This window comes from Equus quagga, chromosome 3 (genome assembly GCF_021613505.1).
Source record: "Equus quagga isolate Etosha38 chromosome 3, UCLA_HA_Equagga_1.0, whole genome shotgun sequence".
Classification (NCBI taxonomy): Eukaryota; Metazoa; Chordata; class Mammalia; order Perissodactyla; family Equidae; genus Equus; species Equus quagga.
Window position 1 is genome coordinate 28826794 of NC_060269.1, and position 129542 is coordinate 28956335.

At 37.2% G+C, this 129542-nt stretch overlaps 3 protein-coding genes across 4 annotated transcripts; 1 reads left to right on the forward strand and 2 right to left on the reverse strand.

Moving 5' to 3' along the window:
* Nucleotides 1-796: 796 nt before the first annotated feature.
* Nucleotides 797-10407, reverse strand: MGARP (mitochondria localized glutamic acid rich protein). Its single transcript, XM_046657272.1, has 4 exons — nucleotides 9770-10407; nucleotides 5903-6006; nucleotides 3151-3244; nucleotides 797-1569 (listed from the first exon to the last, which is right to left on the reverse strand). Exons 1-4 carry the CDS (start codon nucleotides 10209-10211, stop codon nucleotides 1136-1138), a joined length of 1074 nt encoding a protein of 357 aa, XP_046513228.1. The 5' UTR covers nucleotides 10212-10407; the 3' UTR covers nucleotides 797-1135.
* A 6098-nt stretch (nucleotides 10408-16505) lies between these two features.
* NDUFC1 (NADH:ubiquinone oxidoreductase subunit C1) lies at nucleotides 16506-25993 on the reverse strand. Its single transcript, XM_046656097.1, has 5 exons — nucleotides 25835-25993; nucleotides 20043-20298; nucleotides 19379-19482; nucleotides 17790-17869; nucleotides 16506-16659 (listed from the first exon to the last, which is right to left on the reverse strand). Exons 2-4 carry the CDS (start codon nucleotides 20236-20238, stop codon nucleotides 17810-17812), a joined length of 360 nt encoding a protein of 119 aa, XP_046512053.1. The 5' UTR covers nucleotides 20239-20298; nucleotides 25835-25993; the 3' UTR covers nucleotides 16506-16659; nucleotides 17790-17809.
* Nucleotides 25031-103749, forward strand: NAA15 (N-alpha-acetyltransferase 15, NatA auxiliary subunit). 2 transcript variants are annotated; one of them, XM_046656095.1, is made up of 20 exons: nucleotides 25031-25331; nucleotides 56989-57073; nucleotides 59341-59445; nucleotides 61733-61890; nucleotides 62702-62836; nucleotides 64068-64221; nucleotides 67621-67740; nucleotides 69103-69198; nucleotides 69356-69462; nucleotides 71288-71360; nucleotides 74258-74427; nucleotides 75582-75734; nucleotides 76291-76419; nucleotides 77542-77755; nucleotides 85987-86180; nucleotides 90661-90769; nucleotides 92731-92829; nucleotides 98440-98586; nucleotides 99558-99655; nucleotides 100981-103749. In XM_046656095.1, the coding sequence occupies exons 1-20, from the start codon at nucleotides 25278-25280 to the stop codon at nucleotides 101179-101181; spliced, it is 2601 nt and encodes an 866-aa protein (XP_046512051.1). In that variant the 5' UTR covers nucleotides 25031-25277; the 3' UTR covers nucleotides 101182-103749. The 2 variants fall into 2 exon arrangements, with proteins under 2 accessions (XP_046512051.1, XP_046512052.1); XM_046656096.1 differs by having other exon boundaries at nucleotides 98443-98586.
* Nucleotides 103750-129542: the final 25793 nt, after the last annotated feature.

Genomic DNA, 129542 nt, shown 5'->3' on the forward strand with positions numbered 1-129542 from the left:
AAATCATCTCCAATTACCCTCCCTCTTTCATTCCACTTCAGCCACACTGGCCACCTCACAAGTCCTCAAATTCTCCAGCATATCCGTGCTTCAGATTCTTGCACTTCTCAGTTCCCTCATCTGGAATGATCCCCACCTCCCATGTCCACATGACTAGGTCCCTTATACATCCTTGAGGGCTTTACTCACAAGACAGATTCTCAGTACGGCCTTCTCTCGCAGCCCCATCTAAAAATCACAACTCCCACCCCTAGAAAACACTTACAATCCCTTTACGTTCGTTACTTTTCTCTTTAAGCACTTATCAATATTTAACATATTATATAGTTTTCCTGTTTATCTCATTTATTATTTGGTCCTACTCTAGAATATAAGCTGAAAAGGCTAAGAATTTTTATCTTTTTTTTAAGTCTCAGCACTTAAAACAGCGTGTGGTAGGTTACAGGTACTCAGTTAATATTTGCTGAATACATGAAGGAAGGAAGGAATGACTGATTCCTAGCACAAAGTGTAAGTCCTCAATAAACATTGTTTGAACTGAACTAATCTGAAACAGAAAATACCAGCACAGCCCCCCATGGAACAGAGATGGGAAAAAGGACACATATATTGCTATAGGCAGAGTTCTCCATAGATTATATATTTTCTTTGATAATATTGCAATATTTATGAAATGTTATATATGTGTACGTTAATATATAATTTATACATATAAATACTGGTGAATAAACATAGAAGCGCTACAGATTTTCCAATTTTATTTAAATTAGTTCATCTCAAAACTCAACACTCTAGATTTACACACATTAAAGTAAGGTAAAGGTATAGCAAAATTAAAGGAAACGCAGGTTGTACAGATAACTCGATTCCTATGAAATAAAATTTAAATCCAAAGATGAAACTCTTTAAGTTCTTTACTGCAATGCCATATTCTGATCTCAGAGAGTAGAAAACTGTTCAGACATGTAAAATCTCAAATCTCTCAATCCTGAAATCTACCAGTAGATACCAAAAATCTCTTAGCCACATTAAACTTTTCTAGAGAAAAGGCTTTTTTAAAACTAAGATTACCAAAACTACAAAAGCATCTCTCAGACACTCTCTATCGCATTTTTTTGCTGAAGTGTCAATCAGCCTAGGCAGCCTCAGAGCCAACACTGGCTTCTTCCTCTAAATCGTCCCCCGCAGAGGATTCTGACTCAATTGCAGAAGATTCTTCTTCTAGTTCAGCATATTCACCAGAGCTTTCATTATCTGTTGTACCTTTATCATTATTGACGGCCACAGCTTCATCCGGAGCTGCATTCATCACCTCGGAGGGCGGTTCAGTGCTGACCTCTGCGGTTTCGCCAGTCGCTGCGTCTGTGACCTCTGGCCCAGTTTCGGCACTGACTGCAGCGGTCTCCGCTGGAGCAGCCTCCTCAGTTTGTGGACAGGCTGAAGCCTCTGCCATGACTGCAACTGTCGCATCTGGAATAGCTTCAGCATCTACCACCTGAGCTTCCGCTACAGACATCTCAGGGGCTTCTGGACTTGCTTTCTCCGCTCCCGCAAGGTTCTCTTTTTCACCTTTAAGATTTAGTCCATTAAGCAAAGTATTAATTGAAAGAGCATGGGAATACAGTGGACCACTGTGCAGTCATTTAAAAAAATGAGACAGATCTAATGTACTGATATGAAATAGTCTTCGAGGTAGACTGTTAATTGAAAAAAAGCAAGGAAAAGAGCAATGTATACAATATGGAACTATTTGTGTTAGGACAAAAGGAGGATAAAATAGGGGCTGGCCCTGTGGCCGAGTGGTTAAGCTCGCGTGCTCCGCTGCAGGCGGCCCACTGATTTGTTGGTTCAAATCCTGGGCGCGGTCATGGCACTGCTCATCAAACCACGCTGAGGCAGCGTCCCACATGCCACAACTAGAAGGACCCACAACGAAGAATATACAACTATGTACCGGGGGGCTTTGGGGAGAAAAAGGAAAAAAATAAAAAAAAAAGGAGGATAAAATATATACCCAGATAGTTATATGTGCAAAGACTCTCTCCAGGAGGATACAAACAAACTGGTATTTTTGATTGCCTCTGAGGAGGGAAAATGGGGAATCTGCTTTTCTGTAAACTCTTTTGAACCTGTTGAACTTTTTAAGCAAATAATTTACATATACTATTTACTCAAATACAAAGAGCATAAAAATAAACAGCCAACCTGTCATGCAAAATAGCTCAGAAAAGTAGCCAATTTACTAGCTGATAACTCTGAGAAATCTCTAATCCTCTCTCAGCCTCAGTGTTGTCATCTGTAAAATGGGGATATTGATAATATCTACCTCACAGAGCTATTGTGAGGATTGATTAAATTAACATATATGAAAAGTGCTTCAAAACCAATAAGTGCTATGGTAATGCTGTATTTTATTATTATTATAATCAGCCTTCTCATGATTATATTCAATAATGTGTATTGAGGATATCCTGTTTCTTATTGTTTTCATGACTAAAAGGTTAAAACTGATCCATAAGCAGCTATTATCTCTGTCCCTAAATAGTGATCATAGTAACTGATAATAATGGCATAACGTTGAGATGGAAAAAAGCATGGTTTAAAGCAAGCAGTTTAAGGCAAGAAATATACATGAGGGTGAAAATGTAAAGTCTCTCTTCTCACAGTTGCCATTTTATCAGTCAGATCAACTGAGGGACTCGATAGACACCACCAATTCAACTGTACTTTGGGCAAAGACACATGGGCGGTCTTAGCCAAAACTGAAACAAAAATTAGTTCCATGATTTTAAAAAATAATGAGGGAAATGACAGGTCAAGCTGCTGAGAGAGGCAGATACTAAAATTATGCCTGCATGAATGGAAGCCTGAGTAGGGGGATAGTAACATTATGACACAAAGAACTCAAAGCCAGTGGTCAGCAGTACAAATGTAAAACATTTTCATTTATCAAATGCACTCATCCAAAATGTTTAACAATATTCTTTAGGTTTCAGTCGGGCTTTTTCTTTCTGAATGAACTCCTACCAGAGCCATTCTGGATTAAGTTCATAAAAAAGCCAAAAGCAAATAATGTTCATTGACTAAGAAGTAAGACTAAGACGATAGAAATCAGTGCCTCAAAGGGAAAAAATAATGAATTCACTTTACCTTGAAGTGGATGTAACTCAGCATTGGTTTTTTCTTTCAAATTTGCTATATGTTCCTTGTGTTTAGCTTTCTCTGATGTGACTCTCTTGTAAGTCTGAAAGTAAATGTGTGCTTAAGATTATTTCTTGAGCTTTAAGATTCCTGATAAAAGCTATATGCAATTCAAAGAAGAGAAACCAATGCACACTGTCTACTCTGTTGCTTCCCCTTTGGAAACCTCTGTCATTAAGTAGACTGCTTTAAAAAGGAAAGAGACAAATGCTCTAACAGGGGTTAAGATAACTGAAAATGCACACAGTAGATAGAAAGATGAAGACAAATGAAGAAAAGATAAATTATGCTAGAATCAAAATATTCTGACAGGCATTTACAAATATCCTCCAGGGGCCAGCCCCGTGGCAGAGCGGTTAAGCTTGTGCGCTCTGCTGCTGCGGCCCAGGGTTCGGATCCTGGGCGTGGACATGGCACTGCTCATTAGGCCATGTTGAGGTGGCATCCCACATGCCACAACTAGAAGGACCCACAACTAAAATATACAACTATGTACTGGGGGGATTTGGGGAGAAAAAAAAAAGATTGGCAACAGTTGTTAGCTCAGGTGACAATCTTAAAAAAAAACAAAGATCCTCCAGCATTTATTCCAGAGAAATGGAAATTTGTGTGCACATGAAAACCTGTACACAAATGTTCATGGTAGCTTTATTTGTCATAGCCAAAAACTAGAATCAGCCCAGATGTTCTACAACAGATGAATGGTTAAATAAACTGTGGTACATCCATAACCTAGAACATTACTCAGCAAGAAAAAGGCATGAACTGTAGATACAGGTTTGGACAAATCTCTAGGTAATTATGCTGAGTGAAAAAAGCCAGTCACAAAAGGTTATATAACTTATGATTCCATTTATGTAAGATTCCTGAAATGACAAAATCATAAAAATAGAGAACAGATTAGTGGTTGCCAGGTGCTAGGAGGAAGGGAGGGGAGGTGAGGAGAGAAGTGTGAAAGCATGAGGCCAGGAAGAGCTCTCAGGAGGAGCCAATTTAAGATTACTTTTGCAACGAAAGATTTAACAGACTAGAGAGGTTCCTGTCTGGCACTAGTAAACACAATTAGGGGTACAGTGACATCCAGATGAAATTCAGTCTTCCAGCATCCCACATAATCACATAGCCTCGTCCAGTCTCTGTTTTTCCAGTGGCCTATATCCAACTGTCGTAGCCCTGGGCAGTGAATTCGACAGTCAGCAGTAGAAAGATGGTAGAAGCATAGGAATCTGGGAATGAGTGAAAGCTGGGAGATTAGTGGAGGACAATAATGTAAGTGATATGTTTGAAGTTTCTTGGCTTCTTGAGGCTCTCAAAATTCTGAAGATTGGAATATGTATTTTGTATTTTGGTTTGGCCATCTACATAGTCCTACAAACTGCTCCTAGTCAGGACTAAAAATCCCTTCATGCATATTTCTGGAGGGTCAAACCAAAATGTAGTGATTGGGTACTCTCATGGTTTCTGAAGAATTTATACTTATTTACTTTTATTCATAATGAAGATTAGATTTTGATTTAAAGTTTATGAAAAAGTGGGGAATGATTTAATAGGTTTATCTTATTTAAACTCACAAGTGTTCCTTTGTTTGGCTTTAAAATCAGACTATTAAATACTTTGTGGGGCCAGTCCCGGGCCAAGTGGTTAAGTTCTCGCTCTCTGCTTCGGCGGCCCAGGGTTTCCCGGTTCGAATCCTGGGTGCAGGCATGGCACCATTCGTCAAGCCATGCTGAGGCGGCATCCCACTTGCCACAACTGGAAGGACCCACAACTAAAAATACACAACCATGTATCGGGGGGCTTTGGGAGAAAAAGGAAAAATAAAATCTTTAAAAAAAGAAAATCTTTGTTTTATAGCGATTACCTGGGGGGAGCAGATAGAGGGACCAGAGAGGAAAACATTCCTTTAATTTTATATGTGTCTATTTTGAATTTTTAAAAATTCATGAATAAATGTTACTTTTAAAAATAATAAAAGTATATAAAGATATAAAACTAATAAAAACTATGGAGACAGTAAAAAGATTGGGGGGGAGTGAGGGAGGAATGAATGGGTGGAGCACGGGGGATTTTTAGGGCAGTGAAACTATTCTGTATGTTATTGTAATGGTGGATACATATCTTTATACATTTGTCCGAACCCATAGAATGTACAACACAGAGAGAACCCTAATGTAAACTATGGACTTTAGTTAATAATAATGTCTCAATATTGAATCATCATTGCTAACAAATTTACCACATTAATTCAAGATTGTTGATAGAGAAAAGGGGGAGAGAGGGTAAGAGGAGGTATATGCAAACTCTGTACTTTCTGCTCATTTTTCTTAAACCTAATCCTGCTCTAAAAACTAAAGTCTATTCATTTTTTAAAAAGTTAATCTTTCAAAAACAATTCTCATTAAATGTTAATAATAGTACCTACCATATAGAATTGTTGTAATTATTAAATGAGCCATGAGTCTGTCATAGGATAAACACTAAATGTCAGCTATCATTAGTAGTATAGATAATAATGCTGTTTTTACTGAAAATCACCTATACTTAGTGGTGTTAAGAAATATTGATTTTATACTTAAAAAGAAATCTTCGTAATCTTGTATATTTAATTAGTCCCATGTCCTGACCTTGACATTGCTTTGAGTTTTACCACAGGTTGTAAAATATAAGAATTCCAGAATACTACAGTGATTTAAACACTTACATAATATCCACCAGCACTGACTGTGACACCCACAACCAGATAATAGATCATATTTGATCCAGATGATCCAGGGAATTTGTTAGATGACATCCAGCGAAGAGATGCTAGGAAAACAAGTTTAAACACAGTTAGCCCCACTGCTTAAGCAAAACTATTTTAAATAATTACATCTTAAAAAAATTTTCCCCTCGGTGAACCTAGAATCTATTAACATCAAGTCATTTTAGCTTAAGGGAATACAGTATTACAAGGTAGGGTAATAATTCCACTTGACATTTTCCCAATCTAATTTGATGAGTACTTATTAAACATGTCATTTTGATGCTTAGCATCATGCTTTTCTTGGAAGGAGTACAGGCGTGGATAAGGAGAAACGACAAAAGCATTAAACTATTTTAACAGCCAAACGCAATGCATATTAGCAAAAGAAATCCATTTACTGTATTTACTCCACCACAGGATTCAGTGGAAAAGATTATTTTTCCAAAAAATGAATTAAACACATTGTACTTAAAATTTATATGTTAAATAAAACATTTATGTTGAAATTCAACACATTTCTATAAATCTATAACATGTAAAGGAAGAAACTTTAATTTTTGTAATGTAAAGTCTTTATAAAGGTGAAGATATAAGCTTTTTTAAGACAAATGTTTGCAACGAGGTCATATTTGAAATAGAAGTACAATTCTGTACAAACTAATAGAAATAGATGAAAGTACTGTATTATTATATGTAAATATATTTACTAGGTAGTGCTAGAATTTGTATATAACATATGCCCTGGAATTGAAATTTTTCTAATAGACTCAAAGTTAGAAAGAGCTTAAAGTTTATATAGTTCAAATTCTTTATTTTAAAGATAAAAAAGTAGAGACATTTATTCATTCAACAAATATAATTGAGCACCTACTATGTGTTTGGCATTGTTAGAAGCACTAAGAATGTAACTGTGAACAAGACACATGAGGTGCCTAGCCTCGGGTAGCTCACAGTCTAGAAGGAGAGAATAGACGTACAGAAAAATAACTGTAGGCAAATAATTGCAATGCAGTGTGACAGATGCTGTAATAGATGGAAGTAGAAGCTGCAAGAATAGCATGAAGATGCAGCGAAAAAAACTGCTAGTTGGCTCAAGGTAGATGTCACAACTGAAGAGACATGACCTAGGCTTTGAAGGAAAGCAGGAGTTTGTCAGATAAATAAGGGAAGGGGAAATTGCACTGGAGGCAGAAGGCACAATATGCGCAAAAGCATGACAGCTGTGTGACTGGGAAAGTGCAAAGTAATCTGATGTGGGCTGACATAGAGTACCGATGTGGGGACTAGTAAGAAGTGATGATTTGCAGAGGGCAAATCTTAAGACATTTGAACTGATTACAAATCCTTGTAGTAGCAATATTGGAAAGATTTCATATATATGTTCTTAGTTTGGATATAAATGACCATCTCATGGAAAAAATATTTTTTTCCTGAAAATGTGCCCAAAGAGGCTATGCTAAGAGGTTACGGCTTTGACTTGTAGTGGGGCTTTTGTTGGTTTAAAAATACATCTGTTATTAAATAGGGAATATGTAGCTTTCATAGTTGGCAACCAGACATAAATATAAAAATTTTTTTTAAATAGGAAGAAACAAAGAAAATCATCAGAGATTAAAACTTAAATACAAATACAATTATGGCAAAGCTACTTAGAAGAGCAATGAAATGGGAAATATTCAATAAAGATTAATCAGACAAATTTTAGCATATTCATACATGTGAAACAGACTATAATTTTTGCAGAAGAATACTTACAAGAGAAAATATTTACAATATATTAAGTGAAAAATTATAGCAAAATAATCTATGTGGGACTAGCCCAGATTTGTAGAAGCAATTTGTATAAGGAAAAAAAAGTCACAAGGGAAAAAAAAAGTCTGGAACACTATACTAAAATGTAAATAATGGTATTCACTGGGTGGTAGGATTACCGGTTGCTTCTATTTTACCTTTCTGTGTTTTCTCCAATGACCTATTATAAACCTAAATTATTTTTTCATTAAAAAGTTACATTTTAAAAGCAAAAACCAGAGAACAAAATTTAATTAGGCACAGTTAAAATTTTATCCTCCAGTAAAACTGAAACGACATTATTTTTCATCAAATTAGGAAGTACCAATAAAAGGTTAATTAATATCCACGACTGAAGCCAAATTTCCAGTCAATCATAGTTCTTAAAATACATAAATCAGTGCTACAAAGAAAGTAATTGGATGAAAATTAAGGACAGACCAGTAATGCTACAACCAGTATTGCTAACTACTTCAAATTTTAAACTACTTTTCTCTTGCCCCAAGTTGGGCAGGAAATTATTTGAAACACGTGCAGCTCCAAAAAAAAACCCAAAAAACAAAGTATGTTACGTTTGTGCGTGATGACGGTGGGGGATGCGGACAGATAACGCGAAAGGTCACGGTCCGGGGGCTCCCCTTTCTCCGTACCGCGCCCCCCGTCGCAACAGCCCCGTTATTTTCAGAAGTTTAGCATGATTGGCTTCTACCTGTTTCATCAGTGAAAAATGTGCTCTATCTGACTCGGTATAAAGATCAAGGAAAAAGAAGACGCCTTATTTCTGTTACTTGTGAGGCAACTTCTTCCCACCAGCATTTTAAGAGAAAAATAAAAGGGAGTTGGACAGACCTTCCTTTTCTCCCACCACCATCACCACCACCACTCCGGGCCTAATCAAAGTGACAAAGACTGGCCCGCGGAATTCTCCGCAGAAGGCTTCCTTTCCGCCTCAAAAACACGAACTGGGCTAAAGCTACGTCACAAGCCTTAGGAAGCGAGGCAGAGTGAAGGGAGACCTCCAGGAGGTTGTCTGAGAGCCGTTCCCCTGATCAGGAGCGGGAGAGTGAGGGGAGACGGACGAGAACTAGGAAAGAACAGGTTGGGGCCGAACTGCACCGGAGAGCAAACCTGGTCCCAGGGCGCAGGCTGCGGGGATGAAAAATACTCTCAGGCTCACACTGAAGCACCTACGATGTTCCAGGCGCTGTAATAGGCGCTTTCGTACATGTCAATTTTTATTTAATAAGCTTCCAGCTCGCACTGCAACTTCTCCTTTAGGAAATTTCTTAATACGCTCACTTTTCCCCGTTCGCAAATCTAAAGGTGACAGATACATGGACGACAGAGCCTAACAGCTGGATACCTCCCGGTCTATCTGCAGCTCCTAAGGAAAGTGCTTCGAAGGCCGCTTCCACCCCGGGGATACCAGGGCCCAGGCTCGCGGGGTTCAGGCTGCCAAGCCCTGGGTCTTCAGTTTATTCACTCAAAAACGTGTACCCAACTTCTACCGGGCCAGCACTCCCTCCCGCACCCTGCCCGGCTCGCTGATCAGTGTCCATCTTCCCACCCATTCCTCTGCTTCCTCCCGAAGTTGGAGAGCGCCCTGGTCTCTGTAATAGTAACAGCGGTAAGATACACGTATGTTAGCCAGGCACTTTTCTAAGCGCTTATAACTACATAGTAACTCATTACAACTCACAGCTATTATTGTCCCCATTTTACAGATGAGCAAACTAAGGTTAAATGACTTGCCCAAGATCGAGATTCGACCCAGGAAATCTAGTCTGGATTCAGAAGCCGCGCTAGAAAGGTTCCCTACTTCCAAAGTCTCCAAGAACTTGGGGGCATCTTCCCACACGACTCTCCTGCATTTCTGCCTCCATCCCTAATCTCAGGCTTCTGCTGCACTGGGTCGAGTTTGCCCCACCGGGTCCAGACGGGGACAAAGGCGCTCGCGGAATCCGCGCGCGAGACGCTCGTCCTCTGCAGGCTTGGACGGCGGGAGAGGCCCCCGGGCCAGCGCCTGGCACTCACCGTCAGTCCGGAGCGGCGCAGGGCTCGCCTGCGCCCTCAGAGGCAGCGCCAGAGTCTTGGAGACCGCCCTGCGGAGATACATCGCGCCCGCGGTCCGCAGCGCAGTAGCCTCTGCAGCCCGGCGCGGGCAGCGGGGCGCGGACAGCCAGAGTGAGCCCCGCCCCGGGGAGGGGCGCCGACCCCCGTCCAGCCCCGCCCGGGCGGCCCAGGAGGTGGGTAGGAGTTGGCTGTTCTCACCATCCTGGTCAATCCGACCTCCAGGCTCTTTTGCTTTCTCCCGGGTCCAACAAGGTGATGGCGGCATCTCAGAAAAAGGATCGAGAAGCGAGAAGTCGCCGTCACTTGCCTGTCCAGTACTGTTCCACTGAGTGAAACCCCTCCGTGTAGACTGGAAATGTTTCGGGATTCGCATCCGGAATAAGACATAGACATTGTTTATCATGCCGAGGGAAATCTGAACCCACTTTATCTCATGCACTCCGTTAGCTTTCCTAGGAGCGGAAGGGGTAGCTGGAAGTTTCCTGGCGATGGAGCGAGGAGAGGGGCGGCCTCAGCCTTCCAACGGTGGTGCGCTGGGCGAAGTTCAGAATCGTCAGAAAATCCCCACGCAATGGCTGAATCTGTAGGCAATTCACCGTTACCATGACTTTAAACACAAACCCCTTAAATGCTGAATATTCCTCTAAGGGATGCGAAACCAGTATTTCCACATCAACGGAAAATGCTAAATTATTAGTTTCTTCTCCTAGATTTCAATTACTTGCCTCATTGTGGCTACAAGAATTTGTCATGGTTTGAATACGGAAACCAATAATTTATGCTCATAACATTTTCTGAATGATTAATCTTTGAAAGGGACCATTTCATATTATAATAGTCCCTTATGTGTGTTTGGCACTTAGTTTATAAAGCACTTTTACATATATCGTCTCCTTTAATTTGCATTTCAACCCTCTGAGGGAGGTGCCAATTCTTCCCTTTAGCAAGGGACCAGGTTGTGGGGAGGAACGTCCAGGGACTGATGGTCAGGATTTTTTTCTTTTTTCTTTTTAAAGGATATGAACATAGTTCTTCTAGTTGCAAGTTCTCTTGCCATGTTACAGGCAAACTGCTCATTTGCTACATGAGTAACTAAACATTTCTCAGAGGTTCTAGTACTGAACACAATTCTAATAATATTTAACATATTCTCATTTGACCGGATGAGCCAATGGTCAGAACTGGTTTTTTGATACTCAGAGTAGCTTGCTATTCCTAGTGATTAAACACTTAACAAGAGCAATTAAGTAATCTGTAGTAACCAAGAGGTCAAATTCAGACTTCCAAGCAGCACAAGAAGGGGCTAAATTCAGACTCTCCACCAAGAAGTTAGGGAGTTCTGAAAGTAACAAAACGCATATTAGTACCCTTGCTACTTTTGACCAGCATCAAGTACACATTCTCCAGCAACTAGGATTCGCTACCTCACTGGCCAGTGTAGAATGCTTAATGAACTGCTAGCAGCTAGGACAGATTGACAAACCAAGCCAAATCTGTCACAAGCGCTCCTAACCACTTTTGGTTTGACGCTACCCGATTTAAAATTTAAAAACAGACAAACAAATCTTTCTACCACTATGGCTCATTCTTTCCCTTGTGTACTCAGGGCTGAATTTTGACTTGGTTTCAAGGGATAGGAAGTGGTCAAAGGCGGTAAATGCATTTAAATGAATTAATGCATGAATATACTGTTATATAATGTGTTGGAAGCTTCCCTGGGCTCCCCTAAAAAGGATTCTTTCTGAGTAAACATTTGTAAGTGATGATAGCTCCCAGGACACTGTTTTAGGCTCCCCTTTGGAATTTAGTTGTAGACTTAGGGTCTTCTGGGTCATCCCCAGGTTCCATAGCAGCCACTTAATCTCAAACTGTCTCTCTTAAAATGCCTACCATATGCTAGGGACTGTGCTGTATGCTGCGATTGGTTATAATTTATTTTACAAATATTTATCGAGTCTCTAATGTATTAGGCACTGTTCCAGGGCATTCTTCAATGAATAAGATAGGATTTCTGCTATCACTCACAGAGGTGATAGTCTCAGGCTAAAGAGACATGGAACTAACATCTTTTCTGAGGGGTAGCTGCCAAGCCCACCATCAATGGGGTCAATGATCACAAATCTCTGACCAGATATCAATAATTAATGTAACCTAAGGGTTTTTGTTAAAACCAAACTGCTTTAAACAATGCAAGAATAACACACATGTATATAGGTCTTTAAAAACTTTCCCTAAAGTATTGTCGCATCTATTTTTGCACTTCATCCTCTTAACAATCCTAAGGTGTAGGCAGAGGAATGGTGATTTTCCCTATACTACATATGACAAAAAACTGAGGTAGTATAATGTGGTTAAGAGCATGAGGTCGGGAGTCAGATACCTGGTCAGAGTAAAAAGAGATAATTGCTTTATTCATAAGATTGTTTTGAGCTGTAAGGCACATTAGGTATGAAATGGGCTCGGCTAGTTGGAGGAAGTAGTGCCAGATTCTGACTTCCAGCCCAGGCCAAATGCAAGGCTCCCTTATAATGCTCTGTTGCCTTTCAGTGTGCACATGATAGGATCCATTATATCCCACCATCTTATCAGATGCTAAGGTCCAGTGGGGAGCTTATCACGTCTGTTAGGTTGGATGTGGCCATCCCAGCCAGGAGAGGCAAGAACTGAGAGATAAATAGTGCCACTTCTCCAGATCTCTTTTCACCATGCCTCTTGGATCAAAGGGAATTTTCTACCTGCTCTACTGCTCCTATAGGATATGTGGCTCTCCATTTTGATGGCAAACTCTTTTCACATCTTCATGAAACATTTTCCGAAAGAGGACATGCCTGTGGGTTGTTACTTCACTCTGTTGCAAGCCGTTTCTCCCAAACCTGAGAGAACTTTAACATTGGGTCTTTGCTGAGACTCTGTAAGGCTCAGACAATAGTTTCCCAGCTGTGAGTCATTTTGTTTGTAATGCTGCCCTTGAGCACATCCTTGACATTTTTCTTGGTTTCGTCAGGAAAACAGAATCTAGGGTCAGAGATTTCTTGGCTTACCTAAAATGATCTCCACCTAATTTTGATTGTTGACAAAGATGACATTAGTTTTGAAAACAGATTGTAAGGGTCTTCTACTGGCAATATTAATCATACTTATTCAAGGCTTACGTGCTATATAATTAAAAACAATTTCAAAGACTGAGCGATTTCCTAGGCTCCACAGATAGCTAGAAACAGCTTTGTTTTTCTTAACACTGAATTCTTAGGCTATAATCTCTACTTTCAACAGATCAATGTGGATATCAGGTGAAACAATTTAGAAGAGTATCTAGGAAGACAAATTGGCAAGCAATTCAGAAAGTCCTGAGAGGCATCCTTTTGATGACCTAAAATATTTAGATAAATGAAGGGGGAAGGGTAATCAAGATGGTAAATTATTAAACTATTCTTGGAGGTCTCTCAGTACTCTCCCCATCTATTCACTTTCTCTTCCGTAGTAAAATAAACACGATATTCCCTAACATTTCTATATTATTTCCTAAGGCTACCATAACAAATTACTACAAACTTGGACGGCTTAAAACAACAGAAATTTATTCTCTCACAGTCCTGGAGGCTAGAAGTCTGAAACCAAGGTGTTGGCAGGGCCATGCCTGCCCTGAAACCTGTAGGGTAGAATCCTTCCTTGCCTCTTCTAGCTTCTGGTGTTTGCAGGTAATCCTTGGCTTGTAGATGCATCTCTAACTTCCGCCTCCATCACTACATGGCTGTCTTCTCCCTGTGTGTTTCTGTGTCTCCTCTCATAAGTATACCAGTCATATTGGATTAACGGCCCACCCTATTCCAGTATGAACTCATCTTAACTAATTGCATCTGCAACTGCCCTAATTCCAAATAAGGTCATGTTCTGAGACACCAGGGGTTAGGACTTCAACATATCTTTTTGGGGGACACAATTCAACCTATAGCAACTTCCTATACTTGAAATTTAGTTCATATAGCCTGTTTTTCCCATGGCAACTTAAGAAAATAATTTAAATGACTACCTCACAGACATTAAACCTGAAAAAAGGTCTACCTGACTTTGATCTAATAAAAAACTTGACTGTATTTGATATATGATTTTGCCTGCATCCTCTTCTTATGGAAACTCTTCATTATTACTGAAGGAGCCATCATTTGACCACAGTTCCTCTTGGAAATTTAGAATCAGAATGATTCTTGTTCAGGCCAGCTACTCTCTTGAACTGATAAAAACTCAGGAACTATTCTGTGTGCAAAGGAAATAAGGCAGATACACAGACAGCAGAGCCAAGAGCAAAAGTCTTGATGACATTTGAGTTCCAGGCCCCAATTATTCCTGGGCCCAGGTATATTCCTGTTCTTGGGGTCTGTGAGTGACTCTGTCTCCTCAAAACCTTTTTTTAGCTTAACATAGTTGGAGTTAGGTTTCCATATTTAATTTAGAAAGCATTTTTCCCCAGTGCCACTACTTGGCACAATTCTATGAAGTCTTACTCATAGAATGAATCTATATCTGTGCCGTCCAATACAGCAGCCACCAGCCCCATGTGGCTATTTAAATTAATTAAAATTAAATAATATTAAAAATCCAGTGACATTAATCACATTCCAAATGCTCAACAGCCACATGGGAGTACTGGCTACTGTACTGGATAGCACAGACAGAACATTTCCATCACTGCAGAAAGTTCTCTTGGACAGCCCTGCTCTTCAGGAATGGCTCCCCCTGCAGTAATACAGGCACAATCATGATGAAAGTTCACACAGGGTAGCTATAAGCTTAAGGCTTACAACACAGGAGAAATTGTTTATTAAAGTTATATTTTAGGGGCCAGCCCGGTGGTGCAGCAGTTAGGTTCGCACATTCCACTTTGGCTGCCAGGAGTTCGCCAGTTCGGATCCCAGGTGCAGACATGGCACCGCTTGGCACGCCATACTGTGGCAGGCACCCCACATATAAAGTAGAGGAAAATGGGCCTGGATGTTATCTAAGGGCCAGTCTTCCTCAGCAAAAAGAGGAGGATTGGCAGTGGATGTTAGCTCAGGGCTAATCTTCCTCAAAAGAAAAAGTTATATTTTATTTCCAACTAAGGCTATGAGTTTCCCGAATTTCAAGTGTCTTAGAGTTTTCTGTTCCCTTTAGGGATATGAATTTTTAAGTGTTTCTTTTAGTGGAAATTGCCTTGAACTGGGAGTTGATTCCTGACTTCTTGGTCTCTATTACCACGTGACAATATTAGTTTCCTACTGCTGCTCTAACAAACTCAGTGGTTTAAAACAACACAAATTTATTAATGTTTAGTTTTGTAGGTGAGAAGTCCAACACACGTCTCATTGGGCTAAATCAGGTGTCAGCAGGGTTGTGTTCCTTTCCAGAGGCTCCAGGGAAGAATGAATGTGTTTGACTTTTCCATTCCTTGGCTCTTGGCCCACTTCCATCTTCAAAGCTAGCAATTGTCAGTTGAGTTTTTCTCATATCTCATCACTCTAACACACTCTTCTGCCTCCTCTTTCACTTAAAAGCACCCTTGTGATTACATCAGGCCCAACAAAATAATCCAGGATAATCTCCCCATCTCAATGTCAGCTGATGAGCAAACTTAATTCCATTTGCGACCTTTTGCCGTATAACCTAACATATACACAGATTCCAGGGAGTAGGACATGGTCACATTTGGGGCTTCATTATTGTACCTACCACAGTGATGTTGGGTAATTCACTCTTCACCTCTGGTTTTTGCATCTATAAAATTATGAGATTAGTTTATATGACCCCTAGGGTCCTTTCCAGCTCTATCAGCTAAGACTCCAAACTGATAAAAATTAACAGTTACTGTTTATCTCTCTCATCTGTTTATCTCATCTTTCACTGAATTTGAATTATATAATTATTCTGAAATAATGTAAGTCTGAATTTATGTTCAGAAGTGACTTCCAAAGATATTGGGCCATGAATCTCCCAGAGTAAGTGTTGGCCAGAACCCAAAACACACACAAAATCTATAAGGTAATGAACCTTTCCAATTAACATCAGAATGGAGACCAAATAATGAATTTTTAAATGTATGGTACACTACCTGTTTAAATTACAAGTTAATGAAGCGGCATATAAATAAGTTTTAACTGATTCACAAAAAAGGGTTTTGTGAGGGATAAATGAAGTGTATTCTAATTTGCATCTATTAACTCTCACCCTCCTCCCCTCTTTTTAAAAACAGTCAGGAGTTTGCTAAGCATTGGATGAAAGTCATATTAGCAAAAAAGGACAACAAACTTTGTGTTGTCATAACCAGTGAGTAAAAACAATCGCCCAAACGAAAATCATTCAAATTCAAGGAAATGGAGTCAGAAGAAATTCTGGTAATAGGATTCATCATTACTTTCTGACTTACCAAAATGCCTCCTCCAGAAGAAAGAGTATTTGGGCTCTTTTGTATTTTGAGAAATAAGGTAGTTCTATCACCCTGATATACTAAAGAATAAGTGTTTTGATTAGAAATTAAAAGTTGATATAAAGAGTAAATCCTTCAGCAGTAATTTTTAAATCTATCTCCTTAACAAATTTTCTTACCACCATGTCCTTAATTACCACTGACGCTATTATCAGGTGGTACTTTCCACATTGAAATACTTCTAATAACATACCTTAAAATCGACATTTTCTACACATTTTCATAATATACAAAATCTGAAGAATACAGAAATATTTTTATTTTTTCATTTAATGATGCAAAACACAAAGCTGACTTGACATATATTCACATATAACTTTTTCTCTCACGTTTACAACTCAACAGGCTGGTGAATTGAGAGGAACTGCTATAATCACTATATGGAGCATACCTATAATGAAGAGAAAAAAAAATTAAAACTGTAGCATTAACCAGCAGAAACAATACTAAAACTACACCATTCTGAACAATTCACCTTAGAGCATCAAAGAAAGTCTAGAAAACAAATCCAAAGAGTATCAACCCCTCATCTTACTTAAGTTTTAGCAAAAAATATTTTATCTGAACTCCAAGAGTAGCAAAAGCATCTGGTTTTGATTTACCGAGTTTATATTTACCTTTCAATTGGCTGAATGAAGTAGTGAAGTGGGCAAGGTGACATTAATAGAAAGATAGAAACAAAAAATTTGGATAATCAAACCCTAAAGAGCTGAGTTTGAGAGTTGTTAAGTATGGGGGAAAAAAGTGTACGTTAGTGATTACTATTTTATTATCCAGCAGATATAAATAATCTACTTTAATCAACCTAATCCATAAAAGTTAAGATTTAGAGGAGTGGTTTTTCACTTTACAAAAGGATTAACATAGGATTTCTTTAAAAGGATTTTCAGAAATATACCATATATACTCACATAAAATAAAGTCACTCTCTTTTTTAAATTACAGACCATGCAAAGTTTGCTATCTTGTTCACAGCTAGGATTTACCAGGAATTGTCAAACTGGGTGTTAGTTGTAGTGACAACCATAATGAAATGGTCATGCAGTAAAAAACTTAACGATCTACTGCCCGTACACATTTGTCCATCCAGCTGGGCCCGGCACTGGGCAAGTCGCTGACTACATGATGATTAACAAAACAGACAGGATTCCTGTTCTCATGGAATTTATACTCTAGTGTGGTGTATGACAAACAGATAATAAGAAATGCATACACAAATAACAATAACTTGTCCTAAGTGCTACGAAGGCACTGTGTACAGCCCTATTAGATTTAAGAAAGTATGATTTGGGTTTCATTCTTAAACACAACTTTCTTTCAATACAGTCAAGGTGTAATCATTAAAAATGATCATGCTAACAGATGCTTGAGCCAAGGTATTAAAAATTCATAAATTTGTCACAGACAGGAATAAAGGTGCTAAAAAATACAAACCCAATTTTAAAAAATCCAAAATACCTTATTTAAAAAAGGCCAAATTAACTTGCATAATTTCTTCATCCTATAAAATGACATACTTACTATATTAGTGTTTCAAAAGCTTATTCCAACCCATTTCTTCTTTTATACTCTAAAACATCTTCATTATGTTGTTTGATGAGCTAGAAGTAGGTAACAGTTAAAATTAGAAATATAATCTTCCTGGCAACTTAAAGAGGAGGCGGCTAACTAATGATATTTATATTCTGCAAGAGGAGTAAGAATAGATTAAAAGAATTACAATTATTCTAGTTAGAAATAAAAGGCTAAGAGATGCCAAAGTCCAAAAAAACTGAATAGTATATACTTGTTCACCACAGTCTGACATACTAAATTTGAGAAGGCAATCCTTAAAAGTTTAACTTCTAAGTCAACTTCTGCCAAACACATTACTTCATTCAATGGGTAATTAATGTAATGGACCACCTTGCTAAACCAGCACGAGAGAGCTTGGTTCTTAAATGGGGTCCAGGCTGGTTGGTGGGTGTGTATTGTACTTCTAACCTTAGAAATTTGATACTGTGAGTCAATGATGAACCTCATCCTCTAACTCTATGTGTCTTAGTCAGATGTCACGGAGGACAGCCACTTTCTCGGAACCACTGTCTGACAGAATATGCAATCGGAAAAATGGCTGATAGAGGGTGACATTCGCCACAACCAAAGATCTCATTTTAATCAGAGTTCTCAGCAGCAATCAAGCTTCTTTTCAGGAAAGCTTCAAATTGAGAATGTATAAAATTTTACTATAACAAATATTTTGCAAAAGGATTAGTTACTGTTGTTGAGTTATAAGTGACTTTCAACATCTCTTAGTCCTTCCCATGTCAAAGAGCTGAACCGCTTTAATGAGAAAATCCAAAATAAGAGATCCAAGAATTGGCGATGGGTGGCAGTGGAGGAAGCTTCAAACCCATGAGATACACAACAAAAATTTTAAATACTCATGTAGCACACATAACTTTGAGTCAACTTTTAAAAAATGTATCCATAGGGAGGCAGTATTTCACAACCTCTACAGTACAGCTCTGAAGTCAGGGAGATCAGGTTCAGCAAACTAATTTCTCTAAGTGTTTTCTTCATCTGTAAAAGGTCAGCAATAGTACCTACACGTAGTGTTGTTGAAAAGATTAAATGAGCTTTTACATGTAAAACATTTGGCATATTGTTAAGACAAAAACAAGGGCTGCTACACATTAAGTACAATTTCCAACAACGTATTTATACAGCATTGATTAAAATCTTGTTTCGTAAGTCTAATGGGATTTAATTTGTATAGCTTGTTCACTGATGGTTCGTCCCTATGGCATCTGAAAGAAGTGCCTTCATAAAACCCCAACCAGCCTCCATCCTAAGAAATAAAATAAATAGTTACTATGCAGTAAAACTGCCGTTTATGACAAAACCATGCTAAGTAACGATGAATGACAAATTTCAGGCTCATATTTTCTCAAAAGCGTTGAAATCTTAATATTCTTTAGTCCTTGGGATTCCCCTCACGGAGAAATATGTTAGGAATTATATGACTATCCTATTGCATGGGAGATTGGCTCAGCAACATGCAGTCTCACACTGGTATTTCTCCTCCCCACCGTGTTGGGGTCGCACCACATAAGGGAGTAAAGACTTACATAGATCCACAAGAAGATGGAGGTGCCCAACGTCAGTCCAACTTTCAGCCAGTCAGGTTTGTCATGTGGCGGCACCCGAATGTAGAATTTTGACCGCGCTGAAGCTGAAAGGTGACAGAGTCTGTAAATCTATAACATCGCCTTGTAGGGAAAACCTAGCATTTACGTGTATTAGCGCATTTAATTCTCCCTTCACTCTTCCCTCCCCCCCCCCCCCCCCCCCCGCCCCGCCCACGGGAACAGATGTTCGGAGAGATCACAGAAGTCGTCCTGGGCCACCGGCAGAGCCAGGCCGGTTGCCTCTGTCCTCCAGGCTCCTGGGGACCCTCTGACGACTCGAGAGTGGGCGAGTAGCAAGCGCCCCTGGGAGGATCCCCCCACCCCGGGTCTGCAGGACCCAACCTGCAAAGTGGGTAGAGGAGGGACCCAAAATCCATTCGCAGAGACCAAGAGGGGTCGGGTGGCACTTGGCGGAGGGTCGGTGACGGGTGATGGGGAGCCGGGAGTCAGGGTGGGGGCACGCGTGGGCAGCGGGATACGGGCCGGCGAAGGTCACCGCAAGACGAGCCCGGGCCGCAGCCGCTCCCTGCCGCCACGGGCCAGGTTCGCCCTGGGAGGAGCAGGCTGGGATGCTGGATCGGCCTGCTCGAGGAGGGACACTTACAGCCGCTCGGGAGTCTGGCCGGGGCCAGCAGCCTGGAGAAGGGGCGCAACAACGCGGACGGCGCCATCTTGCCGGGCCGGGCTCCGCCTCCCAGCAGCCCCGCAGCCCCGCGGCTCTGGGGTCGGCGCCCGGCCGAGCGCCCCCTGGCGGGCGGAGGCGCGGGGCTCGCCGGCTCTGCAGCCGCGCCGCGGGACATGTCAACTCCAAGAATCGCAGTTAGGGCCGGGTGCTCTAGCTGCCCTGGTCTGTCTTCAGTCTGTTAAGTGGGGTTAGGAAGGAAATGATTAAAAGGAAAAAAAAAAACCCAAAAAACGTAGTCTATCCATTTCTCTGTCCTCTGAGAGTTTATTTCAGACCCCCTTCCCAGGGACACTCATGAAGAGATTTACTAAAATCTTCCTACATGAGCCAGGATACCTAAAATGCAGTGTCGTGTTGAATAATAACTAGTATTTTGATCGAATTCTGTGTTCCAGGCACTGAGCATTAATGCATCATATGGTTTATATGCATTGTCTCATTTCATTTTCATAACGACCGCATGACATGCCGAGATTATTATTCTCAATGTACAGATGAAGCTCAAAGAAGACAAACTATTCATCCTAAGTGATGTAGGTTATATTTGAAGAGATCTCTTACAGTTCCCAAAGTCTGTTTACACGCACTACTCCTAGTAAAGCCTCACAACCCTGTGAGGAAAAGAGGATCCTCCTTATGTATTTTAGAAGTGCCCTGACCGGCTGAAGATCACACAGCTGGGGTAGGTGGGATTCAGACACAGGGCTTCTGATGCCAGATCTAATGATCCTCGTTAGTTCACCTAACAGACTTGGTGAGTCCCCTGAGGCCATGAGCTCCAGAGCAGTGTTCAAAGTGCCAAATTCAATGTGCCATTCCTGCTCACCACCTCTCTATGCCTCAGTTTTATATCTGTAGCATAGGGGGCTGGCCTGGTGGTGGAGTGGTTAAGTTTGCACTTTCTGCTTCAGCCGCCCAGGGTTCTGGGTTGGGATCCCGAGTTGGGACCTCTGCACTGCTTGGCAAGCCATACTGTTGAGGAAGTATGGGTACAGATGTTAGCTCAGGGCCAGTCTTCCTCAGCAAAAAGAGGAGGATTGGCAGCAGATGTTAGCTCAGGGCTAATCTTCCTCAGAAAAAAAAAAAGAAGAAGAAGAATCTATCTGTAACATAAAACCTATCCTATAGGGTCGTTGGGAAGCTTAGAAAGTCTCTGGTAGTTGTAAACAACTTGTTTTTGCCTGTCAAAGACATTGTATGACCCATAGATTCTATCTTTCACAACTGAGCCAGATTTTTGCCCATTCAGTTCTCAATTCAATCTGATGTATAAAGACCGTGTAAAAATATGTCTAGATAAGAGATAATAAATTGTAATACCTGAATCCTTTAAACAGAATGCCATTTATGTTCATTTTAAAAGCAAAATAAGTATTAGCAAATCTCTTTTTTCCCTCTTCATTTTCTTTAGCACTGTTATTGAAAAAACAATTTTAACCAAAAATTATTGACCAAAGGGTGAAATAATTGTACTATGCTTTCTGGTTCATTTTTATGTGCAACTAATGGCTAAATAGATTGCTAAACTGTGAGTCACTTTATAGTTGGTAACCTAGTTTGAGCCTCCTTGACTCAAGCTCAAGTAAGCAAACAACCCACTGATACGCTGAGTCAGTTGTTGGTTCTCAACTTCTTGGCTTCTTGTCCACTCAGCAACCTGCCAGTTGTATATCCTTTCTACACCATCCCTTGGAAGCTTGTCCTGACACAGCTTTTGCTAGTATCCAACGAGTTGGAACAGAAGCCACATTTAGTCAGAGCATACAGAGCCAGTAAGCAAACTGCTAATTCCAATACTGCTGTTAGAAAAGGCTGTTTTGTGGTTTGGGTCCCTGTACACTTTTACTAGTGTATATTTTGGGAAAGTGATGAAATATAAGGACATTTCTCTCAGCATGTTAGAGCTGATGGAACCCTACACTTGGAGTAGGCAGCTGTAGGTGAAACTCCATCTTGAATCCTGATGACGCAATCCCAGCCGGGAGCTAATGGCTATGATATTTGGTAGACGTTGCTACATGACATTCATTTAAGCATCTCCAGAATTTGAATGAAAAGACCTTATTTATGACTATTATTTATGACCCAGGCAAAGAGAGAGGGATTTCAGTCAGCAGCTAGAAAACCAGTTCTAAGTCCTTAATTATTCCCCTGGGAAACATCCTACTCAACTCACACCTCCCAGGGAGGGTTAAAGAAGAGCAAGAGTTGAAAACTCTATAAAATGTACTACATACATGTTTATTGATTTATGATGCATGAGAACACTGTATATCAAATTCAGGATCTGGAGAGGGATGGTGTTCCTCATGTATATGCAAGTTTTTATTTAAAAAAAAGTTAATGTTTGTTAAATCTGGGTAGCAAATAGATTTCTTTTATCTTGTAGTTCTATAAAATTTAAATATTTAATAATTAAAATCTAAAAGTGTCAATAGAGAACATCTTATATATATATGAAGATGGAGAAATTTCAGTCTACATATCCCTTTTGTAGCATTAAAGTTTGCAAGGTAAATTACTCATTGATTGATTGACTGATTGATTTTCGGTTAACTTTGTTTGGAAGAGGCTTTTTGACAATAGGGATATGCAAATACATCATCTTCATCATCTAGCCTTGGATATGTTAACTTCCTGTGTAGCTGACATTCATAACATAACGTGTTAAGTGGGATCTTCATTTGTGAAACAGTGGTGACCTATCAGAGGAGACATTTTATTGTTGAGTTCAGGCTATCAACTTACTGACTGTGTGGTCCAAGTGTTATCTGTAGGTGCCTTTTTCCTAGGATATAACTCAGATAAATGTTAAATCAGACTAGTATTCACTGAGTCTTAAAAATTACTATTTACTTGTTAACAGCCAAAAAGAACGTAACATTTGACAAATGATATTGCTCGCTCATCTATTCAGGTACTCATCTTCTGGTGGAAACTACTGTTTATTTCAAAGACAGGAAATTTTCTTCCCATAAGGGGAAAATAGTATATTATTTACAGGAGAACTTAGAAAACCATAACAAATAATATTGCTGTAGGGACTTTTGGATATGAAGCCAGATTTGGAAACCTAAGTTAGTAGCTAAGCTAAGATTATCACCTGAAGTTAGACAACTTTTCTTCCTTTCAATAGTTCAGATAGTTACAAGACCTCTTGTGAGCAGTCAAGTTCGAAGGTTATCACTAAATAACCACTGTTTTTTATGACTTCTAAGTTTGCTCTTAGCTTTATTTTTTTTTAAGTTAAGTTAAAAAACTGGCCATATTCCAAAACTTAAGTGGTTTTCTGTAGGTACAATTTTTTCTTTCTTTTTTTTTTGAGGAAGATTAGCCCTGGGCTACCTACTGCCAATCCCCCTCTTTTTGCTGAGGAAGGCTGGCCCTGAGCTAACATCTGTGCCCATCTTCCTCTACTTTCTACATGGGACACCTACCACAGCATGGCTTTTCCCAAAGCGGTGTCATGTCTGCACCCAGGATCCGAACCTGCGAACCCTGGGCTGCTGAGAAGTGGAACTTGCGCACTTAACCGCTGTGCCCTCGGGGTCAGCCACACTATAGGGGCAATTTTCTTAGAGAAACTTTTGAAGAGAGATCACGGAATCTGAAGAAATTTCAGGACTTGACTGCTAAAACCTTATTTATGACCTAGGCAAGGGGAGAAGGCATTCAAGATAGCAGCTAGAAAACCCAAGGATTAGTCCCAGATTTTTCCACCGGGAAACATCTAACTCAACTCACACCTTCCAGGGAGGATTAAAGAGCAACCTGAAAATGGAAAATATCTGTCAAATTTAAAAGAGCAAAGCTACTGCACATATTATTTAATGATTCATTATGCAAATAATGCTACTGATGGAATTCAGGATCTGGAGCGAGATCATCAAAAATAATCAAAGGTAAAAGTGGGTGATACGATGTGAAAAATTGTAGGTCACCAACGGAATGCCACTTTTAAAACAGTTTTCCTGTCTATTGTTAATAAAATGACATATATGTAGAGGCCCTATTTGGTATCTACTCTGACCTTGCCTACTCCATTTCTCTAGCATTCTTGCCAAATACTCTTCGGCTTCTAAGATTGGAGGATTTCTGGTGATAAGTTCAACGAGTCACCATATTAAGCACTAGCTTGAAGCCAGGTCCAGGAGAGTCAGTTTTCGCTGAACTCTCCACTTCCCCAAGGTGACTTATGCATTCGTCGACTCTGCACTGTAAGGACTCAACGATAAAATAAAAACACACACTTTAACCTTCAGATGCTTCTTCGGCGGTGCAAATATGACACTTTTTGGATCTGGCTACCCACCTTTCCAGGTTCATCTTAAGTACAAATTAAATCACCAATACTCCAGCAAGGCCCATTTAATTGAGCAAGCTCTTTCACGCTGTTCAGACTCCATTAAGCCCCCTCCACTCCATATCCGTTTACAAGTCCCCAGTGGGGTGAAGCCTTCATTTCCCGTCAGCCTCTGCTGCTTAACTAGGCACTTCGTTCACGATCACACACAGCGCTTCTTAAACACCTGATTTTTAGCCCTTCAGACTCAAACTATGATCCTACAGTCTGGGAGAATCTACTCTATGAATGGACGGCCAATCTAGCAGGAAGGAACAGAAAGGCTATTTTTAACGCGAAGACAGGCAGAACCGCAGCCGGTCACTCTCCCCTAACTTCCCGGGCGCCTCCAAAGACACCCAGAGCCGAACGGATGGGCGGGGCCTGCCGCGACCCTCACGGCCTCCGCCGGCCGGCCGGCCTCCAGGTTTCCCAGCAAGCTTCAGGACAGAGGAGGTGGGGAAAGGAGGTCATCGCGCCTGCGTGCTGGGAAGTGTGACCCGGGTGGGAAAGCCCTCCGCGTCCGCCATTTTGGCTGCCTCTGTCGGTCTGTTCAGTTACCACGTGAACCGCCGACGGAGACCCGTGGGGGGGGGGGTAGGCGGCGGCAACGTTAAGTGAGAAAGGGAAAAAAGACAACGAGGGGAAGGGGGTGTCGGGGTTGGGCAACGCGTTGACACCTGAGGCCTGGTGGCGGCGGTGGATCAGGCAATCAAGGCTGAAGCAGCCAGGGAACGGCGGCGGCGGCGGCGGTCGGACAAACACACTGACCGAGCCGGGCGGTGGCGGGAGCAGCGGGAGGAGCCGGAACGATGCCGGCCGTGAGCCTCCCGCCCAAGGAGAACGCGCTCTTCAAGCGGATCTTGGTAAGTGTGAGGCTCCGCGCAAGCAGGGGGGAGGATTTAGCCGGTACCCGGGCCTGTCACTCCTAACCTCGGCCCGGCGGGCACCGAGCCACCCCCGCCCGGGACCCCGCCTTCGTACTCCTAGTCAGGCCGAATGCACTCCCTCGTTCCCTCTCTGTGGTTCTCGTTCGGCTCGCGCGCCAAGGACCACAGGCTTCCTCCTCCCGTCCCCACGCTTCGGAGGCCGTGGTTCCGGATTAGGCCCTGTTCTCCTAGCTTCTAGACTGTGGGTTTTCATCCGCCCTGAGCGAAGGGAGAGGAGGCCCGGCCTTTAGTAGGGTGGCGGGCCACACGGGCAGGAGTCGGGGCCCCCCGGGTGGTGCGGGAACCCTGCCGGCAGGCCAGGGTGGCACCCTTGGAAGAAACAGGTGGTGCGGATGCGGCACAGCTCATTCATTGCCCAAGAGCGTCTCTCCCTCCATCGTCCGTCCCTCCCTCCCTTTTCCTCTCCTCTTGGGATTCACCTGTCTCCGCCCGGCCCGGGGTCGCTGAATGATCTGGGAGGAGGGAAGCTAGGAAGGAGTTCAGAAGAGAGAAGGAAGCTTTCTGAACGACTGCCTCCTTGTAGTCAGTTGCATACTTGAGTCTGCAGCTTCTTGTCCTCTCTTTTTCCCTCCTTTCTGGAGTAGGGAAGAGACATTTATTTCTTAGTTTCCGAGCGGGAAACAGCCCCACCCCGTCTCCCTCCTCGGGAGGTGGGGCCCATTGCGAGGGGGCGGTCCCGTAGGAAGTGAAAAGTGAAGAGCCTTTAGTTGGGTCGTTCTAGACACGAATTTTCTTGTAGACTAAAGTCAGTTAACACTGATGCAAAAATTTACCAGCAGAGAAAGGAAAACGTAACTTTTGAGGTCGATCTTTTGACACTAGCTGAAGCTCACTTATTCCCTACATTTCAAATGTGTGCAGTTTGCATTTTTTTAATAACATAAATGAAATGTTTGGAGGGACTGTTTACATTGTAAAATATGTCTTGTAGCCTTGGCGTTATAATTAATACATTGTAGCACATTTTTTGTTTGGCACTGATTGTGAGTTGTCCCTATCATGCATACATTTCTTTGTGAAAGAATTAACTGTATTTGCCAAACTTAAGACTTAAAGTTTGAGGTGTGTGTTTGAAAGTGTTAGCTTTTTCCCTTGCGATGTAAATTTATCTCACTTGTTTGGAAAGTAGAACAACTCTGGGGATCCAGTTTTTCTGGAAATAAGAAGGAGTAATCTATGTTGAACTAAATTTGATTTTACAAAAATACCTATATGCCCTACAGGTTTACTCAGTTCACGTTGAAAAACATAAAGTTGTATCCAATACCATAAACTCTTAGTTACCTTGAAACCCATATTGCCATTTCGTTTTGTTTTGTTTTAAGACTAATTGGAGCGTGGGTGGGACTATAGCATAGTTATACCAGAACAATTTATTTATTTTTAAACATTTTAAAAGACTAATTGGTGTGTAGGTTCAACTATAACCGTTTTTGAATAGCAGTTTGTCTTTTATCTTCCCCCTAACTTCTCTCCCCCCCATTTATTTTGAAAACATTCAAGGCAAAAAGTAGAGAGAAGAGTACAAGGAGCACTCATAAACCCTTTACCAAAATTTAGTATTTAACATTTTGCCAGATTTGCTGTCTCTCTCTTTTCATGTGTATAAAAATTAAAAGTAAGTTGAAGGCATACTTCATCCCTAAATGCTTCAGCTAGCGTCTCTTAAGGACATTGTCTTGTATAACCGTAATACCATTAACAGTCATTCCCTAATATTTTCTGATATCCAGTTTCTATTAAGATTCTCCCAGCTGTTATGGTAGCACTTTTTAAAAAATCAAACTTTTTATTGTGAGATAACTGTAGAGTCACGTGTAGTTTTAGGAAATAATACAGAGAGATCCCTTGTATCCTTTACCCAGTTTCCCCAATGCTAATACCTTGCAAAACAGTAGTTCAATGTAGTAACATTGATATAATCTACCAGTGTTATTCAGATTTCTCCGTTTTACTTCTACTATTTTGTGTATTTAGTTTCATGCAATGTTATCACATGTGTAGATTACATAACCACCACTACATTCAATATATAGAACAATTTCATGAGCACAAGGATCCCTCTGTTGCTGTTTTAGAACCATACTCTCCCACCTCCCTCCCATCCCTTCTACCCCCAAGCTGACAGCCACTACTAATCTGTTTTATATTTCTCTAATTTTGTCATTTCAAGAATGTTTAATAAAAAGAATCACACAGTATATAACTTTTTAGGATTGGCCTTTTCTTTATGCAACCTAATTCCTTTGGGATTCATCCAAGTTGTTGCGTGTATCAATAGTGTCTTCCTTTTTGTTGCTGAGTAGAATTCTGATATGGATGTGCCACAGTTTGTTTACCCATTCATGGAATAGCAATTTTTGATTAAGCACCTTAAACAATTTTTTTTCTTGGTGATAGTGAGACAGAACCTTTAAGTTCATTGCTAAAATCAAAGTGCTAAAGGATTTATTGTGATAAAGTATATCAGAAGAAATATGAAAATGACTAAGTGAAAGAAAAGGGGATGTAATGTCATTATTCTCTTCCATTAGGAAAGAAGAAAATATTACTAACCAAAAGTATACTTAGTATTTGCTTTTTCAAAATTGCTTCTGCTTCCTCAGTTTTTGTAATAGTTAGCTCTTTTGATTTTTAGCTTTCTTTTTCACCCTGTCCAATAGAGTAAAAGTTGGGCATACTCTAATGCCTTATAATTAAGTGTTGCTAGATTGGTAACTGGTAAATCATTCCAGCAGCATTCAGTTTTTGAGCTGTTATTTTGTTGTACCATACTTGTTTGTAGTAAACTTGGTTAGGAAATGAAGTTAGTTTATATTTGAAACCTCAATTTCAAAATAATGAAGTATGTTTTTGCTTTAATTTTTCAAAGGAAACCTGGTTTACATATCAGTTTGCAAAGAATTTCAGAGTTTCTGTGGTGGATTTGCCTGGCTTGTTTTAGTTAAGTTGGTATCTAAAATTCAATTTTGTTACATATTTGGCCCAGGTTTTTTTCTATATTACTCTACTGCTTTCTGACTAAAGCATTGTCATAAGTTAATCAAAATGTCTGCAAAATGTATTTTGTCTAGAGAAAGGTCGGAGACTGAATTTAATGTGATGTATATCGTGTAGGAGTGTAGTTTAAAGAAGAGTTATTTGTATTTGCCATGAACTTTTTTTCTTATTGTAACTACATACTTTTTTCAATTTGGAAAACTAAGTTATTAGAAAATTGTGGTTTTGGGGCCAGCCCGGTGGTGCAGTGGTTAAGTTCGCACGTTCCAATTCTTGGCAGCCAGGAGTTTGCTGGTTCAGATCCCAGGTGTGGACATGGCACCGCTTGGCAAAAGCCATGCTGTGGTAGGCGTCCCACGTATAAAGTAGAGGAAGATGGGCATGGATGTTAGCTCAGGGCCAGTCTTCCAGCTCTGGGCTAATCTTCCTCAAAAAAAAAAAGAAGAAAATTCTGGTTTTACTTATTCTTGATGCTGTTTATCTAAGTAGTTTGAGGGGTGTTACCAGGTCTCTACACCACCTTCTTAGGATATAGGTTAAGGGTAGGAGAAATGAGGTTGCCAGGGTAGAATGAAATCCACGCCTTTTTAGATTTTAGCCCACTTGGGAAAGTTGGACATACCCTAAGGCCTTGCAACCAAGTGTCGCTACTCCTGCTTTCTTCTCTTTTGTCTTTTCACTTGTTAGAGTGAACTATAAGAAAAAAATCTAGGGAGTACTTAAAATATTGTACATTGTTAGTATATTTTTGGCCTTTTGCCTGAATGAGTTATTTTGTTAGTTAAAAGTCTAAAGGGCAGAGTTTTCCTTTCCTAGAAAAGTAGTAATAGAAGTTAGCATGGTGATAATATTTGTGATTTACTGAGAATTTACCATTTGTACTACACAATAGAACTTTCTGGTGATGGGAATGTTCTGTATCTCCTCTGTCCAGTATTATAGCCATTAGCCATATATAACTATTGTACACTTGAAATATGGCTAGTGCAGTTGAGGTACTGAATTTTTAATTTTAATTAATTTAAATTCAAACAGCTACATGTGAATAGTTACCACTTTGGACAGTACACTTTGTACAATTCTTTATTATCAAAACTTTTCAAGGTGGGGACATTTTTATTAAGGAAACAGACTGAGATTAAGGTTGACAGCTAGTATTACTGTCAGGAATCAAACTTTTTTTTTTCAGGGCATTTACACCACACCTGCCTACTGTTCATCTGTTTTTGGGGGGAGGGATTTAGGGAGAGTGAGTGCTTTGTTAGATAAAGGAGTTGTAATAATTGTTAGGTAGCACACATTGTAGGTACCTACACATTTTGTAGGTAAATTATTTCATATGATTTATTGCTTTTGGAAAAAGTGCTCTTTGTACAGTTAATGATACTCAGGTTGGATTTAGTTGCAGATGAAATTAAGATGAGGAATTGTAAACAAGTAGATGCCCATATGCACATGGAAAGTCAGCTGACTTAAATTTCTATGTGACAATTCTAGTTTTTAACTCAGAATGGTTTTAATATACTTCTGCCTGTACTGCCTGTGTTTAGAATATAACAAAGAAAAAAAAGGGAAACAAAGTTTTACCTGTTCTAAAGTCCCCTTTCTTCTGTACACAGAAGGTAATCAGATGTTTGAACTAGAATAAATTTATTTAAAAGTGTACAGGAAAATGAAATGCAATTTTGCTATAGTGTAAATATACTTTATTCTTACAAAACTCATAAAATACTTTTTTTAAAAGTCTGAAAATCTTATGAGAAGAAAAAACCTTTTGATAATGTGGTAAATTCACTGTTTGTTTTATTTTAATTTCTGCCCTAAATCCTTTCTGGAATGGGGAGTAGTATGAATGAACAAATAAATGTTCTTATTTAAATTGGCAAAGCATATTTTTTAAAAAAATGCTTTGTTTGTTAGAAACCTGTAATGTTTCAAAAATGATTCTTTTGGGTTAAGAGAATTAGGTTAAAATACTTGTTTGTGCAGAAAAGCTTAGTAGGGAACTGAATTTAATGATCAATTCTGCAGATATTTCAAAGCCTTGAAGTCCTGGGTCATTGTTCGGGGAATACACAGCCTAACCTATTTGATGATAATAGAGTTGCCATCCCAACTATTACTTTGAAGCACTGGTTAAAAGACAGTTCCCACAGAGGCAGACACGGTGCCCTGTATGATTGGAGGACGGGAGAGCTACTGGCCAACTGGCTTTGACTGAAGGGATCTCTTTGCTTGTGTGCATTCTTATTTCGTTTAATTTTTGTGTTTCTGATAATGCACTTCTCACAGAGCATTGATTCAAATGTATCTTTTTTGTTCATAAAAGTGTTATTGGACATAAAAAGCTAGTTCATATAAGGGATGATATGCAAAGGGCTGTTTGTTCAGACTTTTCTCCCCCAGATACCTGCATGGTCATTTCTTTTTGCTTTATTTTTCTCCATATCACGTACTACCGTCTGACTTATATTTACTAGTAATTTGTTTATCACATCTTCCACAATTAAAATGTAGGTTTTATGAGGATAGGGACTTTGTTCTGTTAATTGCTATACTCTCATTGTTTAGAATAATGTACCATAATAGATATTTAGTAAGTATTTGTTGGGGCAGCCCAGTAGCATAGTGGTTAAGTTTGCACGCTGCGCTTCAGTGGCCCAGGGTTTACAGGTTCAGATCCCAGGCACGGACCTAGCACAGCTCGTCAGGCCGTGCTGTGGCAGCATCCCACATGAAATAGAGAAAGTTTGGCACAGATGTTAGCTCAGCAACAGTCTTCCTCAAGCAAAAAGAGGAAGATTGGCAAGAGATGTTAGTTTAGGACCAATCTTCCTCACAAGAAAAATAAATAAATAAATAAATATTTGTTACATGAAATGGGTGTTGAAACAGTGACTAGGGCAAGAAAGATCTTTGGGTTGTGTGCTTGCATAAAGGTTTTTGGAGAAGGGGAGTTAAGCTGGGCCTTGGCATCATAGAGTACGTTGTAATATGAGGTAATTGTAGGATTTCAGGCAGAACCAGTATTACCCGGTAAGACCTTTGAGGTTTCATTTATGAATGAATCATAGTATTTATTTGTTTATATGGCCTTTCTACCTTTACAAAAACATAGTAAGAGGAAAATTTCATTGTTTATTTTTTGGTTATTTTAGCATTGGAGGAAAAATAGCATCTGGATTTCATGAAGTATGTTTGTTGTGAGAATCCTGCTGAATCAGATAGTAAGGGTCAGTCATTGGTAGTTTGCTGAAGCTCCGCAATTGATTCTGACACAAAGTCAGGGATGAGGACCACTGCATATGATATTATGAAATAGTAATATAAAATATTAGAAGGGGAAAAAATTTGTAGTTTAAAGTTGTTCCGTTGAGTGTTTTTCAGAAAACTTAAAAATCAAGTTTAATTCTCGGAATTTGGAAAGGTATGCTGCTGGGAAGCTGGTGTGGCAGAGCAAGCTACTTAGCTAATCAGTGAGCCTTGCCAAACATCAGCATTCACATCTAAATGCAACTTTGCTCTCTGTTTATAGGCAATAGCCCTATTGAAGAGAAAAAGCTTGCTTTTTTTTTTTTTGAGGAAGATTAGCCCTGAACTAACATCTGCTGCCAATCCTCCTCTTTTTGCTGAGGAAGACTGGCCCTGAGCTAAGATCCATGCCCATCTTCCTCTACTTTATATGTGGGATGCCTACCACAGCATGGCTTGCCAGGCGGCGCTGTGTCCACACCTGGGAGCCGAACCGGTGAATCCCGGGCCGCCGAAGCAGAACGCGCGAACTTAACTGCTGTGCCACTGGGCCGGCCCCCAAAAACTTAAGATTCTTAGTGAAAGATAGTTTTGAAAAGAATGTCAGTTGCCAGTGCTCATGGTAAGAAGAGCAAGTGAAGAGGTTTAAAAGAGTGATGGTTCTTAGTTATAAATATTAGGGTGTGGAGGGGAGGGACCTTTATGCTATGATTGTATTATTGACTTTGGGGAACTTCCCTGGAATGTCAGCTGTACACTTACATGTACGCTGTTTTATGATGCATGCTGTACAAACTTGTATTGAAGTTGTAACTTCAAAAAAACTAGTTTAACTTGTTGCATGTGTTTTTTGCCCTTAGGTAAGGTATGAATTATAGTGTTCACTACTTAATTTAGATTTAAAATAATTACTTAAAATTGTGATTTAATAAAAGCAATCTTTTTGGCTATTTAAAAGTAAAATAAAAACTACAGTATAGCAATAAATGGTAGAGCTTAATGTCTTTGTTACCTGGTGTGCTCTATTCCACTGAGATTTTCTTTGGTTAGTAGAACAACACATTTTCAGTTGAGATAATTTGAAATTTCTAAAACCTACTGGAGAAATTATAATTTTATTTGAACCTGGTGATATTTTTAATGTTAAAGGTTTCCTTTTATTTTATTGTGGAGATTATTTAAACATTCCTGTGTGTCATCTTTAAGAGTTGTTTTATCTGATTGTACATAAAAAGAGAAATGAAAGTTTGCTTTTAAAAATGTAGACCTGGGGGCCCGGCCCGGTGGCGCAGCAGTTAAGTTTGGACGTTCTGCTTCTCGGTGGCCTGGGGTTCGCCGGTTCGGATCCCAGAGGACATGGCACCTCTTGGCAAGCTGTGCTGTGGCAGGCATCCCACATATAAAGTAGAGGAAGATGGGCATGGATGTTAGCTCAGGGCCATTCCTCCTCAGCAAAAAGAGGAGGATTGGCAGTAGTTAGCTCAGGGCTAATCTTCCTCAAAATAAATAAATAAATAAATAAAAATAAAAATATAGACCTGGAAAAAAAACCCCTTTGGGTTGGTTGTCTGCATGGTGGTGGTTCCAATTAAAAAAAATTTTTTTCCACTTATGATAATGGCTTCCGCTTAATATGGTACTCTTTATTTTTCAGAGAGATCTCTTTGGAGATTGCAAGATCACCTTTGATTATCAGTGCTTGAAAACTGAATCAGAATCTTTAAGAAGGGGGAAATGTAGTAAAATGGCATTTATTGAACATCTGTTGTGTGTCTGATTTTATACTAGGCTTTTTTACACTTTAGTTGATATAAACATTGCATCACTCCTTTAAGGAAATTTTAAGTATAAGCAGTACTTATAATTACATTGTTAAAAGTATATTTCTGATTGCTCTATATACAGACAGTTGTGCTGTATCAGAACATTTGGGTTCCTAAAAGTCACTGCACTATGCAGAATCACGCAGTAAAAACCACAGGACTTGTGGGAAAAATGGGGTTGGGTACAATGCTCAAAAACTTCATTAGTGACAAATTAAAAACAAAGATAAGAACCTAATAAAAACAATAGCACAGTTTTCCATGTTAAATGATTAACAAATACATAAATACTACCATGTAAATACCACACTTTACCTTGGGAAAGACCTGAAGTTTGCCTGTGGAAGTGGGTGTCAGAAGGATTGCAGCTTGTGAATTATTGTGAAGTGATGGAAGGAAAGTTATCTGAAACCTGGGGGAAAGTAGTAATACCACACGTGGATGGGTGTGGCTGGTAACACACAAGTTGAACTGAGGTAGCTAGCAGATGTTTGAGCTGTGTATTTGTGCTGTGCATGCCTATGCAGCTTGTTTCAACTGGGTAGTTTTCTGTGTTCACCTAGTGTTTCTGGGGGACAAAATTCCACAAAAGCAGACATGAAATTTGAAATTTAGTGTGCTCAAAAATGTTCCCTATTGTATCAGTCATGTTGGAGTAAATGTGTTTTTTTCAAAACAAACATTATAGCAGAACCGACTGTACATTATCTAACTTAGTGATGTAAAGATCACACAGCCTAGGTTTGGGTAGCTCATCCTTCACTCTGAAGTGTGGTTATTTACTAAGCCAGAACTTCTTGAAACTAGTACTTGAGACAGTGTCATACTCTTTGCTATCTTAGTTGCCACTGCCTCTAAGGAGACTTAAACTTGTTGCAACGTTTTCTTTGTTAGAAGCAGCTTTGTACCCCAGGTATCAAAAGTTTCAGGCTGATTCATCCCAAAGGATTTTGTGGGGAGACTAAGTAATGCTTTAAGAACAAGGAAATAAAATATTACACATTTCTTCAGTTTGTGTTTTGAGACAGTTTTGATGCTCAACGGGGGAAGCCTGGCATGGAAAGAACAGTAGAAAGATTCTGGATTTGAATGCTGACTCTGCTTTATGTTATCCTTTACCCTTTTAAGACTCAGTTTGTAAATCTGAGTAAAAAGAGAAAAAACAATAGTTTTCTGACCTGTCTCACTGGTCAGGTAGCAAGCTATGTATGAAAGTGCCTGGCAAATAGCATATGTATTAGTACTTGCTTTATTGTAGATGTAGTGTATTCTATTAAGAACTTTAGCTTTTTCATTGAATTGATCTCATCTTCATTTTATCTTATCCTTACTATGTGTCTTATATTCTGTTTGATATTTTTATTTTGTTTTTGTATATTTTTTCGTGTTTTGGAAGGTTTATATTTTCTAGTCAGTTACTGTTATATTTATGCCTTTGAAAAATTCTCTTAGGGGCCGGCCCCATGGCTGAGTGGTTAAGTTTGGACGCTCTGCTTCGGAGGCCCAGGGATTCGCCAGTTCGAATCCTGGGTGCGGACATGGCACCACGCATCAAGCCATTCTGGGACGGCATCCCACATGCCACAACTAGAAGGACCCACAACTGAAAATACAGAACTATGTACCGGGGGGCTTTGGGAGAAAAAGGAAAAAAATAAAATCTTTAAAAAAACATTCCCTTCATCCTCCTTTTCTTCTTATTTAGGCTTCTGCTATTTGATTTGTCAGCTTTAAATTAAATCCATTGAATCTTATTTTCTTATCTGTGAAGCAGCGAATGGGCTTATTCTACTTTCCTTTTTTTTTAATGTGTCTTTTCCTCTGACTTTTTAAAGTTATTTTTACTTTGTGAGAGCATGTAATTTTACATACTATTTTTCCACACTCATCAATACCTTTGTTTTAAATTTGATTCTATTATTAAGTATAGTTAATATTCACCAGCAAACCTCTTGCTAGAGTTTTCCCAGTCATCTCTTAGTTGGACGAAGCTCAGTGTCTAGTAGAGATTTCTCAGCAGTGCTTGTGGAAATCTCTTGAGTTCTTGCATGTTAAAACTGTTTTCCTGTAGCCTTGAGTTCTGAAGGACAGGTTGGTTGAATATAAAGTTCTTGACTCACATCTTAAGTTTCTTGAAAATATTGCCCTGCTGTTGTCTTGCCTGTACGTTCCTGATGCCAACCTGATTTTCTTCTTTATGGATGACTTAGTCTTTCTCTTTGGAGATCTGAGAGGTTTTTCTTTATCTGTAAAATAGTATTGTTTTACTAGGATGTCCATTGACTATTTTGGATAAATTTTCCCTGGTGTGTGGTTTTGGAATGTAGATTGATGTTTTCTTTTAATTCAAAAATTATAGCTTTGAGTATTGTATTGTGTTGATTCATTCTTCAGTGATTTTTGCCTGTTGAATCTTCTTTGCCTTACTTTTATATCCATTACTTTTCCTTTGAGTTTTTCACCTGTATTTCTTTTTCATTTATTTGAGAAGCATGCTTGTTTTCTCTTTAAATCATATGTCTTGTAGTTTAGTCTTCATTTCTGGGATAATTTTGTGTTTTTTCTTCTGTTTCTTAAATTCAGTCTGTTCCTGTTTTATATCTTCCTATTGTCTGTCCTCTCTATTTTAAAATTTGAATATCTGATTTGAGGTGTTCTTTTATGTCTGCGTTTATTATTTAATTATTTTTAATTTGTGATGGAGCATTGTATTACATCTTTCCTCTGTTTTATTGCTAGGGTTTTTGGTGTGTTTTCATCTGCCAAAATGTTTTTCACTTTTTTATTCTATATAAGTAACTTGATATGGATGCTAGGTTCTTTTTTCTGTTCAGGTTATTTGTGATGGATTTTACTGGACCAACAATAGAGGCAATTTTATTTTTGGAATGAGATTTGGGTGGCTTCCTCAGTCTCTCTGTTCAAGAGCACCCTCTTCTGTTGCTATTGTGAAATGCAGTTTTTTAAGTAAATGCAGGGCGCCACCTCCCTCCCCCATTGTTCTATCTTATTTGAGTAGGAACTTTATCTTCAGTTGCTTTCTTCTCCATCAGCCTTCAAGTGACGCTTCCTCCTTCCCTCAAAGTGCCTTTTTCTCCTCCAAAGCTGTGCCTTGCTGAAACTGCCGCCTTTGGTCTTGCAGACTTTCTAAGAGCCTCTTCTTTTTGACTCCCCAGTAGCCATCACTCTCATTCATCATGTCTCTCAGTACTTCATCTCAGCAAGGAGCCCCTTCCTTCTGAGGGTGAATCTAGTTAATATTACATATACTCAGTCACTACTAGGACACTGGTGTATTGCTCTTTTGGACAGTTCCCATTGGAGTCTCTGATCTTGGATGCTTATGCACTTACGTGTAAATTGGAGTTTTTAGTTGTCTTATCTCCTTATAATGCTATGGGTGATTTTATTTGCTCTATGTCTTGGCCTGTATGGTTTTTAAAGAGGATTTGTAGAGTGTTTAGAAATTAGGGGGCAGCCATTATCCTATAAGGAATTCATTTTTGTTTTTATGTGCTATGCTTGAAAATAATAGAGCTTGCTTTAAAATAATTTGCAGTTCAGGTTTTATATAATTGAATAATTGGTTATACTTCTCTTTCCCCATGGCCCCTCCATTGTTCTTTTCAAACTCTTCTGGGAGTATTTATCATTGAAATAATTATGAGGTTATATTATAGAGCTCACTCTCAGTTTCATGTATTTACCTTGAGTTTTATTGAATATTGTCCTATCCCTGGCATCAGAGTTCATGGCTTATAGCATTCTTGTAGCAGAGTTCTACTCATAGTAAGCAGGAATCCTAAATCTTACTTCAACTTTTCTTTTTTCAAGTGACATAATTTAATGCTGCAAAAAGAAGAAGAAGAAGAAGAAGAAAGCTAAGATAAAATCTAGCACATTTTACAGTGCATTAACAGGGGTATAGTATCCAGAAAGCAGATGGTGATTGTCACCTTCAGTTCTGCTCCTAGTAAGACCATATCTGTAGTTTCAACTTGTGGCTCAAAACTTGGAGAGAGATAGACCAATGACTTTCTAATGCTGATACACTACAAAAATATTGGTGTAAATTTCCCACCGACCTTTCTTGTCTGTTTTATTCTGAGACTGTGTTCTTGTTACTTTCAAAATACTGAAATACCTTTTGTTTTGTGAAATACTAATGATAAATTTTTAAAAAATGATTTACTTAGAAAAATAAAAATTTAACAACTCTATTTAAATTATCCAATTTGTTTTTTTTGAAATTTTGGTAGTTTTAAAAAATAGACAGGTATGGGAACAATATTGTATCAACCTCAAGAGGGTGGCTCAGAGTGTCAAAGGACTTAAAACTTCCATGTAAGGAATAGCTAAAAGAGCAGAGGTGTTTAGCTTGAATAAGAAAACTGAATTCTTACAGAGCTAGAATCAGTGAACAGAAGTTAGAGGGAGCTAGAGTTTGGTTCAGGATATCTAAAAACATTTTAGTAAAGAATGAGCTGGCACCAGACATGAGCTGTGTGACCACTTGTACCAGATGACATTAAGGTCTCTCTGACTAGGAGATTCCATAAAATGGCCTTGATTTGTTAAGTCTTAATCTCAATTATCTTATTTTGTCATTTTTTTAATAGAAGGAAGACAAACTTATTTTTAAAAATAGTATAAAACTAGAAGGAGAAAAAGCATCTTAGAATTTGTTTTCATGGTTGTAGTAGTTCGCCAGAAATTGTATGGTGTGTAAAGGACAACATATGTATTGTCTTGTCTGCAAACGGAAGCTCTAACTAAAAGAATGTTAGGAAAGGGAGGATCAAGGTAGTTTTTCTGAGATTGTATGTTTTTTTCAAAAAACATTAAAAGAAATTAAAGTATAGTCTACCTGCAGTGAAATGTACAGGTCTTGAGTGTACTGTTCTATAAGTTTTGACAAATGCATATATGCATGCAACCTATACTCGAGATGTAGAACATTTTCATCATCTCAGAAAGACCCCTTACTCCCCTTGATTGTTTATTTTAATTAAGTTTCTGCTTTCATATTTCTCTATAATCAGTCAACTTGGGTTGAGTCTAAATATTGTAAGCTGTAACTGATATCATAGTGCTTTATTTAAACATTTTTATTGAGTACTCACTAAGGTCATTTATGTACATCTGCATTTAATTCTCACCTAAACCCTGCAAGGTTGTTCATATCCACATTTTACAGGTGACACAGTTGAGGCTCTAATACATTTAGTTCCAGGCCAATGATAACAAAGCTATTTATTAAGTGCTAAGATTTGAGCTCTAGACCAGTGTTGTCCAGTAGAATTTTTTGTGATGATGGAAGTGTTCCACATTGGAGTTTCCAGTACATTAGCTGCTAGTCACGTGTAGCTGTTGAACACCTGAGATGTGGGTAGTGCACCTGAGCAGCTTTAGTGAAGAATTTTAAATTTTATTTAATATTAATTAATTAAAATGTTAAATAGCTGCAACTCTAGGCTGACTGACTCTTAAGGCTGTATGTAGCCCTTATCCATCCCTTTGTGTTCCACAGCAGTAGAACTACTAAAGTAGTTCCGATACACTGGCACTGTTAAGTGCCAGCCAGGCTCCTAGTAAGCTCTTAAATGCTTCTTGATTTGATTTTGGCATACCTAAGACTCATTTTCTTTTTAACTTTTTAATTAAAAGTGAAAAGATTCAAACATATGAAAATAAAGAGAATAATATGGTGAACCTGTCTCCTAGGTTTGACAATCACCAACTTTTGGTTCTTTTTCATCTGCGATCCCTATCCCCTGGGTTATTTTGAAGAAATCTCAGGCATCATTTAAACATGGCTAATTTTTAAAGCCAAGTTTTGCTTTTATCGTTTATCTTGATTTGAGGCTGCATTCCTTTTAATCAGTTTCGAAGAGTGAAATGTTTTTTGCTTTAGCTGAAGGAAAATGATGGAAAGGTATTTTTAATTCTCAAGAAAATTATGTAATCCTCATGCCAAATCTAAATTGGATGTATTTTATTTACATTTTTGTGTCGCTATCTTCTGTTGATGTAAATAGCCTAGTTTCTTTATTTGCCATGTCGAAGCTCCTACTTGTAAGGAAGTGTTTTTTTCTGTAACAGATTTTGGAAAATTTCTTTTTCCAAATGCATGATGCACTTTGTTTCTGCAAATGATCACCTTATGTAGTTCTGAGTTTTTCACAGCTTGTCCAACTGTTCTGTTTATATAAGCAATCTACTGTTTTGGAGATTTCTTAACCTTTTTCATACTCTTATTAGAAATTACTTTTTCCAGGAAGATCAATGGAATGATTTTCAATATCATGACGAAGGTTCTGTTATTTAACATTGTGAGTTTCAGATGTTGTGATCTTGTGATACTATAGTGCATCCCTCAGCACTGCCATAGTGTTGATGGACCATGCCAGGCTATCTAAGGGTCCCTTTCTGGGATTCCTCTGGCACAGGTGCCTCAGGCTGTGTTCATTATCTAAAAAATCTCTTCCTTCTCTGTCGTTCAGTTTGGATAAATTTTATTCATCTATTTTCTAGTACACTGATTCTTTTATCTTCGTTCTGGTATTGAGCCCAAACAGTGAGGGTTTTCCCCCCCCGAAAAGTGTTGCAAAGTGTTCACTAATTGCTTCCTCCAGCGTTTTTATAATAGCTAACTTAAAGTCTTAACTTTATCTCTCTCATCTCTACAATGGTGTCTCTTGATTGTCTTTTCCCATACAAGTTGAGATTTTCCTGTTTCTTCATGTACCACATAATTTTGGATTTTATCCTGGCCTTTTTTTAAAATTGAGACTATATTGTCTTATAACATTGTGTACATTTCAGGTGTATATTATTATTTTTCAGTTTCTGTATAGACTACATCATGTTATCACTAGACTAGTTTTTATCCATCACCATATATATGTGCCCCCTTACTTCTTTCACCCTACCCACTTCCCCTCTTGTAACCGCCAATCTGTTCTCCTTATCTGTGTGTTTATCTTCCACATATGAGTGAAATCATGTGGTATTTGTCTTTCTCTGACTTACTTTGCTTAGCATAATATCCTCAAGGTCCATCTATGTTGTTGCAAATAGCACGATTTTATCTGTTTTTTTAGGGCTGAGTAGTATTTCATTAAATATATACACACTGCATCTTTATCCATTCATCTGTTGATGGGCACTTGGGTTGCTTCCATGCTGGACATTGTTTAAATCCTGTAGAGAATGTTAGGTTTTTTAAGCAAATCTGGTTAGGTTCAAGCTGCAAGTTCCAACTCATTCTGTGGGCTCTGGTTCTAATATCAGTTCAGTTTTCAGAATCTCTGTAGTCCTATTCAGATGCGTCCTACTCATGTGCCACCCAGTAGTTTGTCCGGGACTTGGACAGTATATCTGTTAGTTCAGTTCTCAAAGTCTTTGGTGTTGTGAGTAGATACAAGCTTGTGCAGTTTCAGGGTGAACCCTAGAGTTCATAAACAGCTCTCTGGGGTTGCTTTCTCCAGTTCCTCCTTTTCTCTGATCTTCTTGATAACTTTCTGTTTCCCTGGGGCTCCTCTTTTCATCCTCTGGCTAGAAAGCTGAGGCTCTAGTTGTTTCGCTGTGCTATGCACTTTTGTGGTTATACCTGTGTACAGGTTTATCGGTTTTATTGATCTTTTCAAAGAACCAGCTTTTGGTTTCACTGATTTCCTCTATTTTTCTTTTTTCTATTCCATTGATTCTGCTCTTTTTAAAATTTCCTTTCTTCTCCTTACTTTGAATTTAATTTGTACATATTTTTCTGATTTCTTAAGGTGGAAGCTGAGGTGATAATTGGACACCTTTTATAGTAGAGACTTTTTTCTGACTTCTACAGTTCTCTCTTTTGTTGTTGCTTTTCAGTAATTGGATTGTGGTGTGGCTCTGTTTTCTTGTGGGTTTTTTCCTATCTTTCTTTTAGTTTATTTTGCTCGGGATTTATTGAGATTCTTGGATCTGTTTAAAGTTTTCGTCAAATTTGCAATTTTTTTCTATTTTTCCCTCTTTGGTCTTTCTTTCCTCTCTTTCTGATACTCCTGTTACATGCATGTATTAGACCATTAAACCAGTTAATCTTGTTCCTCAATTCGTTGAGTTTCAGTGTTCTCTCTCTCTGTGTCATTTTACTCTTTCAGCTTCCGTTTTGGATCGTTTCTATTTTAAGTTTTCAAGTTCACTGCAGCCACTTTAAGTTCTCTGCAGTGGTTTTATGTTCACTGCCCTGGCTTCAAATTCACTATTGTGTCTAATATTTTAAGCCCATATGATTAACTTTTCATTTTTGGTATTATATTTTTCTATTCTACGATATCTATAGTTTTAATAGTTTCCATTTCTCTATTGAGATTCCTGTTTGTTTTCTGATTGTGTCCCTGTTTTCCTTTCAGTCCTTTAATATCATAATAGTAACTGTTTTAAAAATCTTTACTACTTTCATCATTATTATTTCTGAGTTTGTTTCCGTTGATTGATTTTTTTGCCTCCTATAAATCATGGGTGAGAACTTCCTGCTTCACATTTCTAGTAATTTTTGTTTTTTTATAATATTGAATATTATGGATACTGAGATCCATGAATGTCTAGATCTTGTTGTCTTTCTTAACAGAGTTTTGTTTTGGCAGACAGTTAATTTGTTGTGCATCAGCTTGTTCTTTTCGGGGCTTGTTTTTAAGCTTTAATAAAAATGGGTCTGGATTAGCCTTGCCGGCTCTGGTGGTCTAGAGATTAAGGTTTGGTGCTCTCACTGCTGTGGCCCTGTTTTGCTTCCCGATCAGGGAATCACACCACCTGTCTGTTGGTTGGTAATACTGTTGTGGTGGTTTGTTGCCCTGATGCTGAAAGCTATGCCGTTGGTATTTCAACTACCAGCAGGGTCACTCATGGTGGACAGGTTTCACTGGAGCTTCCAAACTAAGACTAGGAACAAGGACCTGGTCACCCACTTCTGAAAAAATTGGCCATGAAAACTCTGTGAATAGCAGTGGAGCATTCTCTGATACAGGTCTGGAAGGTGAGAGGGTGGTGCAAAAAGACCAGGCAGGGTTCTGCTCTGCTGTTCATAGGGTCACTAAGAGTCGGAATTGACTCTGGCAGTAACAACGAAGATTATCCTTATTCCTAAGCTGTGCTTTTTCTGGGTCTCTGCTGATTCCTGGAGTGTTTCATGAAGTCTCTAACTAGATGTTTGGAACTCACATGTCTCCCAGCCATGTATCAGCACCAGTAAGTTGTTCAGCTCATGCTACTTGGTAGTTGTTCTTTGCCCAGCCTCAGCAGAATCACGCAGTGTACCTGCTCAGCTTAATATTTGACCAAAGATCTCCAGCAGATTTCTAAAGCTTCATCTCTGTACAGTTCTCTCTGGTACCCTGCCCCATAAATTCCAGCCATTCAAGCAGTTCCTAACTCAGATATCTGCTTAGATCAGTGAGACTGCCATGCTGTTTGGGTTCCCCCTCCCTGTTCTATAGTCTGGGAAATGCCTTTAGGCAAAAAAAAGGATTTTCTTGGGATTTACCTTGTTTTTCTTCTGAGATCATAGTCCTGTGGTGGCTCTGGTCCAATAACTGAAAATAGTTGTTTCATATTTACTTACCAGTTTTATGCTTGGCAGGAGCATGATCTGGTGTCACTTATTCCTATACATTTGGAAGCAGGAGTCTCAGAGTGTATAGTGCCGGCATTTAACATGTGGGATTTTTATCTACTGGGACAATTCATTTTGTGTTAATTATCCTATTTTGCTTTACTGTTTCTATAGCAAAGTGTTGATATTTTAAAATTTAACTGCTGGTGAAAGATAGTAATTGACCAAGTTTTAATATTTTTGAAACTGTGTATTGTGTTTAATTTTGCATTATCACGTGCCCATGTTATAGGCAAGAGGACAAATAGAGTACTGTGGCATTCATTCCATACCAAGGGAAATCCTCATTCACAATTCTGAAATTTGAAGAACTCCCCAATACAAGTTTCAGAGTGGAATTGGAGACTTGTATTTTTATTTAATTTGATGATTCTGTTGTGGAGAACATAATATGTCTGTTACCATGTCTTTTTATAAAACCTGTTTTCAATGAATTGAATATGAAACCTTTGTTCAAAGTATACTATATGTACTATTTTGCATCTCTCTTTCTCTAAATAAAAGTAAAGTAAGTTCTCTGAAAATTTATTTAAGCCTATGGGTTTGGTTAAGGCAGCATTAAGAATCTTCTCATGATACCTTCTCATGCAGTTTTGTAAAATGAATGGTAGTGATAATGTTGCATGGGATTTTTAAAAAGAAGCAGATAAGCCTATTTTTTCATTTTGTACATTTACACCTTTTGAATGGTTCAAAAAAGGACTCCTTATGATTATATCTTCTTTTATATTTTAAGACTGCTTTTATAAGTTTCCACTTAACTAGAAAGAACCTGTGTTAAAACTGAATTGTACAGGGGCTGGCCCCGTGGCCGAGTGGTTAAGTTCGCGCGCTCCGCTGCAGGCGGCCCAGTGTTTCGTTGGTTCGAATCCTGGGCGCCGACATGACACTGCTCATCAAACCACGCTGAGGCGGCGTCCCACATACCACAACTAGAAGGACCCACAACCAAGAATATACAACTATGTACTGGGGGGCTTTGGGGAGAAAAAGGAAAAAATAAAATCTTTAAAAAAAAAAAAACTGAATTGTACATAGATCTGACCTTATGTTTGGGGGCAGGGAAATTGTTGAATGAAATATGATACACTCTTTCCTATTTTTCTTATTAACCTGATTTGTTACTAGAGTTTATCCTAGGGCAAGAGCATAAATTTTAAGGAAAATGTATGGGATAAGCTAAGTTGAATATTATTATTTTTTCCATTGAACTATGAGAATACTACTATCATTTGTAATGAGTGACCTGTTGTAGAAGTAGTGCTTTTAGGGAAAAAAAGAGATGGAGATCCATTTCTTTAAATACTCACTGATTCTTGATGGGGGAGAAATTCATTTTTAGCAGTTATTTGGAGGGGTATGCCTTTCTGAATTATTTTTACAGGTCACATTGACAGGAGGTAATTGGGTTAATGGCATGGAGTATAATTTCAATATGGAAGACTGCCAGATTTCATTAATTGGGAACATAATCATTAGAAACTGAAACTTAATTACAGTTCTGAAGTGTGATAAAATAAGAAGCCAAGTACTATAGTATTATATCTCATTCAAAGAAAGTGGAGTTTGGTTTTTGATTTTCATTTTGTAAACTCAGTTATTGGGGAGATTTATGCTATTGATTAGTTATTCTGTGTGTGTTCATTTTTCTCATCTTATTTGGGGGATTTATCCAGTTTAATTATTTTGTTTATGTGTGTGCATTTTTCTTGCCTTATTTTTGGCATTTTATTGCCCATTTGATGATAATACCGAGTAAGTGAAACAAAAGGTGAGATAACAGTTGAATTTGTTCATTAGAAGATCTGTTAAAAGGTTAAAACTCTTGGCTTTCTTTGTTTCTTTGTTTCTTTCTTTTTTAAGATTAGCCCTGAGCTAACTGCTGCCAATCCTCCTCTTTTTGCTGAGGAAGACTGGCCCTGAGCTAACATCCGTGCCCATCTTCCTCTACTTTATATGTGTGACACCTACCACAGCATGGCTTGCCAAGCAGTGCCATGTCAGCACCCAGGATCCGAACCAGCGAGCGAACCCCAGGCCGCCAAAGCGGAACATGTGCACTTAACTGCTGTGCCACCGGGCCAGCCCCAAAACTCTTGGCTTTAATAACACTTATGTTAATAAAATTTAATAGAATTTCCCTATATGGTCGAAAGAGCTCTCAGCTGGGACTCAGAGGGGCTAGAGTATAGTTTAAATTTTGCCACTAACTAGCTATGTAATCTCTGGCAAATTGCTTGTTTTCTAAATCTTACCTGTACAATAGGGATTGAACCTTTTGTGCTTAGTTAACAGGAGTATATTGAAGATTAAATGAGATGTTAGTGTGAAGTCCTTTTGAAAAATGTGATGCTGTAAACCAAATAAGGTATTTCCATAAGACCAAGAGAAAAAAAACAAATCCTGTGTATTGTATACAAAATAAAGTCACATTGTGCATGTCAAGAATATCAATGTCTGTGATTTTTATTTGCTAGTTAGGAATTATATTTATACAGGTTCATATTTATACCATGGGATAGTAGACTCTTCTGTAGATTTTGGATTAAAACTTTGTTTAAAAAAATTAGAATGTTAGTAGCAGTTGTCTCTGTGATGGGAATATGAATTAAATTTTTTCTCTATTTCTCTCTCCCTCTCCCTCTCCCCCTCCCCCAAATTATATAACCCCTCTGGACCTCAGTTATGTCATCTAAAATGGGGATAAAAAGTACCTATTTCAGGGGCTGGCCCCGTGGCCGAGTGGTTAAGTTCGCGCGCTCCGCTGCAGGCGGCCCAGTGTTTCGTTGGTTCGAATCCTGGGCGCGGACATGGCACTGCTCATCGGACCATGCTGAGGCAGCGTCCCACATGCCACAACTAGAAGAACCCACAACGAAGAATACACAACTATGTACTGGGGGGCTTTGGGGAGAAAAAGGAAAAAGTAAAATCTTTAAAAAAAAAAAAAGTACCTATTTCATACCATTGTTAGGATTAAGTTTCTCTATAAATTTATAGATATATCCATCTATACTCTCTAAAACTCTATAAAAATATAGTTTTCTCTATAAAGCACTTTTAGCACAGTCCTGGTACACAGTAAATGCTCAGGAAGTATTAGCTATTATTACTAAGTGTTTTACATGTCTTTTTCTGATGATTTATCTCCATGATATAAGGATTTTTTTTTGATAGTCAGCAAAGGACTTAAGATTACATAACTAATTTTATTGTCTGAAGTCATTGTTTGAAACCAGAGCTATTTGATTCCAAAGGCAGCCCTTTTCACTACTTGACTAGTTTCTTGAAGTGGATTTTCCCATTCATAGTGTTTCTGGTATGTAAAAATTACCTAGGAATATGATGCTAGAATTATGACACGGTGATGATGCTTTATGATTTGTATATGGTCATGCATTACATGATGACATTTCAGTCAATGACATACTGCATGTATGACAGTGGTCCTATATGATTAGTATCATGAAGCCTAGCTCTGTAGTAGGCTATACCATCTAGGTGTGTGTAAGTACACTATGACATTTGCACAATGAAAAAATTGCCTAACAACACATTTCTCAGAACGTATGTGTTGTTAAGTGATGCATGACTGTACTTTAATAGAGAAAACCTAGACTCCTTTTATATCATATTTACTGTATTGGCTTTGGTAAATTTAAGCCTTAGGTGTAAAAGCTATTTTTAATAAAGTAAATTAAAGGTGACTATTATTAAATTTTTGATGACTTACTACTGCTAATTCAGGTATGTTATTCAGGTATGTTATTAATTTTAGGTCTTCTTTTTCATCACTTTCACATATTTTTTGTAATCTCAGCTATTAGTAAATGCTGTTTACATTTTTCCTGTCTTTTGGTGAATATATGTTTGTATTTCTGTTGGGTATATACCCAAAATTGGAATTGCTGAGTCAATATATGTGTATGGTTAGTTTTATTAGATAGTGCCAAACAGTACTTTTTAGAAATCTGGTTTATTGAGGTATAATTTTTGTACCATGAAATCCCTTCTGCCAAACAATTGAACCAATTGGCTAACCAGTTTTCCCTCGTACCAGCAATGTATGAGAGAGTTCCAGTTGCTCCACAACTTCATCAGTTGATGTTATCTGATTTCATGATATTTCAATTTTGATGTAATTAAATACCTTTTGTGTGTTTATTGGCCATTTGGGTGTTTTTTTCCCAAGGCTCTTGCCCAATTTTTTTATTAGTATTTTATTGAGGTCATAATAGTCTATAACAGTGTGAAATTTCAGGCGTTCGCGATTATTTGTCAATCACCATATATATGTGCTCCTTTACCCCTTATGCCAACCTCACAACCACCTTCACCTCTGGTAATCACTAGTCTGTTCTCTTTGTCCATGTGTTTGTTTATTTTCCACATGAGTGAATTCACGTGGTGTTTGTCTTTCTCTGTCTGGCTTGTTTGACTTAACATAATAGCCTCAAGGTCCATCCATGTTGTTGCAAATGGGGTGATTTTGTCTTTCTTTAATGGCTGAATAGTATTGCATTGTGTGTATATATATATATATATATATATACACATATACATACACCACATTTTCTTTATCTATTCATCAGTTGATGAGCACTTGGGTTGATTGCAGGTCTTGGCTATTGTGAGTAATGCTGCAATGAACATAGGCATGCGTAAGTCTTGTTGAATTGTTGATTTCAAGTTCTTTGGATAAATACCCAGTAGTGGGATAGGTGTGTCATATGGTATTTCTGTTTTTAATTTTTTGAGACATCTCTGTACTCATTCCCACAGTGGCTGTACCAGTTTGCATTCCCACTAGCAGTGTATGAGGGTTCCCTTTTCTCCACATCCTCTCGAACATTTGTTATTTTTTGTCTTGGTAATTATAGCCATTCTAATAGGTATAGGGTGGTTATCTCATTGTAGTTTTGATTTGCCTTTCCCTAATGATTACTGATGTTGAACATCTTTTCATGTGCCTGTTGGCCATCTGTATATCTTCTTTGGAAAAATAATCTGTTCATATCCTCTGCCCATTTTTTGATTGCATGTTTGTTTTTTGTTGTTGAGTTGTGTGAGTGCTTCATATACTTCGGAGATTAACCCCTTGTTGGATTTATGATTTGCAAATATTTTCTCCCTCTTGGTGGGGTGTCTTTTCATTTTGTTCCTGGTTTCCTTTGCCTTACAGAAGTTCTTTTGTCTGATGTAGTCCCTTTTGTTTATTTTTTCTTTTGTTTCCCTTGCCCAAGTAGACATGGTATTCAAAAAGATGCTGCTAAGACCGACGTCAAAGAATGTACTGCTTATATTTTTTTCTAGGAGTTTTATGGTTTCATGTCTTACCTTTAAGTCTTTAATCATTTTGAGTTAATTTTTGTGCATGGTGTAAGATAATGGTCTGCTTTCATTCTTTTGCTCATGTGGCTGTCCAGTTTTCCAAAAAGCATTTATTGAAGAGACTTTCCTTTCTCCATTGTATATTCTTGGCTCCTTTGTCAAAGATGAGCTGTCTGTAGATGTATGGCTTTATTTCTGGGCTTTCAGTTCTGCTGCATTGATTTGTGTGTCTGTTTTTGTACCAGTACCATGCTGTTTTGATTACTATGGGTTCATAGTATATTTTGAAGTCAGGGATTGTGATGCTCCAGCTTTGTTCTTTTTTCTCAGGATTGCTTTAGCTGTTTGGGGTCTTTTGTTGCCCCATATGAATTTTAGGATTCTTTGTTCTACTTCCATGAAGAATGTCATTAGGATTCTGTGTAGGATTGCACTGAATCTGTAGATTGCTTAAATAACATGAACATTTTAACTACGTGTATTCTTCCAATTCATGTGCATGGAATATCTTTATGTTTCTTTATGGCATCGTCAGTTTCTTTCAATAACATCGTACTTTTCATTGTATATTCCTAGATATTTTATTCCTTTTGTTGCTCTTCTAAATGGGATTGTATTCTTGAATTCTCTTTCTGTTAGTTCATTCTCAGAATATAGAAATGCAACTGATTTTTGTAAGTTGATTTTGTACCCTGCAACTTTGCTGTAGTGGATGATTATTTCTAATAGTTTTCTGATGTATTCTTTAGGGTTTTCTATATATAGAATCATGTCATCTGCAAACAGTAAGCGTTTCACTTCTTCCTTACCGATTTGGATAACTTTTACTTCTTTTTGTTGCCTAATTGCTTTGGCCCAAACCTCCGGTACTATGTTGAATAAGAGTGGGCACCCTTGTCTTGTTCCTCTTTTCACAGGGATGGCTTTCAGTTTTTCACCATTAAATAGGATGTTGGCTGTGGGTTTGTCTAAACAGCCTTTATTATGTTGAGGTACTTTCCTTCTATACTCATTTTATTGAGAGTTTTATTGTAAATGGATGTTGAATTTTGTCAAATACTTTCTCTGTGTCTGTTGAGATGATCTTGTGACTTTTATTCCTCATTTTGTTGATGTGCTGTATCATGTTGATTGATTTGCAGATGTTGAACCATCCCTGCATCCTTGGTATAAATCCCACTTGATCATGGTGTATAATCCTTTTAATGTATTGCTGTATTTGGTTTGCTAATATTTTGTTGAGGATTTTTGCACCTGTGTTCATCAGTGATATTGGCCTGTAGTTTTCCTTCTTTGTGTTGTCCTTGTCTGGCTTTGGTATTAGGATGATATTGGCCTTGTAAAATGTGTTAGGAAATGTTCTGCCATCTTCAGTTTTTTGGAATAGTTTGAGAAGGATAGATATTAAATCTTGTTTGACTGGTAGAATTCTTCAGAGAAGCCATCTGGTCCTGGATTTTTATTTTTTGGGAGGTTTTTGGTTACTGTTTCAATCTCTTTACTTGTGATTGGTCTATTCAGATACTCTATTTTTTATTCGCTCAGTTTTGGGAGGTTGTATGAGTCTAAGAATTTATCCCATTTCTTCTAGATTGTCCAATTTGTTGGCATATAGTTTTTCATAGAATTCTCATAATCCTTTGTATTTCCGTGGTATTCATTGTAATTTCTCCTCTTTCATTTCTAATTTTATTTGAGCTTTTTTCTTTTTTTCTTAGTGCACCTGGCTAAGGATTGTCAATTTTGTTTATCTTCTCAAAGAACCAGCTCTTAGTTTCATTGATCTTTTCTCCTGTTCTTTTTGGCTTCACTTTCATTTATTTCTGCTCTATTTTTAATGTCTTCTTTCCTGTTTTGTGAAGAAGATTGGCCCTGAGCTAACATCTGTTGCCAATCCTCCTCTTTTTGTTTGAGGAGGATTGTCACTGAGCTAACATCTGTGCCAGTCTTTCTGTATTTTATGTGGGATGCTGCCATAGTGTGGCTTGAAGAGCAGTGTCAGGTCTGCGTCCAGGATCTGAATCTGAACCCCAGGCTGCTGAAGCGGAGTGCACAAACTTAACCACTTTGCCTCCGGGCTGGCCCCACTGCTCTAATTTTATTATTCCCCTCCTGCTGACTTTGGGCTTTGTTTGTTCTTCTTTTTCTAGTTTTATTAGGTGTAGTTTAAGATTATTTACTTGAGATTTTTCATCATGTTTATGGTGGGCCTCTGTTGCTATGAATTTCCCTATTAAGAACTGCTTTTGCTTCATCTCATGTTAGTTGGTATGATGTATTTTCATTTGTCTCTAGATATTTTTTGATTTCTTTAATTTTTTCATGATCCATTGGTTGATCAGTAGCATGTTGTTTAGTCTCCACGTATTTGTGACTTTCCCAGATTTTTTCTTGTAGTTTATGTCTAGTTTCATTGCGTTATGGTTGGAAAAGATGTTTGATACGATTTCAGTCTTCTTAAATTTATTGAGGCTTGCCTTGTTTCCCAGCATGTGATCTATCTTTAAGAATGTTCTGTGTGCACCTGAGAAGAATGTGTATTCTTCTGTTTTTGGATAGACTGTTCTATATGTATCTATTAAGTCCATCTGGTCTGTTTTTTTTTTTTCATTTAATTCCACTGTTTTCTTGTTGATTTTCTGTCTGGATGATCTGTCCATTGATGTAAGTGGGATATTGAGGTCCCCTACTATTATTGTGTTGCTGTTAATTTCTCCTTTTAGGTCTGTTAATAGTTGCTTTATGTACTTTGGTATTCATGTGTTAGGTGCATTTATATTTACATGCGTTTTTATGTCCTCTTGATGGAGTATCCCTTTTGTCATTATATACTGCCCTTCTTTGTCTCTCATTTCCTTTTTTATCTTGAAGTCTGCTTTGTCTCATATAAGTATGGCAGCACCTGCTTTCTTTTGTTTGCCATTAGCTTGGAGTATCGTCTTCCATCCCTTCACTCGGAGCCTGTGTTTGTCTTTAGAGCTGAGATGTGTTTCCTGGATGCAGCATATTGTTGGGTCTTGTTTTTTAATCCATCCAGCTACTCTGTCTCTTTTGATTGGAGAATTCAATTCATTTACTTTTAGAGTGATTATTGATATATGAGGGCCTAATACTCCCATTTTATCTCTTGTTTTCTGGTTGTTCTGTGTTTGCCTTGTTTCTCATCCCATGTATTTCCAACTGTCAATTCAGTTTGGTGATTCTCTATAATGCTTTTCTATTTTCTCTTTATTTATCAATTGTGTCTCTGTTCTTATTTCCTGTTTAGTGGTTACCGTGAGGTTTGTATAAAACATCGCATAGATGAGAGATTCTGTTTTCTGATAGTCTCTTATCTCCTTAGCCTAATCAGGTTCTATCCCTTTCCTGTTCCCCCTGTAAGTTATTGTTGTCAGAACTTATTCTGATTTGTGTTGCGAGTTTGTGATTAAAATGAAGTGATTATGGGGCTGGCCCTGTGGCCTAGTGGTTAAGTTTGTGAGCTCTGCTTCGGCAGCCCAGGGTCTCACCAGTTCAGATCCTGGTCGCAGACATGGCACTGCTCATCAAGCCATGCTGAGGTGGCATCCCACATGCCACAACTGGAAGGACCCACAACTAAAAATATACAACTATGTACCAGGGGGCTTTGGGGAGAAGAAGGAAAAATAAAATCTTAAAGATGAAGTGATTAGTTTTACTAGTTTATGCCTTGGAGAAGTTCTTTTTACTGATGTAATTAGGAGTTCTCTTAACTTCATTTACATGTAATTCCAGCTTCTTCCCCAGGTTTGGGAAGTTCTCAGCTATTATTTCTTTGGACAAGCTCTCTGCTCCTTTCTCCCTCTCTTCTCCTTCTGGAATACCTATATTCCTTATGTTGCATTTCTTAATTGAGTCAGATATTTCTTGGAGAATTTTGTCATTTCTTTTTAATCTTAGTTCTCTCTCTTTCTGTACCTGAAGTGTTTCTGTATTTCTGTCCTTTAAATTACTATTCTGCCCTTCACAATATCAGCTCTGTCTTTTAAAGATTCTAGATTTTTTTTCATTTCATTCATTGTGTTCTTTGTCTCCGACATTTCTGACTGCTGCTTTTTTAATGGTTTCAGTCTCTTTTGTGAAGAATTCCCACTTCTCATTCATTTTATTCCTTAGTTCATTCAACTGTCTTTCTGAGTTTTCTTGTAACTCGTTGACTTTCTTTATGATAACTATTTTGAATTCTCTTATCATTTAGATTGCAAATTTCTGTGACTTTAGGCTTGATCTCTGCATAGTTGTCATTTTCTTTCTGATCTGGAGTGTTAGTATATTTCTTCATGCTCTTTGATGGGCTGGAACTTGGCCATCGCATAGTGGTAGTATCTGGTTGCAGATTCCACCTGCTGTCACTGGGATGGGGGGCAGGAACTGTGTTTTCTGAGCCCAGTGCTACTCCTGGCAGTTCTGCCTGTCTGTTGGAAGTTGTGCTGATAGGGCTTTCTGCATCTGGCCACTGCTGCTTTGCACATGTAGGTGCAGTGCTCTGGCTGGGATCCCCTCACCTGTCTGACTTTCAACCTGATGCACCAGGTGGGATAGGGGAGAGGGGGTGCCTTCTTCCCTGCCCCTCTGCTCCCATTCTGCATTCCCTGGCTGCCTACCTGGACTGCTTTGCTTGGTGGGGACACCCCTCTGGTGGCTTAGCCACTTTGGTGTGAAGCGTTCCTTTAGAGGGCTGCTTTTTCCCCCCTTCTCCTCTCAGACTCATGTGCTGGTGGCCACGTGAGGTCCTGCATCCTAGATCACTGCCACTGGGGGTGGGGTCTGCTTACCTCCTTCCACTGCCTCCTGGGGGGTCCAGCAGCCCCACCTTCAGATGTATGGCTGCAGACATCTGTTGTGTTGTGTGAATGTCCTCTGTTGGTTACTGAATCTCATTTTCATCATATCTTAGCAGGGAGAGCCTAGGGGAACAGCTCACTTGCCATGATGCTGATGTCACTCCTCTTGCCCAATTTTTTAATGAACTGTCTGTCTTATTGACTTATACGAGTTCTTTATGTATTCTGGATGTAAGATCTTTGTTGGATGTATTTATTGCAGATATCTTCTCTCACTTGCCTTTCTTTTTTTAACACTAACTTGAATATTTAGAATTTCCTGGTTAAGAGATCTTGTCTAGCCAACATTATGAAGATATTTTAAAATATTTTCTTCTAAATGTTTTATTGTTTTACCTTTCACGTTTAGATCTGTGATGGTTTTAGAATTTATTTTTCTGTCATAAGAAGGGTCATTGTAGCTCTGTTAATTTATTTTTTCTAATTGTTTTTCTTTTCATATTTCAGGCTGAGTAGTTTCTATTGCTGTGTCTTTTGGTTCTCTGATCCCTTTGCACTGTCATAATTGCTATAATCTTATCTGATGAAGTTTTCTTGATAGATACTGTATTTTTCACCTCTAGAAGTGCTGTTTGATTCTTTTCTATATATTCCATTTCTCTTCATATGTTTGTATTTTCTTTAAATTCTTGAGCATATTTAAAATACTTTTTTTCTTTTAAGAGTCGCACTTGAGCTAACATGTGTTATGAATCTTCTTTTCATTTTTTTTCTTCTTCCCAAAGCCCCCCAGTACATACTTGTATGTTCTAGTTGTAGGTCCTTTGGTTGTGCTGTGTGGGATGCCACCTCAGCATGGCTTGATGAGTGGTGCCATGCCCATGTCCAGGATCCGAACCAGTGAAACCCTGGAGTGCCAAAATGGAGCACATGACTGTAACCACTCGGCCACAGGGATGGCCCCTAAAATAGTTGTTTTGATACCCTTTTCTCATGATTCCGTCATTTCTCTTTTATTTCTCTTGGGTGTGTGTCATGTTTTCTTGCTTCTTAGCTCATCTGGGAATTTTTTAGTGCATGTTGGGCCTTATGAATTTTATTGTTTTACTGGATTTAATTATCTTTAAAGAGTGTTGGACTTTGTTATAACAGGCAGTGAAGGTACTTGTGTATCAGTCTAGGGCTTTGTTAGGGTGGGTCTACAGTACACTTATTCTAGGGCTAGCTTTAGTCTACTATTGAATAGACCTTTTTGCAGTGTTTACTGAATTATACAGCTGTTCCTTTTCTTTCTAGCTACTCGGAACTCTCAGTGCCTTGTGAGCCCTGAGAATTGTTGAATTTACTGCTTTCTGGTCATACTTTGTTTGGCCTCATGAAGTTTCACCCTACATCTGCAAGGCTTAGTACTTAGTTTTCAGCGTGGAGACCCCATGCAGATTTTTGGATCTTTCTCTGAATACTTCCATCATTCTTTGTCCTATGTCTTGCAGAGTACCTCAGCCTCATTGAACTTGAATCTTTGTCTCGTCAACTCTGGGCTATTGTGTTCTGCTTAGGATCCTTTTCCCTGTGCTGTGATATATAAAGCAATGGCATTTCTAGAGCTCATTGTCTTTTCCATCTCTTATGGTTCACAATTCTGTGCTGCCTGTTGTCCAATGTCTGACCACAGTTGTTTCATTAATTTTTTCTAGGTTTATTGTTTGTGGTAGAAGGGCTCTCCCCTCCCACTTAGCCCCCAGATCACTCTGCCTTCTGAGTGCATGTTTGATTGCAGGAGAGGCAGAGAGTTAGGAAGCTATTGCAGAGAAACTGGGACTGATGGGAGCTACTAGAGGATGCACGTATGAGGGGAGGAAAGCACCAAGGATGATTAGCTTTTTCGCTTCATCATCTGGTTGCATGAGTTGAGGGGAGTGCATCTACTAAGGTGGTGAAGACTTGGGGAAGAAATCAGTTGTGTTTTAGATATGTAAGGTTTGAGATGTGAAACAGCAAAGTGGGGTTGGTGAGTATGTAGTTGGTTATAGAACAGCTCTGTAGTTGGCTGTAGCATTGAGCTTAAGCAATTGATTTCTTGGTGCTAAATGTAAAATTTTATGTTTCATTGTTTTGTTTCTACACATTTTTATACTATGGTTTAGTTAATATTTGCATTAACTATCACTCCCAATTTTGAATATATTGTTTCAAAAGTTGTGAGTAAAATTTATGACACTGAATTCTGGCATAGATTATCTTTTAGATGCAGGGTTTTTTTTTCTGTCACAAATATAACACTTCAGAAAACAATTGTTATTGTGAGAGCACATGTTGATACCTAAAATTAAATAGCACTAAAAGATTTATTATGAAAAGAATGCCACCCCCGTTCCCACTCCAGAATCAAATATCCTCAGTCCTTCTAGCCATTATCTTTGGTATTTGCTTTCTTGTTGCCTAATAATATGTCAGTATTGCTTGATACATGACTTTTAGACATTTGTTGACTTCTGGATATAAAAAATGAGGACTTAGAACTTCATCATTGACACATTTGCCCATTTTCCTTTTGCTCATTCTCCTCATCATAGTTAATATCACAATTTTTTTATAAACCAGCACTGAATATTTACCTTTTTATAATTACACATGTATTGTTCCCTGTTAAGTGAAATATTACACTAAAACCACACTTCCTGTCTTATACTAACCTTTATTTCCCCTGGAGTTAATGCATATTTTATTTATTCTGTTGCCTGGTTTTCTGTAGATCTATTGCTCATTTTCCCCAGATGTACGTGTATTTCTCTCATGTGTTTATAAATAATACTTTTCCATATTCTGAAGTATACCAGTTCTGTTTTTGCCCGTGCTGGAAACCTATTGCATGGTGGCCTTTGGCTTCCTGTTTCATTTTGGAGTGTTTGTTCTATAGTTCTTCTTTTCTGCATTAGATTGTTTGTTTACTGAGTCTCATGTTTGTCTTTTTAAATTTGTTTTGATTCCTTTAATATCTTCCTAAGAAAGACTACATAGAGATAAAATTTTAGCTGTCTGAGAAGCCCTAAATTTCATTTTACTCACAGACTTGATTGATGCTTTGGCTAGGTATTGAATTCTAGGTTGAAACTTAATTTCACTCTGAATTTTAAAGGCTGTGTTGTTTTCTAGCTTTCAGCAATAATCCATTATTACTTTGAAAAAAAGTTCAGTGTCATTTTGATTACACATCCTTTGTATATGACTTGTGTTTTGCCCCCTCTCTGGAAGTTTTTAAGAACTTTTTATTTCCAGGCTTTGAAACTTCATCATGATGTCCATAGTGTAGTTCCTTTTTTTTCCTTTGTTATTTTGCATGCATTTAATTTTCTTTTCCGGCTTTAGAGACTACTTTCCTTCGGTAAAAAAGAAAATGTTATTTTAAAATATAATTTCTACCCCATTATTATTTTCAGTTTTCACTTTCTTTAACACTTGTTGGACCTGGAGTGAGCTAACGATTTTCTTCCTTTTCCTAATTTATAGTCATCCCTTTGTTTTTCTTTTACTGTCTGTATTCAAACCTTCTGTATTTTTTTTTTTTTTTACTGGCATTTTAGTGGGATTTAGGAGAGTATGGAAGTAACGCTGGCTCATTCTGTTGGATTTAACAGAATCAAAAATTTAGCGTTGAATTTAAAATTGTTTGCATTTCTTGTTAAAATCAGTTTCTTTTGTTTTGACAGAGATGTTATGAACATAAACAGTATAGAAACGGATTGAAATTCTGTAAACAAATCCTCTCTAATCCCAAATTTGCAGAGCATGGAGGTAAGTGTAAATACTGTACCCATACTTGTAAGTATAAGTAGATAAGGCTTTGCTTACTTGTCTGGCTTTACTTATTTGTGTTCTATTACTCCTAGCTGTCTTAAGTATTTTCCAGAGAGAAGGGACCTTCTTATTCCTGACTCCTGTAAGAAGATACTTAAACCGTATTTTGAATTTAATGTCAAGAGAATGATAACACATTCTACTTGAGTTCTCATTTATTCCCATTTTGAATATTGATGCTATAAGAAAGGGAGAAGAACCTAGTAGGACAAAGTATACTTATTTAAGTTAATAAAGAAGTTTAAGATGTTATAAGAAAAATTTGCTTTAGAACTTTGGTTGAGCTGGAGAAATTCTTTATAATAAGCTTATTTAGAAAGTGCCCATTTGGTCCTCTGCTCACAAAGCAGCATGTTTTATTTAGCATTGTATCTTAATTAGTTTTTCAAGACAGTCATGTTTAAGATGTGATTTGGGGGCTGGCCCCGTGGCCGAGTGGTTGAGTTCACACGCTCCTCTTCGGCGGCACAGGGTTTTGCTAATTCAGATCCTGGGCGTGGACATGGCACTGCTCATCAGGTCACGTTGGGGCAGCGTCCCATGTGGCACAACCAGAGGCACTCAAAACTAGAATATGCAACTATGTAGCGGGGGGCTTTAAGGAGGAGGAGAAAAAAGAAATTATTGGCAACAGATGTTAGTGCAGGCGCCAATCTTTTAACCAAAAAAAAAAGATGTGATTTGTATATTGCGATATTCTGAAAGTTTACATAGCTCTTGCCTGTGTGAGGGTAGAAGATTGGATGGTGAGATGTTTTGGGGAAATGGGAGAGTGTGTAGCTAAACTTGAGAAGAGGCAAAAGAAAAATAAGTTTTCACAGGTCTGATTTGTACTCTTAGGAAGCATTGCTATTTGGTAATTAATTTGATAATATTCTCTTAGTATTGAAGAGGAAAAGAGTAATAGTTCTCTATTAGCTTTCTTTATTCTTGCATACTTTCACCATAATAATACCATTTTTTGGAAATGGCAAACAGTGGGAATAAAAGTATCCAAATCTCTCTCTGTTTTCTTCCTTGCTAAAGAATATTTCTTTTTGCTGGCCAGCTGGATATTAGATTGTTTTATATTTATTTCTAAACTATGCATATTGGTAATGTAATCATAGAGTTTCAGTGCAGCAGAGTACCAATTTTCCTTGTTTGTAAAATGCTGTTTCCCTCATATTTTAACATATCTGAAATCAGGTTGTATATGAAGTGTCATAATTGAAAATATTTTTTTAACAGTATATAAAATGATTGATTGCCTTAAACTTAATGGGAACCCAGGGTTTTGTTAATTTAGACACTTTAAGATGTTGGATAAAACCTGAAAGAATAGATGTTACGTTTGATAACAAAGGGCTACTTTCTACAGTGGCTTGCTAATTTGGCCACTTCCAAACATATTTCTTTTGTTTACTCCCTTTTCCTTTAAATTTATACATGATTTGTAATGATTTGTACAATTCCATTTCTTTGTCTGTGTTTTCCTATAGTAGTTGGCTCTTCCTCAGGATAGTGTCGTCACCCCTTATCTTTTATTCCTAGTTAATTTTTCTATAAACTCTAAATTGTAATCCTGAAAGTTAGGCAGAGAAATCATAATGAATATTTCTTATTCCCTTATGCTTCATATGTTATAAAATTAGAAATCTTTTTTTCTTTTTCTGAGAACTTGTTGATTGCGAAAGACAGCTTTCTGACATCATCTTTTCCTTATATCTTTAATAGTAATCCCAAAGAATCATTTAAAAATAAATACATTTATGGAAATCAGAAATGTAGATAGTAATTATGTGTATGTTTTAATCATTGAACAGTGAATTTAATCTTTATGTAATTGGGTTTACAGAAATAAAGTCCATTTCAAGATAAAGTTATTCACACTTTAAAGGAGTGATTAATTAAGGTCATCCCACAGAATTCCCCTGAAGAACAGTAATAGAGTCATTGTATCTTGTTAGCATATGAATTACCAGATATTGATGCATTTTTGTATCTTTGTATCTAAAAACAAATAGGCCTAGAAATGTGTATTTACTTGGTTTGTCAGTTTTTAAAATATTTTAATTCTGTACAAACCTAGAAAATTTCCCAGTAACCTTGAAGTTTAAAATTTTTAGGATAATGTAACATTTGTTTTTGAGGTTATGGTTATGTTTTTTGTTGTTAATTATTTTTAGTGTTTAATTCCTTTCTTCTTTTTTTCTTTTAAATAGAAACTCTGGCTATGAAAGGATTAACATTGAACTGTTTGGGAAAAAAGGAAGAAGCTTATGAATTGGTTCGTAGAGGTTTGAGAAATGACTTGAAGAGTCATGTGTGTATCCTTTTTGAGATATTTAAGGATTGGATTGTGATGTCTTGAGCTAAGACAGCAGTTTGGGAGTCAGAAGTTTTAGATCCCTCTTACCATATAACTGCAGAGGAGATGATTCTTTTCTTAAATTGAATAATAACAACTGCCTTCATTCAGGGAACATTTTTATATACCTGCTGTGTTCTAACAGTATGTCTATTCACAGATAAATGAGATTTACCTTTTAAAATATCTAGGAAAGCTCTTCCCACGCTTAAAAAGAAAAGAAGCTCCCTGCACATTTCATCATGATCATAAATTTAGGGAAGGATATATTTATTATAAGGAATATTAGAGAGACAGTATAGTGTACTGATAATAGCACAGGATTTGGAGTGTGCTTCACTTAGGTTAGAATCCCAGCTCAGTGTCTTTCTAACAGTGATCTTAGGGCACAGTGTCCTCATGTGTAAAATGGGGATAGTCCTACCCACCTCATGGTGGCGTTGCGAAGATTTCCTCATAATGCTAAGTACTATACTAGATAAATTTTGTTAAGGAAAGTGTGAGGGTAGGAGCAAGTACAACTGCCTGAGGGAAGATTGAGAAAAAATTGTGGGTTGCTATTATTTAAATAGTTTTCAAACAAATATTTCTTTATCTATTTTGTGGGCTAACACAATTTTAAGTGTTGAAATACTTGGTAAATTTTCAAGTGTTTGCCAGGCCCCTGGCATAGTGTAGACTAAGAAAAGGTATGGATTTTGCTCTCAAGGAACTTACAGTCTGGTTGAAGGAAGATACTTATTAGAAGCATATACAGAACACTTTGGAATGTTACATAAATGTTAGAGCTTGTTCAAAAATTATCACTAATTCAGTGAAGCAGGAGTGAGTGAGTTGGGAGTAACTGAAACTAGAAAGGTAGGCAAAGGATTGTTTATTAAGACTATTGTAGATATCTTTTCATCGTATTTAATGATTGATTAGTGTTCTCTACGTATTTGCCATGATTTATGTAATTGGATTTCTTTTGATGGAGGTGAATTTCTTTAAATTTTTGGCGATGTTAAACTCCTTGAAGATAGATTTTTACGAGGTGAAGTTTAGAGGGAGTTTAAAGGAGTTGCAGTGCCCTAGAGAGGTAATCAGGTCCTGAAATAGTAGGATATTGGTGATTGCAAAGGGGAGGGAGGGGAAGGTAGGTAATGGGCCAGATTATGAAGGGTAGTGTGTTTCAGGCTTGTTAAAACCATTTTCCAGGCAACTGAGAAGGTTTTATTAAGCTTTATTTTGTCATTTATATTATGAAAACAAAGATTATTTCTCAAATAAAATTTATAATATCAAATGTGTATTTTCAGTTATACATACTATCCTACACATTCTGTGTTTTACTGACTCTTTGGAGGATCCCTGGTGTAAGAGTTATTAGTTTGGAAGTTTGAATTTGATCTGAGAGAGAAACATTGTAAGTTTCGGGAAAGGGAAGTGGATTTTTTTTCTTTTGATTATGTGTGTTTTAGAAAGGTTACTGTGGCAGGAGAAATTAAAAGCAGAGACTGAAGGTAGGAGGATGGGTGACTATCGCAGTAATCAAGATCTGAAGTGAAAAGGACCTGTATTAGGGGGGTGGAATTATTTATGTATTTTCCTCCTTTATAGCATTTTTGTTTTTGTTTTTTACAACTACTGTAATTTTGCTTTCTTATCTGTGTCCCTTACTAGACTATATTCTCTGAATGCAGGAGACTGTCCATTTTGGTCACCTATACCCTAATTATTAAGAAATTTTTTGTTAAATGAGTCTATGTTTTTACTTTTTGTGTGGTTGATTTTTAGGAACTTTGTATTGCACTAAAAGTTCTGTCCTGTGGACCTTGTTAGCTAAAGAAAAGAAAATATACATGACTTAAAATAATTATATGTCATAGATGCCCATTCCCTCTTTTTTCTTTGAAAAATATAGGTAATTCCTAATGTGTTTTGTGCCAGCGAGTGAACGCTTTATTGCATTTAGTTACCAAACTACTATGCTTTGCTGTATAGGCTTTCTATTTACATTTTATAATTGAAGAAACATAATGAGACTAAATAACTTGTCCAAGGTCACAGAGCTAATAAGGCAGGCCAGACCTATTTTTTTTTTCTGGCTCAAAAAGCTGTGCTGTTTTCGACTGTATTAAACTACCTTCTATATTTATAGTCTCTCCTTTTTAAGCTTGTAATTTTATCAACAGCTAAAGTCTCCGAGTTTCCTGCGGAATATTATTTCTTGACTTGTAGGTTGTATCCTTAACTAAATCCTTTAGGTTGGCATGTTTATGGCCTTCTCCAGAGGTCAGACAAGAAATACGATGAAGCCATTAAATGTTACAGAAATGCGCTAAAATGGGATAAAGACAATCTTCAAATCTTAAGGGACCTTTCTTTACTACAGATTCAAATGCGAGATCTTGAGGGTTACAGGGTAAGTAAAATAGAGAATTTTTTTATACTAAGGGGAAAGTATTTTTAAAATACTTAAAACTTTTGAGTACTTTCTAATAACAAAATTTTCCATTTTTTAAAAAGAATTTAATTGAATCTTACCCCCTTGCCCCAATAGTGATTGTGTTTATGACTGGACTCATCATATTTTAAAAATAAATTGTTTTACTGTGAGGCAGAGTTGGATTACTGTATAGGATTGAGTTAATTCAATATAAATTAACATTAATATTTCTCAAATAGGCAATCCTTTGTCTGTTATTAACATGTAAATACAACCTTTACTTCTCACATTTTTCTAGAAAGCAAATTATTTTGTTTCTTTTTACCTCCATTGAGACTAATTGTAGCTACATTTTAATCCTTAAATCAGTCTATTAAATCAGATCTATTTAGTTCTTCTTTTTCTTTTTTTTCCATGTCATACGTGCTGAGTTGTTTTCTGTAGATCTTAACTCAGGCACTGTATTTTTAAAAATTTTTTCCTTTATACTGTCTTTTCCATTTGGTCTCTCAGAGTAAGTAGATCAGGAAATAATAAAGGGTGCTTGGTCTTAACTTTTGAAAGAAGGACAAGATTGCCTTGGAGGCTTCATTGTGCTTCTTAACAAGTATTTTTTTGGTTCTATAAAGCTGCACAATATGGATGTTTGAAACTATTTTCTATTATTATTCCCAGCACTGGGTTGCAAATTGCTTAGTGTTGTGGGTAAATTAATATTCTTTTTAAGAAGCCTTTGCTTTCACTGTAAACCTAAAACCTAAAAAAAGGTGATCTTTTCCCCTTAAAGGAAACGAGATATCAATTACTTCAGCTTCGACCTGCGCAGAGAGCATCATGGATTGGTTATGCTATTGCTTATCATTTATTAGAAGATTATGAAATGGCAGCAAAGATTTTAGAAGAATTTAGGAAAACACAACAGGTAACAACCAGAAGCCAGACCTAGTAAACTAAGTCTGATTCTAAGTATAACTAAAAGAAAGAAGTGTACATAGACTTGCTTACCTTTTATTTTAAAATAGTTTCAAATTTACAGAAAAGTTGCAAAAATAGTACAAAGAACTCCATATAAGAGTTCACTCACGTTAACTAGTTAATATTTGACACATTTACTGTACAACTTCTATATTTGCTTATCTATTTAAATTTTCTTCCTGAAATATTTGGGGGTAATTACAGATGCCATATTCTTTTACTCCTAAATACTTCAATCTGATATTTCCTAAGAATAACTCTCTAGTCATCAACTCTATAGATAGTACATAGATTATCAAAAAGTTAGGAAATTGAACATTGATATATTATTATCTAATCCACAGCCCATATTCAAAATTGACTAATTATTCTACGTATATCCTTTCTAGAATTTTTTTTTCCTGTTTCAGGATCCAGTTTAGTTATACTTTGCATTTAGTTATCATTTCTCCAGTCTCTTTTAATCTGGAAGTTTCGAAGACTTCCTTTGTACTTCATGACATTGATATTTTTGAAGAGTATAGATAGAACAGTGCTTTTATAGAATATCCATCAATTTGGATTTGTTCGATGTTTCCTCATTATTAGATATAGTTATGCGTTTTTGGCAGGAAACCACAGAAGTGATGTTGAGCCCTGCTCAGTTCATCATATTAAGAGGCACATGATGTCTGACTGTTCCATTTGATTACTTGGTTAAAGAGGTGTCTGCCAGGTTTCTTCACTATGAACTAATTTTTCTCTCTTTTTATTTAATAAACATTTTGAGACTTTATGAATAGCCTGTTCCTCAGTAAACTTTCATCACTAGTTTTAGCATTCATTGATTATGATTCTTGCCTGAATCAGCTATTTCTATGATAGTTGCAGGATGGTGATTCTCTAGTGCTCTTATTCCTTCTAGATTTATTATTTGACATTCTACTGTAAGAGCTTTCCTTTCTCCTCTCTTTATTATATGTAAGAACTTATGGATTCTTACTTTGTTAAATGGATTATAAGTTAATATTGTCATTATTTACTTAGTTGCTCCCTAGACAGATATTTAGGAATGTTTTTTTTAAAGTTTTATCAATCAGATAATTATCCTTTGACTTTTTGTATATATTTGAGTGTGTAAACAATTTTCTAATGAAAACAAAATTCTTACTGTTAGTATTCCTTATATCCACATATAGACATCCCCTGATAAAGTGGATTATGAATATAGTGAACTCCTTTTATATCAGAATCAAGTTCTTCGGGAAGCAGGTCTCTATAGAGAAGCCCTGGAACATCTTTGTACCTATGAAAAGCAGATTTGTGATAAACTTGCTGTAGAAGAAACCAAAGGTATTTTTTATAAGAATGTGATTTATTCTAATATTTAATTATGACAGAGCAAGGCTGAAAAATCTAGTTGCTGCTGATAATTACATATAATTCAACTTTTTGATGATAGAAGATCGGTTTCTTACTCCTGTACTTTGAATAATTTGTAATGTGGGAAAATACACATTTAAACAATGAATATTGTTGAGAGAGGAAAAAATAATTATGCACAATAAAAATTATTGAATGAAGTAACCCAAATATGTTTTCTTTAAATAAAATATCTTTTATATGAAAATATTATAGAGTTTGATAAAACACAAGAGCTAATTGCTTAATTGTATAAGACAGAGGATTAAATTTCCTGGAAACATCTTATTAGCAGAACTGAATGTGTATACCAAATCTCTTTATTGACAGTAATATATATATGGACAAATCACTCTTAACTAAAGTGCATATGGGACATTCCTAGGGGGTCTTTATAGTTTATGTAAATGTCTTTCTGGACATGGAAAGAACAACAATTGAAATGAGAGATTTGGGTTTACATATATGGATTGTGATAGGAGGGGCAAATCCCTACCTAAAGGTCTCCAATACTGCTATTTATTAGAGGGCTGAGAAAAAGGAGTCTTAGAGTTTTAAAAGTTGAGGAGCTGATTATGGAAAGGGAAAGAAGAGGACTAGGGCATTGAAAATACAAGTACTTTCTAAGAATTACCGTCTTAGTAGTTTGCCCTTGTTAGTCCAGGGAACTGAAGTTTGCTGGTTTCAGATTCCTTTGGTTCCCTTTGAAGTTGAACTCTAGAAAAGCTTGGTATCTGTGTGGATAGTGGAAATAGCCGTTATTTGCTAAATGAACTTTTTGGCAAAGGATAATGCTACTAGCAAGAAAAAAATGGAAGGCTGATTGTCCTGGAGCTCACTTCTGAGCTGTAGATCCAGGATAACCCTCTTTGATTTGAGTTGAACATCCTTTAGCAGTCTATTAGTTATAAAGGGAGGAGATTTCTGACTTAATGGAAAGATCACAAGATTGGGAAAAACTAGTTTGGGTTCTTTCCTTGGCTACTAACTATATGACCAGGGGCAAGCCTTGGGCCTCAGTTTCTTTATGGAAATACATGACAGTTTTCAAAATACTCTTGAGTACATTATTTCATTTGATCCGTTTGATAACTTTCTTAATGAGGAAGAATGACAGATCACCAATGGGTTTTAGCAATTAGGAAGTCATTGATGACCTTAACAAAAGCACTCTCTGAACATTTGGAAGGAGGATGGAAAAAGCCCAAACAAATCAAGTAGATTTAAATGAGATGAGGAGTAGAGAGATTGAAGACAGTGTGCATAAATGACTCATACAAGGAGTTTTTGCTGTATAGGGGAACAGATAGGGGTAGTGGTGGATGAAATGAGATGCAGGATCAAAAGATTTTTTATAGCATGTGCTCATGCTCACTGGAGAATGATCCAGTGGACACAGAATAATTGATACAGTAGAGGGGATGTGATCTAGTGGGCAAGTTGAAGGATTAGACTTAGATAACAACATGAATAGTTCATACACAGTGACAAGAGATGGTAAAGTATATGGGCAAGTAGGTGTGTAGATAATAGTGGGTTTTGGGGGGTTCTCTTTTCATTGCTTCCATTTTCTCAGTGAAATAGCAAACGGGGCCATCAGTTTATTCCACAAAATATGTATTGAATACCTACAGTGAGTCAGGTGTTGGGGACAGAGTATATAAAAAGAATAGAAAGGAACTGAAAGTACAATCATCAGTCTTTGGAAATTCCAGTAATAAAGGCATTGTTGTTAGTGGTGGGTGGTGAGGATAATTTGGAAACTTTCTGGAGTGGGTGAGTGAGCATAGTTAGGCAGCAAGTTTCATTGTTAATTTTTATACCACCAGTTCCTTCTACAAAGAAAAGGTGGGAGAATATTAAGGGAGGGAAACGTGAATGGGTGTAGCGTAGGGAAGAAAAATTGCAGGGTATTTTTTATGTTCTTTGTGAAGTGAGCTTTTGGTTAGTATAGAGCATGCTGTCAACCTCAGCACTGTTGACATTTTGGGACCAAGATGTTGCAGATGGAAGTCTCCAGTATATTGCAGAATGTTTAGCAGCATCCCTAGCTTCTATCCATCAGTTACCAGTAGCACCCATCCCCCCCACCTTACTGTGACAACCAAAAATGTCTCCAGATATTGCCACATGTCCCCTGGGTGGCAGAAGTGCCCTTCCTTGGTTGAGATCCACTGGTATAGACATTAAGAATGTGGGCTCTTTGAGCCAAATTGCTTGGATTCAAATCCTGACTCAGTTAGGTATCTGTGTATGTGTATCGACCTTTGGCAAGTTTACTTAAGTTCTCTCTGCTTTAAAATGATGAAAATAATAGTAACCTATCTCATAGAATTTTGAGAATTAGATAATGCACGTGAAACATTTAAAAGTCACTGGCACACAGTAAGCACTCAGTAAGTATTCATATTTGTTATCTGATGAGAGCAAAGGGTGCAAGGTGAAGTCATGGTTTGAAAATAATACCTTTGGTGAATGGAAGCACATTAAGAATAAGGATTTCTCGGCAGTGTTTGAGGCTTTGTGTGAGTTTGGGGCTCATATATTTCTAGTGAAACCAGTGCCTCTGTCCATTCATCTGACCACTTGCTTCCTTTTGTGAGAAGGTGTGGAGCAAACAAACAATTGGAATGATCTAGGCCTTAAAATTGGTAAACAAGGGAGCCTAGGTTTTGAGATTGATTTTGATATTTGGGGCTGCTAATGTCATCAGAGATGAGATTGGGCTTGCAGCCCAGAGGAGACAAGCAGTGAGTCTACTGAAAGGCCTTAAGAAGAGGGAATAGTGTTTCTCTAAGGTTGAAGGGTAGAATTAGTGAGACAACAAGAAGAAAGACAAGGTAGTTAAGCTTAAAGCAAGATGCCTATTTGGGAGTTGGAAGAGACAGAAAAAGCAGGTTTGGAATGTGGCCATGATTATGGGCTGCTACAGTAGAATCATTTTATAGTTAATTAAGGCATCATAAGGTTAGGGTATTGGATTGCATCATTAATTTGGATGTTGAAATTGTCCATATGATGTCAGGAATAATTAAGTAGTAGGTAATAGCTTGATAACTGTTTTGTGAATTCTGGAAAGTAGCCTGGAGTTAGACAAATACCTGAATAAATTGAGAATGCGAAAGACAATGGCATTTCTAAATACGAACCTCAAAAATGGAGAGACAATAAAATAACATGGTAAACAGTCTTGTTGAAGGGAATCGGGAGCTCAGAAGGATACGACATCCAACTACTTTCCAACATTGAAAAGGTTTTAAGAGAAAGTTTGAGGAAAAGTTAAAGTTATAGTCAGAAGATATTTAGTTAATTTAATCTGATTTTTATCAGGGGAACTTCTGTTGCAATTATGTCGTTTGGAAGATGCCGCTGATGTTTATAGAGGATTACAAGAGAGAAATCCTGAAAACTGGGCCTATTACAAAGGCTTGGAAAAGGCTCTTAAGCCAGGTAGTATTGTTTAAAACTCACTTTCTAAGTTTTAATTGCTTCTTTTGTTAATATATATTTTATTAATGAAAGGCATAACTAGTAAAATAGTGGTTAAGAATTGGTTCAGAATCTGAATACAAAAATACATATGCAAACTTCCATTTAATATGGCCAACTGAGCATTTTCTGAAACCTGTCTTCTAATACAAATTCATAGAAATAGTTGAGAGAAGAACTTGAGAAACAACTTTAAAAATTCACAAATGCATAGCAGCATCAAAAACATAGAAGAGAAATTTCCGCTGACAGAAATGGAGATGTCTCTGTAAAGGAAAGAAAGAAACATAACTTCTTGGTAACCTGTGGCTACAGCAGAATAGCTTTCCAGGGGCACATGAATGTAGCCAAGCAGAGAGACCAGTTCTGTGTCATATGTGAGAAGAGGGAGTAAATTTCCATCACTCAAATAAACTTGGGTCTAGAGATTCCCTTCTCCTCCCCCTCTCCCTCCACCCTCTGCCAGGAATGGGACCCACTTGTGAGGACAGGCCCAGAAACATGTCTTCTACAAACAGCCAAGATGATCTGATTTGAAGCTGTTTCCCTCAAGAGTGATAGTGAGCCATTCTTGTTACATTGATATATGCAAGAGAAATCTTGTAGCAAAGAATGTCATAACTACCTAGGAAAGCCAGCACAGGAAGGGTAATCATCAGTGCCAGAAAAAGGGAGAGTAGAGATGATGGAGGAATCTAAGATGAAGAGAGGGAATTGCAGCCATGAAATATGAATGAATAGTTATGAGAAAGTACCAATGAGGAATCTGGGAAATGAAAAACCTGCTTAGGGACATAAAAATCTGTAGATTGAATAGAAGCAAGGCAACAGCTGAGGAAAAATTAATGGAGTGGAAGATTGATTGAACTGAGGAAAGCTCTGAACTGACAGTAAAAGAGAAAGTGTAAAAGAAATATGGAGAAATGGAAATACAGGATAGATCCAGAAACTCCAAAATAAATCAAAGGAGAGGAGTTAGAGAAGGAGCCACTGAGGAGAATAGTGGAGAAGCCATGTACGGAAACATAATAACCGAGCCTCTCAGAAGTAGAGTAAATGAGTCTTCAGATTTTGAAAGGCTACCTAAAGCAGAACAAGATAAAATTATGTGTTTTATATGATTATAGGTATTTAAAATATGAAAATATTAGAAATATTCTAAAATAATTATTGATGTATTTAGATGTTTAGATTATAAATAATTTTCTTCCCATCTTCAAATTTTTCTTTCATATGATCATTTTATATACTTTGAGAAATTTGTAATTTGGTGGAAAGATATACAAGTTATAATTAATGTAAAAAGAATGTTTTTGGCTGCAGCTAATATGTTAGAACGACTAAAAATTTATGAGGAGGCCTGGACTAAATATCCCAGAGGACTGGTGCCGAGAAGATTGCCGTTAAACTTTTTATCTGGTAAGTGAGAATAATTGCAAAGGAATGAAAATGATGTTATGATTTACAATTTCTTTCCTTGTTTTTAAGTATATGAGTATGCTATATTAAGATTAAAGTATGCATTATTTGAATTGTCTGGGTAAATGTAAGTCAGTGGAATTTTTTTGCTCCCAAGGTGAGAAGTTCAAAGAATGTTTGGATAAGTTCCTAAGGATGAACTTCAGCAAGGGTTGTCCACCAGTTTTCAATACTTTGAGGTCATTATACAAAGACAAAGAAAAGGTAAAGCAAACTAAGATTTTTTTAACTGTCATTACTTTGCACAGTACTTGGAATAGTTGACTTCCTGATTATCTGTGCACATATTATATCTGCTATCAGTCTTCCTAGCCTGCAGTTTAAATGCTTCTGTGCCTCCTACTTCTCTTTCATCCTTCTCTTGTTAGCTAAATAACTTATTGCTTATTTATTTTCTCTGTCTCTTGTTTCTGCTGTATACTTTAATGAGTCAACGTAGGTATGAAACGTTAGTAAGGTAGTGACTTCTTCAGTATTTTCTCTAGTCCCTGCTCATGGTGAAAGTCAAGAGGGACTTTTTTTAAAAAAACTATTTTAGCTTAGTAATCTTTCTCCTTTTTTATTTGGTAGAAAAAAATTCTGTCAGAAGAGTTTGTTTGCTGTCCCAGTAAGTCAGCTTACTTTTTCAGCTATGTTATAATATTCAAAATGCTTGTTAAGAGGATGTTTTAATCTTAATTTAGATTATTTTTCTTGCAAGTACATTGACATCAAGACATGTTGGTTGGATTAAAAAAAAATCAGTTACAATGAAGAATAAGAGATGGGCAAAATTAAACGTACTAAAAACACCTTAACTTAAAGCACATAAGGTGCACTTATCTGCCACTCTTTTGTTGACAGGCCCAAGGTGTGGGCTTTATTGATGAGTGTTTCTTTTTTTTTTCTTGCTATATCACATTCAGAAAATGTATTCTGTTATTTCCAGTTTGGGTAGAGTGAGAACTTGATGCTTGCCAAACGTTCTGATTGCAGAATCCTATATTTTATGATTGTCTCCTTGATGGTTGTCTCATTTAAATCTAAATTGGTTAAAAATATCTTATGTATCCTTGAGTCTTTCCACGGTATTCAACTCATAGAAACAATTCTTTTCTTTTTGTTCTCACTTCTTAAGTTTACATAATATTGACTTAAATTCTGCAATGATGATAATAAATGCAATTGATTCAAACAGGTTTGGGAAAACAAAACTCTTAGTAAGCATGTAGCTCAGCTTGTGGGAGCAGAAGAACATGGGTGCACTAGGGTAACCCAGCCGTGACCATTCAGTCCTCACAATTTTGTGAGGTAATGGAGAGAGTTGGTATTAATCTGTTGAGTCAGTTAAGTTGAAGTCATTTAAGAGAGCTTCTATAGTAGCAGAAATTCAATATACACGAATTAAGCAAATAAGGGAATTAATAAATTAAAAGTATTCACAGATCTCTTACGAAGCCAGGAGCAAGTAGTATAATCATGACTCAGGAGAAACCAGAACCTGGACAGCCGTTCATTTTCCTGGACCTCAGAAACCCACTCACAATTCCATGTTTCAGTTTTACTGATGCTTTCCCCTGGATTATGAAATTGAAAGTTGATGCTGTCATCTACTTCTGGAATTTCTCTTTTCATATAATATTTAATTCTTGATTCCTGAAGAGCAAATGTTAACTGTGTTTGTTATTTATGTGAGTTGAGATAAAAATGAACCAAGACAAAAATCATCCACAGCATCACCTCTTTTTGTCCAACCTTTTCCTTATTTCTAGTTCAGCTTGGTGCTTTATTTTCTAGCAGGGAAAGGAGTTATCAGTAAGCTTTTAGAAAGTTATGTCATATTTACACACCTTCAAAAATATGTATGGTTTACTTTTAAATTTTTATCCATAGGTGAAGAGATTTATAAAAGTGTGTGTGTGTTGGAATGTTTATCTAACCCTTTAATAGTAAATAGCACATTTTGTACAAGAATAGTATCAGTGTGTGTATATATATGTGTGTGTGTATATATATATATTTAAAGTGTGCTTGTATGTTTGTGCTCTAGGTGGCAATCATAGAAGAATTAGTAGTAGGTTATGAAACCTCTCTAAAAAGCTGCCGCTTATTTAACCCCAATGGTAAGTGCTCAAGTTTTATGTTTTAAAAAAATCTTGAAAATTTTAATATATTTATAATATTCTTAATCAGGTCAGTTTTGTTCATTATTTAGGCAGTAGGCTTAGTATATTTAAACTTCTTTTCCCCTTTAAGATGGAGATGCACTAATTTGTACATTGTGTGAAAATATTTGGTAGGAAGAAAATCACGTTACATTAGCTTATTGAAAAAAATTTTATGTAAAATGTAAAACATCTACAAAACTAGATGTAATAATATACTGATCCTCCAGTTAACAACCACTCAGCTTCGATAATTTTTAACTCATGGCCAAACTTATTTCATCTGTATTCTTACCTACTTTCCTCTACTTCCATATTATTCTGAAGCAAATCCCAAACACATTATTTCATCCATGAATGTTTCACCATTTTAAAGATCATAACCATAGTATTTCCACACCTGAACATTAATACTTTCTTAGTATCAAAGAAAAAAGTCCATGCTTACATTTCCAGTTATCTTAGAAATGTCTTTTTTGTGTTTTTGAAGTTTGTCTGAATGAAGATCCAGGTAGTACTTATACTTTTGGGTTTGGTTGATATGTCTCTTAACTCTCTTCTAATCTATAGGTTTTCCCTCCATCTCCTCCTCTTCCTGCAATTTGCTTGTTAAAGAAATGAAGTTTTTTTCCTTGAGTTTTTCTATAGACAGGATTTTGCTGAATGCACCCCATGGTGTTGCTTAACATATTATTCCTCCAAATTTATTATAAATTGGTAGTTGGATATAGAGCTGTGCTGTCTAGTATGATAGCCATTGGCTGCATGTGGCTATACAAATTTTTTAAATAAAATAAAAATTTCAGTTTCTCAGTTGTAGTAGCTGAATTTCAAGTGCTACTCAATAGCCATGTAAAACTAGTGCTTACATATTGGACAGGGCAGATACAGAACATTTCCATCGTTTCACAAACTTCTAATGGACAGATCTGACTGGAGGCTTGATGAGATTCATTTATTATTTTTTGGTTGGTTGCTTTTTGTTTTGTTTCAAATATAAGAGGGATGAGCAAGATTATTTAATGGGTGGTATATGTTCTTCCTTGAGGAGGCTTGTATTAGTTTTGTTTTATATGTTAGCAAGTGTTAGGAATTACAAACTGGTGATATTCTATCATTCATTTTTTATTATCTTAAAAGAGAAATTTCCCTTCATCTATTATCTGCTTATCCAGTGTATAGGAAAAGCAAGATAAATGCTGCTTTTTCTTCCCTACCTCTCCTACATATTTTTTTGTTTTACCAGTTTTCACAGTAATGAATTGGTTTAGTAACACCCTTCAAAGATGGCCAATACACATTTTAAATGTATTATGAATTCATGGATTTAAGCCTATTTGATGTTTTAAATCTTTGCAGTTTCACATGGTTCCAGCTCTCACTTACATGGTAGTAGTTGATAGCTTCATTGCAGTTTGGTATGACAAGATATTCCAATTCATCTTCTACACTGCCCATAGCAGACCTGGAATCACTTGTTTTTCCCAAGGAGCCCTGGTTCCTACAGAAAGCCCACTATGGGACCTGGGGTGCTCATTGCTATTGGGTTGCTCATTGTTTTTAGGTCTCAGATTAATTTTAATAGTACTTTTTGGAAGGCATTACTGTAGTTTCCTTGGTTAATCATCATGATGTTCCTTTGATTATCAGCATTTTCCTACATATTTTACAAATGTGGAAGAGGTTCAATGACATGCCCAAGAATATGCAGCACTTTAGTTGCAGATCTATCAGATGGGGAGTTGGTGAGTTCCACTCCTATTGTTTGTCCACTGAGCCATCTTACTTTTACGAGGATAAAAATAAGCAATCTGTTGCTTTCTTTGAAAGCAAATAACAGTTCTTAGATTTTAGAAATTTGCATTAAAAATTTTTTTTAATGTGTGGGCTGTGTATTTAACTTATACATTTTCTTGTGAGTACTATATAAAAATTAAATTATGACCTAAAATATAGAATAAGCATTTTTACTTGTCTCGTTTTTTTGGTATAGTTTTGTTTTTGTTTTTGTTTTTTTTGAGGAAGTTTAGCCCTGAGCTAACTGCTGCCAATCCTTCTCTTTTTGCTGAGGAAGACTGGCCCTGAGCTACCATCCATGCCCATCTTCCTCTACTTTTTTATCTGTGGGACACCTACCACAGTGTAGCATGCCAACCGGTGCCATGTCTGCACCTGGAATTTGAGCTGGTGGACCCTGGGCCGCCGAAGCGGAATGTGTGCATTTAACCGCTGTGCCATGGGTCGGGACCCCGGTATAGTTTTTATTTAACTTAAATTATGCATCATTGCATATTCAGCATAATTTTAAAATATATTAAGAATATTATAATCACCAAAATTCAAAATAACCACATCACAAGTATATTTATGTATAGTTTAGTACATTGGCTAAAAACCGACTTAAGCAGTTAGGCCTTTTTTTTTAACCTCACATTAATGGAAAATTTCTTTTGATTTTTCTTTTTTTTTTCCTCTCTATAAATAGTATCCTGGTCAGTAGACTCTCATAGTTCTAGTACAGCTTGACTCCCCCTCACCCCCTTCAGTTTGTTTTTTAGGTAATTCGTTACATCTTTAATCCCATTTATCACCACCTTTATTATATAAAGTTCTTACTAAGTGCAAGGCGTTGTGCTGGGGTCTATAATGATACAGAACAGAAAGCATGGTCCCTTCCAAAGATCTTAAAACTTTAGGGGTAGTGTTATAGCTAGTACGTAAATAATGTGGTCCAAACTACTTTCCTTATCAAATAAAGATAGAGCCATTTTGAGGTGGGTACTCTCTTAATATATGTAATGACTAATCTTGGTTTCTTTCCTCTCCCACCCCCCCCCCCCCCCCACTTTTTAAAGATGATGGAAAAGAGGAACCACCAACCACATTACTTTGGGTCCAGTACTACTTGGCACAACATTATGACAAAATTGGTCAGCCATCTATTGCTCTGGAATACATAAATACTGCTATTGAAAGTACACCTACATTGATAGAACTCTTTCTTGTGAAAGCTAAAATCTATAAGGTAAAAATCTCTTCCCACCCCTTTTTTATAAGATAGTGAGACTTATAAAGATTTTTTCTGTATTTTACAGATCCTAAACGCTGTAAGAAAATGACATTTGATGGCTCATAAAACATGGAATAACAAGTCTAGTACATTTCTCAGTCTGATTACTTTTAGACTTGTCATAGTCATGCTAATTTGATCATTCATCTATCTGTATATGTACACACATACATACGCATGTATACATACATATGGTTACTCATATATATGGTTATTCATGTTATACCTTGACACATACACATATCTGGTTATTCTCTTGGTTTTAAGTAGTAAAAGTATAGATAAAAGTAATTGCATTTTCTGTGAAATATTTGTTTCTATTAACATTTGAGTATGATCATAATCAGTATCTGGTAATCTTAATGAAATGAAACTGAAGATTCTACTGTGAATTCTACATGTTTTGTCTCTTTTGGCTCTCAACTCCTGGGTCCTGCTTGAGAATCTTCACTCATATGTTTTAGCACCATCTTAAAATAAAGTTGGCTCTTCTCTCTCTTAATACAAATACAATTTGGTAATAAAATCTCCTGAGGAAGGGATTGTAAACCAATTATTTATCAAAAAATAGTGAAATTGAGTAATATTTTAAAAGCACTTTTTAGAGCCAGGTTATGCTCCTTAATTTTGTGGTTTTGCCAAATGGACTAGTTAGGCGAATTGAAATAGGATTATAGTAGAATGTCCACTAATGTTTTTGTGGTTCCTTTGGAGTAGGAATTTGGCCATTCATTCGCCTTTTATCACCTTTACGTTGAGTTATGTCATTATGACTTAAAGATTTCCATTTTTATTTATTCTTTGATTCAAGCATTCATTGTTTTTGAGTGTTCACTATGTACCTGGCATTGTTATGGGCAGTGAGGTTATGTAACAATAGACACATTGTTAAAACAAGTCTTTCCTGTCAGAGAGCCTATATTCTGTATAACCAGCTAGATATCAGACTTACGTTATGCTAGACTGTATGCATCTACATTGATTAGGGTCTCAAGAGTCCAGAGAATGCCTTTTCTTCCATTTGTGTTTCAGTTATCAAGAGGTAGCTAATGACTTGCGTAGTAAAATCAGCATACTGACCGTTTTATTTTGCTTTTGTACCCTGTAAGCATGCTGGGAATATTAAAGAAGCTGCAAGGTGGATGGATGAGGCCCAAGCCTTGGACACGGCAGACAGATTTATCAACTCCAAGTGTGCAAAGTACATGTTAAAAGCCAATCTAATAAAGGAGGCTGAAGAAATGTGCTCAAAGTTTACAAGGGTTTGTACAGCTAGTGTTCTTACATAGGAATAAACAATTTGTACTTGTATACCTTGCTTATTTTTCAAAGTTGGTTTCCAGTATTTTTAATATCAAAACAGTCAAGAGTTTAATTGTCACCTTATCAGAAAAAAAAACCCTGAAATCAACATGAGCATTAAACATTATTTTCTTTTTAGATGGTTGTACAGTGGGTTTTTAAACTCTGATATATTCTCATACGTTCAGATGGATTTCCTAGAAGTAAAGGGAACTAATATTGATTGAGTACCTGCTTTGTGCTGGTGTTCTTTTTCTTATGTTACTCTCCAATCCCAATTATGTAGATCTTTTGATTAATCATTTACAAAGGTATGTATCTTTTTTAGTGATTATAAATACTATTCCAGTTGCTTTCACATATCAACTATTCTTTCTTACTTTGAGAATGGTTAAAAAAACAAAAAATTATTTTGAAAGAATTCACATCAATTGACCATCTTTTCTTTCTTAAATCCTATGGTGGAATAATATATTTGGTAAGAAATGGTCTTGAATATATGTGATTTTCATATAGGAAGGAACATCAGCGGTAGAGAATTTGAATGAAATGCAGTGTATGTGGTTCCAGACAGAATGTGCCCAGGCTTATAAGGCAATGAATAAATTTGGTGAAGCACTTAAGAAATGTCATGAGATTGAGAGAGTAAGTACCATATATATTTGAGTTTCTCTTTTTATTTTGTTATATGTTGAAGGCTTTGGGTAAATCCTATAGTTTTTTCTTTTCTCCCATTTTATAATTTACAGTAAGTGATTTGTAGAAATCAGTATTCACATTTTTCAGTGTTTATAATGGAAATATTATAGACTATATTTTCAGCAGACTTCCCCATTGTCTACTCTTCCTGTAAGAATTCATGTAAAAAACTTTATGGAAAGTTTGTATCTTGGCTCTGTCTCCATTGGTTTTTGAATGTTCCTTTCAAAGTACTGCGGCTTTTTCAGTAATACACACAATGTTTACTAAGTTACCCTGGAAACGTTTTTTTTGTGGGTTGATTGGTGATGCCATGCCATATACCTTTGGTATTTATAAGATATAAGCTTTGAAGCCTTTTCACAACGTTTCTGTAGCCTATGTAATTCCTCATTTTCTGATAAATTTATTGTTTTCTTAGTCCTTTTTACTTTTAATTCATTTCTGTCATGAGTATTCGCTTTCGTTTTTTGTGTTTTTCACAGATAAAAATAGCTTATATGATGTCACGTTTGTTCTGTAATCAAGTAGAGAGCCCCAGAGCTTAGTTGAAATGTGTTAGTTTCTGGTTGCTTGACTTACTTCCTCATTGATTTCTCTCCCACATACCAGTATTCCATTGCATAGGATTCATATTTGTATCCTCAGAAAAATTACCAAATACTACATATTATAATCCTTTGCAAATTGTTCTAAATATAAAAACTGAATATTTTATGTAAATCTGCTGTACTACACCATTATGTATACTAGTAAATTATGTTTGATTTGTCATGATAGCTTTATTTAAATATGATTAAGGAAGGAATAAATATATATATTTTAAAGTATTGTGTTTCTTTTTCATTCACTAAATAATTCAGTGCCCGGTGTATGCCATATATTGTGCTAGGTGATGGCCAATTGTATTTTTTTTGATATGCAAAGTATTCATATTGAATGATTGTAATTTCTTATATTTTATTTATTGGTTCATGCCTAAGAAACAAGTAATTCCAAGCTTTGTTTTTTTGTAGTTTTTTTTGACGTTGCTATACTTCAGTATAATAAAAAAGATAATTTTATTAGCATTTTATAGAAATCACTGACGACCAGTTTGACTTTCATACATACTGTATGAGGAAGATTACCCTTAGATCATATGTGGACTTATTAAAACTAGAAGATGTACTTCGGCAGCATCCATTTTACTTCAAGGCAGCAAGAATTGCTATAGAGATCTATTTGAAGCTTCACGACAACCCCCTTACAGATGAGAATAAAGAACATGAAGCTGATACAGGTATAGTATTCAAAGATTTCTTATTGTTCGCTGTGATGTGTGTATGTGTATTTATGTTGTTGTGTAATAGAGATTTTTCCTGAGCTTTTTATTAAGTACCTTGTGGGAAGATGTTATTACATGTTTAGAAAATAATGATGGTCATTTTGTGAATTTCTCTAAGCAACAAAAGAAAAATATTCTTTACTTTTTACTTTCAAAAGTTAAGCAAGAATTTAATTTGTAACTAATGATTAGCTTTTAAGAAGTTGGATTTCATGAGTTTTACATTTAATATCTGGTTTACCCAATACTGTAAATTGCTAACGATGCAATACTATAAATTGCTACCTATATAATTAATATTGGAACTCTACATTAGTGTTGGCTGTCAGTATATCTAGTTATTCCTCTTTTTAATGGTAATTTATAATTAAGCTACTAAAAGATGAATATTGCTTGAACTTTAAAAGTCAGCTTGGAATTAAGCTGATAAAATTGTCCAGTGACTTTATCATTTGACCAGTTTTTAATGTGCCATTTTTACAGCAGGATGTCAGGATGTATAGAGAGAAGTCTTCCTTAGATAATTATTTGGGGAAAAAAATCTCAGAATGAAAGTGACCCAGGCATATAGAAGGATATAAATTTAATTGTATATCCAAATATTTTGTGACTTATTCATGGCAAAAATGTTATAGGAGTTGGGGCATAAAAGTGTGTCAGATTTTTTTCTTTAGTCTGGAGTTTTATTCCTCTTCTGAGGTTATGGTTGGTTACTTTTTGTATTCTTCCTCCTGCTGAAGACCTTTGGATCATTATGTTAATTTGTTGCTAAATTTTACTTCCGGTCGCCTCAGAACAGTTTAGAACTTTCTAAGATCACACACTGAAACCCTTGTACTGATTTCACTTGACTCTTTCTACTTACTACTTTGTCAACTAGAAAGAAATGCCAGTAAAAATCTACAGGACTATTGACATTTGAAACTGAGCTGTGATCCTCTGGTTTACGTTTCTGTTCACTCCTTCTGCCTTCCTCTTCTTCAAACTTTACAAATTATATTCAATTAACTGTAATTATACAAAGTTGGAACAATTCAGAAATATACCTGGGCAAATATGAAAATCCCCTTTCACTTTTCTGCTACCAAAAGGTTATCTCCCTTTGAACGTTATCCCTATGAAAGGTTCAGTTTCCTTTGTGTACAATTATGATTTTTTGGAATTTTATGTGTACATACTCTATATACACATGTCAGGGTGGTTCTTTGTAGTTGTCCAGTTTTGCTTAACTTACTTTTTTCCCCTCATTTCATAGTGTTGCTCTATGTCTGCACACAGCTTATCATCATCAAGCATGTTAATGGCTGTGTAGGAATCCACGTGGAATTTTTTCCCATCATTGCAGTGCCATAGTAAATGTCCTTGTACATCATTATGCACTTAGTTATTTAGCATGGATTGTTAGTAGTGGAAATCGCTGGGTCAAAGAGTGTGATAATTTCAGGGGGCCAGTCCAGTGATGCAGCGGTTAAGTGCGCATGTTCCACTTCTCGGTGGCCCTGGGTTTGCCGCTTCGGATCCCGGGTGTGGACATGGCACTGCTTGGCAAAAGCCATGCTGTGGCAGGCGTCCCACGTATAAAGTAGAGGAAGATGGGCATGGATGTTAGCTCAGGGCCAGTCTTCCTCAACAAACAGAGGAGGATTGGCAGTACTTAGCTCAGGGCTAATCTTCCTCAAAAGAAAAATAAATAAATAAAATTTTTAAAAAATTTTTTTAAAAATAGTGCCAAGTTGCCTTCAATAAAAGATTCATCAGTTTTTATTGCCACCAATACTGTGTTGAGATTATCTTTTAATTTATTCCTAACACTGAAAATTACCTGTCCTTTACATCTTTGTTATTTTGGAGAAAATATCTGATATATAATTCCTAGATTTTTAAGAGTGGAGCATCTGCATATGTTTTCATGTTGCCTTTGGATTTCTTCTGTGAATTGCCTGTTCCATATTTTCTGCCCATTTTATTTTGAAACTTTTTGATTTGTAGGAGTTCTGTACATATCCTTGGTTATATATTGCAAACATTTTCTTGCTGTCACTTAGGTCTTACCTTTGTTTATGGTGAGTATCTTTCATTATGTAAAAGTTTTAGTCTTTTATGGCTTCTGGGTCTTGCTTAGAAAGGCTTTTCTACGTCAAAATTTAAAATATATTTATAAATGTCTTCTGTGTTTTCTTATAATATTTGTTCCATTATTTTTACATTTGGCAATTTAATCATTTGGAGTTAATTTTTATATATGATGTGAGGTGGAGGATGGCTTTTTTACCCCCAAACAAACTTCTGACTCCTCAACAGAGGTTTTTGAATAGGTTGTCGTATTCCCTACTGATTTAAAATGCCACCTTTATCATGAACTAAACTGAAAAAGTAATATGGTGGGTTGTGGGCATGGTGTCTTATTCTAATATATATCAAAACTTGTAAAGACATTAAAACTGTGTGATATTGACACCAGTATAGGTTTCTGTTATGATCTATTTTTCTCAATCTAATGCTACATCTTTAGAATTTTCTTGGTTTTACATGTAAATTTTTGCTTATGTATAAACTGTAGGATTAGCTTTTCTTCTGGAAAGTTTCTTGTGGAGTTTTTAATTCAAATTACATTTAACGTATACAGATTACTATTTAGGGTGGGGAAATCTTAAACAATATTGAGACTGCATACTAGAATGCATGTATCTCCTACTATTGTTTAGTGTAATGGTTGTCATATAACTTTGGCAAATTTACTATTAGCATTATCCTTACATGTCCTTTTTTTCCATTACAGTATTCTAAATGAATATAGTTTTTGTATGTCAAGTTAGTATCCTATTGAACTCCGATACTAGGTTTAGTTAGTTTTTTCAGTTGATTTTTAAAAATTTTCTCTGTAAGCCATTATGTTAATCTGTAAACAATAGTTTTATTTCTTTATTTATACCTCTTTTTCATGCCTTATTGCATTGGTTAGAGTTGCTAAAATGTGCTGATTAATAGGAACAATAGTGTGCTTGCTGCCTTTTTATCAGGTAGATACAGTGCTTCTAATGGTTCACTATAAAGCTTGATATTTATAGTAAATATCTAGTGTTATCTTTTATTTGGTTGAGAGTTATCTTTTGCTTCTTATGTTTTTATTTTTCAGTAAACTTAAGAGCCTTTAAATGGCCGGATTTCTTTTATTTTGCCTTCTTATATGAATGTTAGTTGGGCTGAATAGAGTAGTCTAGGTTCAGATGTTATTTTCTGTGTATACACATATATACAGGTGTACACACACACGTATACACACATGCACAAACATTTTTCTTTTTAAGATAGTGCAATGTTATCTTCTAGCATGGTAGAATTTTCCTGACTCCTCCTAAGCTAAAATTCTCAGCCTCTATCATGTTCACACAAATAATAACAAATTCATGTAAAGTTGAGACCCTGCTTATCCAGATAATTAGTGCTAAATGAAGTGAAACAGGATTTGGACTCTTAATTTCTGTATTAATTTCCTATGTGGGTTTTTTTCCCTCTGTTTTTATATGACAACTCTGTTATTATGAACTGACATGAGTCCTTTTAAGACAGTGGCACGTATTATAGAATAGGATCACAAACTAGCCAGTGGGCCAAATCCATATTGCAGCTTGTTTTGGTAAATGAAGTTTTATTGGGACATAGCTGAGCCCCTTTGTTTACGTATTATCTATGGCTGTTTTCATGCTACAACAGCAGAGTTTAGTTGCAACTAAGACCTATGGCTTACAAAGCTGAAAATATTTAGTATCTGGCCTGTTGTGGAAAAACTTTGCTAACCCCAGGTATAGCATAGTGGAAGGAAAGCCCGGACTTTGGAGTCAGAGTGAAGTGGATTTAAATCCTTGCTCTGCCTTTTACTGTATCTGAGTCATTATTTTTCCTCTGAAACGTCAGTTTTCTTATACATAAAATAATATTGCAGTCTAATACATGAAGTTGTTGAGAATATTAAATAAAATAATGTATATATTGTATTTAGCATGCAATAAGGATGCAAGCAGTAGCAATTATTTTACACATCATTAAAAGGTCAATTTATGTTGACCACTCATTCATAGCCTTCTGTTTCCAGGATATAATTTTTGGTCCTTGCTTGAAATTTTCTTTTTTTAGTAGAAAGGGATTCTTTACTAGGAAAAAGAGAAACAGGTTTGTGTTTGTTTTTGACAGTTCTGTCTGTTGCCACATAATAACTTACTCCCCGACTTAGCAGCTTAAAACACCTGTTTCCACAGGTCAAGAATTCAGAAGCATCTAGGTAGTTCTGGCTTAGGGTCTCTTATGAAGTTGTAGTTAGGGTATTGAATGGGGCTACAGTCATCTGAAGGCTTGTCTTGGGATGGAAGATCCATTTTCAAGATGGCTTACTCATACGGCTTTTGGCAGGAGGCATTAATTCCTTAGTCTCTCCAGAGAGTTTCTTGGGTTCCTTAAGATATGGTAGCTAGCCATGAAAGAGAGCAAGGAAGAAGCCACATCTTTAATGTTCTATTCTCTTGACGTGATACTCGGTTCACTTCCTTCACATTTCTGTTTGTAGAAGTGAGTCACCAAGTGCAGCCTATACTTGAGTGGGGAGGAAAATCAAAGAATTTGTAGACATGTGTTTGTCATGTTCTGCTTTTTGGACACAAATTATTTACCTTATTCTTACACATGAAATACACTTGCCCCTCCCAGGGCCTCCAAAAATTTCATCCCATTACAGCATTAGCTCACAGTCCACAATGTTATCATATAAATGAGGTGCAGGTGCTGATGAGGTTTCTTGAATATGATTCTTTAGTATAGCTCTTCAAGTATAGCTGTTCTTGGTATGAAATCCTTTGAACTAAAGAGATGAGTGACCTACCAGCTACATTGTTAATGCCGTCAAGTCGATTCAGACTCCTAGTGACCCTGTGTATAGCAGAGCAGGAACCTGCCCAGTCTTTTTACGCCATTTTCTCACCTTAAAGTGCAATATCAGATAATGCTCCGCTGCTGTTCATAGGGTTTTCATGGCCAATTTTGTTCAGAAGTGGGTGGCCCGGTCCTTCTTCCTAGTCTGTCTAAATGTGGAAGCTCCACTGAAACCTGTCCACCATGGCTTACCTTGCTGGTGTTTGAAATACCGATGGCATAGCTTTCAGCATCTGCAACGGTATGGACAACCAACAGACATACGGTGTGGTTCCCTGACAGGGAAACGAACCCAGGCCACTGAGGTGAGAGTGCTGGATCTTAATCACTAGACCACCAACCAGGGCTGGCTATCAACTACAAATCCAATATAAAATGATGGGAGAGGAATAGGGCATCCACTGTAGACATTGTTGTTCAACAGGGGTGGTGAGGGGAGAATGGGAGGCACACAGGAGTTACTGGTTCATGTTAATTCTTTGTTGTTTTTTAGATTTTTAAAAAATTTTTCCTTGTCTATCCAAAGGGCCCCAGTACGTAGTTGTATATTTTAGTTGTGAGTCCTTCTAGTTGTGGCATGTGGGACACTGTCTCAGCATGGCTTGAGGAGTGGTGCTAGGTTGGTGCCCAGGATCCAAACCAGCAAAACCCTGAGCCGCCAAAGCAGGGCACACAAACTTAACCACTCAGCCAAGGGGCCGGCCCCTGGTTCATGTTATTTCTAAAGTCCAGTTGGGTACATGTTAGCAGTACTTTGATTAGGACTCAAGACCTTAGGAATACTTTTCTATGGCTCTTGACTCTGCCGTCTGGATTCTTGGTTCGACTTTCTGACTCATCCTTTCTTTTTCTTGAAACTTAGCATTTGTTTGCAACTCACTAGTTTTTTAATGTGCTTCCAATATTTAGGGGGTCTGAAGGCTTCTTTTCATTTTGTTCTCTCTTCCTTTCAGTCAAAATTTGCTGTCTTTCTTCCCATATAATTCCTTTAAAAACTTTGTGGAGGCTGCCCTGGGTGTCCTAGTGATTGAGTTCTGTGCGTTCTGCTTCAGCAGCCTGCGTTCAGTTCCTGGATGTGGACCCACGCCACTCTTCAGTGGCCTTGCTGTGGCAGCAGCCCACATACAAAATAGAGGAAGATTGGCAATGGATGTCAGTTCAGGGCAAATCTTCCTCAGCAAAAAGAGGGAGATTGGCAACAGATGTTAGCTCAGGGCGAGTTTTCCTCAGCAAAAAACATTTATGGGTCTTTTGTGAATCTTATTGGAATCCACATGCACAGATCTTTGTCTGCCTTGAGCTTTTGCTGAGAGGATAACACTCTTAAGTTTCTTACAAGCTCTGTTTAATTGAGAGGATCTGTAAAGTCACACCCTTAAGAGAGCCTTTAGTTTGACTAGTAACTGAAGTACCATGTTTCTGAGTTCTGAGTCCTAACAGAAGATTTTAAAGGCAAACTCTCTGCTTTCCCTCTGGATATGTTTTCCTGGCAGTCTTCTGGATTTGGTCTTTGCCCAGCAGCCATTTCTGGAGAGGCTGAGAATTTTCAGAACTGTCAAGTCCCTGCTTCTTCCTTTAGTTTCCTTCTCTCTTGCAGTTTTACTACAAGTAGCAGGGTGCCACCTTCAACACTTTTTTCTTTTTCTTTTTTTTTCTTGGCCTAGAAATTCCTCTAGCTAGATCACCCAGTTTATTTGATACATGTTCTAAGTGTTACTAAACTTTCTGCCTCTATGTAACAGCAACATGTTCCTCACTTCACTTGAAGTCCACACTTGCAGACTCTTCAAAATCCAGACTTCTATCAATAGTCTAAGGCTCTTTAAGCTTACATTAATGCTCTTCTCCAAGTCTTTCCACCTTTTGCCACTCCCTGCTTCCAAAGGCACTCCCACGTTGTGGGTTTTTATTGCAGCAGCACCCTACTTCTAGGTGCCAGAATCTGTGTTGCTTACAGCATAGCAAATTGCTTACACTTAGCAGTTTTAAGTAACAAAACATTTATTATCTCAGAGTTACTGTGGGGCAGGAATTTGGAAGTCACTTAGCTATATGATTTTGAAAGACTTAGGAGTCTCAGGAGGTTGAAGTTAAGATGTCAGCCAAGGCATCTGAAGGGTTGACTTGGGTTGGAGAATCCGCCTGCAAGATGGCTTACTTTCACAGCTGGAGGCCTATTCTTGACCATGTGGGTCTTTTCATAAAGTTGTTTGGGTTTTTTCACACGATGGCATCTGGCTTCCTCTGAGTGATCCAAGAGAAAGCAAGGAGGAAAGCACAGTGCTTTTATGTCCTCGTCTTGGATGTCATACACTTTCATTTCTAGCACATTCTATTCTTTAGAAGTGAGTAAGTATAGCTCACATTTACGGGAAGAGGAGATAGGCTTTACCTTTTGGAGGGAAGACTTTATGGACATATATTTAATTCACCACAGTGGTGGTGTATTTTAGAATGACTTTTTTCTTTCTCAGTGTTAACAAATGTTATCTAAATAAATACTGATTGAACATGTAGCTTTCAGATTTATTGCTTGAAGTCTAAACAGTATATAGATTTTCCCTTTAATATAGCATATTTGCCAGTGATTTTCAGTCTTTGTTTTGAGACATTCCATAGTTTGTACCTCAAGGGACATTGTTAATTTTCAGTGTCAGATTTTTAATTTACCATTTATTCCTTATTCCGTTAACAAATATCCAAACAAATATTTGAGTGTTTTCTTTGTGTTTTGGTATGCTGCTAGGCCCTGAGAATATAAAGATGATGAGTAAGACAAGGTCTCTTCCACGAAGGAGCTTACAGTTTCAGGGAGAAACAGATGCATAAACAAAGTATTCTGACAAGCAAAATAGGTAAGGCATAGTGGCAGCTCAGAGTAGAGAATGCATAACCGTTTGACAAGATTAGAGAAGCCATAACTAAGAGAAAGCATAGTCCAAGGCCGTAGAGAGATGAAACAGCTCGTTAATAGAATTGCACATAGTTGAATACTGCTGGAGGAACTCACATGCTTTTATGCTTTGCTGTGGTTGCAGCACCAGGTCACCACCTGGTTTCAAAAAAACTTTCTGAAGTGGGTACAGTCTTCTCTCTAATAAATATGGAATCATTTAAAGGCTAGGTACACATAGGCATATGAACATGCATAACGTAATATTTTTAATGGGAGTTTGTATGAGAGTATTAAATAGTAGTAATTGATCATTACTAATCTGATTAACATGCTTATAATTTCATTAATTAACACTTATTGCCTACAGCAAATATGTCTGACAAAGAGCTGAAGAAGCTACGTAATAAACAAAGAAGAGCTCAAAAGAAAGCCCAGATAGAAGAAGAGAAAAAAAATGCAGAAAAAGAAAAGCAGCAGAGAAATCAGAAAAAGAAGAAGGATGATGATGATGAGGAAATTGGAGGTCCAAAAGAAGAACTTATCCCTGAGAAACTAGCCAAGGTACTTCATAATAGCATTTAGCACAACTGAGTGCAATCTCATGACCAGCTGTTGTCATTTTACACTGTCTTATTCAATCGATTTGATTATAGATTTTAGAGCAAAAACTTAGTTTAATTTTTAGTCTTCTTTGTTTGTTTGTTTCTGATCATATTTCACGTTTAAAACTTGAAATAATGAACCTGAGTTAGAGTAATCTAGTATGGTATAGTGGAAAGTTTTGGCATTTGAGTCATTCTGATCTGGGTCCACGTATCAGCTCTTACACTTCACTGTGTGTCTTGGACACTTTGTCTAACCTCTCTGATGGTTTTCTAATCTATAAAATGGGAGTAGGAAAAATCCCTACTAGGCAGAGATGTTAGGACTAGAGTAAATATATATGTAAAGCATGTAGTGTCTATTAAAAGTGGTGATAGGCGAGTTTTTATATCTAGGCTAAATTGAGCTTGTTAAAAAGTGAGTTCTAGACGTGTATCTCCTACTTACCGATGTTGTCAGTTTACGATACTTCTTTATTGGACTTTGCTATTTGAACCTGATATCTTAAAAGTCCCTAAATATTTCCCCCCAGCCAAAATCTTATCTACCGTTTTTAACCATTAAGCTGAAACCAAGGTATTCATTGTCATATGAACCGTTTTGATTAAAAACATACCTTTGCACTTTTCTTCTGGCCCTTGACATCCTCCTACTCCATGTGAAAATAATTCTTAATTCATTATGTTAAAGCAAAATAGTAAGCACATTGCCCTAGAGTTCAGTTGTAGCCTCACTACTAACTAAAAATTCAAAATCACTGACTGCTATAACTAAGGAAAATTATAATACCTAACAAATAGAGTTGGAAAATATCTTTAGAACTATACCAGAGCAGGTGGACAGTAATGTCTCATAGCAGTATTGCTATTTGAGAATCATAGAGAAATCTAACTTGGAGTTCACAAGGATATATTGACATCTTTCCACAAATGTGTACTTTCTAGGAACAAAGATGATAGTTTCTTACGGTTGTTGGGAGTTTATTGGAAGAGTATACAGGGAAGTGAGGAGACACAGAAAATTGACCTTTTAGGCCTAGTGGAGAATCATGAAGTTATTCAGGGATAATAGCAACTTTAGGGGCCTTCCAACTTGATGCCTTGGCTTTCTTTGTTACTGCCATTTTTATCACTATCACTGACTGCCTGCCACCATCATTCTTTCCGCTTGCTTTCTCTCTATCCCATGACTTTCCTTAATAACTTTTTTCTTGTAACTCTTCATGTCTTGCATTATAGTTCTTAAAGAGAGGATCTGTTTGGATTGTTTAGTTGCTGTCTAAGAAAGAGTACCCCTACAGAACAGAATTCTTGAACCAGGCATCCCTATAGGCTCTATTAGGTTTTGCTTGTGTCCAGCTTATAATGGCTGCTTTGGGGCCAGATGCTAGGTTGTAGTCTAATCATTTGTGGCTAGAGGTGGTAGAGTCTCAGAAGAAGATAATGCCTGTAGAAAGTGCTTCTGAGTGCTTTATTTGGAAAGAGCCTAATGGAAGGCACCCAGTTTCATGGATTGCTCTTTAGTGTATACTATTCTTATGTGTTAGGCACATAACACCCCTCTTTTCCTAGATGCCCCCATCTAATGACATCCACACCTACCCGTATCCCCAAAGTGGTGGCAGTGCCAAATTACACCAAGCCATCATAACCAGGAGAGGCATTTTAGGCTCTTTTAAAAGCTGCCTGCCAAGTCTGGATCTGCAATCTGTAATTGGCTATTTTGTGATCCTCTATTTCAGCATTCTTCCATGTGGTAAATGGTAAATTTAATGTTACCAGTTCACGATAACATATATAAAATAAAATAAAAGCATTATTAAGTTAGCAGAAATTTCAGTTAAGAAGGAGAAAAGGAAACTAGGAAGAGGTTTAGTTAATGAGTTTAATAGTTAGGTAACTGAGTATAAATCTGAAGTCTTGGTGGAAGCTGTATTGCTTTCTCCAACTTACCTTGCATGAGGCAGTAGTTGGTATTTGTGAGTTCTCATGCAGCATCCATCCTATTATGTTACCCCTTGCCTTCAGTCAGTCAGCATTCATCTCAACTGGATTTTTTCCCCCTGTTTTACACACCCACATTTCTTATCAAGAGTAATGAGTCCTTAGTATTCCGTGTTTATAGTAGTGTTCTAATAGTTTTAAATTTTTTGTTTCTATGCTGAGAGTATCGGGAGATATACTCCTATACAACATATCTTAATATGTGGATTAAATTTCAGGTCAGTTTATAAATTAAAATATTGCATATAATCAAAACTGCCCTTGCAAATGTCTTAAATTGCTCCTCAAGCTGTCCCATTCTGCATCTGTTTAACTTAGGTAAATTCAGATCTTCATGACTGGATGTAATTTTTTGTTTGAGAGAAAAGAGTATGCATAATGCTGGCAATTCCATCCGATACTCCACTCAGTGAACATATGATCCCAACTAAGTTTGAGATGGGGGAGGTATGACTGCTATTTGTGTAGGCTGTGTCAGTTCTTGTGTGCCTCTCATAGTGTGAATATCTTTCTACAATGATTGTGATTTTGGTACTTAAATATATGGTTTTCATACACATAATGTAAACTAGTGATATTGCATATTTATATCTATATGTCTATCTTTACAACTTTAGGGATTTTCAAGGGTAGTTTTGACGATTTTTTTCTTTCGTCTTCAGCACTGATTTTAGAACCTCGTTCCTCTTTCTATGCTTTTGTATATGTAACCCTGTACTGCATTATGTACAGGTAAATGTAGACTGTCGTTAGCTTATTGTGGTTATGTATGTATATTTAAATGCTTAGATTTAGCCTGACAGAATCTTACCTGTGAGAGGCACACAACACATGTGGGGACAGCAGATCCAGATCTCCTTTGGGGGCATATCTTCTCATTTACTAAGATTGTAGACAGAATTAAGTTCTCTCTTTTCTCTTTCCAAGTTCAAATACTTGATTTCAGTAAGTGTAATGCTTGTATTGATTTAACTTCCCTATATTCCTTGTTGTTTCCGGTTTGTAATAGCAGCTGTATCTCCCTGGTAGTAAATTATCCTGGTCAATACAGTGACCATCATTTCAGTCTGTACCCCTAGAGGCACAAAAAGCTTGATATAGCTGGGTGGCAATTTCAGTTTCCAGTTTTCTTCCTTTCCCTGGGAACTATTTCTCCCCTGTATACCGTAAATTCCAACTCAGTAGAACATACAGCCATGGGAATAAGAAGCAAAATATTTACAAATGTGTGAGAAAGGCATACTTATGAGGGCCCCTGTTTTCTCCTCCATCTCTTGGTATCTACAGCTCTTAGGTCAGTGCTAGACACTGATTTCTGGTTTATCCTTCAGAATAATGCTAGCTGCTTCACACATTAGTACAAGATAAATCCCACAGACATCCCTTTGTTGCTTAACTTTTTTTTTTAATGCTGTGAAATAATTTCCTTGGCCAGAATCTATGTTGGTGAAACCATAATTACTGTACTAATAGAAGCATGCTGGACAGATATGGCAAATCCAAATTCCATTGAAGGTAAATTATTATTGCCTCTCTGATGAGAGAAGGTGAATAGAACCCAGATCTTCAGTGCCCTTCTGCTAAATATGGTGGTGTTCCCCACCACCATCCCAGTCTACTGAGAATAGTAGTCTCTCAATACTCAGTCTAGGAGTATAACAATAGCACAATTATGAGGCAGACCTTACACGTGTCCAGTAGTGGTTTACAAATAGGTAATTAATATGATGTTTTTTCTAGAAAAACTTTTTATTTTAAAATACATTTAAAGTTACAGAAAAATAGGAAGAGTCATTTTAAGGACTCCTATATAATCTTTATCATGATTCAGCATTTTTTAGTATTTTTATTTAATATGATTTTTATATAATTAGTAAAAGGTTACAGAGAGTTCTATAAATATAAATCTTTTCAAATGCCATCTCACCGTTAGTGTGGCATTTGAATAATTTTGAATGTCTATAGAATTTGTAGTGGAACAAAGTAACACAGAATGGATATTGTAGTATTTTTTAATAGCTTGATTATAGTTTGAATTTAAAAAGAGCATTCACTCATTCTATAATGTTCTCTATAGTTTCCTTCTTAGTCCTCTCCATCCTGTTTCATATCCCTCCTCGGTCAGTTTTTTCCCCTTGGGTCTCTTACCTGTTTCTCTTATTGTCTTTCCCTGGTTCTATTTTATCTTCTTCCTTACTTGTATAGTTTCTATCCAGAGATAATGTAATCTCTGTGGTTAAAAACCAGTGAAGAGTTCTAGAGTTCCAAAATCCCCTTTGTTTAGATTACAGGAGGTTAAAATATGACAGTATATTTCTGGGAGACTGGTAAGTGGTTTTTGTTTTTTTTTTTTAAAGTGTTTTTAATAGAAAGAGTAAAATCACATCCCCCAAAAATCTTGCTTCCATTTGTATAATATCTTTTATTTTTGTTAGGTTGAAACTCCATTGGAAGAAGCTATTAAATTTTTAACACCGTTGAAGAACTTGGTGAAGAACAAGATAGAAACTCATCTTTTTGCCTTTGAGATTTACTTTAGGAAAGGTAGGCAATTAGAGTATAGTGGCCCTGATAAAATTGATCACTGTATTTCTTAGATATAGTCGCCAAACTCTGATACCCTCCACTGCTGTAGGATTTTTTGGCAAATGCCAATGCAGCTTCCTCATAGAAATGCCTGCTATGTACAAAATGTTGTGGGGAGGTACAATGATACAATTGTCTCTTCCAGGACATTAAAATCAACAGTAGATGTACATACATAACTAGGAGTAAGGTAAATACAGTAATTACCATGTACATGTGTGGATAAAATTAGTTAATAGATATAGAGCTTAGAATAGTGCCTGGTACACAGTAAGCATTAAATAAATTTTAGCCATTATTAGCTATTGTTATGAATAGAAGATGTGATGTTTGAGGTGTGTCTTGAAGGATGAATTGTATTTCTAAAAGGAAAGGTACATAGAAAGGAAGAATATCCGTTAAGAAAACACAAGTGTTTGTAAATAATATTGAAGTTATTCCCTGAGCCAGGTAAAAGATCAATGAAGGGTCTTAGTTGCCAGGTTTAGAATGCATAAACTGTATGTAATAGATACTAAGAAGATTCTATGATACTGAATTGATGTAATCCAAGTGGTTCATTGGAAAAAAAGCATATGGAAGGGAAGAGAAACTGGTTAGTAAGATCCAACAGAAGGTTGTTGCTCCAAACAGTGCATCTCTCCTACTAAAAGAGATTGAATAAAATGGTATCTCTATAGAGTATCCATTAAAAAATCATGTTTACCAAAAGTAATTAATAATGTTGGAGAAAGGTTGCTTCATAACATTGTTTCAAAATAGGATGAAAAACTATAGTTTGATTTTAATTTTTATTAAGATATTTACCTAATTCTATTAAGGTATTAAGAAAAGTGGCTGGGAAGAAATCAAAAGGTAACAGAGATTGTCTCTTGATGGAATTTGATTAAAATATTTTCTATTTTCTGCAATAATTATGTTATAATTTGGAAAATAAGTTTAATAAATAGTTTAGTAATTTTAGAACTTTTAAGTTAGTACTTCTCCCTTTTTAACAAATATTCTTAACTAGAACCCCAAAGTACAAAATATAAAAGCTGTTCTGCTTCAGGTGGGAAAGAGCAATCTAAATTCCATTCAGTTGGCTTCTTGGCTATGTTCTAACCTCTGAAGGACTCTCCAGTGTTTGGAATCCACTGCACTAGAGTGAAATGGGTGGTGACAGAGGGCGTGGCAGTATTTTTAGCTTTCTGAGTGTTGGGGGTAAGGGAAAAGAAATTGTTAGAGGAGCCTGAGATTTTGAATTTCGCCATTTGGGGAATGGTACCAAATTAGGGAAGTCTTAACAAAGAGGTGATTATAGATGAGACTTGGCAGTATGGTGAGTATTCAGGTGCAGATTTACATTGAACAGGTGAAACACTACTGAAACTTGGGGAGCATGGGGAATCTGGGTGGGGGTGTAACATAGATAGAGATTAGAAAATGACTGAAAATATAACCTTGGTGAATACTCTACCTTTCAAGGGGGAAGAGGAGCCAAGGATTGACAGGAGAGGAATAGTCAGGTAGGAGGGAAATCATTTCACATGTCACAAAACACAAGGAAGGAGATAGTTTCAAGCATAAACAATGAAGTTTTTTAAGTAGTGGGGAAAATCCCTTTGTTTTGACTAAAGGAATTTAGGAAATGAAATGGCTTCACATTTCATTTCTTTGTTTATATAGCATTAGTTCAAATATTGTTGAATACTATCTAAATTTTTTATACTTCATAAAACCTTTTTTCTTAAAGAATGTTGTGTGGAAGATACTAGCTAATGTTGCTAATCTGAGGCATTTGTGTGCTTAAGTCATATGTCGCAGTTGAGTTGTGATTGACTCTGAATTAGTTTTCTGTTTGTAAGGTCTTAGTCCTCCAAAGGAGGGCATCTTATTCTATCAAGTGATCAAATATATCTTACTTTTTCTTTTTATAGAGAAGTTTCTTTTGATGCTCCAATCAGTAAAGAGGGCATTTGCTATTGATTCTAGTCATCCCTGGCTTCATGAGTGTATGATTCGACTCTTTAGTACTGGTATGTTTTTGTTTTCTGTTACTTAAGTATTTGATTACAGTAGTTGATAGTGACTGTATAAGTGATCTATATAAGTTTATCATGAACTCAATCATTTTAACGCTAATGCGTATTAAATTAGCTTGGGGAAACAGCAGGATTCTTTTCTTTGTGATGAAGGTCTTTATTTTAAGACTAGAAACATTACCTGATTTTGACAGAATCATTCAAGTCCGGATATTTGAGAATCAGCTTTGTTTCCATTTCTAAAAAGTCACATGTAAGTTGAAGTTTTGAATCATTTCATTATGTAAAGCTTCTTAGTAAATTGTTCTAAAATTGAAGAATCTCTTTGAAATTGATGTTATCTCCTTATTTAGCACAATTGTTTGAGTCGTAAAATTTTTGTTATTAAATATAGGTTAAAAAGAACTTTAAAACAATCAATGTACTTTTCAAATATTTTGACGGTAAGATCCATCCGTTTTAATGTGAAGTAGAACTACAGAATTTTAGAGAATGAAAGGTGGAATTTTATGCTAATTATGTTTCATTTTATAGTTGGGAAATCTAGGATCTCAGAAGATTAAATTACTTATTCAAGCTAACATACATAATTATTGTTCTTCCTACAAGAGCTTTAAGTTTAGAAAAAAGGACTCCTGTAGTCAAGTAGTTCTATTCTTGTTTTGATTGTTAAGTGACTGGAGAAGGAAAAATTGAATCTTAAATAGGACAGTCTGTAGAATTTAGAAATACTGTTAAGTTACTTACCTCATTGCTAAATACTAGGCTCCATGAACCCATACGTTATATAAACATAATGAGATTTCAACCAGGCATTCCAATCATTCTTTTGAAAAATGCTAAATTGTTCCATAAGAATATTGTTTTGACTTCTAAGAAAAAGTAAAGCCTTATTTAAATTATATTTATGCTTGTCAAAAAAAATGATTCCTATTATAGAAACTGAATCATAGAAATGTTTTTCCTCAATTTTTTAAAATTCTGAAGTAATAAATTATATAAGCATATTATAAAAATACAAGACAAAATTGTTGTATTTAGAGAAAATAAAGAAGTTTCCTTTTTGTAAAGATTTTTTATTTTTTTCCTTTTTCTCACCAAAGCCCCGCAGTACATAGATGTATATTCTTCGTTGTGGGTCCCTCTAGTTGTGGCATGTGGGACGCTGCCTCAGCGTGGCTTGACGAGCAGTGCCATGTCCACGCCCAGGATTCAAACTAACGAAACACTGGGCCGCCTGCAGCGGAGCGCGTGAACCTAACCACTCGGCCATGGGGCCAGCCCCCAAAGAAGTTTCTTTTTAGTCTCTTTTTTATATTAAAAAAATCTTTGAAATCATGAATCAGAAAATTAAGGCTAGAATAATTTTAATCCATTCTCAAGTTAGGATGGAGTGCACTTAAACTATTTTCAAAATTAATATACATGCTTTGTTTTATACAACCAATTCTTTCCTGAAAGGTAGTAAAATAATACATATAAATCCTATGGAATTAGAGACTTTCCTTTGAAATATGAATTTAAAAGTGGCATATTTAAGCATATTTGCTTATAATGAATGTGTGGATTGTGAACATATGACTATTTTCTTGCAACACTTGTTTCAGAAAATTAAAATGCTCATGGACTTCAGAGAAACAAAGGCACAATGGTCCTGACATAAAAGTTAGAATTCCTGAGTGTCCCTGTTAACCATGCCCATTGCTCCAGCTGTTCAACTCACATCATTGTCAGGAAGAGAGTCACAAAGTGATCTTTATTTTGATTAAGTTTGGGGAATGAAAGCAGTGATAATTTGTAGTTAAAGGTGCACCGTCTCTTTAAAAAGCTTTTATGAAGTTGGGTAGACTGCTTATTACCTTTGTTAAGAACAGGTGTGTACTGTAAAGGCATTTGTGAAACTGGAGAGACACAAAATAGGGGCATGTTTGTTAAACCTCACAAGGTTCCTTCCTTTAACTAATATATTTGGTACTTCAAAAGATTTAACTTTGAAGTAATGTTTCAGGAACACATTTGTCACCTTAAGTTATATTGTAGTAACTCCTTTGCAAAGAGATCCTCACCAATAACACTTTTCTGGGGAGTATGGACGAAAAGACAATGCGTCTACATCTATTTTATCAGTTGTAGAAACATCTCTAAAGTGAATATTCATTTTCACATGGTTAAAGGTACCTTCCAAAACTCCAGAATGTTGTTATACTACCATTGTAATTAATATCTGCCACATATATGGTCATTTACCATATAGAACATTCCCATCCCCCATTTTTATGAGGATGATTTGGTACCCATTTAAAGTTTTCAGTTTTTTTTTTAAGTATTTTTTTTTTAAAGATTGACACCTGAGCTAACATCTGTTGCCAATCTTCTTCTTTTTTCTTCTTTTTCCTCTCCCCAAGGCCACCCAGTACATAGTTGCATATTCTAGTTGTAGGTCCTTCTGGCTGTGCTATGTGGGACGCCGCCTCAGCATGGCCTGATGAGCAGTGCCATGTCTGCACCCAGGATCCGAACCAGGGAAACCCTGAGCTGAAGTGGAGCGCGTGAACTTAACCATTTGGCCAAGAGGCTGGCCCCGAGTTGTTGTTGTTTTTTTTTAAGTCATTGGACTTAAAGCAATTTAAATTACATTTCTGGTCAGTGCAAAGTAAAAGATAGGAGCTTAGGTATTCACTTGTTTTATTATTTCCTTATGTGTTTATATTCCCTCACATGCTTTTAAAATTAGCATTATTTGGTCACCTTAATCTACAATGAATCTTATATATCGTTTTCCTCTCTCATTTGTACAATCTCATTTCTTTTATCTGGAGATAATTTTTTTCTGTACTTAAGTATTTCCCCCAAAAAGACCGTGCTTAATACTCTCATTTATCTATTTTGCCATTTTAAGTGGCAGTCACTAAGTGGGGTGTGCTATAACCTAGTAATGAATAGTCATTATCTCACACAAAATATGAACATTTTTTTACTCGAATTATTAACAAAAATGCTGGCTAGCCTGGGAACTCAGGGAAACTCCTTTTGCTAATCCCCTATTCAATGTAACTTTTCACAGTTGGTGATTAGTAAATTTATTCAATCTGCTAATAAACTAATAGCATGAATAAAACGTTATTTTAATTTTAGGATATCAGAGCACTCAAACCAAAAGCCCCTTACCAAAGGTTTTATTCCTCTCCTCCCAATTGTTACTCTTGATTCACAAGACTTACTGTTGTACCATGGAAGGTAATTAAGTAGTCAGATATTTTACTTTCCTGAGAACTCAATATTTTTTGGTTGGTTTTTATCACTTTTAAAGGATTTTTAGATTGATCCCCACACACACACTAGTCTTTAGCAATGAAGGGTTAACTAATAACCTGTGACATTTGGGGTGCTCCTTTCCCTAAAGGCATAGGTAAAATTTCATTATACACAATTCCACAGGACGTTCTAAGTGTTACTTGCAGTAGAATTTTTTGTTTTTTTGGGTAATTAGTAGTTTCCTGGAAATTATACTTCCAATCTACATGATTTAGGGAAGAAAACTGAGTCGGCTGTAAACAAGCCTTTTGTGAATCAGTGAGGAAATGATTTTGGAAACAGCTGTTAGTGGAAGTTGGGAGTTAGTTATTTCCTATTTATGCATCCTGAACACCATGGATATATGTTCATATATTTGTTTTTAATTGAGCGGGCTTTTTTCTCCCCAAATCCCCCCAGTACATAGTTGTATATTTTAGTTGTGGGTCCTTCTAGTTGGGGCATGTGGGCCGCCGTCTCAACATGGCCTGACGAGTGGTGCCATGTCTGCGCCTAGGATCCAAACTGGTGAAACCGTGGGCCACTGAAGCGGAGCATGCAAACTTAACCACTCGGCCACAGGACCAGCCCCAAGTGGGCTTTTTTAAAAGCAGTTTATTTTTCTGGGGAAATTGTTTAATCTGAGGAAGACAAGTTAAATGAAGGTAATGAAAAACATGAAAAGCTTAGCTTCTACCTATAACGAACTATGATGCAAACTATACAGTTATTTTCTCATCTGCACATAAAGTGTCTCGAAAGCGTTTCAGGCAAAACCCAACAAGGCCCATGGAAATAACATATTTTGTAGAATCCCAGCTGTGGTTTTTGACATGTTTATTGTATTGGCTATAGCCTATTTTAGCAACTTTTCTTCCTATTCTGTCTCTGCTTCTGTGCCCCCCGAAAAACAAACATTGATAAATTGCCAAAACCAAGTTGAAAGTACAGCCATAATGGAGGTTAAGCTAAATTCTTTAACTAGTACTTATTTATTTGAATGAATCAATTCTGTAGAATGATAGAAGAAATGCTATTTAACCAACCAAGGGCATATCGATCAATTATTCAGTTACTAGTTATGTGTAGGATATTTCACTTGGATGTTTACTACTCAAGAGTTGAGTGTTTTTTAAACTTAGGGTAGTGACTCATTAGTGAGACAATGAAAGCAATCTAGTGGGTCATTACCAGCATTTGAAAACCTAAAATAGAATAGAGTAGAAAATATCAGCATGTGTCACACAAAGTAAGGATCAGTGAGTGTTCTGTGAAACTTTTTTGCTTCACATAATAAGTTATCCTTTATAGGATACATATTCATGAGAATACAAATACTTCGTTGCAAAGTTTGAAAGCCGCCACCATAGTTCCTAACCATAAGGGAAAATCTTTTTATGTTTTCAGTCTGTGACAAAAATGGTAACTACAGTATATCAAATACCTATTATATAATTAGCTCTTTTATACGTAGCTTTTCCTTACTGTAATCCTTCTGGGTTAAATATTACTCCAGTTTTGCAAATCAAGGAATAGGTTCAGAGAGGTTATGATTTGTCCAAGCCTAGCTCCATACCCAGGTCTGTCTGGCTCAAAGCTCCAGACTATCTCTCTATACCAAAATAATACTGAAACAAAGCATAACTAGGATTCAGTCCAGAGAGGTTGGGGGTCAGCTTTTCCATCTCCAAATCTCAAAGCCTGGAAATACGACGATGACTGTGCACTCATTACAGGAAAATACTTTGGTCTTCCTTGGAGTTTATTGTATAGTGATAGCTTAATTCACATAGCCCCTGAAAATAAAGGTCAATGAAGTCAACCATGTTTTTTTTTTAATTGATAATTTTATAATGCCTTACTTGGGTATAGAAGAAAATGGAGAGGGTGAGGAAAATTCTATTGTCTTCAGCACTACATATTTGCTGTGACATTGTTTACCAGGTAGGTGCCGTCAAGCCCCTGCTTTGCAGACTCTCTTTACAGTTGAGAGAGGCAGCCCCTAGGGGCTTATAGAAGGCCGTGGAACTACATCTTTCATCATCTATTTTTCTTTCTGTTCTTTTTCTGGAAATGAATCATCTGTCAATGAAATGTCTTTGAGTGCCTTTAGAAAATAGATTATTTAACACACACTCTTTAAATTTATATAGGTAAACTCTTCTTTAAATGTTGAATTATCAATAGGCTTATTTAGTCTTTGTATATAATTGCTTTGTTTCATTGGCCTCATCAAGTAGATAATTTAACTTCTACACACTTTATCAGAGTATCTAACTTCTAATAAGAGTTTGTCTTTAATTTGTTCAGCAGTGTGTGAAAGTAAAGATTTACCTGATACAGTTAGAACAGTATTAAAACAAGAAATGAATCGTCTTTTTGGAGCGACGAATCCAAAGAATTTTAATGAAACTTTTCTGAAAAGGAATTCTGATTCATTGCCACACAGATTATCAGGTAATCGCTTTGTTTTGTCCTTATCTTAGCCTTCTGAAACAACTTGTTTTTATTTTAATGACTCAATGACAAGGTTACACAGTTTTCATGTGGAAGAGGCAATGTGTATTTGTCACATTTTAGTCCCATGGCAACAGGAGCTTAAGTATGCTTCCTATAAATTTTTTAAAATTTCTTAGATAAAATTATTACTGTGAATCAAGGTTAGTAGTTTCTCCTGGTTCAGTATAGGCATTACAGAGAAGCACGTATAACTGAATTTAGCTGTGTATTACATACAACGAAAGAGGAGCTTTCTTTCTATTTCTTTTCTTTTTCTCATCGACGTGCTCTTAAAATTCACTTGGATGTGACTGTCATCTTCCATTTCTCATGCTTATGTAAGATATCGAACTTGACAATGCTGAACACCTGAAAGCATCTCACAGGCAAGAGTCATCTGGCAAGGTTCTGTGCTAGTGAGCCAGAGTCTGGACTTGATGGGACCACATGGGTAGTGCTTTAGTAGTGTGCTTTTAAAATACCTGGCCTAGAAGCAGAGCAGCTTCGTATGCCTTAGTGAAATTCTGAATTCAGCTTTATGTCTCATACCATCAAGGTTGGGTACCCCCCACCATCTTCCCCTCCTCCCCCAACATATGTATTTAATGAAGTATTCCCATCAACCTCATTTTAGAAAGAGGAAGACTATCCATGGTCCAACCACACAAAGACAAGTATTAGAATATTTGTATTTCTTCATAGTCTCTCTTACAATCATTCTCCTAGTTTGGACAGTAAGGCTATTTCTGGTCTACTGTCTCAGTATTTTTTTTTTTTAAATAACAGTGATTCAAAATGGCTGTTCCCATTTTCCTAATAAAGTGCCACACACTGCACACATACCTTGCATTTTATATTTGAATGAATCGAGGATAAGACGCTGGTTTTACCTTGAAATAAAACAAATTTCCTTTTTTCTTCTCCTTTAGCTGCCAAAATGGTATATTATTTAGATCCTTCTAGTCAGAAGCGAGCTATAGAGTTGGCAACAACGCTTGATGAATCCCTCACTAACAGAAACCTCCAGGTAAAGAGTTTTTCATAATCTCTCTGTTAGAGTACCTGACTACTTTTTGTTTCTCTTTCCACCAAGAGAATAATTTATTTATGTATATTATTCTCCAAACCATTATGAATCCATGTCAGAAACTCACCTTATCTTAAGTTAATTTAGGACTATGTGTGTGCGTGCACATGCGCAGCAAGCTACTTGGCATTCAGTAACTAGTTTCACATCTGTTACTTAGAATAATTTTTTGAGAAATATGTTTTAGAAAAATCATATGTACATTCCATAGTTAAATTTTGGATTTCAGTTCATATCTGCATTTCTGAGCAAACAGTGGTCTCAGTGAAGATTTTGACATATTTAAGATGTATTTACCAAGGGTTAAATTAAAATGCTCATTTTATAGCTTGTACTATAACATGAGGATTAAGTAGAGAAAAAGATAATATGGGTGTGTTGCAAAATACAGACTGTAGTTTAGACTAAAAATGAGGGACAGCTACTGTGTATGATAATCGGCCAGATAAAAAAGCACTTGCTGAAAGACAGTTAGATAGAGTCCCTTAATAGCAAATGAAGGAAATATCTGTGAAAGAAAAATTTGACTTGTTGGATGCTAATTAATGCATCATTTAGATTAGAACTGGCAAAGTTTGTGGGGTATTATATATCTGGAAACTATGTAGTGTTTTCAAGGAAAAAAATGAAGAAAGAAAACATGAGAAATGCAAGTCAACATGAATCATTTAAGAATAAAAGAAAGCAGAACTATGTAGGGGTTTGGTTGAAAGAGTTATCAATTTTCATGATCACATTTTTCTTGCATACGTGCACTTTGTGTTGGAGACCTTCTTTCCTCCTTTCTTGCACATACCTTAAGGTTCTCTTTCATTTGAATGCAAGGTTGAAAAAAAATGTTTAATTTTGCCACCTGGCTCTAAGCCTCCAAAAAAACTTAAAGGCTTAAGTGTAGTAATTGACAATAGCGTGTAAATTTCGACATTTATGCACAGGGCTAGGCTAGGCTGAGGCAACGTTGCCGCCTGGAGTTGGACATTTGCTGAGAGTGAGTTGACTCTTTAAATGTAGCACCCTGTACACTTTGCTTGGCCCACCTTAGTCCTAGCCCTGTTTATACATATCTGTCCTTTTGTATAAACACTGCAATTCTGAAGAAACTAATTCTAATGAAATGTATATGTGGGAGTAAATGCTTTTGTTTATCTTAAATATGTACATTTGCCTCTTATTTTGGAAATCTGTTGATAATGAAATGTCTAATGAAGTTCACAGTAAAACCTTTTTTTGGCCAAGTTATAACATGACCTTTTTTCTTTCTTTAGACATGTATGGAGGTGTTAGAAGCCTTGTGTGATGGGAGCCTAGGAGATTGTAAAGAAGCTGCTGAAGTTTATAGAGCAAATTGTCATAAGCTTTTCCCTTACGCTTTGGCTTTCATGCCTCCTGGATATGAAGAGGATATGAAGATCACAGTTAATGGAGATAGTTCTGCAGAAACTGAAGAACTGGCCAATGAAATTTGAACATCATTGAACAAGCAAATGGAATGACTTTGGACCATATCTAGTGTATAATATTTTTGTCACGCACCTGCTGCATTGCTCTAACTTACACAGAATGAGAAGAGTAAATGTTGTTGCCTTCAAATAGTGTTTTACGTTTTTTTATCCTGCTGAAAAAGTATATATAAAATATCTAACATATTACAGGATATAGGTTCAGTTTCTTAAAAAATTAAAAGCTGCTAAAATTGAGGGTTAAAAAAAGATACCTTATCCTATTCCTACCTACCCACCCATGTTTTTAAACTAATTTATATAAAATCTGGAGGCTGTTAACAGCTAACAAAGCAGGTGTGTGGCAGAAATATTACTTTAAATTTGTCTTGTGAGATTTTACTATATCTCAGACAGCATAAATGCTGTTTTAGCACTGGATTCTTTCACTGAGCACAAAGAGTTGTTGGGGCTTTAGCATCTGACTGATTTTGTTACGGGGTTGATTCTGACCATAGGAAGTATGCAATGTGAATCACTATTTACAGAGAAACCTACAACAGATGCTTGATGTTGTAGAAGCTGGGACATATAGATACCAAGCAGAATTATAAGAAACCTAGAGGGTGTTCAATACGCTTGTTGTGTTTCCAAAATTCACTGTACATGATCAGTTTGGTGTTCTTGTACCACAGTTTTTAACTGAAGGAACCAGTTGGAACAATCTCAATTTTAACTAAAACTTGAAGAACTAAAATAACAATGCAAAACGTTCAGCATTGGTTTGGCCAAACTTGTTAAAACTGTAATGCAAGAACCAAATGCACTGTGATGTGGCACCAACTAATTAGCAAGCATGAATTTTTTCACCCAAGAGTGAAAAAAGAAAATCTACCATGGCTTGAAGTTAAAAGAGCAGAACTCCTGACTACCATTCTATGACTGATCAAGAGACTAATAGTTAAAACCTCAGCAGGCCTTGTTCACGATATGCAGAAAAAAAAGTGCTGCAGTTTAGATACCTCTGGAATTTTTCCACAGTGTCACAGGTTTGTAATACTTGAAGCCCTACATTTCTAAGAATATATTTCTTGCTCAGTTGTTTCAGGCAAGCCCAAGACTTTGTAATTTTTAAAGGGCCCAAGATTTTTTTTTTCAATAACAGACCAGCTTCTTTTTCCTGCAGTTACAGATGTAATTCCTTTTTGTTGTCAAACATAAGGTACCAAATATGATGCAATAAATTGTTTTGAAAAACAGTTGTGTGAATATTTCAACTAATCTGTGTTGGGCTTCTGTGAAAATACACAGGTGGAAACAGAGGTGCAAGCCAGAGGCAGTGTATTTGCTGTAAGGCTAGTGCAGAGGGGAGCTGTGTAGAATGGGCCGAGTGCTGGCGTCAGGGAAATTCCGGAAAGCAAGTGTGGTGCTGCTCCTGCATTAAGATTTCAGTGAGGCCTAGGATGGTGGCAGGTACTAGGAATGTAATTCATGATCCATTATTTGAAAGCAAAACTGAAAATTGCTGTTTTCATTGAGAAAATGAGCCTTAAAATGTTAAACCTGTACATTGAGAACAGTCTCAGGCTCAATATTCTCATTGCGTTTGTAAGATCTGAGCAAATAAGATTAGGTAAAATAAATTGATTGTATATATAATTGACCTTTTTGTGGTACTTTTAGTTCATAGAAAGGGTATTCTAAAGGGAATTTCCAGGAAACCTGATCCTTTTACTGATTGAACACTTGTGCTAAACTCAACCTTTCATAGTACATGACCTGCAGTCCACATCCTAGTCTAACAATTTAGTGATGTAAAGAGAAGTACAAACTGAACTCCAGTGCTTTGTTATGTTTTATTAACTAGCCCTGTCTCAGGAACATCTTAACAGATGGCAAAAAAAAAAAACACATAACTTTTTTTTCAACTTCTCCTATGAGTGGCAACTGAAGTTCTTATTGTTGGGAAAGAACACTAGTGCTACCTCTGCCACTAATGAGGTGTTTGGAGGAGGCACCAGCCATATGATAGGGGGTGTACGTGTGAATTATGTTTAAACTCTACTGTATATTAAAATGAAATTCATATATTTGTCTTGACAATGTTCAAATGATGTGGATTGTCTTAGAATGAATATTCATGAGTACTCAGAACTCTTGATGCAGATGCCACCGTGAGGAGCTAAATTCCTAACGTGTATATTGTATTCCAACCCAATTTTACTGGAAATATTGAATAAATATTTTATTTTCTTTCAGGTTTACTTGATAGTGGATACATTGTCTGGTGTCAGAGGACCTTGACAGGGTTCATTTTATGTCCAGACATCACCCCTAAAACATTGTACTGTGCCACTTTGAGTAGTATCAACTGGATCATCTCACGTTTGCCTCATTCACTCTTAATTCCAAATGATACTGTGGGGGGAAAACAGGGTTAGAAAAACAAGTGGAAAAAAAAATGCAGTGATGTTGTAATCTAAACAAGTGCCTTATGTTTATTGCTAAGAATTGGTGTTATCAACCCTTTTGAGAAGAAAGGGTCCATTGACCTGTATTAACATAGGAAAGTAAAGTTCTTTTTGTTTTTCTTTATATTTACTACTCTTGTCATTTCTCATTTAAAAATGAAAATCTGACTAGGTTAGTTTATTCAGCTTTAATTAGATAGTTGAGTCATACATTTTCAGCGTTTTCCTGTGTCTGTTTATTATGCACAAAAATACAGTGTGATCTATAATAGCATGACTAAAAATAGTCCCAATATAAGTGAGTAGTTGTTCTGTGGGTTTTATCAGGCCCTTGTTTTTCACAATAGCAATAATTTTATTGCTATTAGAGCTGTGGAATTAAAGCTGTGATTAAGAAGAGGCCGGAAAATTGTGGTCTAGATTCAGGTAGGCTGTGATAAATTCAGGGCAGTCTCTTCTGCACAATCTCTAGGAATACTTCAGTTGCCGTATGTAGCTTCTGTTTGGAAAAACATAAAATGTGAAGTGTTGGATTTTCTTACAAGATGCGTATGTATTTGTCTTAGTGATTACCAGCCTTAAATTTTGAAATTATTCTTAAGAGAATTCAAAGGAAGACTGACCTTTCGGATGGATGGAAGGTAGTCTTTCTGTTCTAGCTCATGCTCCACTTCAGGTTGCAAAGTTTCTTGATACCATTCTGCTATCATCTAAACTTTGCTGAATCCACTGCTAAACCTAAATTGAAAACAAAACCCCATGGAATGAATGGCTGTGTTGCATTACATAGGGAGCTGAAACCTTAAGTTTTGTTCCAATTTTAATGGTTGGAAATCTCACAACTTGCAGCAATAAAACTTTTTTGGAAAAGGTTATTTATTGAATTGTACTTTTCGCGTTTCAGTATGCAGTCTACAAGATGGATGTTGAAATAAAAGTATTGATAGTGTGCAGGAGGTTTTGGAGAAAAGAATGCTCTTACTTCGATAAAGCAGGATTGTTGGTTACATACTGTGAGTTATACAGCCTATTTAACACTGCTACCTCCGTCAGAACATGCCCCCTTCTCATGGTGTCATAAAAATGGGCAGAAGGAAAGGGAGCAGTATGTGATAGGAAAGAGGGTCTAAAAGTTTCCAGCCTTTGTTTATCCAGTTGCCTTTGAAGCAATGCCATCTTGGGACTGTAGCCAGAAGAAAGAAAAAATTGGTAGTATTTAAATGAGAACTTTTACTAAATTGTCAAACATAGACAAGCTTGGAATCTTAATATTCAGTGTATAGACTTTGTTTCAAGGCTGCTTGTAGCAAAAGTAAAGTTGATACTTGGCAATCTAACAAGACTATAATGTAGTTCTTACATTTTCTCATCAGGCCTTTCTTTGTGTCTATTTTAAGGGTCTGTATTAATTCATACAAGTGGTACAATTCTTCCTAACTGGAGAAAGATTGGTGGTGATGAATATATGATGGAAATTTTCTTATATGTGATATAAAGATTTCTGCTATTGGTACATCTTCAGCTTGACCTCAATAAGTACAAATTATCTTCTCATTTAGAAACAACATTGGAATGAAGAGATTTTTGGAATATGTCCTGGATCCCGTGGCTTGCTTTCAGCTAATTACCTTTGCCTTCTAGGTTTAGTTACCTGTGCGTTGTCTAACAAACAAGAAGCCTCTCGGTACGGTTCTACGGCTGTCTTTCCAATCTACCGTGGTTGCCCAACAGTGAGCTTCTATAAACTTACCACTTCTTTACTTTGATTATCAGTTTATTGAGTCCGCTGTCTAATGCTTGATGGCGCATCACAACTGGCATAGGAACTGGCTTTTCTAAAGTGTTCTCCGAAAACTCTGATGTTTCTTCATTAATAATGAATAACTAAATTAGCTACCACCTCATCTTTCTTTTGAACTAATTTGCCTTCAAGTTGTCCTAATGCTGGTTGATATCTTTAAAATGAAAAGGGGGCCATTTAAAGAAGTAGATAACAAACCTATCTCCCAGATTCTTCCCCTTTAAATTCTGAACTATGGAATACTAGATACTAATTAGTCCCTTCTGTCTATTAGGACAGTAATAGAAGTATTCAGAAACATTCAGCTGGTGGTGTACTGTTGACATTATTTGCTCAGATCTTCATTGAAAAGGACCTAAGCATAAGCCAACCACTTCACTTGTAATTTTTAAAATAACTTAAAAGTTTTATTCCCAGAGCCCAGTTCTTATTTCAAGCATTCCATTTCACATAACATTTTTCACTCAACTGCTAGGATGCTTTTTGTTTGGAGAAATGTCTAATTATAATATGAAGTTAAATGATTAATGCTTTGGTTCAGACTCATGTAAATCCATTTCTAATGTGATATATGAAATCTTAAGGATTTACACTGGGTACATTTTAGTATAAAGCTATAGTGACTAGGAGAGTACATAGTAGATATTCAAATATTTGTTAAATTTGCTGTGAATATTAATATTGCCCTACAGATTGTAGAAAATAGCAATAAAGTACTATTAATTTTCAGGTCACCTGCAAAGGCTCACAAATTTTTTATCCATTATCTGTTGACTTAGAGTACTCCCTTTATCTGCCCCTTGTCCTTCTCTGTTGGTCTTAAGGAATTTCCTCAAAAATAGCACAGATCCATTATATTTTAAATATGTTGAATGGATTTCTTTTTTTTCTTTTCCATTTTTTCCTTTTTTTAAAATTAAGGTTATGAAAGTTAACATCCTTGTAAAATTACAGTTGTACATCATTATTAGTCATGTTGTAGGTACACCACTTCACCCCTAGTGCCCTCCCCCCACCCCCCTTTCCCCTGGCAACCACCGATCAGTTCTCTTTGTCCATATGTTAACTACCACCTATGAGTGGAGTCATACAGAGTTAGTCTTTCTCTGTCTGGCTTATTTCACTCAACATAATACCCTCAAGGTCTATCCATGTTGTTGTGAATGGGACAACTTTGTCCTTTTTTATGGCTGAGTAGTATTCCATTGTGTGTATATATATATATATATATATATATATATATACCACATCTTCTTTATCCAATCATCAGTTGCCGGGCACTTAGGTTGGTTCCATGACTTGGCTATTGTGAATAATGCTGCGATGAACATAGGGGTGCATGGAACTTTTGGAATTGCTGATTTCAGGTTCTTAGGATAGATACCCAGTAGTGGGATGGCTGGGTCATAAGGTATTTCTATTCTTAACTTTTTGAGGAATCTCCATACTGTTTTCCATAGTGGCTGCACCAGTTTGCATTCCCACCAAAAGTGTATGAGGGTTCTCCTTTCTCCACAGCCTCTCCAACATTTGTCACTCTTGGTTTTGGATATTTTTGCCATTCTAACAGGTGTAAGGTGATATCTTAGTGTAGTTTTGATTTGCATTTCCCTGATGATTAGTGATGATGAGCATCTTTTCATGTGTCTATTGGCCATCCGTATATCTTCTTTGGAGAAATGTCTGTTCATGCCCCCTGCCCATTTTGTAATTGGGTTGTTTGATTTTTTATTGTTGAGTTGTGTGAGTTCTTTGTATATTATGGAGATTAACCCATTGTCAGATAAATAACTTGTGAATATTTTTTCCCAATTAGTGGGCTGTTTTTTTTGTTTCAATCCTGTTTTCCCTTGCCTTGAAGAAGCTCTTTAGTCTGATGAAGTCCCATTTGTTTATTCTTTCTGTTGTTTCCCTCATGTGAGGGGTTATGGTGTCCGAAAAGATTCTTTTGAAGCTGATGTCAAAAGAGTGTACTGCCGATATTGTCTTCTAGAATTATTGTTTCAGGCCTAATCTTTAGGTCTTTGATCCATTTTGAGTTTATTTTAGTAAATGGTGAAAAAGAATGGTTGATGTTCATTCTTTTACATGTGGCTGTCCAGTTTACCCAGCACCATTTGTTGAAGAGACTTTCTTTCCTCCATTGTAGGCCCTCAGCTCCTTTGTCAAAGATTAGCTGTCCATAGATGTGTGGTTTTATTTCTGGGCTTTCAATTCTGTTCCATTGGTCTGTGCACCTGTTTTTGTACCAGTACCATGCTGTTTTGATTACTGTAGCTTTGTAGTATGTTTCGAAGTCAGGGATTGTGATGCCTCCAGCTTTGTTCTTCTTTCTCAGGATTGCTTTAGCAATTCGGGGTCTTTTGTTGCCCCATATGAATTTTAGGATTCTTTGTTCAATTTCTGTAAAGAATGACATTGGAATTCTGATTGGGATAACGTTGAATCTGTAGATTGCTTTAGGTAGTATGGACATTTTAACTATGTTTATTCTTCCAATCCATGTGCATGGAATGTCTTTCCATCTCTTTATGTCGTTGTCGATTTCTTTCAAGAAGGTCTTGTAGTTTTCGTTGTATAGATCTTTCACTTCCTTGGTTAAATTTATCCCAAGGTATTTTATTCTTTTTGTTGCGATCGTGAATGGGATTGAGTTCTTAAGATCTTTTTCTGTTAGTTCATTGTTAGCATATAGAAATACTACTGATTTATGTATGTTGATTTAAACCCTGCAACTTTGCTGTAGTTGTTGATTGTTTCTAATAGTTTTTCTATGGATTCTTTGGGGTTTTCTATATATAAGATCATGTCGTCTGCAAACAGCGAGAGTTTTACTTCTTTGTTGCCTATTTGAATTCCTTTTATTTTTTTTTCCTGTCGAATTGCTCTGGCCAAAACCTCCAGTACGATGTTGAATAAGAGTGGTGAAAGTGGGCACCCTTGTCTTGTTCCTGTTCTGAGAGGGAATTTCCTCAAAATAGCACAGATCCATTATATTTTAAATATGTTGAATGGATTTCTTACATCTAATTTTTGGATTCTTTTCTGTAGTTTGTCAGAGGAATGGTTGTGACGGGCTTTGTAGGAAGCAGATGACTGGAGGACCATCCTCTCACTTTCTCAGTTGCCTCTTCATTGTGGCTTTAGTTGCCAGTGACTCTACTCATCCTTCATGTCTTTAGCAACCAGCCACCCAGGTAACATCATGTCCAGTGGAAGTAAGTTACTACAAAGATTGTCACTCAGTAGTAGTTTTTCATCAAACAGTATGAAGGGGCTGGTAACACACACCGCCTACCTGGCAAGCTGTGTTTTCTACAGCCTAGTATCTCCACTTTTAATCAAAGGAGACACTAGATAGGAATCTGTAATGATTATTTCTAGACACTTGACCTACAGTCAGTGTTTATCGCAATGAATAGCTGTGGTCCACAGTTAACCTTCTCTACTTAGGATAGGCAAAATTGACTCCTTTCAAGTCATAAACTCAACCCTGTTTGTATATTAGAAACCCAGGGGAACTATTTAAATAACACACAAACCTCAATGCCCAGGCCCACCTGCAAAGATTCTACTTTAAATGATCAAGAGTCAGGCCTGGGCATTGGTCCTGTCCTTTCTTTTTTTCAAAGACTACCCTGGTGACTTTAAGGTGCATCCACTGTCCTTGATGAGGAAGAAGTTTTAAATATTTTATAATATTGGGGTTTTTTCCCTCAAAGAGAGGGGCAAGCAACTATATAAGTAAAAAAAGTTTACCCCATCTTACATTGAGGGGAAGAACTTGTATCTGAAGTTTCTGTCACGAGCTTTCTGGTTATTTTTAAGTCCATGCTTTTCTCTACTTTAATCATGCTGCTACTAGACTACCTTAGATGCTGGGATTCACAGAAAAAGAACCACCTCTTCCTAGTTTTATTAGATGTCATGGTAACTTGTCTCCATTGAGGCAACTTTTAAAACATAATTGCCATAGCAGATGCTTGAGTTTTTGAGTGGATGAGTACCAAAGCAAAGCACAGTGTGGCAGGCTTTTAAACAAGTATAGCTGGTAGATACGACTCCCTGAAAATGCATGCGCACCTAACCCCCAATCAAGTATATGTTTTTTTCTCCCCCAAAGACTGCATTTTCCATAAACGAGTGAATTGCTGTTACAAATCTCACATGTGAAAGGAACCATGATTTTTAGGACAACCCGAAGCTACATGTTGGCCTGTTAATAAAGAATCTGGAAAGGAGTTTACATGCTACAAAATCATATTTCAAACTAAAACCTGCTTTATGAGATCTGTTGAAATAACATTCTGTATAGATCTCCCTAATCTGTCCATTCTAATATTTTTCTTTAATACAATAAGGATTGTTTTAGAGACTAACCCTCAATTCTATCTAGTTCTTGACGGGTTAAAGAATTTGATAAATGAGTCTGGTTGTGTTGACACTGTTCATCACCATTCTCAAGTTTATAGACATGGATGATTTTCTCACCTTTGCAACCTGGAGGGTCTTAATTGTTTTAGCCTTTCGAATAGAAGGCTTTCCTTATGCTTTAGTACTCTTCTCTAATCTTTGTGGCTAAATACTAAATTATTGTGGCTTGGTACAACAATAGTATGATGTAGTTAAAACACGCGATTTTAAGTCAGACAGAACTAGGTTTAAATCCTGGCTCAGCTCCCTTAGGCAAGATACTAAGAATTCCTAGTGCATGTAGCTGTTGGAAGGATTACGTAACATACTGCATATAACATAATTCCCACAAGGCCTGACACATAGTAAGCATTCATTATAAATATCAGTACTATTAGCAAAAGGATGTCCTTTTCTGTTTAGTTGTCAGTACTCTACGTGATTATCTTTATTTCCCTATGCAGTACTTTGGGCCAGCATATTCAGGAAATGGTTTATAGCCTTTTCCTAGGTACTAGCAGCTCAAATTTTTATTTTTTCCTAGTACTTTATATGTGCTAGTTCTTTACACTATTTTGCCTTTTTACACAGAAAACCACCTGTAATACCTCCATCCTCCATCATCATTTTGACATTCATGGAAACTATAACTCGTGTTAGTGAACTTGGCAGATTTCTTGATGCTGCTGTTTAAAATTATTTAGAAGACGTGAAATAAGGCCAGTCCCGGTGTCCTTCCTTCCTCTCGGTAGTTATTGAATGCCTACCACCTCCAGGAACTATGCTTCATATTGGGGATATATGACATGGTCCTCGCTCTCATATTTTTCACAGGCTAGTAAAGGAGACAGACAAATCAAGAAATGATTCCAACAGCGATCTGTAAACCCCTAGGAGTCAGTACTCATTTCTGTTTGGATGGACTAGGAACGTTTAACAGAAAGAATGTTCACTTGAGTCTGGAAAGATAAAGATGAGTTGCCTAGACAGACAAAAGATAGCATGGGCCTAGAGGCACAGATACATGAAACAAGATATACTATCATGCACTGCATAACGACATTTCGGTCAACAGACTGCATATAGACGGTGGTCCCAAGAAATTAGTACCATATAGCCTAAGTGTATAGTAGGCTAAACCATCTAGGTCTGTGTAAGTACACTCTGATATTCCCACAACAATGAAGTCATCTAATAATGCTTTTCTCAGAATGTGTCGTCATCGTTAATTGACACATGACTGTAGTGTATTCAGGGACTTTATGTAAACTAATGTGAACAGAATCTAGGGAATGGAGCTGAGGCTCAGAGTAGAGGGAGACTTAGATGACACTAAAAGACTAGATTTGGCTTTGTGTAAGCAAAGGACAGTTATTGAAGAATTAGGGGAGGATGATAAGTGTTTAAGAGAATTTTTTTTAGCAATGTGATGGTGTGGTTGGGGAGCAAGGTTGGAGGCACCAAGACTAACCAGGAGACTCAAGTTGAGCTAATGAATAATGGCTATCATTCGCTGAGCTCTTACTATGTGCCAGGCAATGTAGTAAGCAATTATTGTAGTTAGTTCATTTCAGCCTTGAAAAAGCCACATGAGATAGTCATCATTCCATTTAATAGAAAACTTGAGGATCATAATTGGCCCATGCTCACACAGCTTGTAAGTGATAAAAATCTGCTTTCGAGCACAGGTATGTCTAACTCCAAAGTGCTTGCTTCTGATCAATATAACCTCTGGCAAGAAGTGGTAAGGACAACCACAGTAAGTATGGAGAGGAGAACAGGGATTCACGAGATGTTAAGAAGGTAGGACCTAGATCAGCTGACTCTGTTGGAGGGAGGAGGGCAGTGCACAGGGAAGTAAAAGTTAACAATGATGTCCAGAGTTTTGGTCTAACACCGTTTTTGTGTGATTAAGAGAGTAAGAATTAGGAAGAAGAGACTGAGGAGAAAAGAGGGTTTTTTAAGACATGAATTTTAGGTGCTTATGGGACAAAAGTAAGTCCCTTAAGATGTGTAGTAGGCAGCTAGGTATATGGGTCTGGAACTTAGAAGAGAAATGACTTGAAGAGTGAGTTGTGAGTGGTATGGCTTGGACAAGACTGCTCAAAGAGAATGAACAAAGATGACTCGCAAATACCAAGAGAAGGAGGTAGAGGGGGAGAAGCTAGCAAAAGAGACCAAGAAATAGTCAAAAAGCTAGGAGAGGAGAAGATAATGGTGTTGAGGAATCAAAGTTTTTCAAGTATTGGACTCAACAGGGTCAAAAGCAAGATACTATAATTCACATCTATCAAGTTGGTAACATTTTAAAAGTCTGAATATCAAATGTTGGCAAGGATGTTGAAAAAAACATGGGAACCCTCAGGCACTGTCTCTGGGAGTATAAATTGGCATAATCATTATGAGGGCAATTGGCAATATTCACTTACTAAAATTAAACGTGCGTATCCTATGAACCAGCAATTCCCACTAGGCGATATAGATATATAGATATGTCCTGTAAACATTCCTACACATTTGCCAGAGAGACGTCAAAGAATGTTCATCGCAGTATTGTTTATAATAATGAAATTTGGAAATAAAATGTCTGTAACATAAGAATGGATAAATTGTGCTATGTTCATTTAATGGAATGCTATACAGTTAGAACAAATAAACTACCATTAAGTGAATCAAGGATTACCCTCCCAAACAGTGGTGATCAAAAAAAAGCAAGTTAAATGGCATCATATCGTATTTCTTGTACATAAATTTTTTAAAAATGTAAAACAACACTAAGTATGGTTTATGGATATATTCACATAAAGTAAAAGTTTGAAAACAGCTTGAGAATTACAGACACAAAATTCAGGCCAGTGGTTCTCTTTAGAGGAGGGAGAGGCACATAGGTGGCCTATTAATTTTTATTTCTTAAAAAACATGTTTGAGATAATGTGGCAAAATATTAAGATTTGGTGTTTTTGTTAATTTTGGGTCTATATGGGATACTTTTTTAAAGTTAAAAAAGTAAAACAATTTAATTTTTTATTCCTCACTGAAAAAGTAGGTGGACAAAAAATACTGGATAATACTAATTCACTCAGAAAGTAGAGAATCTACAATTGAAACAAATGCTGCTTTTGTTTCTATATTCTCCCAAAAGGTCAAGGGCACTTTTACTGATTTATCAAGAATGGTGAGAGAATGAAAAGCAGGAGGGAGCGTTACCAGGATGTGTAACATAATTTTTCAGGAGGAAAAGAGGCTCAGTAATATCTAAACATTGTTACCTTTGTAATTTCCAAAGTGCTCCTCTGTAGGTGCTATCCCTTCTTTACAGACGAAGTTACGTGCCACAGAGATGTTAAACAACTTGCTACAGGGCACCCAGCCAGTAGTAGAAGGCCAGGTCAAAGAAGCCGTGTGTGTCTTTCCCTGTGTCACTCCTCCCATTATTAGCTGGATGTTCAAGGTCACAGAACTGTAGATGTCAGAGCAGGAACTTGAACCCAGGTTTTTCATTTCAAGGCAAACTAAACCACTCTATGTTCCTGGATCCCATTATTTCAACTAGAGAGCTATTACTGAAGTTAAATGCCTTGTGCTATTTAGAACTTCCTTAGAAGAAAGAATTGTTGAAGTAAAAAAATGGGTATTTTCTAAACTGCATTTTTAGTCAGTATTTGTTTATCCCTTTTGTTACATACAACATACTTTATTCTGACACTGCTTTATGTTTCAAACTTTTCTTTTCCATAACTCCTGGTTATGCTGGCATTTGGAATTCCTTTTACAATGGGAAAGTGGATCTTTAAGATGGTGAAGATAAGTGTGTAAGATCATTTGCCAGTTCCATGAATTAGAAACTACCATCCCTGTATACCCTTAAGTGAAATACAGTGTCCTGCGAAAGAAACCACTCCAGTGGATAAGATGCAAGTAGTAAAGTGGCCAAGAGCTGTAGGTTATAGATGTGTTGATTATTAGAGATTGTCAGTCTGTCTTGCTAAAGTATTATAATTAGAAACCAAGAAAATAGGGTCCATCTCCACTTACCATTCACCCCAACTACAATGTTATACTTTAGGCCACAGAGTAACTCCTTCTGAGTAAAATGAGGGAAAACATTACCATTACTGAAAACTATTATAAACTCACGAATTCTAATGTTTATTAGATTTTGCAATTAGGATGTCCTTCATCAACTTAACAAAACTGCTTTCCACAGAGTAGTGGGAATTGAAGCCAGGAAATGAGTTGGACAGTGAATGGAAGGTGAAGACAGAGAGATTTCAAGAGAATGCCAATTTTTTAAAAAGCTTTCAACGAGATGGAGGGCAGAAAGCAGAAGGAGAAAAAGTGGAAAAAGAGGGGTCATGATATTTGAGAGATTTGAGCAAGACTGTAACTTGAGTGAAAGGAACCTGTAGAGAAGGAGGGAAAAAATTTATGGAGCCAGGTCCCAAAGGAGACACAAAAGGTGGGCCTTGGAAAAGATACCTTTTCTCAGAAACTAAGAGGAGGTAAGGGAATAGTTACAAGTAAGTTTATAGCTGTTACGGGAGAGGTTTATACTAGATGGTCTAAGTATTTTTTGTGAAGTAGGAAGTAATAGCTGATGTTATTTATGAATTAGGAGGGGGTAGAAGATTAGTTTGGGGGGTTGGGAGAGAATGGAGATAGTGTGGAAGACACAACCGACTAAAGACAATGAACAGTGTTCACCACCAAACTGAGTTTGGAAATCATGAAAGTGTAGTGGTTTTATGATTGTTTCTAGTACCTCAGCTGAATGACTTATAGGGCCAGGCATATTATAGGACTGATTCAGAATTGTGAGTTGGACGACAGATAGAGGACAAAAACACAAGGATGAAAGGAGTTGAGGGCATTGGTGCCAAGCAGAATATAGCACTGTTCTAGAAATGTAAGTTAGAAGAGAAATACCAGGGAAGGAAAAACACGGAGAGGGCTTGAAAGAACTGGTGAGAGAACAGATCATACGACCAATTAAGAGATCCAGCTCAGATATGAAAGGAAGTGTGACCAAGAATAAGCTAGGGAAAAGGCAATATTACAAGAAAGGAAGTCTTGATGAGATTGTGAATCAGGCATACTGGGGTAATATGGATGGAAGGATAAGGGTATTGAAATCACTCAGAGCTACTTCATAACAAGTAGAGTGTGGCCAAGGGAATGAGGTTGAAGTGGCCGTGGAATTGTGATGCTTGGGTGTTCGACAGACCGTCCATGTGAATGTTGAAATCTCCTAGGAGATGATGAAGTGAACTGAGGTTTAAAGGATTAACATAATCCAGGTATAATGTTATTGTAAAGGAATGATCCAGAAGTTAATGGATTGTAGGGACAAAGCAAGGTAAAGAGTGGTAAAATTGGATGGAATGAACTTCAAAGGAATGAAAGTTTTTACAGGAGAGTGACATGGTTTGGAAGCGGCTGTGGGACAAAAAAAGGTGACACCAATTCCAAGCCTTGTGGCACATAGAGTTTGAGGAAACTGCAAAAGAAGTAGTATCTTTGAGAAAGTGCTCAAGGAAATAGAAGACATTCAAAAACGTTGTGGGTATAGGTGAGTTTATTTATCATGGAATAGGTTGCCAAAGCCCACACCGGAAAGGAGTGAGGGAGGATATTATGGAAAAGGTGGGGATGAGGAGTCAAGAGGACACGCTATCAGGTACACAGCAGTTTGGATACAAGAAATGAGATGGGTAAGAGGGCTGCCTTCTGAGCAGTGACCAAGTAGATCAGGAATGAAAAGTTTGGATGGAATTATAGTTTGTTGGCTTTTGGCCCAGTTGTTTTGAACAAAACTGATAAACTCAGGGTCCCAGGCAGTGTTTGATCTTATCTTTGTAGGAGTGTTTCTAGATCCTCGGTATAGTGGTAATGCTAGATCCTTGTAGGGCAGCTGTGCAAAATGCTGAGTGTGGTAGGATTTGGCCTAGTCTCTGTTGGACTTCCTTATGGTTTAAGACAAGCGGCCACTGGTTGGCCACACTCTCTGGTAGGTATTGCATGCAGCAGACATCCCAGAAGACAGAACCCAAAGACTTTTCTCTATGGGTTTGCACCCTCTTTACCATAAGGATCACTATCTGTGCTTTACATAGATGCAATCCCTTTTTTCCTGCTTTTGTAAGAGAGAGACTTCATTCACCAGCCTTTTGGAGAGAGTGGAGAGAGTCTTTTGATATAGTGGGAAAAGCATGGACTTGTAAGTCTTGGGTCTGAATCCTGGAAGCTTCTTGGGCAATTCACATAACTTTTCTGAGTCTTAATACATCATGAGTGTATAATAGACCTTGTATGTAAAGTGCCTAAAACAGAAAAAGTACTCAATCAATTTTTTCCAATCATTAATTCTTTCATAAATGTCTTGTTAAAGACTATCTGCCAGGCACTGTGCTGAGTCCTGGGAACCTAATGATGAATATGACGTGACCCTTGACTTAAGATCCTTACGGTTTAGTAGAAGGAGAGATGAAGATGAATATATTCAATGACAGATGAGGGGTACCTTGATAGATGGATGCATAGATGGAAAACAGTGGGACCCCAAGGGAGCAACAGTAAGTTCTGCCCGCCTGAGGTGGGAGTGAGAAGGCAGGGAGCCTCCTTGGCTATTCCTTCTCAGCTTTTTCTGTTCATCTTACTTCCACTCTATGTGCATGTCTATTTTCATTCTATGCACATTTCCTGAAATACATCCAGTGTGTCTTTTGTCTTCTCCCATGGTATCAGTGATAACCTATGTGCCAAAGAATTCCAGATCTCTCTACTCAACATCATACCACATATCCAGTTGTCAAATAGATATGTAAGCTTGGATGTACCATGAATGCCTCCAACTTAACAAGAGCTAAAATTGAATTTTATAATCTTTTCTTCAAAACCTGCTCCTCCACGTTTTGGGCACTTCTATCTGCTCAGCTGTCAAGTCAGAAACATGGAAGTCATCTTTGGTGTTTCCCTCTTCCTAATTCTCCACAGTTGGCTTTCAGCAAGTCATATTTATTATGTCTGTGAGACATCTTTCAAATCCACCCACTTCTCTGCATTTCCATGTTTATAATCCTAGTTTAGTATGATCATCTCTTGCCTAAATTACTCTAACAACCTCTCCCTGCCTCTAATCTTATCTCCTTTTAATCTATTCTCCATACTGCACCCAGAATATTATTTCTAAAATACAAATCTAATTAATTCATTCCTTGGCTTAAAATCCTTCAAAAGCTTCTCATTGCTTCCAGAATAAAATAGTTTACAGGGCACGGAGAATCACATCTTTCCTTACCTCTCTAAACATTATTTCATCACTTCTTTCCTCTGACTCAATGCTTTCAATTTAAATAAACTTCTTCCCACTAGTCTTCCCTAAATCTGTAACTGCTCCTGGTTCTCTTCGGAGCTTACACAGTTTCTGTGCGTCTGCTCACATAGCACCCACTACACTGTATTGAAATGTTGAGGTGTTTGTTTCCCTGGCTAGACTAATCTGCTTAGGGCAGTGATCAAGTTGGTTTTTGTTTTGCTTTTTTGTAGTGTGTGTGTGTGTGTGTGTGTAATAGGAAGGAAATGTAATTAGTTGGGGCCTTCTGTATGTTCCTTGAATAGCTACATAAAAGAGAAATTTAACACTGTCAAGAATGGTTCAACAATGTACTCAGTATTCAACAACTAGATGGCAATGTTGTCTCTACAGTTTACGTCTAAATAAAGAACTTGATTAAAATTAAATTTTCTCTCTCAATGAATGACCTGGTTTTACAGTATTGCATGAGGTAGTAACAGGACTATTTATTCCATTATCTACTTATACTTTGAATTTAAATATTCCCTAGTATTTCTTCTCTAATTAAGTCAAGCAATTTCGATCTATTGAAATAAAATATTGTGGACCATTTTACCTTATGCAAGGTACTTAATCATTTAACTATAATAGTTTATAACTAATTATACAAGTACTTTTTTCTTTATCATCATAATTATCTTATCTGGTCCAGAAATTAAAAACACACACACTGATATTATTAAAATTTTACACTAATCTTTTACTCAGATTTGACATAATGGTATAAAAGGTGAAGCTGATGGTCCTCAAAAGGAAGTATTTTTTTCAAAAACAGTTTACATACAATGATTTACATATAATAATCTGCTCCTATTTAAAATGTACACAGCTGTGAAATCATCACAAAGCAGTGAACATATCCATCACCCCAAAAAGTTTCCTCATGCCCTTCTGTAATCCCTCCCTCCCACCCTTCCCAGCCCCCAACCTCAGCTTTCTATATCTATAGATTAGTTTGCATTTTCTAGAGTTTTATATGAATGAGATCATACAGTATTTACTTTCTATTTTTCCTGAGGAAGTTTCTCCCTGAGTGAACATCTGCTGCCAATCTTCCTCTTTTTGTATGTGAGCCACCAACACAGCATGGCCACTAACAGACAAGTGGTGTAGGCCCATGCCCAGAAGTCTAACCCAGGCCACCAAAGTGGAACGCACCAAACTTAACCACTAGGCCACCGGGGCTGGCTCCAGGATTTACTCTTTTTAAATTCTGGTTTCTTTCACTCAGTGTAATTATTTCGAGAGTCATCTGTGTTATTGCGTGTATCAGTGGTTAATTCCTTTTTATTGTTTAGTAGTATTTCCCTAAAGATGCTCTAGAAAAACCAATTTTGAGCTTTCTCTGTTAGAAGAAAAAATTATTGTGAAGCATTGGGACTTCTGTCTTTTAAATACTTAAGTTAAGTATCTTTCTGACTAAAATAGGCTGACAGTAATCTATAATAATATTGTGCCATGTGTGTGCTTTCATGGTTGCTCATGAAAATCTCAGGTTTAACTTTACTAATTGTGTGGTCAAGAGGACCATACTGTCTGCTTGTTGAAAATATTACCTTTGAAACACAAAGGAAAGTGTTATTTTCATTGTTGTGCGATGTCTTTCCCTGTGGAACACTGGCACATCATAATTAAAAAACTGGAAACCTGCTTTCCATTTATCCATGAACAAACCGCTCAAGAACCGGGTTAAATTCACAGTTTTGCAAACATTCCCAATGCCTTTCCATGCCAAGACTTGTCTCCTACTTTTTACTCTTGCTGAAATATTCTTTCCTCTATTACCAACTGAGTAAGTTCTGCCTATTCTTTAAGGTTTTTTCTCAACTGAATAGAAATTCTTCCTTCTCTGATCTTTCACAGCACACTCCATCTTTTAGTCATTTTTATATGTAGTGTTATCTTAAGCTTTTTTGAGTATTTGTCTTCTTTTTATATGATTATAAGCTTTTTAAGTGCAGAAACCATGTTTATTCATCTTTAAATCTCACAAGGTATATGAGATGCCTTGTACATATTATGCCTTGGACAATAAATATTTGTGGTGTGAGTGAATGAAGCTACCAATAAGAAGCAGAAAAGCCACAAAGAGTCCCATTATTAGCCTACTTGAGAATAGTCCTAAAATTTCAAAGGGAGTGTCCATCGAACATTTATATATATTATATACATTGGAGCCATGTAAACTTTACACAAAGCCCCTCACCAACATTAAAAACAAGAGGATTGTTACCTTGATACTGTGCTCCACCATGTTCCAGGCTTTTGGTCTAAGCATTAGATTGGGCACTTGTGATATGGCAGGGACATCTAAGATGAAAAAGAAATTCATCCTACATAAAATGAGTCTTCACAGTTGCACAAATAAGGTTGCACAACAGTTGACATTATTGGCAACAAGCATAGCCTAGCTTCACCTTGCCTTCACAATTCCCCTGGACAGACCTCCCTTCCAGACAAACTGACTCAGACACCAACCTTCAACAGCTAAGCTTTTGCTCATTCCATTCCTCTCGCATAGAATTCACCATGCAATTCCTAATCCTTTCCAAAGCCCAGCATATTTCTCACTTTCTCTGTGAAGCATTTCTGACCATTTTAACCCACAGTGATGCTCCTCTCCTGGAAATTCAGCTCTACTGTCCTTACTACTCACATCAGAACATCTGATGTTTGTGACAGCTCAAATTGTTATTTATACAATTCTTGATTACTTGACATTTTTATTTACAGGGATCTTTTCTTCCAAACTGGATTGGGACCTGGGACCATGTATTTTACTTTCTTATATCCCTCATTACCCCTACCACAAAGACTTGCACAAAGGAAATACTCACTGAGTACTTGTTAAATGAATGAGTTTTATCTCACCTGGAAATGTATTGTGAAGACGTTATATATGCTCTTAGTTTGATTAGCAAAAGTCGGACTTCATCATTAAAATCAACCTATAAAAGATACAGACAAAAAAATTGCATTTCTCTAAGACCTCTAATGGTTATGATTTTGCATAAAACCAGCTAGTGGGTTGCTTCAAGTAATAGGGCATTATGGTAGACAACAGAGTTGGGCCTGATATGCGGCTAAGCACAGGTTCAGGAACTCTGTTTTAAAAGTTTACCACTGGTGATAAAGCCCTGGGAGATCAGTTCCCACAAACCACTGAATAAATTAGACACTCAGCTTAAATGTATTAACTTACCAAGAGAAAGGTCACCATCCAGGTTGACCAATCTACTTTAAACAAGTCATATGTCAGAAGATAGCTCAGTGAGCCAGAGTAAGAAGCCAGAAAGCGTTCAAAAGAGATCATTAGTCATTTCAAGTTATATTTTGGACTATAGGAAACTTACTGCTAGAGCTTAACAGCTGTAAAGTCTAACAGTTCATGTGAAGTTAGAAATTAGATGTTATAAAACAAAAAGCTAATGCTTTTTAGCATTTTCCAAAAAGTCAAGCAAATCATGGACTATTAGATTATGGACCATTGGAAATTAAATCAGTAGTGTCAGTACTGCTCTAGGCCAGGCATTTAACTGACAGGGCCCCATCCCTGCTCGTTGTAGCTGTATGCCATGGCCATGGATCACACAGGCTAGAGGGAATCCAGTGTTTGCTAAGGAGCAGTATCAGCAGCACACGTGGTGTTTCTGGAGTCTGCAAGGTACAGGTACCAGCTGCTGTTTTTTTTGTTTTGATTGTGGTAGTTGTGAGAGAAATTCAGAGACCACTGGTTAGGTCCAGTGAAATTTTTCAAGCAATTCATGGTCATAGTCTCTTTCCAAAATAAACATCTTTACTGCTGTTTTTAAATCCTTTTAGACAACCCTAATTCTTCTGTTACATAATAGCCAATACTTAGAAATGGTCAAATTTGATAACTGAGTTCAAATCTCGAAGGCCAGATAAATCACATTACAGGGTTCTGAAAGAATAATACAGTATGATTATGGAACCACTCAAAATTCTATTTTGAGGAGCTGTAAGAACAGAGGAGATTCCGCAAAGTCCTTAAGGACAACTGGAGTTTCCAGACAGTTCTGTGGGTCCCTCTGAAGTTGGATATTATAAATTTATAGTGGTATCAATTAATCTATCTCCAGCAGTTCTGAGGTAGCCATCTATTATTTTGTTTGCCCGACACTCTCCTTTGTCATGGGAGAACTGTTCCTTCCCTGTCTCTACCGTCTAGTTCTAATGGAGGCTACCAACTCAAGTACCTTGTCTAGTTATAATTGGTCCATGCATGAATACTTGACCTAGGGTAGGCCAGAGTCCTCTCTTGGGATTTTCTGAACCAGAATAAGAGGGAAAAGTCAATAACTTTCTAGGGATTGAAACGATGGGATATGATGCTTGAGCCTATTTCTTGTTGTGTGGAGAAAACCAGTCCGTTGAGAGAAGCAGAAAAGACAGAGTGATTCCTAGCAGCATGAGTCTCTAGTTCCAGCTGTCCCAGAGGCCCAGCTGACCTTCCTGTGGTTTCATTTCATGAGCTACTTGGTATCGCCATTAAACTCTCTTTTTCTCTAAGCTATTTTGAATTGATTTTTTTTCGCAAACAACCAAAAAAATTCTAGCCAAAACAAGTACTCAAAAGCCTGAGCACAGGGATGAAAGGTAAATGATTATATTGTTCCCAGGCTGGATTTGAGCCAGGTAAATAAGAGAACAAAGGAGCGAAGATGTTTGTAAAATGTTGGATTGTGAAAAGCTGGAACATACATCTAGTCTGATTAAGAAAGAAAGTGTCAGAAGGGGACTCTTAGCAAGAAAATGGATGAGCTAAAGGAATAGAAGATATTGAATTTAGGATTTATGAGGTAGAGCAGCTCCCAATGGTGACAAACTTAGTTACAGTCATAGAATAGACCAAGTATAATGTGTTAAAGGTCATCAAATTGAGAAGCTTCAAGAAATAGAAGACAGGACTGTCCAAATGGACAATGAAGTCTCCCAGATGATGGTGGGACCTGCATGGAGATAAAGACCACACACTAGAAAGAAGAATCACTAGGAGCTTAGTAGATGACAGCAACCAACAGAAGTAGAGAGGTAGATGGCTGAAAAATATAAACCTGAAAGGAGAGGCTTTTTCACAAGGGTGAGGCAAATAACCACCTCCACCCAAGGAGGCAGGAGAAAGAGTAGTATTCTAAAAGGAAACCAGCTTTCTGTTTAAGGCCCGGAGGTGGAAGAGGTATTTTGTTACAAGGATAAGAATATAGGTGAATCAGTTTTGAATAGCAGGAGTTCCAGAGGACCCAGGGGAAAGGGCAGAGCAAGAATAGGAAGTATTTGGGAGGATTGCAGAGGAAAATGGGAGAGGACAACCGCCCAGAGAGTCTTATATTGGGGAAAGTGCTGAGTGTGATAGGGAAGTGAGGCTTAACTGGCCTTACGGGTCTCAGGGAACTCCCTTGAGACGATGTTTCAGAACTGGCCCAGGCAAATGCCTAGGAGGCATCAGAATTCTGAGGAAGGGGAGGGTTGGCAACCAGGTCTGGGGGAACATTTCTTTCTACCCTAGTTGGTGTTAGAGACATAATGCTAGTAGCAACCTTTATTCAAGGTTGTTTCATTTACTCAACATATATTGATTGAGCATCTCCTATGTGCGGGGCACTGTGCTACATTCTGGTGATGGGGTTACAATGGTAAGAGATAGGTACAGTCTCCACAAGAAACGTACAATTTTTGTTGTTAGCATTGTTGAGTCGATTCTGACTCCTAGCTTCCCTGTGTACAGCAGAGCAGAACGCTGCCAGGTCTTTTTGCACCATCCTCTCAACCTTCTGGCGCTGTGTCAGACAATGCTCCATTACTATTCACAGGGTTTTCATGGCCACTTTTTCCCAAAATGGATGGACTTGTCCTTCCTCCTAGTCTGTCTAGTCTGGAAGCTCCACTGAAACCTGTCCACCGTGGGTAAGCCTGCTGGTATTTGAAATACCAGTGGCATAGCTTTCAGCAGCATGCAGCTGCCACAATCTGACAACAAACAGATGGGTGGTGTGGTTCCCTGACCAGGAAACAAACCCGGGCTGCTGCAGTGAGAGCGCTGAATCTTAACCACTAGACCATCAGGGCTGGCTAAACATAAAATACAGTGTGAGATATAGGCTAGTTGCTATGGTCTGAATGTTTGTGTCCCCCCGCAAATTCATATGTTGAAATCTTGCCCCCCAAGGTGATGGTATTAGGAAGTGAGGCCTCCAGGAGGTGATTAGGCCTTGAGGGTAGAGCCCTCATGAATGGGATTAGTGCCCTTATAAAAGGGGCCCCAGAGAGAACTTGCTTACCCTTTCTACCATATGAGGATACAATGAGAAGTCTGCAACCTGAAAGAGGGCCCTCACTCCATCATGCTGGCACCCTGATATAGGACTTCCAGCCTCCAGAACTGTTAGAAATAAATTTCTGTTGTTTATAAGTTACGCAGTCTGTGGTATTTTGTTAGAAAAGCCTGGATGGACTAAGACACCAGTAAACAGCAATTAAAATGTTTTATGTTATGATAGGGGAAGTGCAGGATGTCATGGGGAGATAGGCAGTAGGGGTGAGACACACAACCCAGATTTAGGAAGATCAAGGAATGCTTCATGGAGAAAGTACTGAATAAGCTGAGAGCTAAAGTCTAAGTGTGAATTATCCAGATGAGGGGAGGGGACAAAGAACAAGGGAAGAGAAAGTAAGAGTATTTTAGGCAAAGAACAGCAAGTGCAAATTCCCAGAGGCAGGAGAAAGAAAGGCTGTGACTCTGAAAGGAGCCTGTTTCCTGTCTTATAGGGTTGTTGTGAAACTTAGCTCTTAGAACAGTGTCTGGCACAAAGTAAGTGTCTTATAAATATCAGAAATTAATACTGCGCCTGGAGCATAGAATTAAGGGTGAGTGTGAGAAGAGGTGAGAAATAAGGCTACACAATAAGCAAACTGTAAGTTCTGTAAGCCACAGTACCAGCCAGTTAGACTTAATTCAGGAGTCATTGGCAAACCACTCACAGATTGTAAATAGTGAAGTACATTTCATGCATTTTAGAAAGACAGGCTGAGACTAGGAGCAGAGAGACAGGGCACAAGATTGTTGTAATCACAGTCTGAACTAGTGAGGGACATTGACGATGGGGAAACATGGATGGATTTCAAGATATGTAGAAGGTAGATCTATTTTCTAGGACTACCATAACAAATTACCACAAATTTGGGGATTTTAACCAGCAGGGATTTATTCTTCCACAGTTTTGGAGGCCAGAAGTCTGAAATCAAGGTGTCGGCAGGGTTGGCAATGCTTGGTGTTCCTTGGCCTGTAGCAATCAGTAACTCCCTCCATCTTCACAGGTGTCTTCACATGGCCTTCTTCCCTGTATCTGTGTCTCAAATTCCCCTCTCCTTCCTCCTCTCCTTTCTCATATAAAGATATCAGTCATTGGATTTAGGGCGCATCCTAAATCCAGGATGTTTTCATCTTGAGATGCTTATCTTAATCATATCTGCAAAGATCCTATTTCCAAAAAAGGCCACATTCACAGGTACCAGGGGTTAGGATTTGGACATATCTTTTGAGGGGACACAATTCAATCCAATACGTAGAATTAATAGAACCTGATGATTGGCTGGAGGGGGTGGGGTTTGAAGGAGAAGGAGAAACCAAGGATAATATCCATGAACAACTGGGTGGATGATGACACCATTTGCTAAAATAAATATGTAACACTGGAGGAGAAACAAGTTTGGAGATGGAAGATCACATCTTTATTTTGAGGTGCTTGTGAAAATCCAAGTGGGGATCAAGTAGGCACTAGGTCACACAAACTGTGAGCCCAGTAGATGGAGATGTAAGCTGGGCATGCAGGTTTGGGTGGTAACTGAAACTATGGACATGGGTAAGATTGCCAAGGGAGAACTTGTAGAACAAGAAGAAGTCTGATCAGCACCCTGAGATACACAGAATTTGAGGGAGGGACAGGAAGAGTAGCAGTCAGGGAAGTAGGAGACAAAAACAACAAGAGAATCATGTCTTGGAAAAGCTCAGGGAAGAAAGCGACTAAAGCAGGAGTGAGCTGTTTCAAAGGAGTTTTAGAAAAACAAGAATGAATGAGAGGTGAGGCAAGACGAAGAGGGTAAAGAAGCATTTCAAAAAGTTTGGCTGTGAAGAGCAGGAGAGAGAGACTGGCAGCTGATAGGAGATACAGAAGATTTTCTTTTCTTCTTTGATTTTTATTTAAGATGAGAGACTTGTGCCTGCTGGGAAAAAGAGTCTGTAGCCAGGGAGAGTTGAATGTAAAGGTTAAGTCAAGGTCACTGAGGAGGCAGGACACAGGGGAGACATTAACCTCAGACAGAAAGAAAAACATCTCTTCTACTTAAAAGGAGGGAGAAGAGAAAGGATGGCTCTGGAGGCAGGTGAGTTTGCTGATTTGATGGCAGGAAGTTAAAGGTTTTTTCATTAATTCACTCAACAAATATTTTTGAATGCTTGGTATATGCCGGATACTGTTCCAGACGTTACCAATACAAAGAGAATAAAACGAAGTCGTGGGGCCCCCGTGGCCGAGTGGTTGAGTTCGCGAGCTCCGCTTCGGGGGCCCAGGGTTTCGCCGGTTGGGATCCTGGCCCAGACATGGCACCGCTGGTCAGGCCACGCGGAGGCACGTCCCACATGCCACAATTAGAAGGACCCACAGCTAAAATATACAGCTGTGTCCTGGGGGATTTGGGGAGAAAAAAGGAAAAAGATTGGTAACAGTTGTTAGCTCAGGTGCCAACCTTTAAAAAAAAACAAAAAAACAAAGTTGCCAACTTCACAGAAATTACATTTCAGGTGGGAAGGCAGAATAAATATATACATGTATGTATGTGTTTTACAATGTCAAGGTAGAGTAAATGCTATGAGAAAAAATCTTGGAGGGTTATCTGTTTAAATAGGTCCAGCCTTTCTGAGGCGGGAAATGAAAAAGCAAGGCTTTCAAGATCTGGGAGGAGCATTCGGGTAGAGGGAACAACAGATATACAGGCCCTGAGGCAGCAGTATGCTCAGCACCAGCAAAGAACAGTACTGAGGGCAGTGCATCTGTCAAAGTAAGGCAGGAATGACGTAGGCGAATGGTAGGCGGGGGCCAGATCACAGAGGTCCGGGAGGCTTTGCTAAGGACTCTGGATTTTTCGTATAAGAGTGATGGGGAGCTCCTGGAAGGTTTTGAGCAAAGAAGTAACATGATATAATTGGTGAATGAATATCTTTGGCCGCATGCAAAGAGTAGATAGTGGGGAGCAGGAATGGAAGCAGGGAATCCAGATAGGAAGTTACTACACAGTCAGATGAGAGATGCTGATGGCTTGGTCCAGGATGGTCCTTGTGGAAGGGTAAGAAATAGTTGAATTTGGGATCTATTCTGAAAATGAAGCCCACAGAACTTATTGATAGATGGAAAATGGGATGTGAAAGGAAAAAAAAGAGCCTCAAACACCTGAGAGAAAACACTGGCTACGATAGAATTGATTCCTTCAGAGAAATGCTAGCCCAAGTGTAGAAGGGACATTTGGGTGAGACACGTACATACGCAGGGAGAAAGGAAGGAAATGTCTACTTGCTAGATGCCTGTATGTCCCAGTTTCATGTGTCATCTCTTTGAAGCCTCTCCACCACCTTTGGTGATGTTATTATCCTTAATTTTAGACATAAGAAAAATTTTAACTTAAATTAAATTTAATAATTTACTCATCATGGCTAATATTTGAATTTTAACTCAAGACTGTCTAACAACTAAGCTCTTTTCACCAGCTCACACTATCCTCTAAAAATATATATCTGGAAAATAAAGGAAATAACACTTTTACAATACTAGCACAAATTAAAAGATTTAGTTGTTTTGGAGCAAACCAGTACTTGAGAAGAATCAGTTTCATTAGACGATGATTCCAAGCTATGTATCAATTTTGGGAGCAATTCTGAAAGACTTTTTGGGTTTTCAAGGGCTTCAGAGGTTAATGGCACTAGTTATTTCAGATTTCTAATTTCATTTTTAGAAGATTTATCTCTAGTATAACTTTTGCACTTATTAGCGCTTATGCCATTTGTTTTTGATGCACAAAGATAGACAGAGAGATCCAGAGATGGAGACCATTTTCCCTGAGAATTTGGGCAAGCACTGGAAGAGAGAGGGGAAAAAGTTCGTGAACAACTGTGTGCAGCGATATTAACTCTAAGCTCTGGTAAATGAAAACTTAAGGGGAGAACCTAGCATGAATGAAAGTGGAACAGGGGAACCGAGGAAGCCTATCCATGGTCGCGACTCTGATGTAAGACTCCTTAGTATCTGGACATTGGAACAATTCAAAGTAAGTCTGTTTCTATCTGGACAAGATTCTCACAAGGAAAGGGGTAAAGTTATTTTGTTTCCTTATATTTCTGGCAGTAACTGTTTATACTTACTCTTTTTTCAACCACGAGGAACATAACACTGGGCGTATGCTAAGAGTTGTCACCAAAAGCACTGAAGGAAGAGGCAGTGGGATACAGTGGAAAGGGTCAAGGGCAATTCAGAGATTAAGATGGCACTGAGGAGACGCGGGAGAGGCAGGTGGCCCTCAGAGTACCTGGCTCTACCCCGAGTGTGCAACCTTGGGTGAGTCATTTACTTTCTCTGAGCCTCAGGATCCTCATCTGTTAAATGGGGACAAATGAGAGTAAAAATAGGATCTACCTCATAGGTTTCTACAAGAATTAAATGAGACAATTCATATAAAGTACTTGGCTAAAGGGCTCAACAAATGTTTGTCACTATTCATGTTTCACTAACAGTGTGACTTTAGACAAGTGGCTTAAATTCTTTGCCTCTTATTTCTTCAGCTATACAATGGTGGATTGAACTAGGTGATACTGTAGATTTCTTTACAACTTTATAATAATGATGTTATGTCGTTATTTCTTAAGGTCATAGAAAAGAAATAAGCAATCTCTCTGTGGTAGCCACCAGGTGGCAGTAGTGAAGAGTTTAACTGCCATCCTATTTTGGGGAAAATTTACTATTTTTTCAGTATACAAATTCAAAAAACAATAAAAAAAGCATAATCATCCACAATCCTTATTCTAAGGGAACTACTGTTAACAATTTAATATATAACCTTCCATCCAGGTTATTTCTTCACATGTATATGTAAATTATTATTTTTAAATTTTACAAAAACAGGGATACTATTAGATATACTATTTTGTAATCAGATTTTTTTAAACACACAAATATGGTGAACACTTTCTACCTCCAATTTATGTGGTTCTACACAGTCGTTCTTAAAGGCTGCGTGGTCTTCCACAGGTATTTGTATAAACCATCCTCTAACTGTCAGACACTGATTTCCGCTGTTTTGACTTTACAGACAATGCGTCAATAAGCAGCTTTGCCATATTATCTAACCATTTTTCAAAAAATATTTCCAGAAGTGGTATATCTGGGCTAAAGGGTATGCACTTTTTTTTTTAAGGCTTTTGAGACATACCACCAGTTTGTCTTTTCCTTTGTTTTTGTGTCTTGTAAAGTCCCTCATCAGTGCCTTTTTTTAAATAATTTAATTAACTATTATAAAGCATTTATTCTTCCTGATGAAATTTAAAATCTTTTGGTCAAGTTTTGCCCATCCCTTTCCCCTCAAATTTTCATTGGAAGTTTGATTGATACTGTGTTAAATTTGTAGGTTATCTTGGGGGGAATTCATATCATTACAACATTATGCCTTTCCATCCAGCAACCTAGTATGCTTCTCTACTCATTCAATTCCTCGGTCAGTAAAATTTGAAGGTTATTTAGTTTCCATTTAGTTTACTTTTGGATATTTTACATTTTTCATTGCTATTAATAAATATAATCTTTTCCTATATTTTTTTCTAAAGGCTTTTGCTGGTATATAGAAATGCTATTAATTTTAGGATTATTGATTTTGTAATTGGCCACATTACTGAATTCACTTAATGATTCTAATGTTCTTCAGTTAATCTATCCTTTCACTCATTCTATAAATATTTATTAAGTGCTTACAATGTGCCAGGCACTATTCTGGGTCCTGGAAAGAAGCAAAAAAGAAAAATCTGTTCTCAAGATCTTTATATTCTACAGAGAGGAAATACTAAAGAAATAAACATATGACAGGTGGTGATAAGTGCTAAGAAGGTAGGGGGCAGTAGTAAGAGGTACGGTAAGTGACTACAAAAAAATACTACAGATAATGTCTTCAAGTAAGTCCCCTGTGATAAGTTGAAGTTTGAGGAGAAACCTGAAATGATGTTGCATTTCTTGGGTTTTCAAAGTATACACTTATATCATTACACCATTTCCGCCAACGGCAGGATTTCCAT

What these genes read in the sequence shown, in the direction of transcription:
- NDUFC1 (XM_046656097.1), bottom strand. Translation starts at nt 20,238, where the DNA reads ATGTCCCGCGGCGCGGCTGCAGAGCCGGCGAGCCCCGCGCCTCCGCCC. An exon ending in GGCCAGACTCCCGAGCGGCT is followed by an intron (nt 19,483 to 20,042) that starts GTAAGTGTCCCT and finishes GTCACCTTTCAG; the next exon opens with CTTCAGCGCGGTCAAAATTC. An exon ending in CCATCTTCTTGTGGATCTAT is followed by an intron (nt 17,870 to 19,378) that starts GTAAGTCTTTAC and finishes ACCTACTTCTAG; the next exon opens with CTCATCAAACAACATAATGA.
- NAA15 (XM_046656095.1), top strand. Translation starts at nt 25,278, where the DNA reads ATGCCGGCCGTGAGCCTCCCGCCCAAGGAGAACGCGCTCTTCAAGCGG. An exon ending in GATTCGACTCTTTAGTACTG is followed by an intron (nt 92,830 to 98,439) that starts GTATGTTTTTGT and finishes TAATTTGTTCAG; the next exon opens with CAGTGTGTGAAAGTAAAGAT. An exon ending in ATTGCCACACAGATTATCAG is followed by an intron (nt 98,587 to 99,557) that starts GTAATCGCTTTG and finishes CTTCTCCTTTAG; the next exon opens with CTGCCAAAATGGTATATTAT.
- MGARP (XM_046657272.1), bottom strand. Translation starts at nt 10,211, where the DNA reads ATGATAAACAATGTCTATGTCTTATTCCGGATGCGAATCCCGAAACAT. An exon ending in TGCGCCGCTCCGGACTGACG is followed by an intron (nt 6,007 to 9,769) that starts GTGAGTGCCAGG and finishes TTGTTTTCCTAG; the next exon opens with CATCTCTTCGCTGGATGTCA. An exon ending in TCAGTGCTGGTGGATATTAT is followed by an intron (nt 3,245 to 5,902) that starts GTAAGTGTTTAA and finishes ATTTACTTTCAG; the next exon opens with ACTTACAAGAGAGTCACATC.